Source organism: Pelobates fuscus, chromosome 8, assembly GCF_036172605.1.
Source record: "Pelobates fuscus isolate aPelFus1 chromosome 8, aPelFus1.pri, whole genome shotgun sequence".
NCBI lineage: Eukaryota > Metazoa > Chordata > Amphibia > Anura > Pelobatidae > Pelobates > Pelobates fuscus.
The window spans coordinates 15,353,716-15,497,894 of record NC_086324.1 but is presented as its reverse complement, the minus strand read 5'-3'; the positions used below and the strand labels follow the sequence as shown (position 1 = coordinate 15,497,894).

At 42.1% G+C, this 144,179-nt stretch overlaps 2 protein-coding genes across 3 annotated transcripts; both read left to right on the top strand.

The window, feature by feature from the left end:
* The first annotated feature begins 46,648 nt into the window (after positions 1 to 46,648).
* LOC134570630 (motor neuron and pancreas homeobox protein 1-like) lies at positions 46,649 to 62,222 on the top strand. The gene is made up of 3 exons (XM_063428556.1): positions 46,649 to 47,147; positions 58,810 to 58,970; positions 60,991 to 62,222. Exons 1-3 carry the CDS (start codon positions 46,808 to 46,810, stop codon positions 61,261 to 61,263), a joined length of 774 nt encoding a protein of 257 aa, XP_063284626.1. The 5' UTR covers positions 46,649 to 46,807; the 3' UTR covers positions 61,264 to 62,222.
* A 4,593-nt stretch (positions 62,223 to 66,815) lies between these two features.
* Positions 66,816 to 134,637, top strand: CFAP65 (cilia and flagella associated protein 65). Of its 2 annotated transcripts, none has more exons than XM_063429290.1 (33): positions 66,816 to 66,879; positions 69,331 to 69,471; positions 70,410 to 70,594; positions 71,057 to 71,159; positions 71,998 to 72,164; positions 72,266 to 72,465; positions 73,160 to 73,290; positions 74,920 to 75,142; positions 75,259 to 75,524; positions 76,068 to 76,268; positions 77,165 to 77,527; positions 78,005 to 78,142; positions 78,863 to 79,108; positions 80,613 to 80,837; positions 82,638 to 82,790; positions 91,901 to 92,066; positions 92,950 to 93,078; positions 94,863 to 95,088; positions 95,919 to 96,047; positions 97,050 to 97,226; positions 102,373 to 102,439; positions 103,048 to 103,158; positions 111,823 to 112,014; positions 112,186 to 112,335; positions 113,099 to 113,242; positions 114,906 to 115,022; positions 115,128 to 115,250; positions 125,070 to 125,141; positions 126,766 to 126,980; positions 127,876 to 128,010; positions 128,817 to 129,107; positions 132,236 to 132,370; positions 134,360 to 134,637. In XM_063429290.1, the coding sequence occupies exons 2-33, from the start codon at positions 69,346 to 69,348 to the stop codon at positions 134,475 to 134,477; spliced, it is 5,424 nt and encodes a 1,807-aa protein (XP_063285360.1). In that variant the 5' UTR covers positions 66,816 to 66,879; positions 69,331 to 69,345; the 3' UTR covers positions 134,478 to 134,637. The 2 variants fall into 2 exon arrangements, with proteins under 2 accessions (XP_063285360.1, XP_063285362.1); XM_063429292.1 differs by having other exon boundaries at positions 66,841 to 66,862.
* Positions 134,638 to 144,179: the final 9,542 nt, after the last annotated feature.

Below are 144,179 nucleotides of genomic sequence, written 5' to 3'. Positions count from 1 at the left end.
GCCCTCCCCATGCAGAGCTTAGTGCTGTGCTGCTGCTGGCCCTCCCCATACAGAGCTTAGTGCTGTGCTGCTGCTGGCCCTCCCCATACAGAGCTTAGTGCTGTGCTGCTGCTGGCCCTCCCCATACAGAGCTTGGTGCTGTGCTGCTGCTGGCCCTCCCCATGCAGAGCTTAGTGCTGTGCTGCTGCTGGCCCTCCCCATGCAGAGCTTAGTGCTGTGCTGCTGCTGGCCCTCCCCATGCAGAGCTTAGTGCTGTGCTGCTGCTGGCCCTCCCCATGCAGAGCTTAGTACTGTGCTGCTGCTGGCCCTCCCCATACAGAACTTAGTGCTGTGCTGCTGCTGGCCCTCCCCATGCAGTACCTATTGTTGTGCTGCTGCTGGCCCTCCCCATGCAGTACCTTTGCTGTGCTGCTGCTGGCCCTCCCCATGCAGTACCTATTGTTGTGCTGCTGCTGGCCCTCCCCATGCAGAGCTTAGTGCTGTGCTGCTGCTGGCCCTTCCCATGCAGAGCTTAGTGCTGTGCTGCTGCTGGCCCTCCCCATGCAGTACCTATTGCTGTGCTGCTGCTGGCCCTCCCCATGCAGTACCTATTGCTGTGCTGCTGCTGGCCCTCCCCATGCAGTACCTATTGCTGTGCTGCTGCTGGCCCTCCCCATGCAGTACCTATTGCTGTGCTGCTGCTGGCCCTCCCCATGTAGTACCTATTGCTGTGCTGCTGCTGGGAGCCATGCAGAGCCTAGTGCTGCCTTCCTTCTGCAAATCCAATTGCTGCAGAGTACAGTGTTACCTCCTAAGTTCCTCAGAGCATTTTCCTGCCACCTCACCCTACACTCCTCTGGTGCAGTAGTGCCTCCTGCAGATCCTGTTGACACCACCTCACCCTGTTGAGCCTAGAACTCCCTCAATACCTTTACATCATTGCTGACAGCTTACCCTGCAGAGTCTAGTTCTATCACTCTTCCCATGCAGAGCCTCATTCACTGACCCCTGCAAATCCTACTGCCATCTCCTTCCTGCTGCAGATATTGTTTCTGCTATCGTCTCCGAGCATAGCGCTGCCTCAGTCAGAGCCTTCATTACCTACCCACTTGGTACTTGCATAAAAAGAACCTGTAGTGTAACGTTTCATGAAGATAAAATATCTCCTTCTACAAATACACAGCTTAGTGAATGTTAGCAAGAAGTGCTCTTTAGTTTGTCCTGCAAAGTACATAGAAAAAGTCATGTAATTCTCTGAATAGAAATGTTAATCAATTATCTAAACATTATTGTTTTACACTTTCCCAATATTAACCCAGTGTAATATCTCCCCTCCCTCCCCTCCCCCAGGGACACACACACACTTACAGGGTTATTCAATGCAATGAGAATTCAAAGAGAATTTCAAATGTAATAATTTAAGGTCAAAACTGGAAAAATGCTCTAGGTCAGCAATGATTTCCGGTTGCCCTCAAGTACAATCACCGCTGTCACATCTCGAATTGTAGCTGTATATGTGGAAAAACAAAGACTCTGCTGCTCTCTTGAGGGATAAAAAGAGATTGCAAAAATCACAAACAATCCCTACAAATCCCATTCCTAGAACTGCTTCTCCCAAAGTAATACAATAGAACTTTAATGAGTATATTTCCTAAATCGTTTATAAACCTCTGAACAGCTTCATATTATCTGATTTCTGATCATTCTAATCCTGCGTAAAAATATAAGCCAGACATTTGAAATACAGATGAGTTATTGCGTACTGTGTTTTATAAACTCCGTTTTCAATTCCCCACAATTTACTGGTTAGTGAAAAATCCCTAAAAAGTCAGGGTTTAGTCTTTTATTAATGCCTGTGAGGGCTTAGAATGTCTGTGTTTCATTGCACTCAGTGACTATGAGAGCATACCAGCACGAGTTTATAGAATGAATTGCAAATTGCTATCACTGCGCAGCAACTGACTGATTTCACCCACAGTCCTGCCATCATTTGAGAGCTTCAAAAATTACGATGGAGAACTTAAAACTGCAAAATGTTGGATTTATACACGTAACTGGAAAATGAAACGAAAATTGCAAATTGTAGGCCAGAATATGCAAACTTGAAAGATTCCTCAAATTATTTGTTTTTCCAATTTGTCTATTTTAGCCTACAATTTGCAATACTCTTGTCAATTCTTCTCAATTCCTAGTTTGGCAAATAAACCCCTGTGTTTTACATTTGAAATCCCTGACTGTCTACACATTACCCAATTACACCGCAGATATTCCAGCAAAATCGATTATTTAGTGTCGTGTCAGATTCCACACATATTTTAGGAATGTTGGCATGTGTCAAACACTAAGTTACATCCAAACTAGCCCTCCCTTCAGATGGAGATTTAGTGATTGTATTTTTCAGGCAAATTAATATAAATGAAAGAGACTTTAGCCAAATAGTCTTCTCTGCAACTACGAAGCAAAAGCTATTTAAAAATAATTTAATAAAAATACAAACCCATTCGAAAAAAACAAAACTGAGCATTGTCTGGTTCCCAGGACCCATTATATTAAGGAGAATGCCAGGACTCCAATGTGAGGATGTTCAGGAGTACTTATTGTAGCAGCCGTTAGTAAAAGTAGTGGATGCTATGGGATAGAAGGAAATTGTAATAAATGCAAAGTAGTTACTAACCAGATCAATGTCCCTTTATTCCTGTAATTAATGTATATGGCAAACAAACATCTATATGACGTTCCTCCCATCCATCTCCTGTGCTGTGAGATGAGGGCGGATAACGATTGGCCTTCGCTCAGGACCTCCTGTCAACATTGGGGGCCTGCCTCATGTTCTCTAATATTCCGACATCTGGATTGTGACTTGAAAATAAATGTTTGTTAATGTCCAATTTTTAGGAGATTATTAACACCCATAGACATACCACCCATAAACCTCTCCCCTACACCAGGAAAGTGCCAGATGTATGCACAATACCACCAACACTAGGCTGTAAAAAAATAAGATGTCTTTTTAATGAAGATTAAATAAAACTGTGCAAATGTACAGTTACCCACAAATCCTGGTCAGCTACCCACAATTCCTGGTCGGTTCTCCACGGTTCCTGGACGGTGACCCACAATTCCTAGTTAATTACCCACAATTCCTGGTCAGTTACCCACAATTCTTGGTCGGTCCTCCACAGTTCCTGGACAGTGACCCACAATTTCTAGTCAAATACCCACAATTCCTGGACAGTGACCCACAATTCTTGGTCGGTTCTCCACAGTTCCTGGACAGTGACCCACAATTCTTGGTCGGTTCTCCACAGTTCCTGGACAGTGACCCACAATTCCTAGTCAAATACCCACAATTCCTGGACAGTGACCCACAATTCTTGGTCGGTTCTCCACAGTTCCTGGACAGTGACCCACAATTCCTAGTCAATTACCCACAATTCCTGGACAGTGACCCACAATTCCTGGTCAAATACTCACAATTCTTGGTCGGTTCTTGGACAGTGACCCACAATTCCTTGTCAAATACCCACAATTCCTGGACAGTGACCCACAATTCTTGGTCGGTTCTCCACAGTTTATGGACAGTGACCCACAATTTCTAGTAAAATACCCACAATTCCTGGACAGTGACCCACAATTCTTGGTCGGTTCTCCACAGTTCCTGGTCAGTTACCCACAATTCCTAGTCAATTACCCACAATTCCTAGACAGTGACCCACAATTCCTCATCAATTACCCACAATTCTTGATAGGTTTTTCCACAGTTCTCGGACAGTGACCCACAATTCCTAGTAAAATACCCACAATTCCTGGACAGTGACCCACAATTCTTGGTCGGTTCTCCACAGTTCCTGGTCAGTTACCCACAATTCCTAGTCAATTACCCACAATTCCTAGACAGTGACCCACAATTCCTCATCAATTACCCACAATTCTTGGTAGGTTTTTCCACAGTTCTCGGACAGTGACCCACAATTCCTAGTCAAATACCCACAATTCCTGGACAATGACCCACAATTCTTGGTCGGTTCTCCACAGTTCTTGGACAGTGACCCACAATTCCTAGTCAAATACCCACAGTTCCTGCACAGTGACCCACAATTCTTGGTCGGTTCTCCACAGTTCCTGGTCAGCTACCCACAATTCCTAGTCAATTACCCACAATTCCTAGACAGTGACCCACAATTCATAGCCGATTACCCACAATTCCCGGTCAGTAGCCCACAATTCCCAGTCAGTTACCTACAATTCCCAGTCAGTTACCCGCAATTCTTGGTTAGTTACCCACAATTCTTGATCGGTTCTCCACAATTCCTGGCCAGTTACCCAGAATTCCTGTCCGGTTACCCAGAATTCCTGGTATGAGTATGCCTATTTATTATGAAGTAGTACTAATAAAGGATAAAGTTTGCTTTGTTGGGATTAAATGTGAGATCAAATAAAGAAGTTGAATGTATTAAAGCAAATCTGTCAGAGCACTACTCCAAAAATGTCATAAAGATTACTATTATTATTATTAGCTTTTATATAGTAAGCGTACAGCACTGACATGGGCGCCAGACAGATGAAACACCAGGAGCCGAAGAGGGTCCGCGGGACAGCCATGTCCGCTGTGCTCAGATAAGTTAAACCTACCTTTCCCTGCACCACAGGGGTACCGCACTGCAAGTGGCAAAGTCACCACTGGGGGTCTTCGGAAAATATGCAAAGACCCCAAAAGATGACAGAACCGCTTTAAATTACAAAATAAAAAGGAAAATATTATTTATAAACAATACATTAAAAAAAAACACTTACACAATATAAAATGTGAATACATTCAATTTTATGGTTGTTTTTATTTTATTTTTTTCTTTGACAAAAAGCTTTTTTTATTTTATACTAACGGTATTAATTACTAAAGTAAAAATTGTTAGGAATTCAAAGTGGATTTAAATACAAGACCAAGTCAACCAACCTGGAAGCATAGCTGACTTGGATAAGTTTTAAATGTGAAATTCCCCTTGAATGTCCAGTACTTCGTTTGGAAAATAACTATGTTTGAGGTTGTTATAATAAGCATTCCTGACAATGAACAGTAGGGGGCAGTCTACCACTGCTAATAATGCTGCAGATTATCTATTATTATTATTACTGGTATTTATACAGCGCCAGCATATTCTGTAGCACTTTACAATATTATCAAAGGGGGAGATTTAACAATAAATTAGATAATTACAAAAACTTACTGGAACAATAGGTTGAGGAGGGCCCTGCTCCAACGAGCTCACAGTCTGTAGGTACAATTTTAAGTTCTGCTTTTAGGATGAACTTTGATATTGGAATAAAGAATTGTGTATTTGTTTTATAATTGGTATTTATCACAGATTCACCATATAACAGACTATCATATTCCATAGTGCTGTACAGCAAATTTTGATTTCCACCATTCTTAATTTAGAGTCTATGGAATAAGCCTATTAATCCTTATGAAACCTTTATATTGACTTGAGTGGAATTATATTTAAATTTCAACACAATAAGAAGATATGATCAGAAAAAGTAGGGGCAAGAATGACAAAGTTGGCCAAAAAAACAGATCTTTAACCCCTTAAGGACACATGACATGTCTGACATGTCATGATTCCCTTTTATTCCAGAAGTTTGGTCCTTAAGGGGTTAAAGAAGCGTCTGCCTTAACCCCTTAAGAACACACGACATGTGTGACATGTCATGATTCCCTTTTATTCCAGAAGTTTGGTCCTTAAGGGGTTAAACACTTCTTCCATATCTGTCTGTGTTCCACTCTTGTGTGTGTGCAATGCATTTGAAATACAGCAGTAATGGTGGCAGTGGGGGACCCATGGAGAGGTCGCCAGCGCAAATGCTCCCTCCGAGAAATCAGGGGCAGTTATGTCTGGCCAGCAGAATAGATTGAATAATAGGCCAAACAAAACAAATGCCTGTGGTCATGTTTTATATGTGAATCTCTGTGTGTTTGTAAATGTCTCTGTGTTTGTATTGTATGTGAATGTCGATATTTGTGTTTGGGCATTATCTGTGAATCTGTGTATGTTTGGGTGAAGATGTAGGTATGTGTCACTGTATCTATGTTTGTAAGGGCATGTATCTGTTTGTGCTAGTATACGTGTCCATATTCCAAAGACAACATCCAATACTGCCCTGTCTGAATTTGGATAACAGATTCTGGAGGATGAAGTACGAGGATCAGCAGACAGACCCCAATAGAGAGCTTCAGGTAATAATATTTCCCTTATAGCCCCCCTGGCCACAGCAGTGCAAGCAGACATGTAACCTGTAGGTGTCCTTGTAAAATACTAAAAGTCACAGTGCCTTTTTATGTTTCTCTCATGCAATAGAATCCCAACCTATACCTTTAACCCCTTAAGGACCAAACTTCTGGAATAAAAGGGAATCATGACATGTCACACGTCATGTGTCCTTAAGGGGTTAATAAATACATTCTAATCCCCTGATCCTTTTCATTTACAGTTTATCAGGTCCTGTGGGTATTTTTTCCATATATGTACTTGATGGTGGCTGCATGCTTTTTTTTTTAATGTCCTTTGATGATCATAGAGCTATGTTTTGTCAGGGTAGTAGTGGATGTGTAGTCAGTTATCCCAGATGAGGTGGTAGAACAGAAGCAGTGATGTTATTTTACCTGATGTATCTGCTCACTCAGGGAGGTCTTTGAAGATCTTGCAAATGCGGGAATCTGGGGCGCATGCCAGGCATTTTTATGTTTAGAACATAAAAAAAAACATGTTTAATTATTTTCATATAATATAGCAGGCTAAAGACAGTAGGAGTTTAGGTCCACAATTACTGAAGTGCCAGTGTTTGCGTATTACATTCTCAAGTCTTTTAGAAAAGGGTTCATCCCGTGGGTTGGGGTGGGGGGGTTAAAGAGATACTATTTAACTGAATACAGGGACATGGGGACAGGGGACCATCTGATCTCCTGACATATAACGAAGCACCCTGCTGATGAATGGCTATTAGTGGGGGGTAGGATGCAGCCTGAATAGGGAGACACAATCGTTAATTTGTTCTCATTAGCATGACAAACATCCAACACAGATATATTATGTTAAACGCATGACCCCACCCTGGCCTTCCAACATCTGTGCCAGACACCCAGAAAGGGTCTGCTCTCCGCACTCACTCCGAACTACTGGATCCTCTTCACATGCCAATCCAACCCGTTGCTGCCATGGTTAATAGATGGGCAACAGACCTGTGTGTTAACTGGGACAAATCCCATATTACAGGTTAGGGGAGACTGCTCATCTCTACTTTTTTTGCAAAAATGGTTACAAACCAGCAAAGGTATTTGCAATTTTTTTTATTAGAATTGTAACCTGTTAGCTCCTTCGCTGGCAGTTTTAAATTCTCCTCTAAACAAAGTTTAATGTACGCGCCCCAATGTTTAATGTACCCGTGGATGGGGGGAATGATTTCGTGCATTGCCTGGGAACTCTTTCCGTCTTATTTAATATCTTTCCAGTTAAATGCAATAGGGTGATACGGCATATTCTCCAAAAAGCAAAAAACAAAATTGTTTATTTTTTAATTAATGTGTCTTAAGTAATGTCCAATACTGAAAGTTCTCTCATTTTCCAGGAACCTGCAGAACACGTATAAATACAGTGTTACAAATATGACACGTAAACTCATCAGCCACAACATTAAAACCACTGACAGCCTGGTAAAGGGAATAACGGGTCTACAAATCGATATCTGATAGCATGCAGGCAAGAAAAGAGCTCTCTAAGATCTGTAGAATTCAAATATTGCAACCGGGAAATCACATCATTAACAATATAGATTTCATACATAATAAATGGGGGGAAAAAAGCTTTTAAAAATGAATCAAAGAAACAAAAATATAATGTTTTTTGGGGTTTTTTTTTTTAGTTGCGACCTAAACTTTACTAACAAAATATAAATTTAAAAAAGACAAGTTCGATTTTCTCTAGTGATTTCCTCATGGATTTACAGAATATAAATGTTGGTGATTTTTTATCTTTAACCAGATAATTACCTCTTCTGATACAAAAAGTGCATCAGGGATCTAATATAAGAGAGAGGGAGAGCACTATAGCTATCCTTGGGCACATGTGGCACAGCCCTCTGCCTATTGACACGCACTAAGATTTGCAATCCATCGTATCAGGGGATGTCGGTCTAATTTAGCTCATCATCCATCCTTAACGCCTTTAAAACATGTAAATGAATGCCTCACTCATGTGAAAGTACAGCGCTGATTATACTGCAGTGAAGGCTGGCCACTTGGCAATAAAGTGTTAATGTGTCTTTAGAAACAAGCCACAACAATGATAAATTGGCCAGCTATTGTGCTTAAGGGAGTAGCAGATGTGTTTGGGAGTGTGTTGGTTTCCAGGTCTCTCAATAGGTAGGAGGGCCAACAAGTACAGACACGGCAACAAACACTTGGGGGTCACGGCTGGGGGCTATGCTGGGGTAAGGATCATGACTACTGGAGAAGTGATCACAGATGCCTGACTCTCATTTTTCATTATCCTAATTAGTCCAGAATGTCTCCCAGCAGGAGGTACAATGAGATATAAAGGTTCGCCCCAATTATCAAGCTGGGATATTGATGTTCCTTAGGGAAATTGCCTTGTGCCATATAATGGATTTACTGGGGATCCATGGAATGCATACAATGAGTGCGAACTAGTGGAATAGTATTTTGATTCTTATTGAAACATTAGTTACTTTACCTGCTGGCCTATAGACGTCCTTTTTAGCGAATTCTGCAAAGTTTGTAGTTCCTGCGCATGCACAGTACTGATGTTAGCGCATGGTCCATAGACCTTAATTTGCCTGTTGGGTCTCCTGCATAACTAGGAACGTTATTTATCAAAGAATGAAACATATATTAGTCAGTTTGGGTCAATGTGGTTCCTTCAACTCATCGGAAATTCATTCGAAAATGTACTAACAAATGAAAAGAAGGTAAATTAAATAGAGTTGTAATGAATAACAAAACAGAATTATCCCTAATTTGGGATAATTCCCAAGAGCCAAAAGGACACAAAATTATTCAGGGTGTATCAGATGCAGAATTAATACTAAATAGTGGGAGTCTATAAGAACCCTAATAACTGTGAACGACTTCTCTACTCTTTACTATCTTACACTCAGTGCGCAATGGGTGTGAGGTTACACTCAGTGCGCATTGGGTGGGAGATTAATATTAAAGTTAAACATGTATTCCTAATGCTATAGTGTTCTACTCTCGATTTAGATTAACCCCCCACTACCCAAATTTAGGAAAGCATTTTACTTACCCTTTTTCCAGTGCCAAGACTCACACTGGCAGCTGCCCGCTCCATATTACGTGGGATCTTACTGGAGGCAGTCTGATCATATTCTTCTTGTTTAGTCCGATGCTTCTTGGAGAAGAATTAGGGACAAGAAACGCATGCATGGCAAGCACCGTGCTTCTTCAATCAAATATTTCAATAGGGAAGCGCTGAATCCAATACTTCCCTGTGATAAGCATTCGAGGACGTTGCATGAGATCATCAAACGTCACAGAACCGAATTTGGTTTTTGTTTTTTGTCTAAATTTTGCAATCAATTTTCAATTGGCTAAGTACATTATTTACCTGGTGAATTCATTTCTAGATATGGACAGTTTTAAGAGGGGATCCGGGTCATAACAACTTGTTACCAAGTGCCAACACTGCTTTAATGTTCTGATTTAGATTATAAATATAAGTACCAGCGCTGCCCATTATTCCGCTAGAGAAACGAGAGCGGAAAGGTCAGAAAGTAATTTTTTTTTTAACTTGTAAATATTGTGCATCCTGGCCCAGAGACAATGCTAAGCTTGGACAGAATTCTGGCATGTTTCCCTTAATAAATAACTCTAATATATTTCCTGGGCCATTACTGATAAAGACAATCATGGTAATGGTCACAGGGAGGCTGTGAGTAATGGGCGCTTTTATTTATCAAGTTTCAATGTATACAGAGATGGCAACAGCTGCTTGCTACATAATGGGTGTGTGGTTAACCCTTCCAGCTCTGTCGTGGCATTATTCCATGGGTATCTAAGAGCAGATTGAACCTTGTCAGTTAGATTAAAGAACTACAATATACAATATAACTCACAGAAATGTATGTCCGGTCCTTGCTTTGGGTTCTAGCCCCATATTTTGGGGATTCTGCATGTCTGCCCCTTTATTGCAGTTGGTGAACCAGATATGAAGAAGTTAAGCTAGGAATTTAATTCTGTTAATTGGAGGTCAGGTGATCCCACAGGGACCATAACGATCAATAAAGGAGGAATGAAAATGTACTTTGGGTGATTAGTTTCATTTACACACCAGATATTTAATTAGGCGCTGAAGGTGGAGAAGAGACAGGAGGAAGAGTTATGTACCAGCTTTAAAAAGTGACAGCGGAACAGAGTCAACTCAATAGGACGTATTTTATAACGTTGAATCCCATAATTCCCCCGAGTCGTAAATAGTCAAGCATAATGCCGCCTTCACCTCTTTAAGCAACAGTTTATTATCCTACTGGAATGTTGTGTGTTTCAATGTATAAAAAAAAAAAAATATCACAGTAGTTATATAAAATATGGTTTGTATAAAACATAGAGGAAATAAAATTTGAGCTTCAGCTTGCGTTTCTAAGGTAAATGGGGAACTTAAATATACAGCACACTAAGAAAATGCCTTTAACTTGTGCTGATCATTTTAAAATCTGTTCTGAATATTTTACTTTTGTTAAAAAATAAAAATAAATAAAAACAAATAAATTGTATCTAACCAATCTTAGTTTTACTTTGGGCTTGTTAGGCACATAGAGTCATCTAAATCTGAAAAGCACAGAGTTATTATCAAATGAAAGATTTCAAATGGCTGCTGAATTCACATACTCTCTCCCATCTGGTAACTTTCACTATAAGTTTGATACAACTGTGATACAATTCCAAGATGGCTGCCTCCATAACCAAATAAAATTGTCAGATTTTCAAGTAATAATTACGTCTAAACTCACTGTAGTTTCAGAAAGAAAGAATATTAATGTGTTCGGAATGATTTATGGCAAGAAAAAGATGGATGTCAGTACCACCTTACTGTAGTTCACCTATGCATTTTCACCCGCATTATACGGCTCTAAGTCGTCATGTCATTATATAAATGCATACCAGAGAACGCCGACCTTCAGTAAGCAGAGAGGTGAAAGGATGTAGTCATCACCCTATTGTAATAAATCAGCCATTTTAAGAATATGTCCTAACAGCGCCGCACTGCGCAACCCGTACCTAACGAGACCATTTCTTTTTTGAACCGTTCCCTGCTCTTTACAGGCTATTCAAAGGAGGTACAAGAATTAGTGAATTAGATTTCATTAATAAATTATTGAGTAAAGGTTAGCAGCATGTGTTCACACAATTCACTTTACTACGGACGCTCAGTGCGCTATTTAACGTTCTCATGGATAGGAGAACGTGTGTACCTTGTAAGTGCTTCAATATTTCTCAAACATTAAAAACCAGTGCTTGCCAATTTGTTTATGGCGATTGGCCATCAGCTGCCTTCACCCTTAACTACGTGGATATTTTATAAATCTCACATCTGTACTATTTTATCATCCTTTTATATGCCGAGCTAAAATTGCCCCAACATTGCCATCCTGCAAGGCGACTTTATTTATAGGACAATCTATAGACTGTAAGCTCGTTTGAGCAGGGTCCTCTTCAACCTTCTATCGTTTCTGTAAGTTTTCTTGTAATTGTCCTATTTATAGTTAAATCCCCCCCCCCTCTCACAATATTGTAAAGCGCTACGGAATCTGTTGGCGCTATATAAATGGCAATAATAATAATAATAGGACAAGGGCAGAAAAGAACAGAGGATCTGAAAGAGTGATGAACTCTCGCACACTGATCTTCGTTCTACTTGAAACCTTCAAAGACTCAAATCCAGCATTTTAGAGCAACGTTTTCCCTTGCAGTTACATATAATGTTAACCTTTCAATCAACAATTCTTAGTAAATACCAATAAACTCCATAAGAGTTACTCCCTAGACAATTTAAACATTTCTCCTGTGATTGACAGTCTGAATTGTCTGTAGAAGCCTGTGTAATAAACGGCCGATATACATTTTTAAAATTCTTTTTTTTTCTTCAAAATACAAAAAAAAATTATACATATATATATATAATAATATTTAAAAAATATCAAATTATTGGGGGGCGGAGCCAAGCAGGCAAGCAGCCCAGACGTGCCTAGCCAGAGCTCCCACGTCTGGGGAGGAAAAACGGGGTATAACGCCGGACCAAAGCCGCTCGCAGCTAAGACACCATAACACCTCTACTCAGAAGGGGCTACCGATTCGAACGGTGCCCCTCACGAGCCCCTGCACAGCCATACCGACGAAACAAGGCTTGCGGCCTACCTGGAACCGAGCCACGGGGAGACGGCCGCTCCCTGGGACATCAGCGGTAACAGGAGCCGCGGCAAGACACCCCCCCCCCCGACCGGCGGGGGTTATCCCGGTCACCATCAAGCAGCCTGACTCACCTGACTCTCTCCACTGGACAGCACGCTGCACATATAGACAAGCTATGACAAGCAAGATGGCGGCAGCTGACAGCGAGAGGGAGACTGAAAAGCAGCACGAAACGCTAGAAAAGCGCCTGGACGACCTGTTTCAGAGATTCTGGCAAAAGCTCGAAAGCAAAGCAGAACTTCATAAGCAGGTACAGCGGGGAAGCACACCCCCTGGGGACAGACATCGCCAAGGAGAGCCCCCTAGGTTAAAACGAGCACCCAGTGACAAGCATGTGGCGGGGCCCGTCACCACTACCATGCGTGCCCTGCCGAAGGGCCCACGAGGCCTCCTGAAGGGCCAACCACGTAGACCCCGACACTCCCTGAGGGCGCGAATAGCTCCCAACAGACGTGCACAGCACAAGCGGCGCACCAACGCCCCGGGAGGGGTAAAAGCTAGGCGAACACAAAGGGGACAGCATCAAGACCACCCGCGACTTCACCGAACCTGCTTCCATACTCCAGGGACGGCACCGCAAACGAGCTCCATACGCAGGCAAACACCCACAAATATCTCCCACAGGCTGCACCACCGGGACACGTGGAACCAGCTCCCTGCTGCACCACCGACAGACCGGCTGAAACCGGCCTCACGCATGGGCATAGGCTAATCAGGTTCACCTGGACTACCTACACAGCTCCAAATATACCACACAAGGACATAAAAGCTCATAATTCACCTACTGGCTGCTGTAATGTATGCCACAGCCTACCGCTCGTTATTTCTAGTTTAGTGCATTGTCTCTCACCTGTTATTTGTTCAGAATAGATCTTAGCCACACATGAAGATAACAAAACTTGACTCAAATAGAGTGCATATAACTAATCTATGCTATTAACTGTTTATGTATCACACATGCACTGTTCATTTCAGGGACGGACTGACAGTGGCCTGGGCCCCCGGGCAAAATTAGGACCTGGGCCCCCGGCAGACCAATATATATGCGCTACGGAATCTGTTGCCGCTATAAAAAGGCAATAATAATAATATTCTGGTATATAAGATGGTGTATGTACGGTGTATTTGGTTATATATGTACATGTAAAGTGAATGTATGTTTTGTGTGTATATTCACTGTGAGCCTTGGTTTAAGTGAATATATGTATGTTTGTGTCTAGTGCCACGATGTGTGGATTCAGAGTAATATAACAATTTTTTTTTTTTTTTAAATAGGGTAGTATTTATAGGACCACTAGAGTGCCAGGAAAACAAACTCATTTTCCTGGCACTATAGGGTCTTTGTGTGCCCCGCACCTCTGGGTCGCACTCTCACTGGGCTGAAGGGTGAGGAAGGGGTTAAACTCTCCTCTTCTGACGTCAGCGCTGAATGCGCATGCGCAGCAAGAGCCGCACGCATTCAGTCTATAGGAAAGCATTTCTCAATGCTTTCCTATGGACGGCAGAGTCTTCTCACTGTGATTTTCACAGTGAGAAGGGTGGAATCGCCTCTAGCGGCTGTCAATGAGACAGCCACTAGAGGCTGCAGGGATAACCCTAGATGGACCTGGCACCCAGACCACTTCATTGAGCTGAAGTGGTCTGGGTTAGGGATCGACCGATTATCGGTTTTACCGATATAATCGGCCGATATTCGGTATTTTCGGCAATATCGGTATCGGCCAATAGGGATACCGATATTGCCGATAATACCTCCCAGGACCGCCAGGCTCATTACAAGCCCGGCGGTCCTGGGGAGGGCGGGCAGCAAGCGTTTACTCACCTCCCAGCAGCTCCTCCAGCTCCCCAGTGTAAATCTCGCGAGACCCGCGGCCAGCTCTGACGGCCGCTGGTCTCGCGAGATTTACACTGGGGAGCTAGAGGAGCTGCTGGGAGGTGAGTAAACGTTTGCTGCCCCCCCCCTCCCACAGCTAAGCCAATGCCACTGGACCACCAGGGATTAACATATCCCCCCTCCCTGGCAAGGCAACAAGCAGGGAGGGGGGACAACAAAAAACAAATAAAAATAATTAAATATATATATATATATATATAAAACATTTTTTTAAATATAAAAATAAAAAAAATAATTTAATAAAAAAATGCCCCCTCACACATACTCTATTATTATACACATACACTACACAAACACACTGTGTATATAATTCAGTGTGTGTGTATAATAATGCAATGTGTGTTTGTATAGTGTGTGTGTATACAATGCAGTGTGTTTGTATAGTGTGTGTATAATGCACACTACACAAACACACTGCATTATAAACACACGCACTACATTATACACACACACACTATACAAACACACTGCATTATATACACACACACACTATACAAACACACTGCATTATATACACACACACTATACAAACACACACTGCATTATATACACACACACTATACAAACACACACTGCATTATATACACACACACTATACAAACAGTGTGTTTATATAATTCAGTGTGTTTGTGTAGTGTGTTTATATAATTCAGTGTGTTTGTGTAGTGTGTTTATATAATTCAGTGTGTGTTTGTGTAGTGTGTTTATATAATGCACACTACACACACTCTGCATTATATAAATACACTAAACAAACACACACACTCTGCATTATATAAACACACTACATTCACTATACACACACTACACAAATACACACACACTACACAAACACGCACACTTTGCATTTAGTATATACAGCATTCACTTTACGCACATACTGCATTCACTTTGCGCACACTACCGACACACTACACAAACACTCTGCTTTCATTATATACACACTAGACAAATACACACTGCATCCACTACACACACTAGACAAATACACTGTATCCACTACACAAACATACACTGCATCCACAACACTCACACTACACAAACACACACTGCATCCACAACACTCACACTGCACAAACACACACTGCATCCACAACACACACTACACAAACACACACTGCATCCACAACACTCACACTGCACAAACACTGCATCCACTACACGTGGCATGTATATTTTGTGCATTTACCTTTAGAAATAGTTTTTATTTTCCAAAATGGTAAATGTACAGAATATCGGCAAATTATATCGGCTATCGGCCTAAAAGTTCACAGAATATCGGTATCGGTATCGGCTCTAAAAAATCAATATCGGTCGATCCCTAGTCTGGGTGCCTATAGTGGTCCTTTAAGTGTGTATGTGAATCATGGCAATGTGTTTATATGAGCAATGCAGGCATCCAAAGTACTAACCATGTGCTAAAAGTTACGAGCCACCTTAAAGGGACACTAGAGTCACCAGAAAAACTTCAGATTCATGGAGTTGTTCTGGTATGTATAGTCAGTCCTTACAGGCATTTTAATGTAAACCCTGCCTTTTCAGAAAAGGGCAGTGTTTACATTGCTGCATAGGGACACCTCTCGTGGCAGTCACTCAGATGGCCACTAGAGGTGCTTCTTGGGTCAGTGATAGACAATGTGCAGCACTGATGTTCAGTGTCTTATAATTCTGGCGGACCCGTGTGGCCCTGAAATAAAGGTAAGTTTATTACCTTTTTAGGAGGGGCAAGGGTTGATAGGGGTTGTAGGATGTGATAGGGGTTGTAGGATGTGTATGGGGTGATAGGGGTTGTAGTGGGTAATAGGGGTTGTAGGATGTGTATGGGGGTGATAGGGGTTGTGGTGTGTGTAGGGAGTGAAAGGGGTTGTAGGATGTGTATGGGGGTGATAGGGGTTGTAGTGTGTGTAAGGAGTGATAGGGGTTGTGGTGTATGTAGGGAGTGATAGGGGTTGTAGGATGTGTATGGGGGTGATAGGGGTTGAAGTGTGTGTAGGGAGTTATAGGGGTTGTGGGGTGTGTAGGGAGTGATAGGGGTTGTGGGGTGTGTAGGGAGTGATAGGGGTTGTAGTGTGTGTAGGGAGTGATAGGGGTTGTAGTGTGTGTAGGGAGTGATAGGGGTTGTAGGATGTGTATGGGGTGATAGGGGTTGTAGTGTGTGTAGGGAGTGATAGGGGTTGTGGTGTGTGTAGGGAGTGATGGGGGTTGTAGGATGTGTATGGGGGTGATAGGGGTTGTAGTGTGTGTAGGGAGTGTGTGTAGGGAGTGATAGGGGTTGTGGTGTGTGTAGGGAGTGATCGGGGTTGTGGTGTGTGTAGGGAGTGATGGGGGTTGTAGGATGTGTATGGGGGTGATAGGGGTTGTAGTGTGTGTAGGGAGTGATAGGGGTTGTGGTGTGTGTAGGGAGTGATCGGGGTTGTGGTGTGTGTTGGGGCTTGGTGAATAAAGGGGAATGGATGGATAGGTTAAAAAAAGTTAAATAATGTATCCCCTCTCCCTAAACCTTACCTTTGTCCATGAAGGGGGTAATCCTTACCCACGGTGGTGCAGAGAGTCCAACCTCCATCTTGCCATGTGAATCTCTAGAAGAGCTCCCTCCCTGGCCGGACATGGAACTGCGGGCAGGCTGCCAGAAACACTGATAAAGCAGCTCCGCACAGGGCTGCTCTGATCAGGTACAGGCAGCCTGCATGGAGAGCTCACAACTCAGGGCAGAGGCTCTACTCCTTTTTTCTTCCAGCCTAGACAGGCACAGTGAGAGGCAGCCTGGAGGGTCTTTGATAAGGCCCCTGGGCTGTCTCTCAGTGTGCTAAAAACTGTGAGTATGGCCGACCATGGGGGGAAGCTTCTCTAACAGAAGGGGCCCGCAGAAGTTCATGCGGGCCCCTTACGGAGTGCAGGCTGGCTGGGGAGCCTGCCGAACTCCCCAGCTGCTATTACATTCTGCACCACAGGCGGGCCCCCCAGAGCATCGGGCCCTCGGTCCATGACCGATATGCCCGAGTGCTCAGTCCGCCCCTGGTTCATTTACTATTCCTATATTAATTTTAAAAATGTGCTGTCATTTAATGCCATGATATTGTTTATTTTGTGATATCTCAGCGGCTTGTATCTGCTGTCGTGGCGATATAGGCATGTTTGTTACTCTAAGCACTACAAAAATAAAGAATTAAAAAAAAAAAAAAAAATATCAAATTATTAAAATATTCAATTATTTATCTAAATATTTAAAAAAGTTTGTCCAAAAAGTATTAAATCGATGAGATCAGTTCTTCTTCATTTACACACCTTTGGTACAACTCTGGCAAGGACCAAGCCTACTCGAGAGAGGGGCAGAAGAATTTATACCAGAACAATGTATATCTTTACTTTGATGTCCATGGATTTCCATATCTTTCTAGTGAACATTTTCTAAAAAGTCTGCAGAATCGGGTGCCCTCGAGTTAGATTCTAGGTGAAAATCTGACTTGACAAACACTCCAGAGGCCAGGAAACTGCTAGATATATGGGGGGTGGGGGAGGTGGGAGTCAGGGGTGGGGGCGAAAATACAGAACAGAACCGAACTACACTGAGGTTTCTGCTGAGTGGATAGGTGCGAGCACATGTAAGGTTAACTGAGCAGAATTGATTGAGAAAATATTCAAAGATGGAACTCAAGGCAAAAATAAAGTTATCTGTTAAGGAACAAAAACTCTGCTGTCTACTCCGGTCTCTACTTTGTGTTTGCATACACTTAGGGCAGCAATTTGGGAACTAACCCTTCTAGAAGATAAAGATGAATGTATTTACATAAAAAACACATTTAGGGTTTATTTATTAAATTGAGAATTGTGGAAAATGAATAAAATAAATGTAAGTTATTGAATCCGGCTGAGCATCATGGTAATGTAATTCAAACACTTCTAGCCTGTGACGGTATTACAGACACATGTTGGGTTAGTCGCTTAAATAGAAATCGAGGGGGAATTTAAAGTTGCATTATTTTATTCCAAAATCGTAAAACTGGGAAAATGTGAAAGCTTGACTAAATGTATAACTGTTTTTACTTGAGATACGCAGTTTACTTGTCAATTATCTACAGTTCTCGGTTTAGTGAATAATTGTGACTACAATGCTGCTAGTTAAATTTGATTATTACATTTCCTGAATATTTAATGGACGAGGAGAGGATCGTTTAGAGTGTAAGCTGTTCTGAGCGAGACCATCACCACCTCTTATGCCTGCAAGCGTAACCTGTCTTGAATTAACCTGTGCTTCGTTATACATTTTACAGCACTGCGGTATATGATAGTGATTTATAAATATCACTAAATTAACAATTTAACTGCTGGAAAATACTGGAAACAAACATTGCTATAAGATCTAGCAAATCGTTACATCTTGACACTCAATGCAGGATGTATCTGGTATCTGGACTGGGCCTGTCGATGCAGACACCTGCACTGCACAAACGGCTCATCTGTCAGTAAAGGGTTAAATGGCTGTGTGCGATTTAAAAACATGTCAGACAAGGATTAGAAATATCTTCTAAATAAACATGAGGCTTAACCAGTTCATCACTTTAATGAGGCACTGACGTCTTCTTCCTCCCCATGTCTTTAGCAAACCATTCTCCTGATTAACCTGTCACTCACAGCTCTATCTGGGGGCAAAGTAGCCTCCGTGTTGTCATCTTCATTGGCGATGCTTCCATGATTAACCCACTTGTGACGGAAGCTTCCGTGCAGCTCAGGTTTAGCTCCAAATACTATAGCACCGCAGTTTTTATTAATACAATGTGTCATATACAACTAGCTCATCAGACCTTTCATGAAACCAGGAGACACTAGCTACTAGCTCACAGCACTACTAGAACCATGCATACCACCTGTTAGCTCACAGCACTGCTAGAACCAGGGACACCGCCTACTAGCTCACATCACTGCTAGAACCAGGAGACACGAGCTACTACCTCACAGCACTACTAGAACCATGGATAGCACCTGCTAGCTCACAGCACTGCTAGAACCAGGGACACCACCTACTAGCTCACATCCCTACTAGAACCATGGATACCACCTACTAGCTCACAGCACTGCTAGAACCAGGGACACCGCCTACTAGCTCACATCACTGCTAGAACCAGGAGACACGAGCTACTACCTTACAGCACTACTAGAACCATGGATTGCACCTGCTAGCTCACAGCACTGCTAGAACCAGGGACACCGCCTACTAGCTCACATCACTGCTAGAACCAGGAGACACCAGCTACTAGCTCACAGCACTACTAGAACCTGGGACACCGCCTACTCCTACTAGCTCACAGCGCTGCTAGAAACAGGAGACACCAGCTACTAGCTCACAGCACTACTAGAACCAGGGACACCGCCTACTAGCTCACAGCGCTGCTAGAACCAGGAGACACCAGCTACTAGCTCACAGCACTACTAGAACCAGGGACATCAGCTACTAGCTCACAGCACTATTAGAACCATGGATACCACCTATTAGCTCACAGCACTGCTAGAACCAGGGACACTGTCTAGGAGCTCACAGCACTACTAGAACCAGGAACACCAGCTACTAGCTCACAGCACTGCAAGAACCAGGGACATTGCCTACTAGCTCACAGCACTACTAGAACCAGGAACACCAGCTACTAACTCACAGCACTACTAGAACCAGGGACACCAGCTACTAGCTCACAGCACTACCAGAACCGGGAACACCAGCTACTAGCTCACAGCACTGCAAGAACCAGGGACATTACCTACTAGCTCACAGCACTGCTAGAACCAGGAACACCAGCTACTAACTCACAGCACTACTAGAACCAGGAACACCACCTACTAGCTCACAGCACTACTAGAACCAGGGATACCACCTACTAACTCACAGCACTACTAGAACCAGGGGCACTGCCTACTAGCTCACAGCACTACTAGAACCAGGGACACCGACTACTAGCTCACAGCACTTCTAGAACCAGGGACACCAGCTACTAGCTCACATCCCTACTAGAACCAGGGATACCCCCTACTAGCTCACAGCACTACTAGAACCAGGACTACTAGAACCAGGGATACCACCTACTAGCTCACAGCACTACTAGAACCAGGACTACTAGAACCAGGGATACCACCTACTAGCTTACAGCACTAATAGAACCAGGGGCACTGCCTACTAGCTCACAGCACTACTAGAACCAGGGACACCGACTACTAGCTCACAGCACTGCTAGAACCAGGGACACCAGCTACTAGCTCACATCCCTACTAGAACCAGGGATACCCCCTACTAGCTCACAGCACTACTAGAACCAGGGATACCACCTACTAGCTCACAGCACTACTAGAACCAGGGATACCACCTACTAGCTCACAGCACTTCTAGAACCAGGGACACTGCCTAGGAGCTCAGAGCACTGCCAGAACCAGGGACACCAGCTACTAACTCACATCACTACTAGAACAATGGACACCAGATACTGGCTCACAGCACTACTAGAACCAGGAACCACCTACTAGCTCACAGAACTACTAGAACCAGGTATACCGACTACTAGCTCACAGCACTGCTAGAACCAGGGACACCAGCTACTAGCTCACATCACTACTAGAACCAGGGTTACCCCCTACTAACTCACAGCACTACTAGAACCAGGGACACCACCTACTAGCTCACAGCACTACTAGAACCAGGGATACCCCCTACTAGCTCACAGCACTGCTATAACCAGGTAAACCACCTATTAGCTCACAGCACTGCTAGAACCAGGGACACTGTCTAGGAGCTCACAGCACTACTAGAACCAGGAACACCAGCTACTAGCTCACAGCACTGCAAGAACCAGGGACATTGCCTACTAGCTCACAGCACTACTAGAACCAGGAACACCAGCTACTAACTCACAGCACTACTAGAACCAGGGACACCAGCTACTAGCTCACAGCACTACCAGAACCGGGAACACCAGCTACTAGCTCACAGCACTGCAAGAACCAGGGACATTGCCTACTAGCTCACAGCACTGCTAGAACCAGGAACACCAGCTACTAACTCACAGCACTACTAGAACCAGGAACACCACCTACTAGCTCACAGCACTACTAGAACCAGGGATACCACCTACTAACTCACAGCACTACTAGAACCAGGGGCACTGCCTACTAGCTCACAGCACTACTAGAACCAGGGACACCGACTACTAGCTCACAGCACTTCTAGAACCAGGGACACCAGCTACTAGCTCACATCCCTACTAGAACCAGGGATACCCCCTACTAGCTCACAGCACTACTAGAACCAGGACTACTAGAACCAGGGATACCACCTACTAGCTCACAGCACTACTAGAACCAGGACTACTAGAACCAGGGATACCACCTACTAGCTTACAGCACTAATAGAACCAGGGGCACTGCCTACTAGCTCACAGCACTACTAGAACCAGGGACACCGACTACTAGCTCACAGCACTGCTAGAACCAGGGACACCAGCTACTAGCTCACATCCCTACTAGAACCAGGGATACCCCCTACTAGCTCACAGCACTACTAGAACCAGGGATACCACCTACTAGCTCACAGCACTACTAGAACCAGGGATACCACCTACTAGCTCACAGCACTTCTAGAACCAGGGACACTGCCTAGGAGCTCAGAGCACTGCCAGAACCAGGGACACCAGCTACTAACTCACATCACTACTAGAACAATGGACACCAGATACTGGCTCACAGCACTACTAGAACCAGGAACCACCTACTAGCTCACAGAACTACTAGAACCAGGTATACCGACTACTAGCTCACAGCACTGCTAGAACCAGGGACACCAGCTACTAGCTGACATCACTACTAGAACCAGGGTTACCCCCTACTAACTCACAGCACTACTAGAACCAGGGACACCACCTACTAGCTCACAGCACTACTAGAACCAGGGATACCCCCTACTAGCTCACAGCACTACTAGAACCAGGGACACCACCTACTAGCTCACAGCACTACCAGAACCAGGGATACCACCTACTAGGTCACAGCACTACTAGAACCAGGGAAATCAGCTAGGAGCTCACTGCACTGCTTTTTAAAAGGGACACTACCTATGAGATAACAATGTTACTAAAACCATAGGACACTTCCTTGTAGCTGACACAACTGATAAAGCCAGGGCCTCCTAGTAGATCTAACTCATATATAGGGGTTTCCACTTCATAACTCATGGCTCAGAATGGTTGATGGATCTTCAAAACTTGGAGACAACCATCCTTAAAGGGAGCACCATGTAGCAGCTGACAGCCAGTAGGTAGTATACTTCTACCCAATCTGAAACCAAGTGATCCCAAGGTTACACATATCCTCTCGTGATTATGCAATGATTGTATAATCAACATGCTTACTAAGAGTGCATCTTTATATCTACCCAGTTCGACGACTCCTGTCAGCTTTTACGTGCTAAAATAATTTGTATAATATGAACCCTTTGACTGTGTTATCAGTTTAGTTGTTGATGCCGGTTTTAATTAGCCATTATAGTGCAAGGACTCTATCTAATAAATATTATATAAATAATTCAAAAATCTTTTACTGTGCTCACTCTACACAGACATACATTCATCATCATAATCAGTAATCAGAAAGAGTAATTATATAAATATGCTCAAATAATCAAGCACAGTAGAATTTTGGAGTTTATTACTCACATTGCATAGTATTTTAATCACATCGTAAATGGGGAACGTCTTTGAAAATTACAGCACTTATTACAGCATAAAACAAAACATTAAAAATTGCCTATAATGTGTTATACTATGTTTTATTTCGATGTATTAAAGAGTTAGTAATTGACTTCATAATCCACGTGGCACATAGAAGGCACTGGGAGAGAAACAGAAAAACTTGGGAGATTTATCAAAATGTTCTGAATAGTTACAGTTACATTCCATCATTTTTATCGTATTTATTAAAGTGTTCTAAAAGTGATTTAAAAAGTGACTATTTTTAACTTAATAAATTCTGCCAGTTTTACAGAAAACTCCATTCCAGAAGGCCACCATATTTAGAGTGGCTGAAAAATGAGACTCGAAAGGGAGCACCTCTGTGTTGAAAATATTGGCGTGAAGATTGATAAAGCTGTTGCATTGCTGAAAAAACTGCAGATATTCAAAAATGACAGCTAAAGTGTATAAAGGACAACTGATGGAAAACCCAACAGATCTAATAAATTGTGCCCAAAATTCACAGAAAATTCATGTCAGCGGCACTTTGATTAATGTCTCCCATTGTGTCTGTGTCTTCACCTCCCCTTACTACGTACAATGATAGAAAAAGGCCGCGCGCAAAACAGTAATTGACAGGGAGCATAGATGGAGGCACTCCAGAACAGAGCTTAATTTTTTTTCTTTTACTTAATTTCACAGACAGCACAAACACATATTTGTTAAATATATGAGAAAATTAAACATAATGTTACAACTCCTGGGAGTTCAGTCTAAGGAGTGTGAGAGCATATTTATGTACGGGATAAAAACAGAACACACTGTATTTTACTGTAACCTAACATTCCACTCTCTATTAACCTGACAGGTATATGGAGGAAAGTAAAAGAACAAGATAAGAACTTTACCTGTCATTTAAATTAACTAGATCTGCAGTTACTTTTTATTACATGGACTTATTGTCACTAGTTAATAATTATCCAGTAATAAATGGACATTATCTACCTAATGAGGAACATTAATTAGAATCCAAGGTCTACGAAGCTCACTTTGGTTTTACCATGAATGGTAGACTTTATAATCTATTTAATCTGTTCATATTCTGCTCCGAGCTTTGAGCAAGAGAGTGTTTCAGAGGGTAACACTAACAGGCCTGTTTACTAAAGTGAATTCAAATTTAGGGCCAAAGTAGCCACGCTGAAAGCAATGCTGACAGAGAATTTTTCCAGTTTGCTGATTTTTGAAAATGTGAAATTCTCTTTGAATTCACATTGAATTCTAGCTTCAGTGAAAAACCATTTAAGTCATAGTACGGGATCTCTGCCCTTCCCCCTTTAGTAGTGTTATGATTAAGATTATGATTAAGATCCCACCTTGGACCTAATCAGGTCACCAGTTGGGGCCTCCCTTTCCTTCACATATAATGATGGAGTATAGACTTAAATATTTTTATAGTTCTAGGGCCCTGCCTAACCCCTGGGTACTAAATGGCTGGATTAGGTTTGTTTATGTTTATTCCTACTATTATTATTACTACTTCCTCTATGGGGAACAGGCAACCAACGGTAAGAGTTATATAGTTAATAATTAGTGGTGGCACCTTAACTTAAGCCCGGTAAATTGTTTAAAACAATCCCAGGCTGGCCACGGCTCTAGGATGGATTTGTGCTCTCCGTAATAGCTTTTATTTTCTATGTTAAAGGTTAAATTAGGAGATTGATATGTATGTCTGCGTAACCCCGCTTGTCATCTTCTGGGTCAGATCTCGGCAGGGGGTAAGGTGTTGCTCACATTGTATAACTTGCCTTTATCAGCAGGGCCTGGGAACACACAGACACACTGGTAATTTGCAGCCTAAAGAGCCAGGGATCAGGCTGGTGGGCAGGGGAATAAACAGGTGACAAATGGCTTAGCAATCAGCACACAGGAGCTCATTAACCAGAGATAATAAACAGTGAATGAAATTAGGGGAGGAGGGAGGGGTACATGTTTATGATGAAATCTTTCACATCCATTTTGCAACTTTTCTAAGTAGGAGGAATGGAAGCCAAATGTTTTCCAGACGCCTTTATTTAGATCGTCCTGTTTAACCCGCTGTTATCCTTTTTATATATTTATTCTGCAGGACCTAGAAGTGTGTTCCGTGGATCCTTTCACTTGAAAGAATGGTTTGATGTTTTGTAGCGACTTTGATTCTATGGGAACCTACCAACACCAGATACTTACCCTTCACCAATCTAGACATAGTAAACCCTTTCACTTTGTAACAGACGACCCTTGAAAGAGGGATGGTTTACCTTTAGTCTCAGATTCCTCTACTTTGGCCTACATTTGTCTTTCGAATGTCAGTTGGCAGCAATTTACTGCTCAGTGAATGTCCCTCCAATTCTCCAATAAATCATGAATAGTGTATCGCAGTAAGGCTTTCAGGATGTGACAGACAAGGAATCTGCAAAGTTAGAGCAAAATCCACCAGCTTGGTCTATTTCCCTCGACAGAGGAGACCCTGTCTTGCTATCACAGGAGTTTGTGTCTGGGAAATAGAGTGAATGGGAATATCTAGAAGTGAAGCAGCTGTCATTGGGAGACCTTATCTTTATTTTTTGTAAGTGGAAATTCGTTAGATGAACTCATCGACCTAAGATCATACATTAATTATATATGTGCATGTGTGTATAGACTGGTAACATGCCAGTCATTCATTGCTTGTGCGGTTTGTGCGCAGTGCTAAAAATGTAATAATGTATGGGTTATTAATCTTACACTGTTATATATCTACATAATGCACACATGACAAGAGTCCCGAATTTAGTAGTGGAGTCCTGATTTTGATCCCCTGTCATGCTGCGGTGCAGTGTGAGTACGTGCTAAATGTGCATGTGTTGCAGTAGGCAGGGATTCCAAGAGATTTCATCTTATACATTATTGTTTCATTAGTGTTCTGCACATGATAATCCCTGATTGGAAAAACATCATGGTATTTACTGAACCCTGTGACCTGCATTTTATGTTCCCTTATCTGTCAAAAAACCTTATGAACCTATTCACCTGGACCCGTAATCTCACAGAGGGAGACTCTGATATAAATTAGTACATGGGAGAACGATACTTCTAAAGTCGTGCAAGGTTACTTACTAAAAAGTGAATTTCAAACTTAATGGGACACCGTAGGCACTGTAACTGCTTCATCTAATTCGATTGGTTATAGTGTTTGGAGTCTTGTGGCTGCGACAGTGCCACTTCAATTCTAAACGTGTGCCCTTATTATCCCATCCCCTCTGTACTGCTTGGGCTAATGAGGAAGCATTATCTTGAGCAGCAATGGACACCTGTGATTGGCTGAAAGTGTCAGCTGACCACGACTATAACAGCTGGTATGAATTGGTATGACTACAAGGAAGTGTATAATCTCTGCCCTAGCCACACCTCCAGCAGGGGCGGAGCTGTGGGAAACCACGCACCCTAATTCAGTGTTAAAGTGCTTGAAAATGGTTTAATTCTGAATGGAGGGGTCAGCGCAAATTCAATTAGATGAAATGGTTATAGTTGCCTACAGTGTCCATTCAATGTCAAAGATGCTGTAGTGGAAACATAGTTCACTGAGAGAATTTTTCCATTTCACTATTTGGCCTTAGATTTGAAATTTACTCTCGTAAATACCCCTGTTGGTCATCCTACAGGTGGTTGTGGAATGTGACAGGTAATAAACTGCCTTACTTTTGTATTTAGAATTTCTTATGTTATTATAACTATAATTAATTTTGTGATTAATATTCACACTCATTCATTTTATATACAAAACTAACAATGCAGTTAGGATAATTTGGAGTCTATATTTGGTTAAAATGTCAGATTTCCTTGTGAATACTATACAATTCCCAGTTACCAGACTTCGGGTCTTATTCCTAAAGCTGTGAATTGTTATGAATTGAGATTTGAACGGCAAAATTCAAGTTAAAAAAGTAAAATTGATTAACTAAAGCTAAGGTGGAGAATTATTTTCCAGATCAGACTTTTTTTGCGAATTTTGTCACAGATTCCACTTCCAATTATTTAGCGAATAAGCCTCAGTGTGCGTCCTACGCGGAAAATGAAAAATAACCAAAAGTCTCTTTAATTAATTTGTTATTAAAATCATTTTGTTAACGCAGGCTGCTTGCTCTATGTGTCAGTGAAGGGTTAATATATTCCTGGATACACAGTGCCCCAGTGACAGGGAGACAGTGTGATTTACGCAGTCTCTACCATATAGAAATTACTTTTAAATCATCAGCACACAGGGCTGGGAGGACAAGGGGTAGGAGAACCACTCCTGATTTCCCCAGAGTAATTTAGCTCTATATTAGGCCCCAGACAGGCTGTAATAAGCTTTATTAAAGAAATGGGAGGAGATAAGGTGTGGGATGAATAGACAATGTAATCACTGAAAGGACACGACATATAGCCGAGTGCACAGTGATCGGACAAACAGCTTATTTGGGGCCTTCCTAAAATTCTCATTGTCCACGCTTCACCGCACCACAGTAAAAAGTGAGGAATTAGTTCTTCAAGTCTTGTTGGACTTCCATTCCCATCAATCCAACACGCCAAGTCCCAATGAGATTTAGTCACTAATGTGTGATTGCGTAGATTTGAAAGAGCATTGCAGATTTTAGGACAAAATAGTGAAATTTAAAAAAAAAAACGGAGCTAAATGATAATTATTTTTTGGGACAAAGAAATGCTATTAACTTCTTATTTCTCAAAATAAAATCCTCTGGGACTTAATTCACTAAACAGGAAATTACTTTAAATGACTCACGCTTGCAGGACTTCTCGCGGGCGGCTCCCTTCCTAAGGAATATCCTGCCTACCGCCATCAGACTCTCCCCTAGTCTTCAATCGTTTAAGAAGTGCCTTAAAACCCATCTCTTTAGGAAAGCTTATGGCCTCCAAGCAGTGGTGTATCCTGGTTTTGTGCTGCCCTAGGCAGGACAAAACTCAGGCACCCCCATCCCGCCCGCGCCACCCCCACCTAACCCTTCCCCCGCCCCGCCTTCTAAATACACACACACACACACATTCACTGACAGATACGCATACACTAGCTAACAGAAACACACACACTCACTAACAGACACTCAAAAGCAGATACACACACTCACACTAACAGACACACACACTAAGACATACAGACACACACACACTAGCAGACATACAGACACACACTAACAGACACACACTAACAGACACACACTAACAGACATACACACACACTAACAGATATACACACACACTAACAGACATACACACACTAACAGACATACACACACACACACTAACAGACATACACACACTAACAGACATATACACACACACACACACACACACTAACAGACATACACACACTAACAGACATACACACACTAACATACATACACACACACACACACACTAACAGACATCCACTAACAGACATACACACACACACACACACTAACAGACATCCACTAACAGACATATACACACACACACTAACAGACATACACACACACACACTAACAGACATACACACACACAATAACAGACATACACACATACTCACACTAACATACATACACACACTGACATACACACACACACTAACAGACATACACACACTAACAGACATACACACACACACACACACACACTAACAGACAAACACACACTAACAGACATACACACACACACTCACTTATTTTTTTTTTATTTAACCCCCCCCCAGCCTCCTTACCTTTGGGAATGCTGGGGGGTTCCCTCTCTCCCTGGTGGTCCAGTGGCTGCTGGGCGGCGCTGGCGGGCGGCTGGCGAGGGAGCACTTCCTCTGAGCTGTCTGCTCAGCTCCCTCGCGCGCCGCAGAGTGAGGCTGGGAGCCGGAATATGACGTCATATTCCGGCTCCGCCTCCCAGCCTCACTCTGCGGCCCGCGAGGGAGCTGAGCAGACAGCTCAGAGGAAGTGCTCCCTCGCCAGCCGCCCGCCAGCGCCGCCCAGCAGATCGCCCGCCCAGAGGGCTTATCAGTTAGCCGCAAGGCTAACAAGGCATTTGCCCTGGGCATTTGGGGGCGGCGTTTTTTGCCGCCCCCTGGAAAATGCCGCCCAAGGCAAATGCCTTGTTTGCCTCGCGGCTAATACGCCCCTGCCTCCAAGACTAACCCTTACCTCACATACCTGTCTCTTGCCCTCTCCTAAAGGGCAGCCCACCTTATTTGATTGTAAATTCCTGTCCTAATGTGTTTTACACCCCACCTCCTATAGAATGTAAGCTCGATCGAGCAGGGTCCTCTTCAACCTATTGTTCCTGCAAGTTTATTTGTAATTGTCCTATTTATAGTTAAATCCCCTCTCATAATATTGTAAAGCGCTACGGAATCTGTTGGTGCTATATAAATGGCAATAATAATAATAATAATAATAAATGACAGCTACGTGAAGGCCAAATAGCTGGTTTGGAAACATTTTTAGCTAAAATTACACATTGACTATGGCAGCCTGAATTGGGAGATTTCATTTTTAATTCACCATAATTCACTGTTTACTCATTAATCTCAATGGCATTCCAGAACGCATTATTGATATACCCATAATTGTCAGAATAAGGCTGACCTAGAATCTCAGCTGTAATATTTGATATTATCTGGAATACTTATTGTTTACATATAACAATGTAGCAGACATACTCTTTAGCGTAGGGTTCTACCATAGATAGATAGACAGACAGATAGACAGACAGATTATTATTATTATTATTATTATTATTATTGGTATTTATTTAGCGCCAACTAATTCCGCAGCAATTTAGAATATTATGAAAGGGGTATATTTACAATAAATGAGACAATTACACAGTGACACAGGAACAGTAGGTAGATGAGGGCTCTGCTCAAACAAGCTTACAGTCTAGATGAGATGGGGTATAAATACACAACAGGGCAGCAAGGGTGACAGCCACCAAACAAGGTGGAAAAGTAGCAGAGCTGGAGGTGAGAGTGGAGTATGGCTCTTTAGGAGAACGAGAGACAGATTTGGATAAGTATAGATAAGTTACTCTGGGAGTCCATAAGCATTTCTGAACAGATGTGTTTTGAGGGACTTCTTAAACAATTGAAGACTAGGGGAGAGTCTGATGGGAGTAGGCAGGCTGTTCCAAATGAAGGGAGCCACCCACGAGAAGTCCTGCAAGCGCGAGTTAGCAGTAAGGGTGCGAGCAGCGGACAGGAGAAGGTCACCGCAGAGCGGAGAGACCGAGAAGGGGCATACCTATGGATTAGGGAAGAAATGTAAGAGGAGATAGAGTTGGTTCGAGTTTAATAGGTCAGGGTTAGTATTTAAAATTGACTCCTATAGGATACAGGGAGCCAGTGTAAGGATCGACAGAGAGGTCGAGGTATGGGAGGAACAACGGGTTCATTACCATGCGAGAGATTAACAGAGCATGAACAAGCTCCTTGGCAGCATCTTGGGTGAGAAAGGGGCAGATGCAGGCGATATTTTAAGGTGGAATCGACAGGTTTTAGCAACATACTGGATATGTGGTGTGGCGAAACCAACCTCACCACTGTACACTGGAGAAGCCTGGTTGCTCGCCTGCTCCCTTTAGACTATGGCCCTGCAGCTCAAACCTTTATTTTCCCTGCAGAAAGGCTTATTCGTGCCTTTCTGCCGGGGTGTTCGGTAGGTTCAATCTACCGAACAAAGTACCGATCTAAGGACCACCTGGGAACTGGAGTGTGCCATCAATTGACCACACAGCAGCTGCAGTTAACCGCAGCTTAATTGACGAACGCTGGGTGGCCTTTGTTCGTCGAACGAACACGTGGCGGCGGCCATCTTAAACTCCCGAACAGCGGTGTTTTGCCGTCGAGTGTCTGGAACTAAAATCAGACACTCGACTAGGCAAACACCGCTGAGACCTCCAGACTTCCGTGGATTCGTGCCGCAACTACCGAACGAGCCGCCGTTCGGTAGAAAGACTAATGTTCACATGGGGAGTCTAACGAACACAAGAAAACCCACGGATGGCAAGCCGTTCGGGACTTTTTAATACGTTAACAGAGACCGAGTGGAAGGCCAAACCTCATGGAACTATTTTCGGTCACTTTGCTATGCGGTCGGTCAAAACTTTAAACCTCCATAACTCCCGAACCCCTAGTTTGATCTGTGTGATTTTTGAGTATGTTGCTCACCCAGATCAGGGCTATCAGGGGATCCCCTATTTAGGAGTGTACTCTAGGTATTTGGGGTACATCCAGAAAGTGGGGAAGTAATGTACATAATTAAGGGCATTATGTGTCATGCTGAGGGGAGGAGATGTGTGGGAGGTAATTCATGTGTGATTGGTGCATCGGGTAATGACTGTAAATCCCTCCCTTGCATGGGAGAATCCTTTATAAGCCAGTTGTGTTAATAAACGTGAGTTCCTGCTTAACCCTCAAAGTGAGGTGTTGTCTCATTCTTGGAGGGAATTTGACTGTATGCCGATTGCCAGGAGTGTAAGCGATTCGTATTACTTTTCCTGTTCGGCTGCTTCCAGGGTTCGTGTGCCTCTTGTTCGGGAGTTGGTGAATTCGTGTCGTTTGCAGTTCGGGAGATTGGTGATTGCAGTAGCTGCTGGTCTATCTGGGAAGGGGATTATCGCCTAAGCGTTTTTTGTTTTTTTTTAGTTATGCAGGGTATTTAGCATAATGGTCAGTGATGCGTTCAACTCCAGCTATTATAGTGTTAAATTGTTGTAGTAGTATTAGTCTGCAAAAGCAGTTTCACAGGTAACGCAACAACTCTTGCAATGCAATCTCCCTGGTGGCACCACATCTCCCGCAATGCAGCCTCCCTAGCAATGCCTCATCCTCGGTTATACCGCATCCCCAACAATTGTCAGGATCGGGACAGGGATCCAACACGCAGAGTACAAACAGTAGCCAGATACGTATACCGGACCTTAGAATGGCCGGACTAACGTAAGTAGTACAGTATAGAATGGTCAAAGACAAGCCGAGGTCGAGGGTAACAGAAGACAGGTAAGCGAGAGACAAGCCAAATCAAGGGTAACAGAGATAAGCAGAGTAAGGTAAACAAGCCGGGTCAAAACCAAAAGGGATAATAGAATACACAAGCACTGAGTGACTAGAACAAGCTAGAACCACGACAGGGCAATGAGCTAATGAAAGAAGCTCTGTTAAATACCCTGTTCAGAGCAGTAACCACGCCTCCGAGGCGTCCTGATTGGTCCTGCAGCAATTGACTGACAGGTCGTTCCGGGGGAGTGTCCTGATGACTACTTCCTGCCTAGATGCTGTAAAAGGCAGTCACTCCCTCGCGGCCGGCCTAGCATGACCGGATAGACCGCGGGGAAGTGAGTCATCAGACCGTCTGGATGGAGGAACAGCTAAGTCTCTACCTCTTTCGGAGGTAGAGACCACAGGTACCCTGACAGTACCCCCCCTCTCAGATACGCCCACCGGGCGGAATGAACCGGGACGAGATGGGAAGCGAGAGTGATACGCCCTGCGGAGACGGGGAGCATGAACATCCTCCTGAGGTACCCAACTCCTCTCCTCAGGACCATATCCCTTCCAATCAACCAGATATTGTACTCTCCCCCGGGAGATTCGAGAATCAATAATAGAGTTAACCTCATACTCCTCCTGACCCTCCACCTGAACGGAGCGAGGAGGGGCTACATACATATGAGTGGTTTCAGCAATGAAACGTGAAACGAGTTCGGGATGCGTAAGGTATTAGGAAGAGCTAAACGATACGCAACTGGATTGATACGGGTCAGCACCCTGTAGGGTCCAATATAACGAGGAGCGAACTTCATGGAGGGGGGGGCGGGGCCTGACTGTAATGGCGCCCGGACGCATTTTCAGCAAGCTCCTCGAGCAATACTCCATTTACCCTAAAAACCAGCAGTATCAGCTATTATTCCGAGGCAAATCGAGCGGCTCAGGCACCCAGCATCGACTGTCCGGCTCGGGGTCGCTGTCAGCAGCCACATGAAGCCCTCCGGATGCAGATCCATAAGTATGGCCTGGTGTACGCCGGAGATGGGAGAGGCGGCCGATCTTCCTACCCGGCAGGAGCCGGCTACCATGCACACAGTACAAGCGCCCTGCAACACCCCCCCCCGGGCCGGCGGGGGTTATCCCGGCCCGCACCCTGGGGACTGCCCGACTGAAAAAGCGGGCAGCACAGCTTCAACAAGCGACAGCACCTTAAGCAGCACTGCCAAGATGGCGGTCGCCACCTGCTCCACTGACCCACAGAACATATTATCCAGGCTGGACAGCCTTTTTGAAGCGTTCTGGAGGAAGCTGCAGAACAGACAGCTGAAAGCTACCACGCGAGTCCAAACCACCTACCCGCCGAAAACAACACTAAGAAGCCAGCAAGCCCGACGTGTGGTCCACAAAACCAGTAAGACGCGCCGCAAATGGCGGAGACTGCAAAACTTGCGGCGGCAGGCACACAGGCCTCCTCCGGTGACAAGCATCTGGATAGTCGTGAACTCACACAGGGAACCGGAGAGGCTCTTTGCAGTCAGGCTGACAGCAGTCCAGTGCCGAACCTTTCGGATCCGCAGACTCTGGGGTGACTATGTCCTACCTACCACAGGCATAGGTTAAAGGGGACCAGGCTTCAACCTTATTGCCTAACACTGTTACCAATCCCCAAAGCAATCACTGTTTTATTCTCTTGTTTTCCTCATGTCTCAAACTTGTTATCACAAAAAAAAAATGTGCAGTATTTCTTGACTACCCATACAAATTGTTTATGATCTCATATGTTGAACAAGTCAGTATTTACGCCTGTAATTCACTCTGCACTCAAAAATAAAGAATTAAAAAAAAAAAAAAACTTCATGGAGGGCACTTTTAAACGGATGTTCCTCGTGCTCAGCCATACCCTATCACCTGGAACAAAGACCGGAGCCGCCCTTCTACGTTTATCAGCGTGTTTCTTGACCAACATAGAGTTGTGCACAAGGATTTGTCGAGTTTGATCCCACAACTTCCTCAAATTGGCAACATGAACATCAACCGACGGCACCCACTGGGAAGGAGAATCCGAAGGAAGAATAGACGGATGAAAACCATAATTCATGAAGAAGGGGCTTGAATGAGTAGAATCGCAAACGAGATTGTTGTGTGCAAACTCCGCCCAAGGAATCAAACCGACCCAATCATCCTGGTGTTCAGAAACAAAGCATCGTAAATATTGTTCAATTTTCTGGTTGGTACGTTCAGCAGCTCCGTTAGACTGAGGATGATAGGCAGAAGAAAAGTTTAATTTAATACCAAGTTGAGAGCAGAAGGACCTCCAAAAGCGGGAAACAAATTGGGAGCCTCTGTCCGATACAATTTGAGAGGGTATCCCATGTAGGCGAAAAATCTCCTTAGCGAATATCTCTGCCAATTCGGGAGAAGACGGGAGTTTAGGCAGGGGAATGAAGTGTGCCATCTTAGTAAACCTGTCAACCACGGTGAGGATAACAGTCTGTCCTTTAGAGATAGGTAGGTCGACAATAAAGTCCATGGCCAAACAGGACCATGGTTTCTCTGGAACCTCCAAGGGGTGCAGGAATCCACATGGAAGCGCATGGGGTTGTTTGGTTTTAGTACAAACTTCACATGCAGCGATGAACTCCTCAATATCCCTCCGTAAAGCAGGCCACCAGAAGTCCTTAGAGATCAACGCGTAAGTTTTGCGAATACCAGGATGTCCCGCCATCTTGCTATTATGTAAACACTGTAAAAGTTCCAGTTGAAGAGCAGGAGGAACGAAATGACGGCCCGCAGGAGTCTGTTTAGGTGCTAGATGTTGCAACTTAATGATCTCGGCCAGTAATGGAGAATGAATCCTGAGATTCGTATTAGCAATGATATTGCATTTCGGAACTATAGAAGAAAGAACTGGTTCAGGTACAGTAGAAGGTTCATATTGGCGAGATAATGCATCGGCTTTAGAGTTTTTAGAACCAGGTCTGTAAGTCAGTACATAATTGAAGTGAGTCAGGAATAAGGACCAACGAGCTTGTCTAGAGGATAAGCGCTTAGCCTCCCCAATTTTGTGGTCCGTCAAAATCGTAATAGGGTGTAGGGTCCCCTCCAACAAATGTCTCCACTCCTTTAAGGCTTTAATGACTGCTAACAGTTCCCTCTCCCCGATGTCATATCTGCTCTCAGGCCCAGAAAATTTCTTAGAGAAGAAACCACAAGGGTGTAACGGTTTATCCACCCCTAACCTTTGAGACAGAACAGCCCCAACTGCTGTCTCAGAGGCATCGACCTCGAGCAAGAAAGGCAGAGTCGTATCAGGATGGACTAGAATGGGAGCCGAGGCAAAAAGTTCCTTGAGAGTCTTGAAAGCACCAAGAGCTTCCTTAGACCAGAACTTAGTATCAGCCCCTTGTTTGGTCATATTGGTAATAGGCGCAATGATAGAGGAGTATCCTTTAATGAAGCGCCTATAGTAGTTGGAAAAACCAATAAACCTTTGGATAGCCTTGAGTCCTTTGGGCAAGGGCCAGTCTAAAATAGATTGGAGTTTCACAGGATCCATTTTAAAACCTTCCCCAGAAATCACGTATCCAAGAAAGTCTACCTGAGACTGATCAAAACTGCACTTCTCCAATTTGCAATATAGACCATGTTGCAGCAGCTTGTGTAATACCTTTCTGACCTGTCTATGGTGAGTCTCAATCTCCTTAGAGTGTATTAGTATGTCGTCCAGGTAAACAATAACACAATCGTGCTGAAACTCCCTAAGTACCTCATTAATCAAATCTTGAAATACTGCAGGAGCATTGCATAGTCCAAATGGCATAACAGTGTATTCGTAATGGCCATACCGGGTATTGAATGCCGTCATCCATTCGTGACCTTGCTGGATTCTCACCAAATTGTAAGCCCCTCTGAGATCTAACTTGGTGAAGATTTTGGAGCCCTTAAGACGATCAAATAACTCGGTAATCAGTGGGATAGGATAGGCATTTCTGACAGTTATTTTATTCAAGCCTCGGTAATCGATACAAGGTCTCAGCGTGCCATCCTTCTTCTTAATGAAAAAGAACCCAGCCCCGGCCGGAGAAGAAGACCTCCTGATGAATCCCTTTTCTAAATTCTCCCGAATATACTCCTCTAGAACCGAGTTTTCCTGAACAGACAATATACATGGCCCCTCGGAGGCATAGTGCCGGGTAGAAGCTTAATCTTACAGTCAAATGACCTGTGTGGAGGCAAAGAATCGGCATTCTTCTTGTCAAACACTGCCCTTAAGTCTAGGTAAAGGTCTGGCATTTGTCTTTCTGTGGACTGAGTAGGATTCTCCGGTATGTTAATATTAGCTAATGGAGAAACCTTGCACAAACACCGATCCTGGCAGCCCTGGCCCCACGAAAGTATCTCTCCTAACTCCCAATCGATAATAGGGTTATGTTTTTTCAACCATGGGTACCCCAGAACTATGGGAACGGAAGGAGACGAAATGAGCATAAGAGATAAATTCTCCACGTGTAGGATACCAACATTTAACTCAATGGGTATGGTCTCACGAAAGATAACAGGGTCTAGTAGTGGTCTACCATCTATGGCCTCAACGGCCAAAGGTGTCTCCGTTAGCTGGGATGGGAAATTGTTCTTACTAGCAAAGGCTTGGTCGATAAAATTCTCAGCAGCACCGGAATCTATCAATGCCATAGCCCTTACTACTTCCTTCCCCCAAGTTAAGGAAACTGGTAGCAGAAGCCTGTGATCTTTATAATTAGGAGTAGAGGACAAAATAGAAACACCCAAGGCCTGTCCTCTAGAGAGACTTAGGTGCGAGCGTTTCACGGGCGGTTAGAACAGTTCGAGAGTAAATGACCCTTGGCTCCACAATACATACACAAACCCTCTCTTCTCCTGTGCTGTCTTTCCTCCTCAGAGAGGCGGGTATACCCTATCTGCATAGGTTCAGTAAGCAAAGATATCGTGGAGTCAGGACTTGGAAAAGCGGGAGCTAACCTAAAAGAAGGTCTCTGGTTCCTCTCTCGAGTGTTCTGTCTCTCTCTTAGACGTTCATCTATACGAGAGATGAACGAAATTAAATCCTCTAAATTCTCAGGGAGTTCTCTGGTAGCAACCTCATCAAGGATTACCTCAGATAGGCCATTCAAAAATACATCCATATACGCCTGCTCATTCCACTTGATTTCTGCCGCCAGAGACCTGAACTCTAGTGCATAATCCACCAGTGTTCGGTTCTCCTGTCTCAGGCGCAACAGTAATCTGGCTGCATTAACCTTTCTACCTGGAGGGTCAAATGTTCTTCTAAAAGCAGCTACAAATGCGTTATAGTTATAAACTAATGGGTTATCGTTCTCCCATAGTGGGTTGGCCCATCTCAGAGCTTTCTCTATGAGTAGGGTGATAATAAATCCTACTTTTGCCCTATCTGTAGGATAAGAGCGAGGTTGCAATTCAAAGTGGATACTAATTTGGTTTAAAAAACCACGACACTTCTCAGGAGCCCCACCATAGCGTACTGGGGGGGTAATGCGAGAAGAAGCACCCACTGTGGCTACCTCTAGACCTGAACTGACAGGAGAAACAGGGGTATTACGTATCTCCTCTGGTGGGTTATTGGCACAAGCTAATAGAGCCTGTAGCGCAAGCGCCATCTGATCCATTCTGTGATCCATGGCTTCAAACCTAGGATCAGGAGCAGCCAGCTGACTGTTTGTACTTGCAGGATCCATTGGCCCTGTCGTAATGTCAGGATCGGGACAGGGATCCAACACGCAGAGTACAAACAGTAGCCAGATACGTATACCGGACCTTAGAATGGCCGGACTAACGTAAGTAGTACAGTATAGAATGGTCAAAGACAAGCCGAGGTCGAGGGTAACAGAAGACAGGTAAGCGAGAGACAAGCCGAATCAAGGGTAACAGAGATAAGCAGAGTAAGGTAAACAAGCCGGGTCAAAATCAAAAGGGATAATAGAATACACAAGCACTGAGTGACTAGAACAAGCTAGAACCACGACAGGGCAATGAGCTAATGAAAGAAGCTCTGTTAAATATCCTGTTCAGAGCAGTAACCACGCCTCCGAGGCGTCCTGATTGGTCCTGCAGCAATTGACTGACAGGTCGTTCCGGGGGAGTGTCCTGATGACTACTTCCTGCCTAGATGCTGTAAAAGGCAGTCACTCCCTCGCGGCCGGCCTAGCATGACCGGATAGACCGCGGGGAAGAGAGCCATCAGACCGTCTGGATGGAGGAACAGCTAAGTCTCTACCTCTTTCGGAGGTAGAGACCACAGGTACCCTGACAACAATGCAGCATCCCCAGCAGTGCTGCGCGTCCAACAAGGCAACCTCACCCCTCGCAATAATAACTTTAATAATGTACCATTAATAAGGCGCCATCTCTAGCGCTGCAGTGTTACCGGCAATGCTATATCTAGTGAGGCTGTACCCAGGTGTTGCCTTAACACAGTGGTGCGCTATACTCAGTAATGTGTGGTATTGAGCAATACATTATTTGGCACTGCAGCGTACGTTGTGAGGCAATATGATAGTGACGTAGTGTATGTAGATATACCCGCATACAAATTGTGCAATTGGCCGCTGTACTTTACACAGGTGTGGTAGCTCTTGGGTCTCTACGAGACTGTCCATGGAGAATGTCCTCTTATTAGGTAAGTGATGAACCGCCCGTTGTTCGTCGTGTCTGCCTCTGTGATATGTTTCGGGGCCTGTGGTCAAGCTTGAGCTAGGTATCAGGTGAAGTCAGTTTACCAAAGGGATTCCCTGGGGGCATCTGTTATCCTCCGGTCCCTCTTCTCAGATGTTCGTGGTTCTGCAGCTCTGCGTGCTGGGTTCAGTCTCTGCACCTTGAGGCTGGGTAGCTTGTGTCGTGTGTGGTTGTTCTCACTGGAGCTCTTTGGGCTTTCGGGTCTCTTGGCTGGAGTGGGGATATCCCGTGTCGGGGGTAGGCCCATCTTTTGCAGAAATGGCTCCGGATCATCTTCTGATGTCAGGATCACACTTTCTCCCTCTATTTCCGTTAGGAGGGAGCCCTCCACTCCCCAGCGGTATCTCATACCTGAGTCTCTCAGTTTCTTGGCTACAGGAGCCAGCTTTCGTTTTCCATGAGGACTGTGAAGGGTATATCAGGGAATATTGCCACATTGTGTCCTTCATTAACGATTGCCCCCATTTCTCTGGAGCGGGTCATTATGGCTGATCTTGTAGCTATATCGAGAGTCACTATGATGATGTCTCTGGGTGCTCCGCTTGGGGCTGCCGCCGATTTCCGCACTCGAAAAGCTGCAGAGAGCCGCTGCTTGTCTTCGACTCCCCCTACGCCCATATGTGCTATCAGCCTGCGAGCATATGGCAGGATCTGTTCGGGGACCCCTCGGAGACGAAAGTTTTTCCGTCGGTGCCACGTCTCGAGCGTGGTCACCGAGAGTTTCAATTGTTGCACCTGAGCTGTGAGTTTTTCCAGGTGGGTGTCCTGGGCCGCTAGGTTTAGTTCCCTGGCCTCCTCGCGATTTTCCAGCGCCTGGACTTTTTGGCGCAACTCTCCTACTCCTGCCTGGACTTGCTTGAAGGTCCGCTCCCCAGATTTTCCTCATTTCTATGAGGAGTCTTTTTATGTCTCCCTTTGTGGAGGGTGTCTCATCTTCCTCCATTTCAGATAGGCAGGATGGTGTTTCTGACCTGGGGGGGGTATAGATTCCTCTTCATCCAGCGAGGCCTCAGATTCCTCATGAGTGCAGTGAGACTCAGGCGCCATCTTTATGAGCTGCGAGGCTGTCGGACGCTCAAAGGAGGTTCTAATATCCCGCTGGTGGGGACCTGCCGGTCCGTGAGTCTTTTTATTTTTTCGCCCCATTATCTCTATTGGGGGGATGTTCGTTTTTGGGCTTGTTCTCTGCCGTTTTGTGGCTATAAATTTAGAATTTGTCTCAGACCCGAGCGGAGCTCTGTTCAGAGACGTCCGCTCTGTGTCGCTGGTAGCCACGCCCCTCGCCTAAGCGGTTTTTATCCGCTTGTGAGCGAAACGGTCCGTTACATGTGGTGCAAAGGTGAGGCCAGGTTCAAAGATAACACCAAGACAACAAACTTGCAAGGGTGGACTGATACAAGCACCATCAACTTGCAGGGATAGCGAAGGAGGAGGCTCATCATTATGAGGGGGGAAAATAAGAAGCTCAGTTGTAGAGAGATTGAGTTTCAGAAAGCGGGAGGACATCCAATCAGAAATAGAAGAAAGGCAAGCAGTGAAGCGTTGCAGGATGGCAGGAGAGAGGTCAGGGGAGGAGAGATAGATCTGGGTGTCATCACCGTACTGATGGTAGCGGAATCCAAAGGAGTTAATGAGTTTGCCAAGAGAGGCAGTATAAAGAGAAAATAGAAGGGGACCGAGAACAGATAGATAGAGCGATAGATAGCTACTAGAGATAGATAGATTAAATGATAGATAGATAGATGATAGATACTAGATATATAGATTAGATAGATAGATTAGATAGATAGATAGATAAGACGATAGATAGATTAGATAGATAGATATTGATGGGCATTGGACAGCACAAGGAGAAATCATTTGGGAACTCTTAGCATAAGAATGCTACACTACAGGGCAGAACTTTACATGTGTCGTCACCAACATTTATTAATTGTCAGCAAACCAGAAGGAGTGAGTTCATCTAATATTGATAATATTAACCAGGGGGACCAGTCATTCATACGAATAATATGAATCTGATTGTTCTAAACCACAACCCAAATCCCACCCTGAAAGAACACTAACCTTGTATGTCAGGAGTGCGCAATAGCTAGATCCCCAGATGTTTTAAAACTACAACTCCCATGATGCCTTGTAATTCTAAAGGCATTGTAAATGAATGCAAAAATCATTGTAGTTGGAGTTCTCCAACATTTGGGGATCTACCTTTTGGGCAGCCTCGCTGTATACAGTGCAATCTTGGGATAAGGTTCTAAAAGGGAAGACGTCGCAAAGGAAACAAACTGAATGTTCTAAGATACCAAGCCGTTCAACATGCTGATGGTGTTAAAGGTACTTCCCTGCCAGATGCAGAATTCATGTGCTGCAACAAATTTGATTAATTAAATGGAGACAAATGAGCTCCTCCTACAGCAGGCATTGGCAACCTTCGGCACTTCAGATGTTTTGGACTACACCTCCCATGATGCTTTGCCAGCATTATGGGTGTAAAAGCATTATGGGGGATGTAGTTCACAACATCTGGAGTGCCGAAGGTCCTATAGCATATCAATTCTAAATACCTTAGGCCAGCACTTTGCATCCAGTGATGTGAGTGATGAGTCCACTTTCATAAAACCTCCTAGTGCTAATATTAATGGTATATAGGTAGTTAACGATGGCCAATCTAGAAACTTGAAAGGACAATTACTTTTTTCTTTTTTTTCTTTTACACAATCACATTGACATTTGTGTATACAGTCTCCTATTGTGACTATCACTTTTTAAAAAAATACATTTTCCATTGGGATACCTGCATCAATGTATCCATGCTGGTTTTAATTTATGTTCTAATCAATAATTAATTACCAGAATATCAATCAAAAGATATCCATATGCTGTTAGTATTCATTTCTGCTAGTTTTATTGGTATGTTTTTTTAGTTGATGATTGGGAAATTGTAACCTTTAGCAAATTGTGTTTTAATTGTTTTATGGGTTCCAATGTAATTCTCCCAGCTGTTTAGTTCATGAAATCCTGTCAGTTAGACTCCTGATAAGAAACAGGGTTTATAGTATTATATATTAAAACAAAAGATATATTGTTATTTATCTAAACTGTTCCAGACCTCAGCCATAAACCCATAAAGGGCTTATACAACCTGTCTCTTTATAATTAAGTTTCTTATCTGACTTGTGTCATTAAAACATTTTCTTTATAACATTTTGAAAGAAAACAGCTAATCCAATCAAAGATTAAACACCTCTTTAAACCCAATCAAAAGAGAATCTTGCAGTAATTAAGTCTCATTAAACTATGAGGTTACAGGAGATTACAGGATCAATTTCTGTTTACAACAAATTAGCCTTGAAGTATAACTCTTATAGGCTACATCAAGGAAGTAAATGTGAGGACATTGATTGATTGCTGATCAAAGGCGAAAACCAGAAAATGTCAAGGGAACAAATAAACAGATTTACAAAAAGATAACACGACTGACAAATTTTTTTATTTTCATTGGAAACGAACCCTGCATTGAGACTATATATAAAATGCTTTAATGATTGAACCTACAGTGGGAGTTTGTGTAGTAATAATCTGAGCACAAATTAAAATGGAGTTCGTAAGTAAACGAATTATGAATGAAAACCCGCTAACAGTTTAAATGATACGCTTTCAGTGTTTAGTAAATAGCCTTCATAATGTACAGCGCTACGGAATGTGATGGCGCTATATAAATAATAATAACAATAATAATAATAATATAGTGGAGTTGTGAATATCACCTTTGATGATTATTTAAAACTTGTGGGCTAATTTATACAAATTGGGTTTCCCTTTCCCCACAACTCACCTTTCAGTAATAAATGTAAAGAAAACCCCCAAAATGATTCACTAAACCTGAATTATTTGAAATTAACAAGAGAATTTCACATTTTAGGCAAAAACATATCAGAAGTAGAATCATAGAAGAATTGGACAAAGTTTCCTGCTCAGACACAAAAATAAATAAATAAATAAAATACATTTTGAAATTTTACAAGGCTACTTCAAAGCACCCATCTCAGCAAACAGACATGGGGGTACAGTTCCACCATATGGTCGTATTGTGTAAAGCCCACCACTACTTCGCAGTACCCTGATGTCAGTGGGTCCTACACTAATTGTAACATGGGAGATTAACTGCAATACTGACTGCTTAAACTGGACTCTCCTTAATGTATGCTTTCCTCTAGACACCACCTAAGGAGCATCCATAGGGAATGGGTGGGTGGGGTACTCAGCCCAGTAGTGATGCTGCCATAAAGACCAAAATATATACAAAATACATATTAGGGAACTGCGCACATATTAGGGGACAAACACAAAAATGCAGTTTTAAATTTTACAACTCTACTAAAATTTACCTGCATTTTTTTATAGATACAAACCGTGCGATGGATACACTGTAACACTGTGCGATGGTGAACCTAAACCTTCTGTCTCTCGTTCTGAATACAGCAACCTGCACCAAGCATTCACATCCTGCATCTCTCACTCTGAATACAGCAACCTGCACCCAGCATTCACATCCTGCATCTCTTACATACAACAACCTGTACCCAGCATTCACATCCTGCACATCTTACATACAGCAACCTGCACCCAGCATTCACACCCTGCATCTCTCACTCTGAATACAGCAACCTGCACCCAGCATTCACATCCTGCATTTCTCACTCTGAATACAGCAACCTGCACCCAGCATTCACATCCTGCATCTCTTACTTACAGCAACCTGCACCCAGCATTCACATCCTGCATCTCTCACTCTGAATACAGCAACCTGCACCCAGCATTCACGTCCTGCATCTCTTACTTACAGCAACCTGCACCCAGCATTCACATCCTGCATCTCTCACTCTGAATACAGCAACCTGCACCCAGCATTCACATCCTGTATCTCTTACATACAGCAACCTGCACCCATCATTCACACCCTGCATCTCTCACTCTGAATACAGCAATTTGCACCCAGCATTCACATCCTGCATCTCTTAAATACAGCAACCTGCACCCAGCATTCGCATCCTGCACATCTTACATACAGCAACCTGCACCCAGCATTCACACCCTGCATCTCTCACTCTGAATACCGCAATCTGCACCCATCATTCACATCCTGCATCTCTTACATACAGCAACCTGCACCCATCATTTACATCCTGCATCTCTCACTCTGAATACAGCAACCTGCACCCAGCATTCACATCCTGCATCTCTTACATACTGCAACCTGCACCCAGCATTCACACCCTGCATCTCTCACTCTGAATACAGCAACCTGCACCCAGCATTTACATCCTGCATCTCTTACACACAACAACCTGCACCCATCATTCGCATCCTGCATTTCTCACTCTGAATACAGCAACCTGCACCCAGCATTCACATCCTGCATTTCTCACTCTGAATACAGCAACCTGCACCCAGCATTCACATCCTGCATCTCTTACATACAGCAACCTGCACCCAACATTCACACCCTGCATCTCTCACTCTGAATACAGCAACCTGCACCCAGCATTCACATCCTGCATCTCTTACATACAGCAACCTGCATCCATCATTCACATCCTGCACCTCTTACATACAGCAACCTGCACCCATCATTCACATCCTGCATCTCTTACATACAGCAACCTGCACCCATCATTAACATCCTGCATCTCTTACTCTGAATACAGCAACCTGCACCGAGCATTCAACGCTGCATCTCTTACTCTGAATACAGCAACCTGCAACCAGCATTAACATCCTGCATCTCCTCACAGCCTGCACCTCTTATCATGCACGCAACATCCTGCCCTCAGAGACCTTGTCCTCAGCACTGCATTGAGACCTTCACACCTATTCAGGCACCATGTCTCACTCTCACCCTGCACACAGCCCTGAGCAGCCTGCACTTGTCTTCTAACCCTGTACAGAGTAACCAGCACCTTACATTCCTCATCCTGCACTGTCCACTTATCTGTATCTGCAGCAACCTACAGCCTTCACCTCTTACCCTGCACCTTACATTCTGCAACTCCACCTCTCACACACAGCAACCTGCATATGCATGTGCATGTCTTCATGAATGTTGGTATATGTGTTTGTGTATTACTGTTGGTGTATGTGTATACATGTTGGTATATGTGTGTGTATAAATGTATATTTATGTGTGTATAAATGTTAATATATGTGTGTGTGTTTGTGTATGAATGCTGGTATATTTCCGTTTATGCGTATTTGTATAAATGTTGGCATATGTGTGTGTATAAATGTTGGTGTTGTATATATGTGTATATAAATATGTATATGTGTATATGTGTGTGTATAACTGTTGGCATGTGTGTGTATAAATGTTGGTATATGTGTGACATGTATAAATGTTGGTATATGTGTGAGTTGTATAAAAGTTGTATGTATGTGTATAAATATTGGTATATTTGTGTGTGTGTGTGTGTGTGTGTATTGGTATATGTGTGACATGTATAAATATTGGTATGTGTGTGTATATAAATATTGGTATGTGTGTGTGTGTGTGTGTAAATATTGGTGTGTGCATGTGTGTAAATATTGGTGTGTGTGTGTGTGTGTAAATATTGGTGTGTGTGTGTGTGTGTGTATAAATATTGGTATTTGTGTGTGTGTGTGTATAGAAATATTGGTGTGTGTGTGTGTGTGTGTGTGTGTGTGTAAATATTGGTGTGTGTGTGTGTGTGTGTGTGTATAAATATTGGGGTGTGTGTGTGTGTGTGTAAATATTGGTTGATGTGTGTGTGTATAAATATTGGTAGGTGTGTGTGTATAAATATTGGTGTGTATGTGTATATAAATATTGGTATATGTGTGTGTGTGTGTATAAATATTGTATTAGTGTGAGTATAAATATTGGTTGGTGTGTGTGTGTGTGTGTGTGTAAATATTGGTGTGTGTGTGTGTGTGTGTGTGTGTGTGTAAATATTGGTTGATGTGTGTGTGTATAAATATTGGTTGGTGTGTATGTGTATATAAATATTGGTATGTGTGTGTGTGTGTGTGTATATATAAATATTGTATTAGTGTGAGTATAAATATTGGTTGGTGTGTGTGTATAAATATTGGTATATGTGTGAGGTATATGAGAGAGAGAACACCATCTATTATGAAAGCTAAAGAGGTCAGTGCAAACAGTTTAAGTGTAAGGGGTCTTGGTTTTAGGACCCTATTGATGTGACCTTTGCCCTGGGTGACACAGGCTCTCAGAGGGTCCATTAATTAGCTGATGGGAGCTCTGTGTTCTTCAAACAATGATGTCAGAGTCCCATAGAGAGCACAGACAGCCTCCCAGTGAATATTCACACCCTCTCTTCACACAGCAGGAACTGGTTGGGTCCTATTCTGAGAGGGCTGGTTTGAAATGAGAGTCTAATGACTTAATTAGTGAAATGAGTTGTTGCCACTTATCAGGGACAGTAGTGGAGGGTGAGGGGTGAGATAACTATTTGGAGCCATTGAGGACCAGGCAGCAGCAGGAGAGCAGACAAGGAAACAGGAGATGAAAGTGGGTGAGAAGGACTCAGACACAGAAGAGAAGACAAGATTTCCACAGCCCAAGGAGGGAGGAAAGGGGTCACCTCACAGCATGTGCTGCCACTAAAGGGGGCCTGAAACATCAGACAGGGGGTCACCTGATGCTGGGGAAGGTGGTCCCATTATACCTGAAGGGGGATATTTGGCAGACAGAGACTATCACAGGTCCAGCAATGCTCACAGAGAAGGTAACCTTCATCCACAGGTGTCAGGATCCCAACACCCGCTGGATTTAGTACTAGAAAGAGACTTTAGCCAGATAGCCACTTACCACACTCCAAGGGCCACTCACCTCACAACACATTGTGGGACAGGAACAAGTGTGGGTCCTCTGGGGCAGTAAAGTCATTGCTACTGAAGATACCCCTTACATCACAGATACCCCAGGTCAGGCAGACCCAATGCAGAAGATCATGGAAAACTCTCAGAGGTTCAGGATTGATGCCCTACTGGCGGAGGAGCGCCCCCTTCTGTTACCCCACCAGAGCAGAGAGCACCAAATGTCTCAGTCAGCCTCACTGGCTCAGCTGTTTCCCAAGGCTGGCTTCCTGCCTCTGCCCAGCCTGTACCCAACTCCTTTATATCACCTGCCTACCCTGGGGGCCCCACATCCAGCTTTCCAATACAGCGGCTTCTCTGGGGGCCCTGCTCTTGGGAGCGACCACCTCAAGGCAGCCTCACTGCCCCTGGAGCACTGGCTGAGGGCTGGACTTCTCCTGCACAGAGGACATGACCTACACTGTAAGTACTGGTCATCTGGGTGGGGGGTGATGGGCATCTGGTTGGAGGGCAATGCGGTAATGGGTATCTGGATGGAGGGCAATGGGGTGGTGGGCATCTGAATGGAGGACAATGGAGTGATGGGTATCTGAGTGGAGGGCAATAGGGTGATGGGTATTTGGGTGGAGGGTAATGGGGTGATGGGTATCTGAGTGGAGGGCAATGGGGTGGTGGGCATCTAGGTGGAGGGTGATGGGTATCTGAGTGGAGGGCAATGGGGTGGTGGGCATCTGGGTGTAGGGCAATGAGGTGATGGCTATCTGAGTGGAGGGTAATGGGGTGATGGGTATCTGAGTGGAGGGCAATGGGGTGTTGGGTATCGGGGTGGAGGGCAATGGGGTGATGGGTATCTGGGTGGAGGGCAATGAGGTGATGGGTATCTGTGGTAATATGGGGGCAGGACAGTAAATATGGTAAACTTAATATAAAACCCTATAACAAGGAATGAATGGTGCCTCTCACTCCATATACAAGGTAGGACGTTACTGATTGAATTAGTAGTCTGTACAGGTGGTACACTGGGGTATAACAGGTGTGAAGTTCCTCTATAAGTTGTAAGCTTTGCAGATACCTATGGGGCAGGTAGGTGCACATTGTGGAGGTTACACTGTCTGATACTCATGTGAAAAGAAAATTATTAAAAAGTTTACTTTCTGTTAGACTGGTGACATTAATTCCCAATGTCAGTGATTTCATCCCATAGTCTGTAGGGCAGGTAGGTGCACATTGAGTGTAAGGATAAACTGAACCCCTGCTATTTATGTCACAGGAAGGTCTTATAAACCCTGCTGTCTATGTAAGGTATGTCCTCATACTCTGTGTAAAAGGTTGACAGGTAGGTGGCATGAGACCCATTGTAAGGTTTCTCTGTGGGAGAATGAGGATTTGACACATTGTATCTAGTTTTCTCTAATTGAGCATTTGTCTTTAATGAGGGCCCCTGGGAGTCAGACAATAACCAGCCCTTGTCCTCACTGATAATCCTTTGAAACTAATGTCAACAGTCTGATTTAATGCCCCTGGGGAGGGCTGAGGGGTGTGCTGCATGGCTTGTAGTGTGTTATGCTTTGTTTCTACACAAAATACTGAGCAAAATAATCTACATGGACTACAACTCTCGTAACTCCCAGACACATAGAGATTAAATTGTATGGTTTAGTGAATAAACCCCTTTAGTTTTATTTTGTATATGTGAAATTAATAACCAGCATTTTTAATACAATGACAGATGTTTTATGTGTAGGTCAAATTTACTTAAAAATAACTTTTAAAAAAATTGAGTTCAACCACCCACACCAAAATGTGCACCCAGATAATCTCTCTCTCACCCAGATAATTGTTTTGTTCATTTATACAAAGAAATAGTAATTCATTATCTCCTCAAACCAACAAAAGTTTGGTAGAACAGGTTTATTTTTAATCAATTGTAAATCGTCGTTTAAAATACAAACATTTATTAACTTTAATAAAAACAAGTAAACTCGTCACCGGAGAAAAATTAAATCACCTTGCCAATACCTCCCAGACCTGGTCAAGGGTGACACCATTTTGGTGATACCAGGTTCCCATGATCCTCTTTGCAGTTTTACAAATTGCACCCAAGTTGGAATAACTCTCTTAGTGGCCTCTCCCTGTTAGTCTCTCCACCTTGGAGATCTCTGTGAACACTGACCATACGAGTTAACTAATTCACATACAATTTTTCCACCATAAATTCCTAGTTGTGTGTAAATGAAAGTTTGCGAGGGATACTGTGCCACTAACATGATTAAATCTAATATTCTTTGCATGTATATTACAAGTCCACAGCAGGCTCCATATTCATTCTGTATATTTATTTCGGTGTAAACCATGTTAATTAGCCGCTATCTGGATTATTCACTAGCATGCACATTTCCAGAATGCAAAATAAATATAATCACTAAATAAAAGTGGTATCCAATAACAATCCAAATGGCAACATTAACTTTTAAATAGTAAAGCTGTGACTATAGAAGGATTTTTCCAAATGAGCAATTTTACCCTACATCGTTCTATTCTATTCTATTCAATTCTGAAATTAGCGAATAAACCCTAAAGTGAACATCGAATAATAAACCCGAACGTGAACATCGAATAATAAACCCTAACGTGAACATCGAATAACAGACCACAATAGACAAACTGGAAGGATTCCGATTTATTTTCAAGTCGATTGTTTAACCCAACATTTGGAAATCATTCTGAGTTAGTTTTAAATTACCAACATTTTGTCCCTTTTGTGAGTACCTTTCTTTTAGTCAGTGGATTTTATTTGCTCTCTGTGTTTTGGCGATTTTGTTAATTTACTGCTTCACAAATATGTTTTGTCAAAGCGTAATCTAATGTAAGTTTGCTATTTGTTGGCTAAGTGGGTTTGGCGTCTGCTGCATTACGGACCAAGTTGTGCAAGAAGTGAGGAGAAGAAGATTTCGGCTTGTCTTTGAATCTGATAAAACAAGTTAATTCATCACCAGACTGATATTACTGATGTGCCGTCACAGTGTGGACTCAAAGTACAAATCAAAACTTAACAGAATTATCAGGAAACACACATACACTTTGGAAACCCATCTGAACGATCCTTAGACTTTCTTTAAGGAATGATTAACATATAAACTATTATTCAAAATATTTCACATGCTTTAAGAAAATGGAGTCAGTCTGCCTCACCTCTCGCAGAAACAGCATTTGGAAACTACAAGAAAAATAAAATAAACTGTTAGCTGGGAAAATGAAATGCTAAATGAAAGGCAACTCAACTAAGATGGGGATCTTTCAAACTGTGGCCACTTGATAGGAACCCATTATTTATTTCATAGTCTATGGCATGGGTAGGCACAATCTTTGCCACTCCAGATGTTGTGGACTACATCTCCCATAATGCTCTTACACCGATAATGATGGCAAAGCATTAAGGCAGATGTAGTCCACAACATCTGGAGTGGCCAAGGATGCCTAGACTCATCGGTCCTATTGGATCAGTATTATCTAATACCCACCTAAAAAGGGTTATCACAAATCAAGGGTTATCACAAATCGTGTTAGAAGTTGTTCGGGGGACCCTCATTCTTTTTTTTCTATTTTCTGTCCCCACCTTCCTACATGGCGTTGTTCTTATGGATTCACCAGACATTAAACGTAATTTAAAATAAATATTTATCTGTCTGCCTGTGGCCGCTCAGTATTGCCATTCCGTATTTTTGTATTGCATACGGTGTACTGGACCTAAAGAACCAAGTTAGATGCTTGGAATTAGAAGTATTGCTACTTGTGTGAAATGATGGCAACTTTGTCAGTTTATCTCCAAAGTCTTTCTTTCACAGCTTCGACCAAAGTTGCCCTATTACAGCACCGGCGTAGAGACCGGGCCGTGTCCAGTGAAGGGGCCTATCCTGTTTTTTTTTCTAATACATGCAGATAATATTTAATTATGCGGAGTTGCCTGGCAGTATAAACCACCAATAGAGCAAATCTCCGCAGTGCTAGAATGCACAATAATTCCACGCGTAACACAGGGCGCTGACATGAGGCGGGTGGAAATGCATTAAATAGAGTGATGTTTCCAGTCTGAAGAGCTGACATTTAGTGCACTTTTGTTTCATTTGTTTCTTTCTCAAGGACATTTCAATAAATTAAAACTGAATGGGTTCAGTGGCCATAAATCACGCAGTAAGTGCCTTCTTTGTGATGGACATGACAAACATGAAACTCCTCCTTCCTTTGTCTTATTGCAAAGCCCGGGCTCTAAATAACAGAGCCATTTAAAACCTCAGCCATGCTGGTGCTGGTGGAGATCTGATCGCCGGGTGGAGGTCAGCTCCTGGCATCAGAGGCCCCTGATTGTAAATCCTAAAACCTGGAATAGGTAACTTCTCGCACCCCAGCCGGTGAGAAGCCAGTTTCCATCTCTGGCACAGATTCCTGTATCTCCTCTGTCTTGTAGATGCAGTTCTCAAGGCTCTCCCAGCAGTTCAGGAGAGGACATTCCTCAATGGGGATACTGGCAAAACCTGAACTGATGTTGTGGCTTGAATGTTGTAATGGCTATTTCCCCCTGGGCCACTAACAGGCTACCCCAACACTATGCCCCTTTCTACCCTCGCACTGTGCCCCTTACTACCCCAGCACCTGCCCCCTTGCTACTCCGGCACTGCGCCCCTTAATATCCCAACATTGCACCCTTTGCCACCCTGGCACTGTGGCCCTTTCTACCCCAACACTGCACCCTTCCTACCCCGACACTGCGCCCCTTACTACCCCAGCACTGCCCCCCTTGCTATCCCGGCACTGCGGCCCTTCCTACCCCAGTACTGCCCCCTTTGCTACCCCGGCACTATGCCCCTTGCTACCCTGGCACTTTCAACCCCAACACTGTGCCCCTTGCTACCCCAACACTGTGCCGCTTTCTACCCTGGCACTGTGCCTCTTCCTAACCCAGTACTGCGCCCCTTTCTACCCCAGCACTGTGCCCGTTGCTACGTTGGCACTACAAGGGTTTGTGCTTGGGCTGGTGGCCCACAGTCTCAAATCTCTCCAGGCCTGAACTGGTCCACTAAGATATTTAACTGGTGCCTGCAGTACTGGCTGCCAGACTATTTTCATTATGTATGGCGTGGAGGTGTTTGCTAGTGGCTGTGGGTGAGATGTGACATTGGTGGCAATGCTGTCACGGTGAACACAGATCTTTGTGAATACTCTGTCATGCTGAGCTGGTCATACTGATGGAGGTTGCATGGATATATGATATCACTCCATATCCAGCATTCTCCATCTGTCATACCCAGATATTGTTTGTGAATAGGACCAACGACACAGACTGGTGAGCAAAAAGGGACATTCATTCGCATGTGTTCCTATGGCCACATGTTGCCAGCTCTTCCCTGGAGTTTGGCTTGGGAATCATTGTTCTAGAGTGAGCAAGGATTTATGGTCTAACAGGACTTCTCTAGAACTATTACGAGTAACGCAAGAAGGACGGACATGCCCTCTAGATTACCAGTTCTTTAATATGTAAGAAGTGGAGGTGCTTTCTTTATGCGATATTATAATGTATGCAGGTTACTTCCATCACACTACGAGATACATTATTACAAGGACTGTGTGAGCCAACCAATCGACATTTACTGATATACCTGCCAGTGTGTAATACTAGTATACAATTAATAAATAAATAACGCTTCCATTCCATGTACTAACAGCATGGCCAGCCATCCGCAGTGAGATGTAGCCATTGCATAGAATTCGGAATGAAGGATGACTGTACTGGCAATGACTCAACCTTCAGCTGGCTGAGAATGATGGTGGTTGTATACCAATAATAGCTGGAAGATCCAAGGCTTGCTTAGGGGCTTTGGAACATTTTAACTGTGGGAAGAAACTACTCTAGAGTACACTAAGCTTTGTAAAGAGCTCCCTCCCCACCCCAGTGAGCAGGGTTAGTGGTTGGGGTGTGCATGGGATGTGTGTTAGTTGTGGGATTGTTTAAAGGGAGTGTAGTGTGTGCTTTGTTCTGCATGTGTAACCCGATAAGTAATCTGTTTAATGCCTGTAAAAGATGTGGCAATAATAAAGGGTATATTAAGCTCAAATAAATCAACATTTCATTTTGTAATTAATCTACATTATGTTCTGGGTAATCTCTCTCTTTCTCTGGGGTAATGGGGCACTCACAGTGACACAGATCTCTCTGCCCTGCATCCTCTGCATTGGGGATGAAAGAGCAAGGAGGATAGATCTGTGCGGCTTGATTAGGGTTAGTCCTGAACCTCTCTAGCACTCGATGTAACAGGAAGGGGTGAGTTCAGGGGCATTAAATCATCCAATATCATTCCTTAAATCTAATCCCTAATGCTCAGAGATAACTAAGTGGTACTTCAAATTATAAAAAACTAACAGCACACAAACTATGACAAATGATACATTCTAAAAAGGATTAAAAAATATATCTATATATTATAAATAATAGAATTTATAGCCAATTTCAGAACCCAAATGATTTCAAAGCTATAAATCTTATTTCAAAAATACATTACTGTGTGGCAGAATGTATCTGTCTCTGTCTGTCTCTATCAGTTCATTCTCTTTTACTCTCTGCTACTCTATCTATCTATCTATCTATCTATCTATCTATCTATCTATCCTCTATCTATCTATCTCTGATATTTCTATCTATCTATCTATCTATCTATCTATCTATCTATCCTCTATCTATCTATCTATCCTCTATCTATCTATCTCGGATATTTCTATCTATCTATCTATCTATCTATCTATCTATCCTCTATCTATCTATCTCTGATATTTCTATCTATCTATCCTCTATCTATCTATCTCTGATATTTCTATCTATCTATCTATCCTCTATCTATCTATCTCTCTATCTCTCTATCTATCACTGACATTTCTGTCTATCCATCTATCTATCTAGCTAGCTATCCTCTATCTATCTATCTATCTCTCTGTCTATCTATCTATCTATCTATCTATCTCTCTCTATCACTGACATTTCTATCTATCTATCTATCTATCTAATTATCCTCTATCTATCTATCTATCTATCTCTATGTCTATCTATCTGTCTGTCTATCTATCTATCTATCTATCTATCTATCTATCTATATCTCTCTCTCTCTATCACTGACATTTCTATCTATCTATCTATCTATCTATCTATCTATCTATCTATCTCTATGTCTATCTATCTGTCTGTCTATCTATCTATCTATCTATCTATATCTCTCTCTCTCTATCACTGACATTTCTATCTATCTATCTATCTATCTAATTATCCTCTATCTATCTATCTATCAATCTCTCTCCCCCTCTACGTATCTCATGCATTACACAATGCTATCTATTTATTCAGTGTGTTTAATATTTAATTAATGTTTCTTTCATTCCATAGCAATGTATGCTACTAATATAAACTGAGTCAAACTGTTTGGTTTAATGATTAAATTATTGGCTGAACAAAGACTCACAGTCTCCCGTCTTATTGTTTTCCCGGCAAACACAGAGCTTGCTGTTATTAATACGCTTATTAATTCTGTACATTGTATTGACAGAAGATAAGAAGTGTTTAGTTTTCCACTTTGCAAAAAGGTGTAATTTAGATCATACCGTGGGTCTGTTATTAACAGTTGGCAAATATTTAGAATTTGTTTTGTTTTTTTTGTGTGTATTTTTTATTTTATTTTTAAGTAAGTGTAAGAATTAAGCATCTTTTTTGTTCCTAAGTTGTAGTTGTTTTCACAACACAATTTTAAAAAAAATATTTGCTTTAGATGTAATTGTTTGTACACTCAAAGCAGTTTATTCACAAAGCTCCAAATTGTAGTGAATTAAGTTCCAAAGGGTACAAAATAGGACTAAATTAGTAGATGATCCTAAATATTCTCATTCGGGTTTCAACACACAACAATTCGGAGTTCAGCGTTTATACCCCTAAATATATATTGTTGCGTTGTGTGCCTCTGGTTTGCTTTTCCAAAAAAATGGGCAATTTTTAAATAAAATAAATATATTTAGCAAAAAAATAAAAATCCAAATTTAAATAAATGTATTTGTTTGGGGAGACCAAAATATGCTTCAAAAATGTCTTCATTTTGAAGTTGATTTGTTAATTTCACAGATTTTGTATGGTCCTGCTGTTTCTATTTTCGGTACTCTGCTCCTGACGCTGTTTGCAATTTATTTATTTTTTAAAAAGGAGTTCAGCTCCAGGGACAGGCCACCATTCTATGATATGATAATACATTTAAAGCAACACGGTGCTGTTATAATAAACTATATAACTTTAAAATGTAATGGGCTCACTCAGTTTCATATTTTTTTTTTTTGCTATATACAAAAAAGAATTTTTTAATTTATTTTTTATGGTTCCATAATAGAACATCACTTCTAGTAATGGTGAATATTTCTGTTTAGTAACATCCACAAAATACTCTTGTTGGGGGTTTGTTGAGATAAATATTGCCAGTATACTCTACTAGTATATGCCATTGACATCATATGATTTACACGGGGACCAGGAAGCGTACAAACCTGCAATGTACAACTTCAGCATTATTTCAGTGATGGTGGTTGATGTAAAAGGAGAGGAAAAAAGATCTAAGTTTGACCAGAATAGACAATGGAGAGACTGATCTAATAAGACATGTTAACACCCTAATCTATCCTTTGTACAGTCCTTCAATCTGTTTCTTCTTTTCTGCTGTTTATTCTCTGTTCATTCTAATACCTGTAGAAATTCTCTCAGACCTTCCTGATGTTACCCGTGATGTAGGTGCACCCCAGCCTTCTGCTCTCTGGGTAACTGCTATCTTGAATACAGTGACTTCTGTCTCTCCCTGTATCATATCTCCCAACAGTGGAAAGTATGAATTCAGGGTGTGACGGTGTTGGGAGAGCAGCCCCAGTCAGGGTATCCATGTACAAAGCGTTAAGGAATGTCGTCAGCTCAGTTTGCACAGTGTGCATGTTTAACCATGTGCTCACGTTGGGTTTGTTTAATCGGGGAACAAACCCAGGATAAACTGTCAGGAACCTCAAATCAGGACTGTCCTACCTTCCCCAGGACTGTTAGGAGGAATGTGGATGTGTGCAGGGATCAACTGATATAATTTTTTCAGAACTCATGCCAAGACAGATTATCGGTTGCCTTTTTCGGGTCGATTGATGATAGCCGCTGCCAATATCCCCCACCAAGTTTTGAAAAAGTAACACAATTATATACATAAATCTGGCATTAACTGAACGTGCTGACGGCAATCACACTCTTATCACTCTAAGGAATAGACAACTATCAGTGTGGCCACACAAAGCAAGTTATGAGGAACTGGATAAAAAAAATCCAGATATAGCTAAAAAAACATCAGAAAAAAATAGTGCTCACAAATGCAGCAAAGCCTCTCACTGCTGCTCAAACAGAAACAATCCACAGTACAAATCAAACAGATAGAGGCTGCGCACAATGTCGCTATGTGCACAAACAAAGTGCTACCAAAATTTATTGGAGGACAGAATAATAAACAGACGTTTCGGGTACACCATGGTGCATTGAAAAAGGGTTGTACCCGAAACGTTTGTTTATTATTTTGTCCTCCAATAAATGTTGGCAGCACTTTGTTTGTGCACATAGCGACATTGTGCGCAGCCTCTATTTGTTTGATTTGCATTCTCAGGAATAGTGAGATGTCAGTAGGTACTGATAGGAGTCTGATGGCTGTCAGCAGTCACACTCAATCACTCTCAGGCAGCGAGTACCTGTTGGGATCCCAACATGTACAGTGCTGTTACCAATAGAAGTTTGATTCCTGACAGCAATCACACTCCTATCACTCTCAGTAAGCCAGCCCAGTACATTACAGTAGATTATTCACTGTCTCACCTCCCTGACTCACAGGGAGGAGGTGACGTGAGGTCACGGCGTGGCGCATTGGTTGCCAGCCAGAGTTTCTGGATGCAAAAAACAGTGTGTGGTGACTGGTAGAGATGAGTAAGTTATCGCGATAAATAGTAATAGCGATAAATTACAAGGTCGATACCGGTATCAGATGCAGAATATTGGCTTTAATTATCAGAGGAACCAATAATCCTTCTATCCCTAATGTACATATATAGAAAAATCTTCCAAAGGAAACATTATTTAATTATTTGTTTTGGGGAAACATTTCTTTGATCCCAAACTTCAGTTTACCTTTCAGTGACTCATTCCCAAATGAACTACTGACATCGCAAGCCAAGGTTCAAAACCAGCGGAACAGCAGAAAGGGAACACTCTGCCAAAAGCAAAGATAAATTAATACGTGCTTTAGATTCTGGCAATCAATATTAGCAAGCTGTTTTTATCAGCTGTCTTAATAACTAGTGATTGGTCTACAAACACAGATAGACACCCAGTTTATAGAATGGTTTACACAGCGTTATCTGGAACGCAGAGGGGCAGGTCAGAGTGCACCAGCGCTCAGAGGTGGCTGCGAAGGGGAAATTTGCTTGCCCGTGTAAATATTATCATTAGGTGTGAATCGCGGACTCACAATAGAGCTGCAGCAGATTTAAGTACCTGCTCATTGTGTGCGTTAGCTGTGTAGCAATGAAGGCCTTTCATTCCTGCTTTGCTTTATTTGAGATGGATGAGGTTATTAGATGAATTGATCCTTACTTATCTTTAAACTTTCTTTGTTGTTTCTGACCTTTCCTCGGATTAACCTACCGAGGCCTTGTATGGTATAAACTCACACGGGAAGGAATGATAAATGAGTGCTCACGATAAATTAAAAAATGAACTATGAAAGCTGAGACGGGTGAATCAGAAATCACGCCATGTCTAAAAACAAAGTCTCTTAGATTTGTTGCACTGGTTGGACTTTTATATCATTTATTATACTAGCAATTACTCAAAAATCTCAGGACTATGTGATAGTGCTTCGTTTGATAGTACTTTGGGGTCTTTTCACTTCCTCTCCCCACTCCTGCCCATTCTATTTTTCTTCTCTTTATCACACTTAATTTTTTTGTAAATCAAATTTGTTTTGTTTTCAATGTAGCAAACGTAAACATGCGCACCTAGTAATGCAAAGAGCAGGTAGCGTAATAACACAGAATTAGAAATATGTCGTAAACAGCCATTCGCTACATCGTGTACACCGGCTCAGTAGATCATTTTTTGATTTTGATTAAATTTGGACAAAGCATTTTTAAACTGTTTGATCAATATATCCTCCTACTTAACGGAATTGATGTATATAATTCGCAATATTTTAACATATAAAAAGATCCTCAGGATTCCAGGTGTATTCGGCTTAATAAGACCTACCACTTCATGCAACTTTTCTTCACTCATTTATTAGAGGTATAACAAATACTAAAATATATACTATAATAAATTAACTATACTAAGGAGAACATTGGGTGGAGCATCCTCCTCAGAGGAAGGCTCACTGAAACCAACATCAAAGGTTATTTAGAAAACATCTTGCGGCCCATCATGACCAAGATCAGAACATTGGACCATTTTAAATACAGATAAATGCTCATCTCACAACATATACAATATCACATTTGGTAATTTGGCAGCACTCTCTCTCTCTCTCTCTATATATATATTTATACTTATATAGGCCAATGCTCCATCATTTACCTTTTTTTACACACAAATTCCTAAATGTCTGTCCTAGCCACAGGTGGCTCATTTGCAAAGTCCAGCTTTAACCATGAATTATCGTACAAACTAAGTGTAGAAAAACGTAGGAAGGAAACAAAAGAATAGGAGAATCTGAAAGTATATTGATTAATCTTCAACAAACGTTAATTCTCTGGTTATCTATTGCAAATAATATTCCCTGGTCTAAGGGCAACATTTTATTATATTTGATATGAAATGTTTATGTTTTATTAAAACGTGCACTGTACAAATATCAGTTGTGTATAATATTATACCATTGTATTGTTATATAGATTTTTTTTTAAAGAAATAGTTATGAAAAAAGTACATCTTAACCTACTAGGGAAATTTAAGGATAGCATTAAGTACCTCCATCTGAAGTCCAACCCAATAATGATTCAGAATAATAATCTGTGTTCTCCTTTTTAACTTTTCCAGCCTCTAACCAACCCGGCCTGATTGGAAAATGCAGACGGCCCAGAACCGCCTTCACCAGTCAGCAACTCCTGGAGCTGGAGAATCAATTTAAACTTAATAAATATTTATCACGACCCAAGCGTTTCGAGGTGGCGACTGCTCTCATGTTAACTGAGACTCAGGTGGGTGCAATAAATGTCCTTAGTCTCTTTTGGTCACTCCCCAGATATGTTGTTGTGAATTCACCATATTACTTACCAAGCAGTTCTACAAACGTGGCCCTGCAAATGTGGTTATTGTCCATAAAAAGCAGGCTGGGTGATAGACAGTTAAGTCAGAAATAGAGAACAAAAGGGAAACCCAGTTTCCAATAAAGTGTGATTGCAAGCTCTTTAGACCAGGCCTCATGAATAAAACTAACATATGTACTGTTTTGTACCATGATGGCCACCAATACAAGTTTATTGGTTTATGTTCCTATTTCCCAACTCAATGGAACTCATTCTATCAACGTCAGGGGGATAAAACTGGAAAATTCCAGGAATAAACCTAGTGTCTCTCATCCAGTGTAGCTGAGCTACCTCATTGTCCGCACTGTGTTACCCCATAAAATCACAGTCAAGGTTCCAAATTGAATTTGGATTTATATATATGTGCTTCTTTTTGGATCATTGTTCCGATTGTAGTCCAGAGCGGTACACAGTGGACAGAGTAATTATTATTAAGCAAGCTAGTAAAAAAATCTAGAATTATGGTAGTTTTAATAAATAAATCAAGGTGACCGTTATAAAACAAATGCCCGATGTTGTCTTATAATTCACTCTCTGAAAGCTCACTAAAGCTAATATCGTTCAATGAAGAGTCTACCGTTGTTACACGAGTTACATGAATTGCTGAAATTTGCACATAGTGCCTTATTACCACTTTAGCTCAATGTCTTTTTCTCTTAAGGCTGAATGGAACAAATATTGACTGCCTTATGTTACTCTGTTCGTCAGTGGTAGAATGTGAGATAGCTCAGTTAGTTACAGCACCAACTGTCCCCCTGGTTACAGGCTCTGATTCCTACATGGTCACATGACTTTCATTATTCTGATAACATACATATCCCAGATACACCTAAAAAAATTAAGAAAATCTTGTGCCCTTTTCCAAAAAATGTTGGTTACATTTGTCTTTTGCACTTTCTAGACGTGTTTAGTTTAAGTAGGTTGTGCCCTCTAGTGTTCAGATTGAAAAACATTTTCTCCACGACCAAAGCTCAGAGCTGCAGAGCATTCACACACAGGCGACAGAATTTTACAGATACAATAGACACAGAAGGCACTGATGGCTACCTAAAAGGAGTCCTCTTTCTCTAAATTTGCCCATTTGTGGTTAATTTAAACATGCAACAAAAAGCTTTTTGGTACATTTAAATAAGTTGTGTTAGTGACCAGCGTTTCCCTTTAAATACAAATATATGACATTACGTTTTTGGATCTGAAACTCCATACTCATTTATCTTTTTGTGTATCAAGTTGTAGGGAATAAACACCTTAGAGAAGAGTGCACAGCAACGCAGAAATAAAATGTCCACTACAATGCACAAAAAAATACAAAAATAAAATGTCCACTACAAGGAACAAAAATACAAAAATAAAATGTCCACTACAATGCACAAAAATACAAAAATAAAATGTTCACTACAATGCACCAAAACTACAAAAATTAAATGTCCCCTACAATGCACAAAAATACAAAAATAAAATGTCCACTACAATGCACAAAAATACAAAAATAAAATGTCCACTACAATGCACAAAACCGACAAAAATAAAATGTCCACTACAAGGAACAAAAATACAAAAATTAAATGTCCACTACAATGCACAAAAATACAAAAATAAAAGGTTCACTACAATGCACAAAAATACAAAAATTAAATGTCCACTACAAGGAACAAAAATAAAATGTCCACTACAATGCACAAAAATACAAAAATAAAATGTCCAGTACAATGCACAAAAACTACCAAAATAAAATGTCCACTACAATGCACAAAAACTAAAAAAATTAAATGTCCACTACAATGTACAAAAATACAGACATATTTGTAAGTGTGTTATGTATTTAACTAAAAAACATTTCCCTTTAAATATGATTTTTATTTCCTGTTGGGCATGAATAAGTGATAGTGACTGTTATTAAAACTCTTTTCAGGTAAAAATCTGGTTTCAGAACCGCAGGATGAAATGGAAGCGGAGTCGAAAGGCTAAAGAACAAGGGCCAATCTGCCAAGGAGACAAACCAAGAGGTGGAGGAAAGATAGTAACTGAAAATACACAGAATGAAGATATAGAGGATGAAGAGGAAGATGGAGACTTTCACAGTCCTGATCGAAGCACGGACATCTTGAGGCATACCGCACAGCTGAGCTACAGCCCTGAATCCTTAAGCTCAGAAGAAGACAATATTACTGCACCTTCTCCATGAGATGGAACACCTTGGATGTTTTCATGGATAGATAGACTTCAGGTGCTCAACAACACCGAACTTCATTTTATTTATTTATCAAAGCCCATAAAATTCCACTCAAATGTGGAGAGTAAAGACATAGCAATGATATTTAATTTATATGTATTTAATGTCTAATTATCTGCCATGGGAACTATGAGTTGGGTTGGGGCTAAAAAAAACATATATTTAGTTTTCTGGTGATATAATGGTACTAGTGAAGAGTGATACAGAACATGGGAACAGCTCAGAACTGATCTATTAATTCCTGAACTTTATGTTGGAAGTTGGCCAGAAGTGGCTGGACGATTTCTGGTGGTCATTGGTCTACTGGGCCATTTCTGAGCACTCTCTCTGGATTTTCCCATAGTTTTATGTGTTGTGAGTGAAGACAGGACTGACAAATATTCTTAGGACTTGTTATATTCAGCCTGAAGAAGTGTATATAGAGATATTGCCATTCCTATCAAGCAATGATCATTACCTAAGAAATCATAGCAATATAATGTGCCAAATATACACCCATTGAGAAACACTTTGCTGTCTATACTTTGCTGTCTATATAATCTGTCTATGAGCATATGGTAACCAACAGTTTCTGAGAAAGATTCCAAATGTCTGAGAGAGTTCAACACCTTTCATGATAATGACATCCTCACCACCAGGTTTGCACTCATCCCAGGGCTATGCTATTATGTCTGTGTTAGAGTCATATAATTGCACCTGTACATCAAGTGGTTCTTTTGGTTAAAACAAAAACACAGTTTGGCCTATATTGAACATTGGCACTTCACAACAATAAAAGGCCTGTCTTATATATAAGCGTCTTAAAAGCATTGTTGGGCAAAATTGGTTTATAGGCCATCCTTCAGAAGATATTGAAGAGAGACTTATGAAATGATGACATAAACTAATTATAATGTTTTATCTCAATATATATTTTTTAAAATAGCATAGATATGTTTTTAAAAAAAATTAATTTACAGATAACCCATTATGTCTCTCTAAAACTTTAAGTTATGCCCAGTAGCCTTGTTGGTCTGTTTTCTAGAATGATTCTAAGTACATAGATATAGCTCTATACTAGTAGAAGCTAAATCCATTCATCCAAGTGACCAATGAAAGCCGCTCCACTGAGTGACCAATGGAAGCCTCTCCACCAAGTGACCAATCAAAGACTATCCACCGAGAGTCAAAGCCTCTCCCCCCAAGTGACCAACTATATCCTGTCCACTAAGTGACCAATCATAGCCTCTCCACCAAGTGAACAATCAAAGCCTCTCCCCCAAGTGACCAACCATAGCCTGTCCACTAAGTGATCAATCATAGCCTCTGAACCAAGTGACCAACCATAGCCTGTCCACTAAGTGACCAATCATAGCCTATCTACTAAGTGACCAATCAAAGCCTGCCCACAAGTGGTCAATCATAGACTATCCACTGAATGACCAGTCAAAGCCTCTCCTCCAAGTGACCAACCATAGCCTATCCACTAAGTGACCAATGGAAGCCTCTCTACTAAGTGACCAATCAAAGCACGCCCACCAAGTGATCAATCATAGACTATCCACCGAATGACCATAGCCTGTCTACCAAAGCAAAGTTTGCAGTAGTACAAAGCCACTGGGACCAATATAGTATTAAAAGTGATGAGACATTATGTGTTTAGGGGAGAGGGTGTCTGATGTATTCAAAGCTAGGTATCAAATAAGACCCCAGCGAGGAGGAAAGACAGGCACAAAGTTATATTTCCACCATGGTAAAGATACCAAACTCTCTCAGCATCACACATTATATATAGTTACTATATGAGATTATAGTGTTTTAGCTGCACTGTACAGTGATACGGATTTGGCTTTTATCACATGTTTCTGTGGTTAGACGGACAGCAGTTTCTTTGCAGAGGAAGCCAGTTAGCCAAGAGCTGGCATGTGCCAAAGTGATCGTTTTTTCGTTGATTCCTACGTTTATGATCTTTACTTTATTTTACTTTAGGAACACACTCTTAGCAGAGTTTATAACCAAAGACTTTATGGGGGAAGCAGTTACATGAAGGGAAGAGTGAGAATGGAAGTACGCCCAGCATTTAAATTGTGCAGCTCAATGTGCGGTGACAGCTTTAATTTGCAAAGTACAAGCATTAAAGTGATGTATGGACTGCTGTATTCATGCAGTGAGTGCCGTGCTAGGGGAGCCGTTTACCAGGCCTTGCCCTGGCTGTTTCTATTTATGGTTCCTCTAAGGGGATATGGGCACTGGGCCCAGTTCTGCTTCTCACTCCTTGTCTGCTGATTTATGTCCCCCGTGGTGCATGACTCATAGCGTATACACAGACTGATCTCATTAGATCTTCATTAATCCCACTTATACCCTCTAATCCAATCCCTGCTCCCTGTCGCCCTGTATGAAATACACCTGCAGTGTAAAATGAACTGCCTTGAGCAGCTGGAGAAGGACATAGCTTGTACAACGGTCTCAAAATCAGGGCTACCCACAGTTGGGTATGGCAGTAAGTAGTGGTGGCTCTGTCTGAAGGTGCATTTGGAAGGGGTACATGAAAGGGGACCAAATTAATGCAAGTCAAGTGAGAGAGAGTCAATGATGGCTGTCTCTATACAGAGCGCTGAGAGAGCGTATGGGCAGAAATAATCTAGCGGACACAGTATAAACAGGTTTTATTAAACTCAGACTTCTAGGGGTCTATTCTCCATTGTGGATGTGGAACACTGATAAAAAACCCTGGAACGCTGAGAGGAATTTGTATTGGGACTTTCTCTCTGGATCCAGGAGAATTAGCAGGTACACAGCACAGGCCCATTAACATTGTCTTCTTCCCTATCTGTGCAGGAAAGTCACCTAGAGTATTATATATAGAAAATATATATGAATAGGGGTTATTCATTTAGCACAGAGTAAGGAGATAGAATGGAACCATTAGCCACTGATATAATTCTAAATTATTTAAAAATGCTTTTCAACCAAAGGGGACTGTTAAACAGAAGTAGCTTTATGTATTATAGCCTAGGGGCCATGTGTGGTATTACAGATATTGATGGATATATTTGCTGGTTTTTTTTTTATTAAGGCTCGGGTGATTAAGCCCCCTGCAGCCTTGATTGTGGTCTTTTTCAGGAGTCTGCCAAAAACATTAAAATTAATAGCTAATAAAGCACTTTAGACTACACATATTGGCTGACGTTTGATGGACTGAAAATGATCTTGTGAAATTTAGACTTTTTTTTTTATAGTAGAATTGGAAAAATGAATGTACCTAACATTTTACATGTTGACCACAACTCAATGTTTAGACAACCAAACCTCATGTAAAACATTCTTGCAATACTAAGTAAAATCAAGAAGTATCTATTGCAGAAACCTGTCAGAGGCCAAAATAAAAAATAAAATAAAATAAGCACTTTTAGGTCAGCTACTGAAAAGGTCTGATCTTTCCATTTCTATTGCAGGCAAAGATTTACTTACAAACTTCTATATTGGTCCTTGTGCCAAATGAATGGAATTAGATTGTAAGTTCTGTGGGGCAAAGCCAGTAAAGCTGAATCCATATAATAATGGGAGAAGGATTGCTTGTTTTGGGGTAATTGTTTTGTGCCTGTATTATTCTGATTGTGTAGTGCTGTGTATGTAACCGGCACTATACAAAACAATTAAATTGTCTTTTCCAATTTACTGAAATAAATCTCTTAGTATTGCATAATTCTGTCCATGTTACAAATATTGGCTGTAATATTTTTTTTAAATAATTGGATGAATAAATTATGAGCGCTTATAATTAGTGGTGTATGTTAGATCTGTGCTGCTATAGGCATGACGGAACTCGGGCACCACCTAATTTACATGTGCCCCACATCTTCCCACCAAGGCCACACCTCTTCCTGTTAAAGACTAACACACACTTTGACTGACAGAAATACACTCTGATACACTGACACACACTCACTGATTTGACACAATCTGACAGACACATACAATCACTGACAGACACGCTTACACTCACTGACATACACACACAATGACGCAGACACGGACACTCACTCACTGATAGACACACACCCACTCACAGACACACACACACTGACAGGCATACACAATCACTCAGACACACACACACACATACAAAAACACACTCACTCAGACACACAGGCTCCTGGGCATTTGGGGGCGGTGTTGTTTTTTTTGGGGGGGGGGGCATCCCCTGGAAACTGCTGCCCAAAGCAAATGCCTTGTTTGCCTTGCAGCAAATACAGCACTGCTTATAATTGAAAATTTACACTTTTTAGGAGACAGGATTATTGTACTAGGCTTGTTTGTGTAGTGTTTACAAACCAATAGTAGTACGAACCAAATAAGGCAATTTCTCAGTTACCTAGTTGACTTTTCATCAAATGTTACAGTCATGTCGTCTCCTGCTAAAAATTCATGTGAAAATCAAGAGAATGTAAAGGGGCTTGAGTTAACTCTCGACTGAGAAATTAGTTTCCCTGTTGTGGGAAGACCTGTTCTGGAACAATCAAAACACTATGTAGGACTTTTTGGACCACATTTTGTTTTGCTGAGCATACATGGGATGGAGGGGTGAGGTTTATTGTTTATGAATGACCCAATGTTTTAAACAAAATGCAAGATATTAAAGGGACACTATAGTTACCAAAACATATTTAGTTTAATCATGCCCCTGCAGTTTCACTGCTCATTTCTCTGCCATTTAGGAGTTAAATCACTTTATTTATGCAACTCTAGCCACACCTCCCTGCATGTGACTTGCACAGCCTTCCTAAACACTTCCTGTAAAGAGTCATCTATTTAAAAGAGGCCCAAATCAGGTAAAATGGTTTACAATGTAATTGAAAAAACAACTTGTTTTTCGGTTTCACTGTTTAAAAGGCAAGTCATTAATCTCTGTGCCACATTGAGTCACTAAAGTATAGGGTTTTAGAACTGGGGTAGCCATTTGGATTCAGGGTTTAACGTGGGCTAGTGTTAGCAGGGATTGGGGATCGCCGCCCATAATACCCTAGTCAGGTAGATTTAGGGTTAAATCAGATTATTGCTGCACTAGATATTTGAGGGGGAAGATTTGGTATTTTATTTAGTTGAGGGGACTGGGGGTTATAAATAAATGAGAGAGAGAGTCAGGATTGTTTATGAATACAGTTAGGACGGTTTGGGGGAGGGAGAGTAAGGGTTAAGGGCAATGGGAGGGCTGTCTACATTTATGGACTCTAGCTCCCATCATCCTCATCCCTTCATTTAGAATAGCATTCTGAATGGAGGCTGGATATCAAATTTCCCATTTCCATAAATAAACTTACATATTTCTAATTGACTCAGACTGCCAGTCACCCTTTATAATAAATTATTTGATCAGTAAAACCTTTCCCCCCTTGCTTCCTATTAAATAACCAGATTCCCCATTGTTAGCAGCAGCTGCTTCGCGTTCTGCGCGGTTTGACCCTTCGCGGATTCCGTGGTTGCTAGGAACACACAGCCTGGTTGCCGCGTCTTGTTGCCAAGGAAACCGGAGCAAACATGGCCGCCGTGGAGCTGCTCGGACAGTGAAGTGAGAGAGTTCGCTGGGTGAGGAGGGGACCGGGGAGAGGGCAGAGCTCACTCAAAACACAAATAAACTTCATAAAATCTGTCTCTTATCCAGCCTGCTGCGGCTGAGGGTGCTGGCAGTGGCAGTTCAAACTTAGTGGGAGGATTGGCTAGGAATCCATCCCCATCATGCTCAGCCAGCCTTGCTGGGGTGCCCTGCCGGCTATAGCCTCCCACATTCCTGCACAGATTGATGGGAGTTGTAGTTGTAGAGCAATAATTGCTGGGAGGCTGCAGAGCCCGAGACTGTTATTATTAAACCCAAACACCCAATTATTCCCACTTATTATTATTATTCCCAATTATTAATATTCCCAATTATTATCATTCCCAATTATTCCCACTCATTATTATTATTATTCCCAATGATTCCCACTTATTATTATTCCCAATTATTATTATTCCCAATGATTCCCACTTATTATTATTATTATTATTATTATTCCCAATTATTATTATTCCCACTTTTATTATTATTATTATTATTATTATTATTATTGCCATTTATATAGCGCCAACAGATTCTGTAGCGCTTTACAATATTATGAAAGGGGATTTAACTATAAATAGGACAATTACAAATAAACTTACAGGAACAATAGGTTGAAGAGGACCCTGCTCAATCGAGCTTACATTCTATAGGAGGTGGGGTGTAAAACACATTAGGACAGGAATTTGCAATCAAATAAGGTGGGCTGCCCTTTAGGAGAGGGCAAGAGACAGGTATGTGAGGTAGGGGTTAGTCTTGAGGCCATAAGTTTTCCTAAAGAGATGGGTTTTAAGGCACTTCTTAAAAGATGCAAGACTAGGGGAGAGTCTGATGGCAGTAGGCAGGCTATTCCACTTATTATTATTCCCACTTATTATTATTATTCCCAATTATTATTATTATTCCCAATTATTATTATTCACTAAAGTCCCAAGTGCAGCAAATTGAAATCTCAGTAAGGTCTGGGGTAAAATGGTCAAACTATAAATGTGAATGGCTTGGAGACCATCAGCTATTGTAGGGAACAGTTTGCCTTTTGGATTCAATTGGAAACAATTTGCAGTTTATTAAATAAACTTTACTGTAAATAACTTTACAATTCGACTTTCCCAATTCTGATATTTTGACCTAAAATCTTAGATTTGAAATCACTTTGAGTACCTGGCAGTGAACACTTTAGTGACTAGGGACTTGTCCAAATCAAACAGTTCGTCCAGTCTCCCCCAGCGCTCCTACAGATTTCCTCTCTGTCTCTACCTGCATTATTGGGTGTTGGAGCTGTCCAGGAGGAGCACACACTTACTGGAAACATACTGACTTCTGGTCAGTTGTTATCTCCTGGAGTGTGTGTTTTTATTTTCTGGTCCTTATTTATTGGCCTTCCATCATACTCTCTTATTGCTGTCAGCCCCCCATGCTGCCTCACACTCGTTTTGTTGTATGTTTTTGTTTTGTTTAAGTTAGCAATTTATTGACTAAAAGACATTGTTAGATGACTAACCCCAATCACTAAAACATACCCATATCCCGACTCCCAATTCAGTTTCACCATATGGCCATATCTTGTTAAGCCCACCACTACATCACAGTACCCCAATATTGGTGGATCCTACCCTTATTTAGTATTTATATATTTTAACATCAGATATTTACATGCTAACATGCAATACAGACTGCTTAAACAGTTCCCAGAGACTCCTCAATTTATGCTTTCATGTAGTCACCTCCAAAGGAGCACCTATAGTAGATGGGTGTCATGCGCAGCCAAATAGGAATCTAAATCTACACAGAAATAATAGAAATTGGGGGCACATCCAGAATATGTATTTCTAAGTAGTGGTACTGCTGTAAATACCAACATATATAACAAAATACAGTTTAAGGAACAGCGCACACTCAAAAACAAAAATACAGTTTTACATTTTACAAGGTTACTTAAAATCACCAATCTTAGCAAGCAAATATGGGAATTCAGTTCCATTATTTGGCCATGTTGTGTTAAGCCAAGCACTATATCACCACCATAGACTCTAGTGCTGAGGCATAGCTGGCTCCTATCAATGAATGTAAGGGATTAAAGGATTAAAAGTTAGATGTGTTCCTTATTGCTTTTAGATTCAGAACCAGGTTTGCTTAAAACTTAAATAAATGAAATATAATTTTTGCTTTTTTTATTACACATTCAGATTTAGACTGTGAGTTCAGGGGGAGGCAATGGGATCATGATGAGAATAGTTTTTGTTTTCAAACTGCCTAAACTGTTGTGATAAAACCAGAGAGAGGGGCTGCGCTCATGCTTGCATCATAACAGCTACAATAAGCTGCATTGATGCAAAAAGGTAATATGGCACTTAGAGTTGTCAGTTACTTATAGATCTTTACTGATCAATGATTCAGTCCTTTGTTATGCACAGTACAGATTCTGAAACTCAACATTTCAGGTAAGAACTGCAAATATGCTGGCACAGCTCCATTCCCGACCGTTAGATGCCGGTCATTTTGTGGGGCATAGCCGGAAGGATTCCCGACCCGTAGATGCCGGTCATTTTGTGGGGCATAGCCGGAAGGATCCTCTCAAGCTGGTAAGTGATGGATATTCATTTACACAAGGAAACAATTTTTAAATATCTGGGAGTCAAAAGAGCTATTTACTGAGATAACATCCTGGCACCTTCAAGTTTCTCTGACTATATTTATTTTTATAGAAACCATTTATTTCAATATTATTATTACAGTTTTTGAATCCCATTTCCTGTTTTTATCCATCTTTGGTTTCAAATTTTGCATATCTATGTCAACATTGTGTCTGTGCAGAGAATGGCCTAGATAAATCTTGCCTCATACTTTGCAACAACAGAGATTGCTTAGAAAAAGCAATTGTGGTGCAGAGTTCTAAATCTGGATCAGTCACCATGGAAACCAATGAATTGTTGTGGTTATTTGCTCTACTTTTAGAACGTTACCCCTGAATTGCTCTTTATATTTAAACCCCATATTTGTTTACTAAACTCTCCCTTGGATGCTTCAATGTAGTACAGTGAGTTGATACCCTCCTCCTAGGCACAGTTTGTCATTTGTGTCTAATTTGGCTGTTCTTGTCATGTCCCTGTTCTCCAATTGAAATCAATGGGAACTGCACCGCGCCTGCTCACATGATGTGTAAGGTGCAAGCACGATTATTGCTTCCAGTTTTGGAATATATGGGAGCTGTTTACTTTTGTATAGCACACCCTCAATGGCTTCCACTAAGTGAATGGAAGCACTGAGTCCATAAATATCACCACTCTAGTGATTAGAGTGTCAGTCGTGCCCTGGCGCTCCCGCATTGTAAGTAATCAAACAATTTACGAATTATTTGACTTCATACCTGGGATCCGCTGAGTGCCGTTTCACTCCTCCTTTACTGCTCACTGCGTATTAGAAGCCTGAGGTGCAGGGTTTAGCTCATTGCCTGAGAGTGATCAGCTGACAAAAGGTTAAAGGGATTGATATTTTTTTTTAAAATAACTTTTTGTTGCAGAGAAATGTTTCCTTTGAAATACACCCAAAATCCCAGAAACAAAAGAAGGCCAGGGAGAAGACAGATATCATGGGATTCGAGGTCTGTAAATCTTTACACTGGCAGAACTGGGAGCTGGGGAAAGAAAACATCAAAATTCTCACCCTGAAAAATGTCAAATTAAAAACGCAGAAGGTTACGTTCAGGTGAGTGGCAAGTAGTGATAAATAGAACTACAAAAAGTGATCTATTTTAAAGATAATATTGAGATCCCTTTTTTGCTTTGTGAAATCTCCATGGTTAAATCAGCCCTATCACCCAGAGAGGATGTTTTCCAACCCAACTTGTTCTATTCGGTGGTGGCAGCTGAGGGGAGAATAAAAGGTGTACAAACTCACATAAAGCACAAGCGTACAAAAAAAAGATCAGAGGACAGTGGGCCAAACTTAGATCTTCTTGTGCATTCGCGATGTGACGCTGTACGAATCTATTGTGCATTGTGTCTAGATGCCTGTTACCATGAAAGAAATAGTGAACTCAACATCAACTCAGGGTGTCCCTTTAAAGAAGCCAATTATGTCTGCAACTGTGCCCACATATTGTGTAGGAGTGAGGTAGAGACATGTGTAACTAAATATAATGAATAATTCTCTCTCTTATTCATACAGTGCTCCAAGCACCCCTTTCTACAACACCCTGTTTCCTCAGCCTCTCACATTAATGCAAGGAACATCGTTCTCCCTCCCTATCACTTTCAGACCACTGGAAAAGGTAAGATTGGCACAAGTGATCATTTCTTGCAAGGGGGTTAAAGGGTTACTCTAAGCACTACGACCACTTCAGCTTTGCAGCATTTCACAATGAAACTCTGGTATTAAAGTATATGCAGCAATTCCTCTCATCATCTGTGAACTGCTATTGGAGTTAAACTACTTAATTACTTACTTGCACATCAGGAATTTATTTGATAAGAGTTTCTTCCTGGCTTGAGAACTTCACACAGGGAAACTTTCTAGGTATGTTTTTTCTCTCTTTTATTTGCATTTGCAGTTAAAGGAAAGGGAACAAAATAATCTCTTCTGTAATTTCTTAAATAGAAAACGTATTCTTGGTTCCAAAAGCATCCCCCCCCCCCCCCATTTATGCTGCCAAAGTGTATTATTTTGATTTACGTTGTTGTGATGGAGTTGTCTGACCATGCCTAGCAGGAGAGCCATTCAGCTTTTCCTGTGCGAGCTGTGGCATAGGTACACGGCTCACCCCACGTAAGATATCAATCCTTTCTAAAATAGATTCACTACTTTGGCACTTCTGGGACCATAACCACTAAAGCAAGCTCTCCTGACACCATAACCCAGCCACTCCTGGTACCATAACCACAACAACTATTATTTTGCCACTTGTTAATTCACCCCAATTTCCAGTAAAATAAATCACTTTCTATTTTTTTATGCACAAGTTTATCCAGTGATGGTTTTCTGTGTTATTCTGCCATCTTGTGGTAATGGTGAGTAATGTTTTGAAAAGTAAAAAAATAACAATTGACATCATAAAGCCATCGTATTATATTTAATGTGTATTCTTTTCAATTATTTCTAACACATAATAGCGTGATTATGAAGATTCTATCGCCTTCGAGACAGAGGAAGGCAGTTTTTCAGTGTTACTCAGAGCTACTCTCCCAAGAAACAAGCTACTTTTCCCGGAGGAACTTACCATTCCCACATGTGCAGTCTATCATTTTTCTGAGACATCATTTGTCCTACACAACTCATGGTACATGATTTACTATAAGACAAAGGAATGATTCATTTGTAAAGCATAGGAATAATTAATGGATTCTAAATGTTTGTCTTAATTCTAATATATTCGGTTAGTGACCTGCCAACAACGTTCAGATGGGAAGTATCAGAACCCTTTGTCCTGAGTCCAGCTAGTGGTGTACTGGACCCACGGTGTGAGACTAGAATCAATATCCTGTTCCAACCACAGGTGGCGCTGGTGTACAGTGTGACAGCAATATGTCGATTTGGAGTGAATGAGGAATATGAGAAGAGCATGCAGATCACATCCATTGGTTGGTAGACCTTGTCCCTTTAATTTACCAGTAGGCTTCTTGCTGCTTTCCAGTTGTTAATTAATATAAACCCCACAATCCTCCATATAAAATATTTTACCAGGAAAGATACATTGAGATTTCTCTCGATTTCAAGTATGTCCTGGGTCCACAAAACATTGCATTGTTACAATAGGATACAATATTACAAAAAATACAATATATATATATATATATATATATATATATATACACACACATATATAAACTTAAATATTTGCTTTGGGAGTTTTATACTATTTTCAGCTCAAGATCTGATAATTGTTTTCTATTCAGTTATCTATCAGTATTACTACAATGACCACTAGAGCACAGTTTGACACTTGTCTGGGTTCTGTTGGCACCCAAACTGCTTCAGTTTTCTCAGGGTGCCAAATAAGTAGCTGTATTGAACAATTCGACATCTGAATTCTCTAACTCTAAATAGACCAGAAACAGCATATTGGCACCTGACAGAATGCCAGTAAGTGTCAAACAGGGCTAACATTGTTTAATGGGATTGTACTAGGAATGTATTGTGCTTGAAGTTTTTCTGAACATTTTCTGTTAATCTGAAATTAATAAATATCAGTTTTATTGCTTGCTCATAGTTACTTTTTAATCTACCTAATCCTTGAGAATTTTTGTTTGTAAACTTTTTTTTTTTTTGTGGTAGCTAAATACCCCCATCTAGTGGTGAGATTTCCTGGGGAAGCCGGTGGAGAGGATGAATCTGCCCTGCAGTTTGGTTCGGTTGCAATGGGGGCAGTAAAGGAGAAACACATTGAAATACACAATGTGTCAGAGGTATGTTATTCAGACAATCTACATTCATCATTTTACTTTTATGTCATTTTAGGACAATGCGTATCATTAAAGTCAGTTTCACAGGTATTCAAAGGGGATTACTAGTATTAACATTTATTAAAAAGCAACAACCTTTATGTGGACTATTCCTGAGCTGTAAGGTGTATAAATAAAATCTATTTTTTATTACGGTGTGCTATGGGTTTCTCTTTTCTTGATCACTTAATTATTCCAACAACGGGAGCAAGACCTGGGGGTGACTCTAAAGGGGGTAGACAAGGAGGATATATGGGATGCTGCAAAAGGGGTGTCCATCTGCATCCAACACTAGGAACAGATGTACAAAATTCTGATGCGCTAGCACACCATCCCGGTCAAGCTCTTCTGTATAGGGAGATCAACCACAGACCTATGATGGAGGTCATGCAGTGATAAAAACAATAACTACAGATGTGGTGGTGGTGTTCTCTAACAAACTATTTAATTCGCTTACTTTAACCCTTTGTGTCACTATACCCCACTCCCTCTAGCATGTAAGCTCATTGAGCAGGGCCCTCAACCCCCTCTGTTCTGTTCCTACGTCCAGTGGTCTGATCTCAATTATGTGTCTGTTAGTCCACCCATTGTACAGCGCTACGGAATTTGTTGGCGCTATATAAATAATAAAATAATAATAATAATAATGATAATAATTATAATAATAAGGTAGTATCATTCTGCATCGATATCCTGAACCTCCTCTCCTGAGTATTTCACAGGCACTTTTAGTTGCACCTGTGTTCCTTTTTATTATCTAAACCACTGGGTGGGTTCCCTACACCTACAAGAAATTATATAATACGACCACACTGGCAGCCCATAGGGCTGTGAGTTGGCTACAGACAGAACTCCATTCACTGCAGGAGGTAATAGCTAATAATGAACAATGTACACCGAATGGACAGGCTCACAGCTACCATACATAACTCACTACACATGTATGAAAGATCTGATCCCCATGGTATGATTATACCACTGGATGGGGTATTATCTCATAAAACCATGGCTGGGGGGGGGGGGGGGGGGAGGGGGATCCAGCACATTGGGGCAATAGCTCAATAACAGGAGAACAGGTTGTATGGCAGAGAATGTATTTTTTGGTTTTTTACTTCTGTGTTGAGGTTTTTCTTTGGGGCTTAGCATTGTTTACAAAAAGCTGATGTGGTGCTATGCCAGAGCAACTTGCGATGACCCCTGGACTGAAACAGTTTCTTCCAAGATGATAGTATTGTGCCTTGTACCAAATGTAATTGTACTCTGTTTTGCTGCACTGGTATCTAAATAAAGAATTAAATAAAAAAAATGAAGATTTTAGATTTTTATCCCACTTGCAGAGACAGAAATAGCCCTGCATTGGTTTTACTCATTACAAGCTTTTGGAGGAGGATAGTGACTCGGGGCCTCAAATCAGGACTGTTCTATCAAGATCCAAGACAGTTCAGGGGCTTCCTACCTGGGAAAAAAAATGTGGGAACCTATGCATAGTATAACAAATTATGCGCAGGCACAGTAAGATTTATAATATCTGTATAACCCAGTTTATGTGAGAACCCAAGACCTGACTTTGACATTTTTTTTTGTAACCTACAGGTAGATTCACCTTTTCGAATTGAACGTGATAAGAAACCCTCTCAGGTGGACTGTTATTTTTACTGTGACATTGAGCACGCAGTCGTTCCTGCCCAGGGGACACTCAGGATACCATTGCAGTTTCGTCCACGTATTGTTGGAATGGAGAGCGTGGATTATTTCCACGTGATCCCAGTTGGTAACTTCACAAAATCCATAATTAAAGTTTCAGGGAAGTGTCAAGGTATGATCTGTGTTTCTGAGCTGCTGTCTTTATTAGGAAGTTTAACCTGTTGGATGAGCTATTAATTTTCTCTTCTCTTCTCTTCTTTTCTCTTCTCTTCTCACTTTTTCTTGGAGGCCCATGTGTGTCTCTCCTGAAGTCTGTACTGAACTTTGGATTGGTGAATCTGGGGGAGCAGATTCTGCGCACATTTGAAATGACCAATTCTTCAGATGTACCAGCCCACTACCAATTCTATATTGGCAACAAAGAAAGTGTCTTCTCTTTTGATCGGCTTTGTGGCATTATTGGTCCACAGGAAACTCAGTCACTGCAGGTCATCTTCTCTCCACTCCACCCTATCCCGCACTATCGGAGGGTTGCCTGTCTCATCCACAATCAGGTCAGACCTTGGTTTTCTTATTCATTTCATCGAGCTACAGACACTTGAGTGTAATGCTGGTTTTAAAACAAAACAGTTAACTGTGGCTAATCTCTTAGTCAGTGGGTCTCTGCAATAATCTACATGTGCCCTTGGGGTTTAATGGAGCTGGAGTAGGCTGGGCTATGAATATTTGATTTGTTCTTTATTTTATTGCTTGAATCTCATTGTATATTTTCTATTAACAGCTTATTAGTGTTTTCATTTTTCAATACCACTGATCAAAAACGTATAGGGTTAACTCTTTTATCTCTTTGAGTGGCTGGGTTGTGACCAGTGCACACTTCAGGAACTCAGAGGGTTAAATCAACCAAATCAGTAATAGTCACTTGAGTTCATAAACTACATTGCATTAGAGCACAGGGCCATGGAATGGCCAATCATGGAGACCCCAGCTGTTATAGAACTACAACTCATATTACAATTTATACTGACAGCCAAGCTCTGTATATTTTACAATGTAAAATTAAAAAATTAAACCGATTTTCACCTTTCTTTTTGCAGGGCCCTCTATTTCTGGATTTAATCGGTACATGTCATTCTGATACGGATAAGCCGGCGATAATGCTCCCCAAACATCTTCCTTTATACAGGCAGAACCTTGTGCTGGGGCTGACAGCTTACCCCCCTGACATTCTAAAGGCTATGCTAGAGGAAGGGAAGCTGGGGACAGACTCAGAGGGAGCTCTAATGCTATTGGCAAAGGTATTTAACTCATTTATAATCCAGATAATAAAATAATGGATTTAAAAAAAAAAAATTAAATCCTAGAATATGCGAATAACAAATATATAAAAGCTTAACTAAATTAAGCAAACTTTAAGTAAAAAAAATAACTACCGGTATGTGTAATATACCTGTATGTGTGTATATATACATATAAAAATACATATAATTAAAAGAAAAAGTAGAAATTCCTACTGCTGGTCTAAACCTTTTATCTTTTTAATATTACCACTCAATACCCTCTACATTAATCTACTCCGGAGTTCCATTTTCATTAGTGGCTAAACACTTCCTTGCTCTATGATATAGTTATACCCATTTCATCAATGAGATACGGTGGATATCAAAAGGGAATGTATTATTCAGGAGGGATATTTATGTACCAGGAAGACACTAAGAGTCTTCTAATAAGTTTATTAAATTATATATAAATCAGAAAGCAGTCATTAGCCATCAATAGAATACCCAAACTGTGGTGAGCACTGGGGGACACGTTTTGTATTTTGCATGCCAATGACAGAGCGTTGTGTTAGGCCACAGGGGCAGAGGGAGGTTTGGTCTTCCATAATCACAAACCGGACTCACATTTTACAAACCAGTAGAACCATAATTGCTCTTCGTAAGTAAACCCATGATGTCTACCAGTTATAGCAGCCAGCATTATCCATCAGCCTCACATTCTGCACACTCAGCCTGTTCCTGCTTCTTTTTTGACACAGTGAATGCAATAACCAATTGTTACTCAATGTTACTCAAGTTCAGTAAAGTGTTTGTCCTAGAACACACTGCTCATGCAAGGATTACTACACATTTAGTTGACATGTCAGAGTGGAAGAATCCATTTTTTGGATAACCTCACATGCCTTGTTTTCCAGGGAGACGATGAAGAAGTGCCTGAGAAACACATCAGCATGGACCCAGTGGTTGAATTCTTTGATGATGAGTTTAGCATTGAGAATGCAACATTTCCACCCCATGTCACAGCTTCTACACGAGATTTTGATTTTGGTTGTTGCACTGAAAATTCCCACAATGCATCTCTCCCCTTATCTTTGACCAATCACACTAAAGGAAAAGTGACCGTCACCTGGACTTCTAAACCTGACTGTCCATTTCAGGTCATCCCAGAGTTTACAGAGATTCCACCTCTAAAGTCCACAGCATTAACAGTGAGCTTCCATCCATCTCAGGCAAACACATTGTACGCTGGGGAGCTGGAAGGTTTCATCTTCTACAAGGTGGGTGAGCAGAGGTGGGACAACTGCAGGTCCACTGGGTGATGGTTGCCTTTATTCAGATCTGTCCAGCCTTGACTGGTCAGCTATTGTTAGACTAATTCTCAGCCATAGGCTTGCAAGGAAGGATGGCACATATTGTCCAACTACAAGTGGAAGGGCAGGGGTAGACATAAGTGCTCTTTGTTCATCTTGGTACAGGAATACGTAACTGTCTGAAGGTAGAGTATGGAATCAAGCTGATATTTCTGAAACATCGTACTATGGGTAGTGTCATACCAAATTATGATCATACTGTACCATTTAATAAGAAATAATAGGTCACTTAAGATTGAATGCATAGAATCTAAAATTGTAGACATGTTGGCTGTCAAAACTTCTTTCCTATAAGTCAGTCAGCAAACTGTCGTTTGAGTCTCATCTGGTCAGCTTTCCTGTGTCCAGTGTGTAATTTCTATTATGATGACTCTCCTTTTACAGGTGCTGCGGAATTACCGCAATGTGGAGGATGTCACAATGTGCCTACCATGGTGCATTACACTTCAAGCAAGGGGACACACTTTTGAGTTGGGCCACCAGCACTTTGTCCCCAGCTGTGTGCTAGATTCTCCTCGAATGGTAAGAATGTTATCTAGAAGGTAGTAAGAGATTCCTTAGAGCGTGCAATAAACTGCTCTGATATAGGAAATGCTGCAATAAAAGAAAATGTGACAAAACTAAACAAAAACAATCCATCGTGATAGAAACCTGGAGCTGCTTTCAGAGTTTGCTTACACCTGTCCACAATGCTGTCATCATTCCATTGGGTGGGGGAGGGGGTGATGTACTGGAAGTGCACGTACACCTTTTAATTATGCTAGCTACTGGGATGTAGTGAGAGTAAATTTACACCTGTGACACCTGCCTGATGTATGTACCCTAGTCCACAATGCTGTCACTTACACTGGGGGATGTAGTGAGCATGCATGTACACCTGCAACTACTCACGGGGAAATTGTGTACATTTGCATTCACACAAGCTGAGTTCTCGTTCTCCTAACTGTGCCTTAGTTCTGTTACTGAACTTGTGGCATCAGGAGTTCATGTATTTCTCTTTAAAACGTTTCTCATTGAAACTGGAAAGTGAAGCGAACATACTGTATGGTTAGCACATACAATGACAAAACAATTTTTTTTTCAAATTACTCCTCATTAATCTCTACATTAATCTACTCCAGAGTTCCATTTTCATTAGTGGTTAAACACTTGCTTGCTCTATGGCATTGTTTTTCCCTTTCATCAATGAGATACGGTGGGTATTAAAGTAAATCTGAAACTGTTCTTTTACCTTTACTCCAGGTATTCCCCCCTGTAAGACAGGATGAGCAGACACAGCGCTCCCTGCTGCTTCTAAATACTGGACCCTCACCCATGAGCTATGCCCTAGACCAAGCTAGCTGCCCATCTGTCCAGGCAAAACCAGCAGCAGGTCATCTGTCTGCTGCTTCCCATCAAATTGTGCTACTGAGAACCAGCCCTAACCAAGCGGCACTGACCAGGCACTGCCTACCTGTACAGTTCAACTTCAGTCCTGACTACAGCCAGGTAAGTCATTTATATATAGGGGAGTGCCTATATAATAACTAATTCCACCTGTGCCTCTCTTACTCAAACAAAAATGAACAAATGGAAGTTTTCACACTTTTTTTTTATCAAACAAAATTCGGAAAAAAAACACATTAACTTAGAAGAAAAATAAATCTATGTGTCTAATTTTTTATGACTTTTGCAATTAAAGGGACAGTAACTCTGATAAGAGATAACTCATATTAAAGGTAGAATGGTAAATTTATTAAGATTTCCAATGACAGATATCCACCTGACAACATATAGGCTCATCATTTTTGGTATTTTAAATATGTCAGTATGTATTGTTTATATTTGTAGCTAATAAAAACACTTATTATTCCAAATGTATGTAATCAGTCAGGTGGATATTAAGAACCATTCAAACTTGTTAATTGTTTAAAATACAATCAAGCATTTAAGCAGTCACACACATAAACAACCCTGTTAATAATATTTTATTGGTTCCCAGATCTCATAAGGTTTTCCCATCAGTTAGTAAATATTAGGTATCATAAATGAGATTGATTGAGCACAATAAGCCTGCATTCAGCAAGATATTGTGTAACCAATTAATTTACTCCTTGATTTATTAAAACATTATGCAGTTATAATAATGAATTAGCCCTGCTGGAAGCAGGTCTTCTTGTTTGATTACCTTCCTTTGACAATAGGGAAATTATTGAATATAATATCAGTAGGTCCTCACTAATTAAGCCAGTCAAAGCAGAAAGTCGCACATAGGGTTTTCTGTTACTCTGCTTCAGAAAGGCATGTCTGTGTACCTCAATCAGCGAGCTGGGAGCGCACACCACTTCTCTCCCAAAGGGGAAGCAAATTAGTGTTTTTTAGCAAAAGCATTGAGGGGGCCATCTCCAAAATGAGAATGGGAAGTGCACAACCTAGTCCAGATGATTAATGGCTGTCAAAACAACCCATACTTAGCTTCCCTATCTGCAGCCTGTAAGGCAAACCATGTCTATGGGCAGAACTTTTCTCTTTAAATGATTTGAAAGGGTGTCAGTTTAACTATTGGTTAACTATCTAGATCTGTTAATCTGAGTAGATAGTTTTTTTTTGCAGAGCAATTTTTATTTAAACATATTCAAAAAGAATTACAATAGGGGGCAGAGGGAAACAAGTAAAGATGTCTGTAGATATTACAGTGCTAACAGAAAATATACAAAAACTATTGGCCTCTATAGTGTCAGCGAACTGATGGGTGATTGCAGTAAGGGAAGGGAATTGCTAGGGGTAGATGGCCAGGGGGAAGGGAAGAAGAAGATAAGGTTTAAGAGGGAGTGTCAGGGGATAAGGCAGAGAGAAAAGTTAGAGGAAGACACAGGGAGGAAGGAAATAATTAAAAGAATGAGAGGAAAGTGGTATTGGAGTTAGTGAAGTCAGTGAGTGAGGACTTAGGATTAGAACTATGTGTCTCCAGGCTGGTGTATCATGATCATCTTTTGTCTTGCTTTTCCCCTAGGAAATAGTGCTATTTTCTCGTGCTGAAAATCCAGTGCTGATGCTGGAAGGAGATGGGAAGTTCTTCTTTAAGCCCACCTGTGTTGGCACCCAGTCTGATTACTCTTACTCCATAAAGAATTGCTCCAGAGTCCCTCTGAATTTTGAGTGGAAGATACAGCATATGCATAAATCTTTCATCTCAGTTAGCCCTGCATATGGAGTTATCAGACCCAATGAGAGCATGGTAAGCTCCTATCTAGTCAATCCTACATGTGGAGTTATCAGACCCAGTGAGAGCATGGTAAGATCCTATTCAGTTAGCCCTACATGTGGAGTTATCAGACCCAGTGAGAGCATGGTAAGATCCTATTCAGTTAGCCCTACATGTGGAGTTATCAGACCCAGTGAGAGCATAGTAATGCTCCTATTCAGTTAGCCATACATGTGGAGTTATCAGACCCAGTGAGAGCATAGTAAGCTCCTCTTCAGTTAGCCCTACATGTGGAGTTATCAGACCCAGTAAGAGCATGGTAAGATCATATTCAGTTAGACACTTATCTTAGTAGACAGAGGTGACCGCTTCCTCCAGGGATATCCCAGCAATAATCCCTCCAATATAGAATAGATATATGCAAAATGAGGATACAGCTGTAGATCTACAAAGAATAAAATAAAACAATAGTGCAACACTAAAAGACAGATTAGCTAATATAACTTAAAAAAGCAATCTGAGCTAAAAAAAGTGGGATAGCACATACAATATAGAGGATACAACCTGTATAACAGATCTAAAGGATAATAAATAATATATAGTGAAGTACGTATGAAAAGCAATATCTACATCCAGGAGGTAGAGAACTTACAAGAGGTATTGATGATCTGCGCTTATCTCCCCTTAAGGGTGTCTGTATGAAGAAATAGAATTCTCCTCAGGTATGAAATCCTCAAATGGATAGAGAGAAAGAATATACATAGAGTAGTACTGTTAAAAAAATTATACATTTATTACACTGATTGCACTTACATTCAGGTCGCAATCAGCAGGCATATCTCCACTAATAAGTGGAACAAGATGGTAAATTCGTCTCTGCTGAAGGTGGAATGATAGCTGGTCACAATCATAAAATAAAATGGAAGTAAAAGTCCATCCAGATGCTCAATCCAACGCGTTTCGTCGATACTGACTTCTTCAGGAATAGTGCAACACTGTATGATAAAATATAAGTGCGCTAAGTAGAATATTTATCAGACCCAGTGAGAGCATGGTAAGATCCTATTCAGTTAGCCATACATGTGGAGTTTTCAGACCCAGTGAGCGCATAGTAAGCGCCTATTCAGTTAGCCCTACATGTGGAGTTATCAGACCCAGTGAGAGCATGGTAGGTTTCCTATTCAGTTAGACCTACATGTGGAGTTTTCAGACCCAGTGAGAGCATAGTAAGCTCCTATTCAGTTAGCCATACATGTGGAGTTATCAGACCCAGTGAGAGCATGGTTGGTTTCCTTTTTAGTGAGTCCTACATGTTGAGTTATCAGATGCAGAGAGAGAGCATGGTAAGCTCCTATTCAGTTAGCCATACATGTGGAGTTATCAGACCCAGTGAGAGCATGGTAGGTTTCCTATTCAGTTATCCCTACATGTGGAGTTATCAGACCCAGTGAGAGCATGGTAGGTTTCCTATTTAGTGAGTCCTACATGTTGAGTTATCAGATGTAGAGAGAGAGCATGGTAAGCTCCTATTCAGTTAGCCCTACAGGTGGAGTTATCAGGCCTAGTGAGAACATGGTAAGCTCCTATTCAGTTAGCCCTACATGTGGAGTTATCAGGCCTAGTGAGAACATGGTAAGCTCCTATTCAGTTAGCCCTACATGTGGAGTTATCAGGCCCAGTGAGAACATGGTAAACTCTTACAAACGTTTAGTCACTGACAAACGCTGTTATAAGCGCACAGATATTCTCTCAGGCAAATGGGCTCACTTCTTTAACATTCATTCTTTTCTTTAACATACACACTTTTTAATTTTGTTTTCCCTATTTTTGAAGGCTCAGATTTGGTCATTTGTGCCACAAGAAGAAAATGTATATGTTGCTAAAACTACTGTGCTGACTTGGGCAGCTGAAAATTCTACTGAGGCCATCAAGAAGACCTGCTACATCCTTCGCATCAGTGGAGAAGGCTGCAAGGGGTCTCTCTCTGTAAGTTACACAAACACTGGTTAAATAGCCTTAAAGAGAAGCTGGAAATATTAAAGGGACACTCCACTGCCGAAATACAAAAATAAAAAATAATCACAATTTAGTAGATATGCCCACAATGAAAACATGTATGCATTTAATTGTTCATTTTTTTCATTTGAGTTATATCTAAAAACAACTTGCAATAGCTGCAGATCTTATGTTTGCAGCCTTTGCAAGCCATTCTCTTCACACCCCACCCAGACTGTCTGTGGCTGTCCAATCACAGACTTTCCAATGCAGCTCAATGAGAAGTCTTTGCAAGGCAGGTTCTCTGGGCAATTGCTGCCTCTTGAGTTTAGCTCCACTGAGTTAACCAAACCAGGAAGTAACAGGACGAGTTGTCTAATTGACAGCTGGCGGGGTGCAACAAGGTTCATTTATCACAGTGCAACTTTTATTTTGTAAAATGAAAAAAAGAAGACATACTCACCACACATAATGCATTTCAGCAAGCTAAAGTGCTTGAGGTGTGGCTTTGGAATGTTTCATTAAGAAAACTAAACATGTTAGAATGAGCTGGTCAGTGCAGATTGGGTCAGGCATCCCCCACTTCTCCATGGTGTCAAAAACCTTATCTACAGTCATTGTATGAAGAGTGTCGAGATACCCAGTAAACTGGATATTACTCTTGTACGCGAACAAAAGAAGTCGTGTTTCTATCTAAGTGTCAAGCCCTCGTCAAGCTCAGCATATCCCGTTTAGGCGTCCAGAACACAGGATGTCCCGAAGTTCGTGTTCTCGATTAGGTGTTAGTGCGTTATTGTCAGTTTCCATCAGTGGGTATCCATGCCGTCCATGTCTGATGTATCGTGTAACCTATCTTAAAGTCACCTCACCCGGCCCCGGTTCCAATCCCTGAGACCCCGGTGTGCAGGTAGAAGAGAAAAGAAAATGGATAGAAGCAGGGGAGAAGGGTAAGTGAGTTATATGGGTAGAACCCCTCCAACCGGGTCCGCGCCAGCCTGCGCCCCCGCCACGGGGCCCAGTGCAGCTCCACCTCCGCGGTAACGGGAAATATACAAGAACCACGGCATCCACATTTCTGCGTGCCTGACTCCCTATCCCGTCAAAGCAGCATGTGCTTCTTCAGCTCCCTGGATCTCTTCCGCCCTACGGATCCACTCCGTCTTGGTAGGAACTACACTCTGTTTCCAGTGGGATGGAATGTTGGCCTTTGCGGCATTAAGCAGGTTTCGTAGTATTGATTTCTTGTAAGACGATATGGATTGTGTCGAGACATGTAACAATGCTAATTCCGCGTTCCACTCCGGTAAGTCACCCAGGATAAGCACAATTACGTCCTTAATCATTACCCAGTATGGGAATAGCTCTGCATTCCCACCAGATATGTATAACCGTGCCTCGCGTTTCCTGGCATCTCCAACACACCGGTAGAATCGAAGGGAATATACGGTGTAGTAAAGCTGGCGTCCTATACCATAGAGAGAGCAGCTTGTAATTCATTTCCTGGTAGTAAGAGCTCATAGAGCTCTTATGTTGCCAAAGCAGCACTGCATCCCATTGCTGAGTCGTGAGTGACTTTCCGAGTTGCTCTTCCCATTGCCTTTTGAACGTCACAGCCGCAGACGTGCCTCCGGTTAATAGATGTTGATACAATGCCGAGAGTGCGTGGTCTATCGTGACTCCACGGTCGCAGAGGTCCTCAAACCAGGTAAGGTCCCTACGCAGTCAGTCTTTGTGAGGCATAGATTCATAGAAGTGTTTCAGTTGCAGATATCTAAATTGGAGGAGAGGGGTCTGTGGTCTGTGGTGACCTAGCAGCGACGGGAGGTCTCATACGCTCCCGCCCACGAGGACCTTATGTATGGGTATGTATGTACCAATACTCTGGATGGGAAATGCTCCGGCAGGGAGCCCCCCCCCCAAGGCTGCATTATACGTGATCGGCATCATTGGGCTGGGTATGGGGGATACGTGGTCTTGTAGTCTCAGTGTTTTCCAACCATGTATGGTCTGTAGGATCAATCCGTCTTCATCAAGATGGATTGGTAATCTTCCTGGACTCCCCCATATCTTCGCCTCCATTGTGGGTCCGAGGAGGCCCCTATCCAGTTCCACCCATTGTTTAGTCCACTGGGCTAAATGCCAGTCCAGTATACGTTGCATGATCGCGGCCTGATGATATTTCTTAAAATCCGGCAACGCTAGTCCTCCACAAATTCTAGGTCGGCAGATGATGTCATGCCGGATCCTGGATCGTCCTCCTCGCCAGACGAAATGAATCACCGCTGTTTTTAGAGCGGAAAAAAAAGCAGACGGTAGTGCAAGAGGGATAGTCTGCATGAGGTATAGGATCCTCAGGAGAATATTCATTTTAACTACCACAATACGTCCGTGCCATGTTATGTGCGGATAGGACCATCTGGATAGGTCTGCGAGTACATTCTTCAGTAAGGGTGTGAAATTATGTCGATACACATCTCCCGGAGCAACGGTCACCCAGACATCTAAATATTTCATCTTATTGCGACACCAGTGGAACGCGAACTCCGATTCCAAGGACCGGAATTCCTCTGTGGGGAGTGTTAAGTTCAGGACCTCACATTTCGAGATGTTAAGTTTGAATCCGGATTTTTGTCCGAATCTTTCAAATTCTGAGAGGAGACACGGTAGCGTGATCCTTGGGTTACGCACAAAGAAGAGGAGATTGTCCGCATACGCAGCAACTTTATGTTGTGATCCTTGCCATTCGTATCCCTGTATATCCGGGTTCTGGCAGATAGCTTGTAGCAACGGCTCCAGGGTCAGTGCGAACAGCAATGGAGAGAGCGGGCATCCCTGTCGGGTTCCATTACCGATCGCGAAATCCCGGGTCGTGGCTCCATTAACCCACACAGATGCGCGTGGCCTGCTATATATGGCAGATATCCACGTGAGGAGTCTCTGACCGCATCCCTGCCGTCTTAGTGTCGCCAACATGTATGTCCAGTTGACCCGGTCGAATGCTTTTTCGGCATCAGTGGATAGTAGGAGAAAACGGGCCCCCATTTTCCTCGCATGGTGTTGGATAGAGAAAAGTCTAAGGGTGCTATCTCTAGCTTCTCGACCTGGGATGAAACCCGTCTGATCCGCGTGTATCAAGTCGGGGAGGAGATGTTTGAGTTGAGTAGCCAGGACTTTTGTGAACAGTTTAGCGTCAACATTTAACAGCGAAATCGGTCGGTAACTGCCGCATTGTAATGGATCCTTCCCCGGTTTAAGTAAGACAGTAATGGTGGCTGCCAGGGACTCCCTTCCCAAGTTCCCCCCTTCGCCTACCGCGTTGAGTGCCTTGGTGAGCCACGGTAACGGTGAGCCACGGTAACAATAAAACCCCGTAGAGTAACCATCTGGGCCAGGAGCCTTGCCGGTTTTAGACGTCTTAAGGGCCGCAGCTAATTCTTCCACAGTGATCGGGGCGTCCAACAATGATGCCGATTCTTGATTATTCGTAGTCACGATCGTGTCGGATAGGAAATCCTGTATCTTTGCGCTTTCTCTCGCAGCCTCAGTGGCCCCATGGAGCGTGTACAAATTATATAGGCGCTCATAGAAAGACCTAAACTCTTCCGCAATTTTCTGTGGGAATGGGGAGATCTCCCCCGAAGCCAAGCGTATCTTGCGTATTTGTCTATGAGGCAGAGGGCCTTTCAGTAGTCTGGCTAGGTACTTACCTCCTTTATTAGCATGTACATAGTAGAAGCCTTTCGTGCGTTGTACAGATCGGAGATGTCTTTTTAAAATGAGATCTTTAAGTTTCCGTCTTTGTTCCATTAATTCACCGTAAACCGCGTTCAGCTGAGAGCGTTTGTGTTGGCGTTCTAGCGTCGATATTGATTGATACAATTCAACCATTTCAAGCATGTATGCCTTCCTTTTCTGGGATGCGATGCGTATGAGTATGCCACGAATCACACTCTTGTGTGCTTCCCATATAGATATTGGGGAGGTCTCCGGGGAGTCATTGTCAAATATTGGTCTAACGCTTGTTGCGTCTGTTCCTTGATGGCCGGGTCTAGCAGTAGCGCTTCATTAAGTCTCCAGGTCCAGGACTGTGGTCTATACAGGGGCGAATCCAATTCTATCCTGACCGATCCATGATCCGACCAAGTGGCCGGTTCAATTTCGGCTCCGCATAAGTGGGTAAGGCCCTCCTGTGCAATGAGAATATAGTCTATGCAGGAGTAACGATTGTGGAGAGCAGAATAGTAAGTATAATCTTTCACCGTTGGGTGAAGTGTTCGCCAACAGTCCACCAACCGCAGGGCTTCCATCGACTGTCGAATGGATCTAATATGTTGTTGCGAAAGGCAGCTATGACCCAAAGAGGAATCCAGTGTCGGGTCCAGCGGGGCGTTAAAGTCGCCTCCTACCAATAGTATCCCATCCGTGAAGTCCTCTAGTTGGTGCATGACATTAAGGATGAATGGAGCCTGTCTCCTATTAGGCACATAGATATTCGCAATCGTATATATCTTATTGGCGATAACGCCTTTAAGGAAGAGGTATCTCAACTGCGAGTCCTGCTGTCGTTCCAGTTCTTTAAATTCCAGCTCTGCCGCTAGTAATATAGCTACTCCAGATTTATGGGCCGTGGGATGACTGCAGAAGTAATTATCAGGGTAATGTTTGTTCCGTAGTCTAGGAGACGATCCTTCCCTGAAGTGAGTCTCTTGGAGCATAGCTATTGCTACCCGTTTTTTCTTCAATTCTCGTAGCAGATGCGTTCTACGTTCAGGGATGTGGAGGCCTCTACAATTCTGTGTGATAATGTGGAAAGGCGCGCTTCGATAGGCCATCTCCACTACGTACAACGGCTACAGTGCACTATAGTCACAGGGACCGGTGAGCCCTCCGGTATGCCGCTACTTCAGGAAGATCCCCGCGTCAGGGGCAGAGGTAGGCCAAGACACGAGATGGGGGTGGAGGAGGTGGTAGAAGGAGATGAGGGAAAACGGGGAGGAAGAGAGAGGAAGGTGGGAGTTATAGCAAATGCTGCAAGGAGAGAGACCGGTGTCCGGTTTCCGGGCTCGGGGCCGGAAACATTTTACATTTTTAAAGTGTAAAATGTAAAAGGAGGCGTGCACCTATTTGTAGGTACCCTCCAGATACTCGCGCAGTAACCAGTATCCGCAGGGGCTCGGTCCGGGACCAGCCCAGGAATCGAGGGTCCCCACGGAGTGGCCACTAACTTCTCAGCGCGAGTATTTGTGTGAGAGAACGCGGCTCGAGCTCCACCCAAGTAAGGTATCAAGGGAGATGTATACGGGGCATTCCGCTCCGCCGTAACCCCTAAAGTGAAAGTTAAACGGAGATAAGCTATTAGCGCACAGTTTGCATTCACAGTAAAGGCACATAGGCATTTAACATCCAAAAAAGCAGTAATATACATTAATAAACATTGAACTCAAAACAGCTTTCTCCTATCCGGTGCATCACGTCATTCCCCAATTTCACCCCCAAACCAATGAGAGCTATCTAGTGTCCTCCAACCTCAATCCCCCCAGGCCAGTCCACGGTCACTGTGTGTAACCGAGTATCATCCCCCTCAAAGTAAATAATGTTATGACACCCAATCCCATAAACTCCCGGCCCATCACATAAACCACCGGTTTCCCGGTCCACCAACTATGTACAGGTTGCGCCATATGTGTGTTATAAACTGCAGTCTGGGTCCCGTCAGATCCTACGAAGGGGGGGGAGGGGGGCGCACGCACCAGTCGACCAGTCGAATCATAAATGTTGAGTGTGGTCATGGGCGTATATTGTCTGGGCATGGGGGGGCATAACTGAATATTTGTGTCGCATTTATGTCCAATCCATGGTAAACTTATGTGTATATGTAATTGTTGGTAGCGGGGCTTTAACTAAGTCGGGGAATAGCGTATCAGCCCGTCTAGGCATACCAGGAGGCAAGAATAGCTAGTTAATGTAGGGTAGCGGAGCTTCAGTAATGTATCACCCACGTGCTACCAACCATTGCTACCTAAGTACAGCTGTGTAGGAGGTCGGCCGCAGCGGTGGCCATAGGACAGCAAAAGACAGGGTACATCACTACACAACATCAATAATCAAAGAAGTATCCCTCCCTCCCACACCAGCCCCGCGTATCAGAGTTAGTATCTGTAGGTTCTTAGGGCCCAAGCCCAAGGACCCGCCAGCGAAGAAGCGTCCCCTTCACAGTATTTACGTATGTGGTGTCTGGTAGAGCGATGGCTACCCGGCAAAGATCTCGGTGTATAGCGCCCGCCACCCCCCCAGGCCCCCCACCACAAGGCCTTGGTTGCTCGCACCTCGTTGGGTATTCTTTAAGATAGAAAGTCGGGGAGTAAATGTGTTGAACCCGTGTCCCGTATGCCAACTTCGGATGTGCTTCAGCTCCCTGAGCATGTCCCCAAACCCAGTACCCCCCTCCCCAAGCCCCAAAACGTTAACCCAGTGTACCTGAGGGTGGACCGCTTGTCAAACCTGCTCATCTTGGGCATCGGAATGCAGAGGTGGGTTGCAGGCACTCAGTTGCAGTAGGCAATCCCATTAGGGTCAGCAGCGGCGGTAGAAGGCATCTGGCATCAACTTGGGATGGCTGGCACGGGGTGACATGTGGCGGCCGTGGACATGGGTGGACCAATGTCTCTATTCTTCCGGAGATGTCGGATCTCCGCGTCTTCCAAGGTGTGGAGCAGGGGGTGCCCTGATGTCCCGCTCCCTAGTCCCTCTCTGTGGTCTCGATTGCGGGCCTAGCGTCCCAAGTATCCAGTTGGGGACCGATGGCGAGGGGAGGCCCATTTCTCCCATGAACCGTGATACTTCCTCCGGCCACCTCATGGTGAGCCATCTGTTCTGATGTCTAGCCATCAGGGCAAAGGGGAATCCCCACTTGTAAGGTATATTGCGATCTCTCAAAATCGCCGTGATGGGGCGGAGGGCCCGTCTGGCCTCTAACGTCATGGGAGACAAGTCGTTGTAGAGGGAAACTTGTGCTCCTCTAAAGGGCCAAGTCTACCGTTCCCTGGCCTTCGCCATGATGGTGTTCTTAACTGGGAAGGAGTGTAGGCAGCATATTAAATCCTGCGGTCCATCTTCCGCAGATCGGGGCCGCAAGGCCCTGTGTGCCCTCTCAAACTCTATCTCTGGCGGCGGGGACGGTTGCAATAGTCAGCGGAATAGTTCCATAAGTATTTCGGCGGCATTTTCCGTTCCTTCCGTTTCTGAAACACCACAGATACATCTCCTGCCTCTATTGTCAACGTCTTCCAGGTGACGTCGTATGGAAAGCAGCATCTCACCTTGGCGTGCAACAGCCGTGTCAGTGGCTGCTATGCGGGTCGTGAGGGCCGCGTTTGCCTCCTCCATCGCGGTAATGCGGCCTGCGTGCGCAGTTAGGTCTGTGCGGATCCCCGCAATCTCCATTCGCATGGCTGTTGTGACAGCCTGGAGGTCACTTTTGGTCACCATAGAGGCAGTTAGATCCCGCAGAGTGCCTTCAATGCGGTCCAGTGCCGGTCCCCCCTGCCCCGAGGTGGAGGACGCCGCTATATTGGGACCGGCGGGGTCTCCGCTCAACCCCGGCTGTGGCTGCAGGAATCCGTCCAGTGGGCCCTGTGAGGGGTTCTTTGGGGTCTGGGAGTGCTCCGGGCGTTTAGTGGGCCCCATTAAAGTCGCGTTAATGTGCGGATTAGGCTGTATTGGGGGTCCGGCGGGGCGGAGCGGAGCTTTCTCCCTATGCGGCCATCCTGGTCAGAGCCGGAACCACGCCCCCTCACACCTCGAAATTATGATTGTCTAGACTTCTTCTCCTCACTATTTGCCAGTATGTCAATAACATACATTTATTAGATGATTCTGATTTGGGAGGTGAGCAGACCGTCAGTGATCATAATAAAAACCAGTGTCAGCAGCCTTTATTATCCTTTTCCCACAGATAATCCAACTGATCCAACTTGTGATATAATCCTAGCTAGGCCAAGGGGTACTTGAGAAGCAGTTACACGACAGACGTTAGGGGTATTGTATTGGATAGGAAATGTTAATATCAGGATCAGTGTTAGGCAGCATATGGTGACAGACAGTTTCAAAACCCCCTTGAGTTAACAACACACAGGGTCCTGTTTGGCAGGATGCGTGCCAGAGCCTCAAGCCGTTACAGGATGTTTAATCTGCACAATGAGCCTTTTGTGTCACACCTGATGAAAGGGGAACTCATCTGAAACATTGTGCTTCGTATATTGCTAATAACGGCAGCAACATGCTTAACTCTTTGAGTGCAGGTGGCGTGTTAATGCTCTGGATACAGCTTGCACTCAAATGCCATGCAGTTAGGTGAATTTTACGGGAGGTTTGTTATGTGCCTATTCAATGCAGTTTAGCTGTAGTTTTAGGATTGGGTTTATTCACTAAACTGGAGATTGTGGAGAACTGAGACAGGACCTTGAGAAGTATTTAAGACTCAATGTCACCGAGAACAGCATGGTGACTCTTAAGTCTCTGAATGCATTGGTGAAGGTAGCAAAGTGTCATAGGAGTTAGTTGGGGGGGGGGGGGGGGGTCTGCGTTTACCCTCACCTACTCTAAAATCTCTTCCAAGTGCTCATTGTAACCGCAATACCCCAGCTTGTATCAGCAGCACTCCCATTCAGACTGGTATATCAGTACGGTGTAATGTCCTATCCTTGAAAAGACTGTGTCATATCCTTATTCTGCCAAGGAGGACTGATTGACATTTGTATTGGCTCTATCACAGGGAGACCTCCAGAAAATGATTTCCTTCCATTGGTAAAATATGTTAGTTTTTATAGTTTTTAATTCATTATTTATATATTATATATATATTTATATATAATTCATTCATTATTTTGGAGCACAGGGTTTCAGCAAAATTAACAAGGGTACATCAGTATGACATGCCACTCACTGCAGTAACCGGCCCCACACAGCACACTGTGCCGTCTGTTTGTTAGTTTAAACTTTAATCATATGTTCCACTGAACGATCCGTGATGCATCAGCTCACCACATGCTACCCAGACAGACCTTTCCCCCAGGCTGACTTCAATTTATTTTTCTTCTCAGGTGCAGCATGAACAGGTGGATTTAGGGAACATTTTGGTTGGCAGTTTCCAGTCCTGTAATTTATTGCTGTCAAATGATGGAGATTGCACTCTGGATTATTCCCTGAGTGCTAAGCAGGTCATTTCAGGTGCATGTGACCCAGAAGAGTTCAACACTGATCCAGTCGGTAGGAAACTACTTGTGCCTCACTTAACATATTGTTTGTGAATTCCACAGACAGCTGCATTGAGTGCCAGATCTCACGAAGGGCACCGTAGAACACCAGCGAGCATAGCTCTTATCCTTGCATAGCTTTAATCCTTCCCATCAGAATTTAAACAGATCCTGTGCTTTGCATATCATCTAGAGCAACGTGCTTTTCCTTCTTGTGCTGATAGACATGAAAAGTGCTGCCCTATAGTATTAAGCATTCATAGAATGGCAATAATGAAATAATTAATCAGGAGAGTTTGTTGTCCCTCCTACATTTATCAAATTATTTCATTAGTGCATTCTTCAGGGCAGCACTTTTCATGTCTTGGCAGTTAGCATGCACAAATAACATATGTGCAGGAAAATATGTTGCTTCTTCCAATCATGATCCACTTCTTCTTAATATACTGGGTCAGGGCTAACTTCTTGCATTCCTACTGTGAGATATATTTCCCATGGTGGACAGCAAACTGAAAGGTTGTTCTTTAAAGGTTGGCTTCATGTGACATATAGCCCACAAGACGAGAGCTAGAGAACTAGCTAGCCATAACTGTACTTTACTAAGCAGCCCCACTGCAATTAGGCTAAGGGGCCACTTAACCCCTGCACATGTATCCAGAAACAAAACTAGTATATCAGAATAAAACAGAATGAAAGGCAACTTGGAAAAAACATACTTTACTGAGCAGCTTTGGAGTGAATCTGCCCATTTCTCAGTCAGATATTATCCATGCCCACTCATCTGGCCTGAGGGTACCAGGTCTGTAAATCCAGCCATGACCTCATGTTTTTACTTATCATGCCCTCTGAGCTCATTAGTGCAAGCACCTGATACATCCCTGTTTGTTTCATTAAAGCCCTGGAATTTGAGAACAATAGAGGGACTCTAACTGCGCGGACCAAGCTCGATATCCGGGTAACAGCTCGACCAGCCCGTAGGTTGCAATATACTTGGAACATCAGCTATCGAATTATTGCACCAAAAGGTAATGTAGAAAACATTTTTTTTTCTTTTTAGACCTAGTGCCAAAAAGGTACTACAGATTGAAAAATTTCAATCATCACAAAATTACCATTTACCCATATGTTTAAATATTCCTACCAATCTTAAAATGCAGAATACATGCTCGGAATTATCCTTTAGAACATTTTGAAAAGCTTATCCAAAACTATTGAATCAAGGCCACATATTTATTGCACCCTAATTCCTTATTCCTTGTACTCTAATACCTCCTTCCAGACATATTAACATTTTATTCATTGCACCCTAACCCCCTTATTCATTGCACCTATCCCATTATTCACTACACACTAGCACCTCATGATTTGACTTTCTTTTTATCCTTTCTTTGTCTCATAAAATACAACAAATTGACTCCTAAATTCCAAGACTTATATTTATGATAATATTTATTAAGATAATAACCCCATAGAACAAAGCAGTGTTTTATGATAAATTCTAGTTTATCACGAGAACCAACCCTACATTACATTGTTATATCATCATTTTATGTCAATTTCTAGTTTATAGGATATGTAGGGAACTGCACTCACTCCCATCAGTCTGAGCCAGGGTGCTTTGCTGTACCAGGAACCAAACACCAAATTCCAAAATATTGTAGAGAAGTAAAGGTCCAGGCACTCCTTGGTTAAAAAAAAATAGGCACTTTCATGGAACCACAGCAACGTTTCGACCGAAAAGGTCTTTATCAAGCTTATTTCTCTACAATTTCTAGTTTATGACGAGAACCATCTTTTGATACATACAGGAGCATCCTGAAGGGTCTAGCAAGCATTTAACAGAGCAGAAGATAAGAAATTCTAAATTAAACAGAATTTAAAGGAATACAGGAAGTGTAAACTTTAGATTACTCTTTACAGGAAGTGTTTAGGAAGGCTGTGCAAGTCGGATGCAGTGGGTGTGACTCAAGTTGCATAAACAAAGGGATTTAACTGCTAAATAGAAGCAGTGAATTGAACAGTAAGACTGTGGGTGTATGTTCTATACACCAAAACTGCTTCATTAAGCTAAAGTTGTTTTGGTGACTATAGTGTCCCTTTCATAAATAGCACTGTTGCTATCTGTTACAATTAACACTCACTTTATGGAAGAGATTTAACTGATTTTGAAAATGGCATAATATGCATAGTTTTATTATGTCTTAATGCCATGGATAAAAAAAAAAAGACATTTAAAGGGACACTATAGTCACCTGGACAACTTTAGCTTAATAAAGCAGTTTTGGTGTATAGAACATGCCCCTGCAGCCTCACTGCTCAATCCTCTGCCATTTAGGCATTAAATCCCTTTGTTTATGAACCCTAGTCACACCTCCCTGCATGTGACTTGCACAGCCTTCCATAAACACTTCCTGTAAAGAGAGCCCCATTTAGGCTTTTTCTTTATTGCAAGTTCTGTTTAATTAAGATTTTCTTATCCCCTGGTATGTTAATAGCTTGCTAGACCCTGCAAGAGCCTCCTGTATGTGATTAAAGTTCAATTTAGAGATTGTGATACAATTATTTAAGGTAAATTACATCTGTTTGAAAGTGAAACCAGTTTTTTCCCATGCAGGCTCTGTCTTCATAGCCAGGGGAGGTGTGACTAGGGCTGCATAAACAGAAACAAAGTGATTTAACTCCTAAATGACAGTGAATTGAGCAGTGAAATTGCAGGGGAATGATCTATACACTGAAACTGCTTTATTTAGCTAAAGTAATTTAGGTGACTATAGTGTTCCTTTAAAATCAAATTTCATCCTCTCCGTAGCATCGAATGCCACAAATCTATTCAATGAAGAACATTTTTTGTGCCGTGTGACTGCAAATGGAGTTTTGCCTATATTCTCCATCGTTGATGTGTGCCCGGCTGGCAGTGCCAGCTCTCTCAGTAAAACCCACCTATGGCGGCTGTTTTCATTGGAGAAACTGAATGCATATCTTGAAAGGGACCCAACGCCTGGAGAGCTAATATACAGGGTGCCGACCCGACACAGGTAATGTGGACTGTGAAGATGTACTTTGAACTAATATTACATTGTTGATGTAATATTTACGGAAATGCTTTTCTAATGATCACAATCTGTTAGGAAAACGTTTTTAAATGATTTATCTACAAAAATTGCCATAGACTTTAACGGTGACTTCTGTAGATAAATCAGTTGAAAACCTTTTTCTTCTAGATTGTTATAATTCTAAAATCTTATCCAAACATATTAGAAAACATACCAGAAATAAGAAACAAGTTGGTAGGAGTAAAGGCCTACTGAGTCCTATTCCTGGGCAATTCCCAGAATTCTCTTTAGCCCTCTAGTTTTGGGTAGGTTAAATTTCCCAGAAATGGCTTTCTGCCTAGCTGTAGCTTGATGCCAAAGGAATGGACAATCCTGATTTTGACGCTGCTGAAAAATACAATGTATGAATATGTTTCAATATTACATCTGAACTGACAGCAAACTAGTAAATTAATCAATATTAATGCTGGTAACATGAACTTTTGTGGTGCAATTCTATCTCACCTTCACATGTCTAAGAGTGAATGGGTTACTGCTACAAATTAATTTTGTCCTTTACAGGCATCATACATTTTGAAAATAATTGTGGTTCCTTTTCTTGTAATTACAGAGACATATGGAAAAACTGATTTAGAGATAAACTACTTTATAACTCCGATAGGGAATGTAGTGCACCTGCCACAAAACACTCTTTTTGTTTTGACATTAAGCAATATTTCATTGTCTCTTTAATAGAACCAGTCCTGTAATGAGGACTGGCCATGACAATTTAATTTCCTAAGATGATTATTTTTTGTCTTTTTTATGTCCAGCACGCGTAGATTTCCTCCGATAAGCACCCCAGTGCTAGTTGATTTCAACTTTGGGGCTGCTCCTGTGGGCTCCGAACCCTCTGTGACCTTTCTCTTGGTGGAGAACAAAGGTGTTCAACCTGTCCAGTGGTGAGTATGCAGGACCTGGAGCTGCCTGGTGTAAATGTATCACAGTGGCGGCATGGAGCATTCATTATAATTAGACCGACTCTTATCCACAGCCATAAAATATTATGTCTTACTTTAAAACATTCTTCTTAACTAAAAAAAGGCTTCATGTGTCTGTCTGAAATAGTTCCAGGTCTGACAGCAAGAGCTGGTCACATGATGAAGTCTATACACAAAACTAGTTCCCTAAACCATTTTATTCACTAATAGTTTGGCCTGAATACCTAAAATAGCTAACACGGAGCTTTCCCCCCGAATCAGACTATTTTGGTCTAAAATGACTAATTCCTTTTATACACGATTCCTGGTATATAAATTAACATAAAAGCTGGTTTGATGATAGTTGGTTATAAATGCAACTACTATCCTGTTAACCTGATCTAAGGTAAAATCTCGAGTCTCCCATAATAAGGAATTGAACACAGCAGGAACCCCACAGCTCAGAGCCTGAGATATTTGTTAAGCAGGTTCTGCTGATAACCTCATTTTCTTCCAGAGGGAAATAGGGAATTCGACTTTAAACATCCTAAGATATGATAGCTAGCTTTTACAAATTCCACGAGGATCATCTACCCGGGTGCTCTAGTACCAAGGATTGCTGTCACAGTAAACAAATTCAATTTAGGCCAAATTTGGAAATATTTTTCAAAAACCTGCGTTTAGGCTGACATTATCTAGTTTGTATGTCACCATGTTTTAGTAAATACACCCCTATAGAATGAGCTGATCTACGTATACACGCCTGACAGTTTTGCCGCCACAAGTTAGGGCTCGCGCTTACAATGGAGTCCATGCAGTTTACTAAATCAAGGCAAATGTCTGATTTTATGCTTACAAGCTAAATATTCTTTAATAAATGAAATATTAAACTCTATGTAGGATAGTACAGCATGAAACGCTGTGCATTGCTGTTCTATTACAATGCATTTAAAATAATAATATTTTTTTTATTTGATATGCCAGGGATTTCTTGTTTCCTTCGGATCAGCAGATCGAGCTTGAGCTTTGGGCCGAGGCCTGGGAATTTGACCAAAGTGAAATCCACCAACTGAAGATCCAACACAACAAGTTATTTACTGTTAGCCCCAAATCAGGGATTCTGAACCCTGGCCAGCAGAGTATGGTACAGTTAATGTACAGGTGTGTTAGATAGTACAGCTAATGTACACATGCATTATATAGTATAGCTAATGTGTAGGTGTGTTAGATAGTACAGAGAATGATAGAGCTAATGTACAGGTGTGTTAGATAGTACAGCTAATGTACACATGCCTTATATAGTATAGCTAATGTACAGGTGTGTTAGATAGTACAGAGTATGGTACAGCTAATGTACAGGTGTGTTAGATAGTACAGAGTATGGTACAGCTAATGTACAGGTGTGTTAGATAGTACAGCTAATGTACACATGCATTATATAGTATAGCTAATGTACAGGTGTGTTAGATAGTACAGAGTATGGTACAGCTAATGTACAGGTGTGTTAGATAGTACAGAGTATGGTACAGCTAATGTACAGGTGTGTTAGATAGTACAGCTAATGTACACATGCATTATATAGTATAGCTAATGTACAGGTGTGTTAGATAGTACAGAGTATGGTACAGCTAATGTACAGGTGTGTTAGATAGTACAGAGTATGGTACAGCTAATGTACAGGTGTGTTAGATAGTACAGCTAATGTACACATGCATTATATAGTATAGCTAATGTACAGGTGTGTTAGATAGTACAGAGTATGGTACAGCTAATGTACAGGTGTGTTAGATAGTACAGCTAATGTACACATGCATTATATAGTATAGCTAATGTACAGGCTAATGTATAGTACAGAGTATGGTACAGCTAATGTACAGGTGTGTTAGATAGTACAGAGTATGGTACAGCTAATGTACAGGTGTGTTAGATAGTACAGCTAACGTACACATGCATTATATAGTATAGCTAATGTATAGGTGTGTTATATAGTACAGAGTATGGTACAGCTAATATGCAGGTGTGTTAGATAATACAGAGTATGGTACAGCTAATGTACAGAGTATTGTACAGCTAATGTACAAGTGTGTTAGATAGTACAGAGTATGGTACAGCTAATGTACAGGTGTGTTAGATAGTACATAGTATGGTATATGGTACAGGTAATGTACAGGGTGAGTTACACAGTATAGAGTGTGGCATTATATATGGTACAGGTAATGTACAGGTGAGTCACACAGTGTAGAGTGTGGCATTATATATGGTACAGGCAGGGGCGGACTGAGAACCCTCAGGGCCCCCGGGCACAATAAATCAAGGGCCCCCTTACAGGCCCCACCCATACTCCGCAGCAAGCGCCACCCATGTCCCGCCTCCATCCACACCCTACACAATCTTTAGACACAAGAAACAAACGTGCAATAATCCCTTCGAGGCCCCAGTAGAGACTACAATTGAGGGCTAATGGGCCATGGAGGGGGGGTATTTCTAGCAGAGGCTATCTCAGTGTCCTTTAGAGAGTGTGTTAGAAAGAATCCCCTCCAGGCCCTATTAGAGACTACAATGGAGTCTAATAGGCTTGGAAGGGGGTCTTTCTAACAGAGGCCATCTCAGTGTCCCTGCTGGAAACAGTCGCCTCCAGGCCCCAGTAGAGACTACAATTGAGGGCTAATGGGCCATGGAGGGGGGGGAGCATTCTAGCAGAGGCTATCTCAGTGTCCTTTAGAGAGTGTGTTAGAAAGAATTTCCTCCAGGTCCCATTAGAGACTACAATGGAGTCTAATGGGGCCTGGAGGGGGGTCTCTCCAACACTCTGGTTCCTATTCACAATATAGCAACACAACATAGCTCGCTGATACCTAGGCCAAGTTAGCTCCTCTTACCTTAATTACTGTTGCTGGCTGGCAGTCTGTGGGCTTGCTGGAAGGCTGTGGGCTTACTGGCTACTGCCGGCAGGCTGTGGGCTTGCTGGCTACTGCCGGCAGGCTGTGGGATTGCTGGCTACTGCCGGCAGGCTGTGGGATTGCTGGCTACTGCCGGCAGGCTGTGGGCTTGCTGGCTACTGCCGGCAGGCTGTGGGATTGCTGGCTACTGCCGGCAGGCTGTGGGCTTGCTGGCTGCGGCCGGCAGGCTGTTGGCTTGCTGGCTGCGGCTGGCAGGCTGTTGGCTTGCTGGCTGTGGCTTGCTGGCTGCGGTTGGCAGGCTGTGGGCTTGCTGGCTGTAAGCCTAACTGGTGGCCTATGGGCTGGCTGGCCGGCCTCTGGGCTGGCTGGCTGGCTGGCCGGCCTGTGGGCTGGCAGGCTTGCTGGCTACTGGGGCACTTGTAGATTTATTTAAAGAAATAATCCATGCACAATAACCACTACTGCTCTGTGTAGTCGTTATGGTGCCAGGAGGGCCGGACCCCCTTTTCAGAGTAAGTAGTCAAACCGTTTAAGAACAGTTTGACAACTTACCTGGGGTCTGCTGGGATATGAGGCTGTAGTAGGCTATAGGTGCAGTGTGTGTGAAAGGTGCAGTGTGTGTGAGGGAGTGTAGTGTGTGAATGTGTAGGGTGTGTGGGGCAATGTGTGTATGAGGGGGCTGTGTATGTGTTTGGCAATGTTAGTATGGGGGGCTGTGTGTGTATGGGTGGGCAGTGTATGTGTGTGTGTGTGAGGCAATGTGTGTAAATGTGTATGGTGTGTGTGGGTGTATGGGGGGCAGTGTGTGAATGTGTATGGTGTGTGGGGGCAGTGTGTTTATGGGGCTAGAGTTCACTCTCACCACTGCGACCACCAGGAATCCCTGGTGGTCACAGTGTTGAGAGTGAACTCTAGCCCGTAGCTCCAGGGCTAGAGTTTACTCTCGCAAGAGCCGTAACGTTGCCGTGGTAACCGCGGCAACGATCTGTGCTCGCGCACGAAGGACCCAGAGGAGCTGCAGGCTGAGCTCCCGGGTCCTCTCTTCCTCCCTCCCCTGCCGGCTGCCCGCACGGTGCCTGCGGACGGGGGGGGGGGGGGGCAATTGCCCTCCTCTTACTCCCCCCCTCCCCCTCTTCTTACCCCCTTCTTACTCTCCCTCACTTCCTACTCTCACCTCTTCTTACCCCCCTCCCCCCTCTTCTTACTCCCCCTTCCTCTTTTTACTCCCCCCTCCCCCTCTTCTTACCCCCCTCTTCCTACTCCCCCTCACTCTCTTCTTACCCCCTTCTTACTCCTCCCTCTTCTTACTCCTCCCTCTTCTTACTCCCCCCTCTTCTTACTCAACTCCCCCTCTTCTTACTCCCCCCTTCCTCTCTTTACTCCCCCCTCCCCCTCTTCTTACCCCTTCTTACTCCCCCCTCTTCTTACCCCTTCTTACTCCCCCTCCCTCTCTTCTTACTCCCCCTCCCTCTCTTCTTACCCCCCCTTCCTCTCTCTTCTTACCCCTTCCTCTCTTCTCCTAACCCCTCCCTCTCTGTTCATTCCCCCCTCCCTCTCTGTTCATTCCCCCCCTCCCTCTCTGTTCATTCCCCCTCCCTCTCTGTTCATTCCCCCCCTCCCTCTCTGTTCATTCCCCCCTCCCTCTCTGTTCATCCCCCCCTTTCTGTTCATTCCCCCCCTCCCTCTCTGTTCATTCCCCCCTCCCTCTCTGTTCATTCCCCCCCCTCCCTCTCTGTTCATTCCCCCCCTCCCTCTTTGTTCATTCCCCCCCTCTGTTCATTCCCCCCCCCTCTCTGTTCATTCCCCCCTCCCTCTCTGTTCATTCCCCCCTCCCTCTCTGTTCATTCCCCCCTCCCTCTCTGTTCATCCCCCCCTCCCTCTCTGTTCATCCCCCCCTCCCTCTCTGTTCATTACCCCCCCTCTCTGTTCATCCCCCCCCTCCCTCTCTGTTCATCCCCGCCCTCCCTCTCTGTTCATTCCCCCCCTCTCTGTTCATTCCCCCCCCCTCTGTTCATCCCCCCCCTCCCTCTCTGTTCATTCCTCCCCCCCCTCTCTGTTCATTCCCCCCCCCCCCCTCCCTCTCTGTTCTTACCCACCCCCTCCCCTGTAGCGTAGCCGAGCGGCTCTGCGGTCCGCGGTGCCCGGCCGGAGTGATAGGAAGGTGCACACTGAGTGTGCACCTTCCTGTCAGTCCGGCCGGGTACAGGAAACAGAAACTCCTGTTCCGCGCGGTACAGGAGTTTCTGTTTCCTGTACCCGGTCGGACTGACAGGAAGGTGCACACTGAGCACCTTCCTATGACTCCGGCCGGGCACCGCGGACCGCAGAGCCGCTCGGCTACGCTACAGGGGAGGGGAGAAGCTGCAGCCGCCTGAGGCTCTTAAGAGAGCGCTCAGGCGGCTGCAGCATTTAAAGGGGCGGCCGGGCCCCCTGATGGCGTGCCCCCCTCTCGGCCAGGCCTTCGGACCATGTCCGAAGTGCCCGACCGGTCAGTCCGCCCCTGGGTACAGGTAATGTACAGGTGAGTCACACAGTGTAGAGTGTGGCTTTATATATGGTACAGGTAATGTACAGGTGAGTCACACAGTGTAGAGTGTGGCTTTATATATGGTACAGGTAATGTGCAGGTGAGTTACACTGTACAGAGTGTGGCTTTATATATGGTACAGGTAATGTACAGGTGAGTCACACAGTGTAGAGTGTGGCTTTATATATGGTACAGGTAATGTGCAGGTGAGTTACACTGTACAGAGTGTGGCTTTATATATGGTACAGGTAATGAATGTGTGTTTTATGGGATTGGTTCCCAACTCAACCGTCAAGGCACATCGAGATCCAAGATTTAGGTATTTCCCATTATTTTTATTGTGGGGTACGGACACAACCTGAATGGTTAGTATGCCTTTAAGACTGGATGGAACCTCTGATCTAGGACACAGAATAATCTACAGTGAAGATATTGCCAGGCTGCTGTCCAATGAATGCCAAGTGACTTCTACTGCTGGCACAGGCCAAGGCCATCTGTACTGGTTTCCTCATTCAGAGATGTACAGCCCTCCCATGAAGGAGAACCATTGTTAGTGATAGGTATCACATTTACCATTATAGCTCTTTGTTAGTGATTGCTCAGATGTAAAGAGGAACGGAGAGCTGAGAGACGAGGAGATGGACCCAGAGAGAGAACCTGGAGTTGCTTGCCTACAAATGGGATCATCTTATTCAAGATGGATGATGTTATAGATCATGTCCCTTTACTGTTTACTTCTAGTATTTATGAACCTTTGTATTCTTTTGATTCATAAATGTGCTTTTTTTTTTTTTTTAGTACGTAGTATTTTAGTTTTCTCAAAAGTAGAATATGCTGTTTGAATATTTATAACACATTTTTCTTTCCATGATCTGGACAGACATGATTTTGTTGGAACTGACCGTTTGCCAGTCCTGCTTAAAGTGTCACATGGCCGTGAGATTTTGGTACGTCGAATAATAGTTTAAAACAAAATTTATATTTGCTAAATTTGGGCATCATATTGTATAAAAAGACGATTTTCAGTCATCTTTAAAACATACACAAAAAAAAGACCACAAACAACAAAAACTCAACTGTCCCTGGACAAAACATATAATAGGAATAGCATAAAATTAAGCATTGCAGCAGGATGAAACGATGATAAAAACGGATGAAGGGATGATGACGCAAAGCAGCCAGTCTGGAAAGTAAAGAAAGGTCTGCTCCAACCAGTGTAATCACCAGTCACTTGGAATTGGAGCTAATCAGAATATTTATTATGAATTATTAATAAAAATGTAAAAACGTGGAGAGGAAAAGGTAAAATTCCTTAATAGAAATGTTCTCAAGTAAAAAGAGATGATGAACTTCTTTTACTAGCTCATCGTTAAAACCATGAAATGTACGCCCATCTTCCTAGTCTTGGCACGTTGATAAGCCATTCCATTAATAGAAAGTATTAGGTCAATGCTTGTCTAACTACAATCCCCAGGAATAGCAAAAGAGTGCCTGTTTGTCTCCGCTTGGATTACTTGCATTCCTGGTTTACAAAGCTCACTCTTTGTTCCTATAGCTGAATTTTATTGGAGTCACGGTGGAGAGGGAGCAACGGTTTGTACATTTCACCTCCACAAAACATCAGTTCACCCCAGTGGCCATCGGCACATCCAATCCCCCAAAACAGGTAATGTCAATGCGTTGCATTTACTAATAGTAGATGTGTATTAACAGTTCTGCATTATTCAGTATTTTTAGTCACACTATGTAACCACATTAGCAGGGCTTACTCACTGCTACATATTGTAACGTTACCGGGGCTTACTCACTGCTACATATTGTAACGTTACCGGGGCTTACACACTGCTACATATTGTAACGTTACCACGGCTTACTCACTGCTACATCTTGTAACGTTAGCAGGGCTTACTCACTGCTACATATTGTAACGTTACGGGGGCTTACTCACTGCTACATATTGTAACGTTACCAGAGCTTACTCACTGCTACATATTGTAACGTTACCAGGGCTTACTCACTGCTACATATTGTAACGTTACCAGGGCTTACTCACTGCTACATCTTGTAACGTTACCGGGGCTTACTCACTGCTACATATTGTAACATTACCAGGGCTTACTCACTGCTACATATTGTAACGTTAGCAGGGCTTACTCACTGCTACATATTGTAACATTAGCGGGGCTTACTCACTGCTACATCTTGTAACATTACCAGGGCTTACTCACTGCTACATATTGTAACGTTACCGGGGCTTACTCACTGCTACATATTGTAACGTTACCAGAGCTTACTCACTGCTACATATTGTAACATTAGCGGGGCTTACTCACTGCTACATCTTGTAACATTACCAGGGCTTACTCACTGCTACATATTGTAACGTTACCGGGGCTTACTCACTGCTACATATTGTAACGTTACCAGAGCTTACTCACTGTTACATATTGTACTATTAGCAGGGCTTACTCACTGCTACATATTGTAACGTTACCGGGGCTTACTCACTGCTACATATTGTAACATTACCATGGCTTACTCACTGCTACATATTGTAACGTTACCAGGGCTTACTCACTGCTACATATTGTACTATTAGCAGGGCTTACTCACTGCTACATATTGTAACGTTACCGGGGCTTACTCACTGCTACATATTGTAACATTACCATGGCTTACTCACTGCTACATATTGTAACGTTACCAGGGCTTACTCACTGCTACATATTGTACTATTAGCAGGGCTTACTCACTGCTACATATTGTAACATTACCAGGGCTTACTCACTGCTACATATTGTACTATTAGCAGGGCTTACTCACTGCTACATATTGTAACGTTACCGGGGCTTACTCACTGCTACATATTGTAACATTACCATGGCTTACTCACTGCTACATATTGTAACGTTACCAGGGCTTACTCACTGCTACATATTGTACTATTAGCAGGGCTTACTCACTGCTACATATTGTAACATTACCAGGGCTTACTCACTGCTACATATTGTACTATTAGCAGGGCTTACTCACTGCTACATATTGTAACGTTACCGGGGCTTACTCACTGCTACATATTGTAACGTTACCAGGGCTTACTCACTGCTACATATTGTAACATTACCAGGGCTTACTCACTGCTACATATTGTACTATTAGCAGGGCTTACTCACTGCTACATATTGTAACATTACCAGGGCTTACTCACTGCTACATATTGTACTATTAGCAGGGCTTACTGACTGCTACATATTGTAACATTACCAGGGCTTACTCACTGCTACATATTGTAACATTACCAGGGCTTACTCACTGCTACATATTGTACTATTAGCAGGGCTTACTCACTGCTACATATTGTAACGTTACCGGGGCCTACTCACTGCTACATATTGTACTATTAGCAGGGCTTACTCACTGCTACATATTGTAATGTTACCGGGGCCTACTCACTGCTACATCTAGTAACATTAGTGTAACCTTATCACTACTACATATTGTAACATTAGCGGGGCTTACTCACTGCTACATATTGTAACGTTACCGGGGCTTACTCACTGCTACATATTGTAACATTACCGGGGCTTACTCACTGCTACATATTGTAACATTACCAGGGCTTACTCACTGCTACATATTGTAACATTACCAGGGCTTACTCACTGCTACATATTGTAACATTGCCAGGGCTTACTCACTGCTACATATTGTAACATTACCAGGGCTTACTCACTGCTACATATTGTAACATTACCAAGGCTTACTCACTGCTACATATTGTAACGTTACCGGGGCCTACTCACTGCTACATATTGTAACATTAGCGGGGCTTACTCACTGCTACATATTGTAACGTTACCGGGGCCTACTCACTGCTACATATTGTAACATTAGCGGGGCTTACTCACTGCTACATCTAGTAACATTAGCGGGGCTTACTCACTGCTACATATTGTAACATTACCAAGGCTTACTCACTGCTACATATTGTAACGTTACCGGGGCCTACTCACTGCTACATATTGTAACATTAGCGGGGCTTACTCACTGCTACATATTGTAACGTTACCGGGGCCTACTCACTGCTACATATTGTAACATTAGCGGGGCCTACTCACTGCTACATATTGTAACATTAGCGGGGCTTACTCACTGCTACATCTAGTAACATTAGTGTAACCTTATCACTACTACATATTGTAACATTAGCGGGGCTTACTCACTGCTACATATTGTAACGTTACCGGGGCTTACTCACTGCTACATATTGTAACATTACCGGGGCTTACTCACTGCTACATATTGTAACATTACCGGGGCTTACTCACTGCTACATATTGTAATGTTACCGGGGCTTACTCACTGCTACATATTGTAACATTACCAGGGCGTACTCACTGCTACATATTGAAACATTACCGGGGCTTACTCACTGCTACATATTGTAACATTACCGGGGCTTACTCACTGCTACATATTGTAACGTTACCGGGGCTTACTCACTGCTACATATTGTAACGTTACCAGGGCTTACTCACTGCTACATATTGTAACATTACCGGGGCTTACTCACTGCTACATATTGTAACATTACCGGGGCTTACTCACTGCTACATATTGCAACTTTAGTGGGGCTTACTCACTGCTACATATTGTAACATTACCGGGGCTTACTCACTGCTACATATTGAAACATTACCGGGGCTTACTCACTGCTACATATTGTAACGTTACCGGGGCTTACTCACTGCTACATATTGTAACATTACCAGGGCTTACTCACTGCTACATCTTGTAACGTTACCGGGGCTTACTCACTGCTACATATTGTAACATTACCAGGGCTTACTCACTGCTACATATTGTAACGTTAGCAGGGCTTACTCACTGCTACATATTGTAACATTACCAGGGCTTACTCACTGCTACATATTGTAACATTACCGGGGCTTACTCACTGCTACATATTGTAACATTACCGGGGCTTACTCACTGCTATATATTGTAACATTACCAGGGCTTACTCACTGCTACATATTGTAACATTACCAGGGCTTACTCACTGCTACATATTGTACTATTAGCAGGGCTTACTCACTGCTACATATTGTAACGTTACATGGGCTTACTCACTGCTACATATTGTAACATTACCGGGGCTTACTCACTGCTACATATTGTAATGTTACCGGGGCTTACTTACTGCTACATATTGTAACATTACCAGGGCTTACTCACTGCTACATATTGTAACGTTACCGGGGCTTACTCACTGCTACATATTGTAACATTACCAGGGCTTACTCACTGCTACATATTGTAACATTACCGGGGCTTACTCACTGCTACATATTGTAACGTTACCGGGGCTTACTCACTGCTACATCTTGTAACATTAGTGTAACCTTATCACTACTACATATTGTAACATTAGCGGGGCTTACTCACTGCTACATCTTGTAACGTTACCGGGGCTTACTCACTGCTACATATTGTAACATTACCAGGGCTTACTCACTGCTACATATTGTAACGTTAGCAGGGCTTACTCACTGCTACATATTGTAACATTACCAGGGCTTACTCACTGCTACATATTGTAACATTACCGGGGCTTACTCACTGCTACATATTGTAACATTACCGGGGCTTACTCACTGCTATATATTGTAACATTACCAGGGCTTACTCACTGCTACATATTGTAACATTACCAGGGCTTACTCACTGCTACATATTGTACTATTAGCAGGGCTTACTCACTGCTACATATTGTAACGTTACATGGGCTTACTCACTGCTACATATTGTAACATTACCGGGGCTTACTCACTGCTACATATTGTAATGTTACCGGGGCTTACTTACTGCTACATATTGTAACATTACCAGGGCTTACTCACTGCTACATATTGTAACGTTACCGGGGCTTACTCACTGCTACATATTGTAACATTACCAGGGCTTACTCACTGCTACATATTGTAACATTACCGGGGCTTACTCACTGCTACATATTGTAACGTTACCGGGGCTTACTCACTGCTACATCTTGTAACATTAGTGTAACCTTATCACTACTACATATTGTAACATTAGCGGGGCTTACTCACTGCTACATCTTGTAACGTTACCGGGGCTTACTCACTGCTACATATTGTAACATTACCAGGGCTTACTCACTGCTACATATTGTAACGTTAGCAGGGCTTACTCACTGCTACATATTGTAACATTACCAGGGCTTACTCACTGCTACATATTGTAACATTACCGGGGCTTACTCACTGCTACATATTGTAACATTACCGGGGCTTACTCACTGCTATATATTGTAACATTACCAGGGCTTACTCACTGCTACATATTGTAACATTACCAGGGCTTACTCACTGCTACATATTGTACTATTAGCAGGGCTTACTCACTGCTACATATTGTAACGTTACATGGGCTTACTCACTGCTACATATTGTAACATTACCGGGGCTTACTCACTGCTACATATTGTAATGTTACCGGGGCTTACTTACTGCTACATATTGTAACATTACCAGGGCTTACTCACTGCTACATATTGTAACGTTACCGGGGCTTACTCACTGCTACATATTGTAACATTACCAGGGCTTACTCACTGCTACATATTGTAACATTACCGGGGCTTACTCACTGCTACATATTGTAACGTTACCGGGGCTTACTCACTGCTACATCTTGTAACATTACCAGGGCTTACTCACTGCTACATATTGTACTATTAGCAGGGCTTACTCACTGCTACATATTGTAACATTACCAGGGCTTACTCACTGCTACATATTGTAACGTTACCAGGGCTTACTCACTGCTACATATTGTAACATTACCAAGGCTTACTCACTGCTACATATTGTAACGTTACCGGGGCCTACTCACTGCTACATATTGTAACATTAGCGGGGCTTACTCACTGCTACATATTGTAACGTTACCGGGGCCTACTCACTGCTACATATTGTAACATTAGCGGGGCCTACTCACTGCTACATATTGTAACATTAGCGGGGCTTACTCACTGCTACATCTAGTAACATTAGTGTAACCTTATCACTACTACATATTGTAACATTAGCGGGGCTTACTCACTGCTACATATTGTAACGTTACCGGGGCTTACTCACTGCTACATATTGTAACATTACCGGGGCTTACTCACTGCTACATATTGTAACATTACCGGGGCTTACTCACTGCTACATATTGTAATGTTACCGGGGCTTACTCACTGCTACATATTGTAACATTACCAGGGCGTACTCACTGCTACATATTGAAACATTACCGGGGCTTACTCACTGCTACATATTGTAACATTACCGGGGCTTACTCACTGCTACATATTGTAACGTTACCGGGGCTTACTCACTGCTACATATTGTAACGTTACCAGGGCTTACTCACTGCTACATATTGTAACATTACCGGGGCTTACTCACTGCTACATATTGTAACATTACCGGGGCTTACTCACTGCTACATATTGCAACTTTAGTGGGGCTTACTCACTGCTACATATTGTAACATTACCGGGGCTTACTCACTGCTACATATTGAAACATTACCGGGGCTTACTCACTGCTACATATTGTAACGTTACCGGGGCTTACTCACTGCTACATATTGTAACATTACCAGGGCTTACTCACTGCTACATCTTGTAACGTTACCGGGGCTTACTCACTGCTACATATTGTAACATTACCAGGGCTTACTCACTGCTACATATTGTAACGTTAGCAGGGCTTACTCACTGCTACATATTGTAACATTACCAGGGCTTACTCACTGCTACATATTGTAACATTACCGGGGCTTACTCACTGCTACATATTGTAACATTACCGGGGCTTACTCACTGCTATATATTGTAACATTACCAGGGCTTACTCACTGCTACATATTGTAACATTACCAGGGCTTACTCACTGCTACATATTGTACTATTAGCAGGGCTTACTCACTGCTACATATTGTAACGTTACATGGGCTTACTCACTGCTACATATTGTAACATTACCGGGGCTTACTCACTGCTACATATTGTAATGTTACCGGGGCTTACTTACTGCTACATATTGTAACATTACCAGGGCTTACTCACTGCTACATATTGTAACGTTACCGGGGCTTACTCACTGCTACATATTGTAACATTACCAGGGCTTACTCACTGCTACATATTGTAACATTACCGGGGCTTACTCACTGCTACATATTGTAACGTTACCGGGGCTTACTCACTGCTACATCTTGTAACATTACCAGGGCTTACTCACTGCTACATATTGTACTATTAGCAGGGCTTACTCACTGCTACATATTGTAACATTACCAGGGCTTACTCACTGCTACATATTGTAACGTTACCAGGGCTTACTCACTGCTACATATTGTAACATTACCAGGGCTTACTCACTGCTACATATTGTAACATTACCAGGGCTTACTCACTGCTACATATTGTACTATTAGCAGGGCTTACTCACTGCTACATATTGTAACGTTACATGGGCTTACTCACTGCTACATATTGTAACATTACCGGGGCTTACTCACTGCTACATATTGTAATGTTACCGGGGCTTACTCACTGCTACATATTGTAACATTACCCGGGCTTACTTACTGCTTCATATTGTAACGTTACCGGGGCTTACTCACTGCTACATATTGTAACATTACCGGGGCTTACTCACTGCTACATATTGTAATGTTACCGGGGCTTACTCACTGCTACATATTGTAACATTACCAGGGCTTACTCACTGCTACATATTGTAATGTTACCGGGGCTTACTCACTGCTACATATTGTAACATTACCAGGGCTTACTCACTGCTACATATTGTACTATTAGCAGGGCTTACTCACTGCTACATATTGTAACGTTACATGGGCTTACTCACTGCTACATATTGTAACATTACCGGGGCTTACTCACTGCTACATATTGTAACGTTACATGGGCTTACTCACTGCTACATATTGTAACATTACCAGGGCTTACTCACTGCTACATATTGTAACATTACCGGGGCTTACTCACTGCTACATATTGTAACATTACCGGGGCTTACTCACTGCTACATATTGTAACATTCCCGGGGCTTACTCACTGCTACATCTTGTAACATTACCAGGGCTTACTCACTGCTACATATTGTAACATTACCGGGGCTTACTCACTGCTACATATTGAAACATTACCAGGGCTTACTCACTGCTACATATTGTAATGTTACCGGGGCTTACTCACTGCTACATATTGTAACATTACCAGGGCTTACTCACTGCTACATATTATAACATTACCAGGGCTTACTCACTGCTACATATTGTAACATTATCAGGACTTACTCACTGCTACATATTGTAACATTACCGGGGCTTACTCACTGCTACATATTGTAACATTACCAGGGCTTACTCACTGCTACATATTGTAACATTACATGGGCTTACTCACTGCTACATATTGTAACATTACCAGGGCTTACTCACTGCTACATATTGTAACATTACCAGGGCTTACTCACTGCTACATATTGTACTATTAGCAGGGCTTACTCACTGCTACATATTGTAACGTTACCGGGGCCTACTCACTGCTACATATTGTACTATTAGCAGGGCTTACTCACTGCTACATATTGTAATGTTACCGGGGCCTACTCACTGCTACATCTAGTAACATTAGTGTAACCTTATCACTACTACATATTGTAACATTAGCGGGGCTTACTCACTGCTACATATTGTAACGTTACCGGGGCTTACTCACTGCTACATATTATAACATTACCAGGGCTTACTCACTGCTACATATTGTAACATTATCAGGACTTACTCACTGCTACATATATAAAAACATTAGAACGTTCTCACTACTGTTATGTCCATTTCCCAGTATAAACCTCTTTCCATCATTGCAGTTGCAGATTGTACCTCCCTAGTACATCATTCATTATTCTGTACTTGTCCTTTAAATTTATTTTACTACAATAATTTACCAGTATTTTAAATCTGGTAACTCTGCCTACAGCACTATATATTTCCAGCGCTTTGTTCATGTATTGGTTATTCTTTAAATTATAACCCATGTGGTTCAGGGCTCGTAATGCTCTGCGTGTCCTTACTGTGCTGGCCATATAACAAAGCAAGCACCTCTAAAATGCCCCTTGCTTCCTATGGTACCTCTAGCATTATTGGTGACGTCGAGCAAAGGTTAACTGGAAAACTCCACGCTGTTGTTCTCTAAATTCTAGCTGTCTACCGTGTCATCTTATAGATATATGAACTTTACAATGGTGGAGCTGTAGCCGTAATCTATGAAATTGAACTGGAGCCTCTAAGGGAAATCAAAACGCAGAATTATCAGCACCCTGTCTTCCAGTGTCTGAATCCCAGAGGAGAAATCTTACCAGGTTCAACTGCATTTGTGGAGTGGGTCTTTTCTCCTTTGGAGGCTAAAACCTACTTTGTAAGTATATATCATTAAATGTCACAAGCTGTAATCATTTCGTACAATTACAGTCCCCTGGCGCTGTGCATACTGCGTTCATTTACAGACTTCGGAATCAGACTTCCTACCGAAATGTATTGTATTATTGATTTCATTCTCACTGCGATGTGTTTTCATATAATTTCATAGGTGAATGTTCCTGTGCACATTCTTGGAGGAGACTCTACTCTCATTATGTTTGAAGGGATTGGATTTGACAGCAACATACTTGGGGACTTGGCTGTTTTTGAAGAGCTTTCACCATTACCATCAATCCCGAGGCTCGTAGCACCTGGACAGGTGACTGTGTCATTGCATGTAGCAAACGATCCCTGGATGCAGCTGGTTATTTAAACCGTTACATTGTGCAGTAATTAGTTTGGTCACAATTGTTAACACATGCTATGGAAGATTAAGGAACTATTTTGATATTCTCCATTTGTGTGACGTACAATATAAAGCCGCATATCTCTGTATATAAATAAGTTATTACACATTTCACGGATAACCCTGGCAATCCTTTTGACCCCTGTTCATGGCTTTTAGCTATGAAGGTTTCAGAATACGACCATGCCCAACATGCAGAGCTTACATCACACCTAACTAATGTAGGAAATAAAAATGGACAGACACATGTTACCGATGCTTAGAGTTGGCTGGACTTAGAGTGCTGTGAAAGCCAAGTAGTAGCCTGAGGAACATGAAGAAGCTGAGTCTGAGAACAAGCCAACGTCTAGGACAATAGAAAGTAGCAAATAGAAATAAACAAGCCAGGTTCAAGGAGTACAGAAAGGAGAATAGTCAAACACAAGTCGAAGTCAGAAAGCCAGTAACACTAACAAACAAAAATGCACTCTTGGATCACTACACAGGAGAAGCACACCTGGGCAAAGCAGTGATCTTAGAGAGGGCCTAAATAGGCCTAGGAGGTCAGGGGTTGGCTCTCCCAGTATAAATAAGCTGATTTTCCAGTGTTAGAAGAGGCAATGTGAGTATATAATGCCCAAGTGATTGGTTCTCTGTCTGTCCGTTTCACGATGCTCCTCTAATTTACCTCCTACAGATGGTTCGCCTGAGCCAGCAGAGATTAGTGTTTGGAGATGTCCCTGTTTTCTGCAAATCCAGCCGTCTAATATTCCTTAACAACACCTCTCAGAGTGAGTCTGCCTTCTTCAAGTGGTACGCAGGATCCCCCAATGTTAATGAGGTAAGTGCTTTCAGGATATACAAAAAACAGGGGAAGATACAGCGCAAACTCTAAAGGCAGCAAGTCTGTAGTATGCATACCCCAACAACCAAAAATTTTAGGACAAAAAAATAAATAAAAAAAAACAGGCGGCGCCAAATATGAATGTAAATGTAAAATAGCTTAAATAAGAATATGGTATAAAAGTCCCAAAGAGCGAGTTCTTATGGTACTAATATAAAACCTGTTGGAAATAGTATTCTTGGAGGTCAATCTGTTGTCCTCATTGCTAAATAAATAATTGGGTATTTTAGTAGAGGTGAGGCGTTTTCTTAATGTTGTCCCATATAAAATAGAAACCCCAAAAGACCCCAATAGTGTAACCCAAAATATCCAGTATCCTAGATAATGTAATGATAAAGGTACACTCACAAGGAGAGACCCTCCAATTAGCTCTTAGATAAGACTTTAACTGGAACAATTCCCGCTCTCGGATAAAACTGGAGACGTCCCTTTGGATATTCACGATACAGTTGGCATTTTTTTTCTAGTACCACTATTCAAAGCAGAGAACACTATGTTTTATTCTATGTATTTACTGCACAGACCAGTCTCTGTCCTTCTTGGAGCTACAAGCCTTAGTGAGTTTTGAGGATAATGTAGCCTGTCTCACTAACGTCTCACTAAATGTTCTATAATGTTCAACTTTTCTTGTCATTCATTCATCCATTGTGTCATTATGTCTTCTCGGGCAGGGATAACAGGAAATAATTACCTAAAGTTTAAATTGGACTATGCAAAGCATCATAATGATTGAACCGTTGGGGGTTCTGTATAAGGAACAATTCTGGAGCTAAATTCTAGTAGAGTCAGAAGTAAAAACATTCCCTTTGGTTTCCATGGTGATTGCTCCATTTAAGGAACTCTATCCCAGAATTGCTCTTCATTCATATCTTCTATTGTTGTGCAAGAATTTTAAGAAAATTTACAAATAGAGTAAAAATGTAGACCTTCTCCCTCCTTGGGCTGTTTTCCAGTGTGCTATTAACAAATCAATTACTGTAATGAAAAATCCTTTAAGGGACACTGTAGGCACTAACTCACTGAAGTGGTCTGGGTGCTGTGTCCCTTTTGCACCTAGTGCTGCAATGTAAAACATTGCACTTCCAGAGAATGTTTACATTGTAGCTCTAAGTCTGCCCTCAGTGGCCGTCTACCACTAGGGGCGCTTCCGGAATCCAAACTGAATTTTGGTCTGTTATCTGACGCTGGACGTCCTCACGCTCTGCATGTGGACCTCCAGCATCAGATTTTCCCCATAGGAAAGCATTGAATAATGCGCATTAGGTCTCCCCTACCGGATGACATTGGCGGGGAGGACCCTGACCCAGCGCCTTCAGAGGGGCTATTAACCCTTTAGTGCCAGGAAAATGGCTTTGTTATCCTGGCACTATAGAATCCGTTTAATTTACCCGTGGAGGTACATAAGAAAACTACAAAGAGGCTGAGACAATTATTTTCTGCTAGTGCAATTTATACAAATACACATGATTTGGATTGCATAACAATAGTTAAAAAAAATGTTAGTCTAAGTGAAGGTTAGCACTTGATGGATGAATTATCTCATATACTGTATAGCCGTGTTATTAATGCTGCTTACTGGAGCCATTCATTGCTCTTACAGATACTGCAGGTTTCCCCTATCTCTGGAGTTCTGCAACCAGGGGAGAGTACAAACATCATTGTCACACTCCAGACTGATCAGCTAGCTGCTCTCTACACACTGGACCTGGTGTGTGAGGTATGGATCGTCTTCTTTAGGAATTGCTGTGATCTCAGGACAGACTTGGTATGAATGACTCATTACGGTTTGAAATCATTTTATTATTGTGTTTGCTTTTTGCAGATTTTCTCAGAGAAGGGTCTAGTGAAATACAACAAGGAGCTTCAAGAATGGAAAGAAGAAGAGGAACGACAATGCTTGGAGTTTACCATTACAGAGCAGGATCAGAACGAACATGTTATTGGGGTAAATATATGTATATTTTTAATAAAATGTCTTTTTTTCAGGCAGTTTGGCAAATAAATCAGAACTGAATCCTGGCTCCTCTGCAGTTACACAAATAGTTTCACTATCTCATAATCTGTAAACCGCAGTCCTTAGACTAGTAATCCATATTGATTATAATCTGTAAACCTTTGCATGGCAGTGATAGTCTGCAGTCATTAGACTAGTAATCCATATTGATTATAATCTGTAAACCTTTGCATGGCAGTGATAGTCCGCAGTCATTAGACTAGTAATCCATATTGATTATAATCTGTAACCCTTTGCATGGCAGTGATAGTCCGCAGTCATTAGACTAGTAATCCATATTGATTATAATCTGTAACCCTTTGCATGGCAGTGATAGTCCGCAGTCATTAGGCTAGTAATCCATATTGATTATAATCTGTAACCCTTTGCATGGCAGTGATAGTCCGCAGTCATTAGACTAGTAATCCATATTGATTATAATCTGTAACCCTTTGCATGGCAGTGATAGTCCGCAGTCATTAGACTAGTAATCCATATTGATTATAATCTGTAAACCTTTGTATGGCAGTGATAGTCTGCAGTCATTAGACTAGTAATCCATATTGATTATAATCTGTAAACCTTTGCATGGCAGTGATAGCCCGCAGTCATTAGACTAGTAATCCATATTGATTATAATCGGTAACCCTTTGCATGGCAGTGATAGTCCGCAGTCATTAGACTAGTAATCCATATTGATTATAATCTGTAAACCTTTGTATGGCAGTGATAGTCCACAGTCATTAGACTAGTAATCCATATTGATTATAATCTGTAACCCTTTGCATGGCAGTGATAGTCCGCAGTCATTAGACTAGTAATCCGTATTGATTATAATCTGTAAACCTTTGCATGGCAGTGATAGTCCGCAGCCATTAGACTAGTAATCCATATTGATTATAATCTGTAACCCTTTGTATGGCAGTGATAGTTCGCAGTCATTAGACTAGTAATCCATATTGATTATAATCTGTAATCCTTTGTATGGCAGTGATAGTCCGCAGTCATTAGACTAGTAATCCATATTGATTATAATCTGTAAACCTTGGCATGGCAGTGATAGTCCGCAGTCATTAGACTAGTAATCCATATTGATTATAATCTGTAAACCTTTGCATGGCAGTGATAGTCCGCAGTCATTAGACTAGTAATCCATATTGATTATAATCTGTAACCCTTTGCATGGCAGTGATAGCCCGCAGCCATTAGACTAGTAATCCATATTGATTATAATCTGTAACCCTTTGCATGGCAGTGATAGTCCGCAGTCCTTAGACTAGTAATCCATATTGATTATAATCTGTAAACCTTTGCATGGCAGTGATAGTCCGCAGTCATTAGACTAGTAATCCATATTGATTATAATCTGTAAACCTTTGCATGGCAGTGATAGTCCGCAGTCATTAGACTAGTAATCCATATTGATTATAATCTGTAACCCTTTGCATGGCAGTGATAGTCCGCAGTCATTAGACTAGTAATCCATATTGATTATAATCTGTAACCCTTTGCATGGCAGTGATAGTCCGCAGTCATTAGACTAGTAATCCATATTGATTATAATCTGTAACCCTTTGCATGGCAGTGATAGTCCGCAGTCATTAGACTAGTAATCCATATTGATTATAATCTGTAACCCTTTGCATGGCAGTGATAGTCCGCAGTCATTAGACTAGTAATCCATATTGATTATAATCTGTAACCCTTTGCATGGCAGTGATAGCCCGCAGTCATTAGACTAGTAATCCATATTGATTATAATCTGTAAACCTTTGCATGGCAGTGATAGTCCGCAGTCCTTAGACTAGTAATCCATATTGATTATAATCTGTAAACCTTTGCATGGCAGTGATAGTCCGCAGTCATTAGACTAGTAATCCATATTGATTATAATCTGTAAACCTTGGCATGGCAGTGATAGTCCGCAGTCATTAGACTAGTAATCCATATTGATTATAATCTGTAAACCTTTGCATGGCAGTGATAGTCCGCAGTCATTAGACTAGTAATCCATATTGATTATAATCTGTAACCCTTTGCATGGCAGTGATAGCCCGCAGCCATTAGACTAGTAATCCATATTGATTATAATCTGTAACCCTTTGCATGGCAGTGATAGTCCGCAGTCCTTAGACTAGTAATCCATATTGATTATAATCTGTAAACCTTTGCATGGCAGTGATAGTCCGCAGTCATTAGACTAGTAATCCATATTGATTATAATCTGTAAACCTTTGCATGGCAGTGATAGTCCGCAGTCATTAGACTAGTAATCCATATTGATTATAATCTGTAACCCTTTGCATGGCAGTGATAGTCCGCAGTCATTAGACTAGTAATCCATATTGATTATAATCTGTAACCCTTTGCATGGCAGTGATAGTCCGCAGTCATTAGACTAGTAATCCATATTGATTATAATCTGTAACCCTTTGCATGGCAGTGATAGTCCGCAGTCATTAGACTAGTAATCCATATTGATTATAATCTGTAACCCTTTGCATGGCAGTGATAGTCCGCAGTCATTAGACTAGTAATCCATATTGATTATAATCTGTAACCCTTTGCATGGCAGTGATAGCCCGCAGTCATTAGACTAGTAATCCATATTGATTATAATCTGTAAACCTTGGCATGGCAGTGATAGTCCGCAGTCCTTAGACTAGTAATCCATATTGATTATAATCTGTAAACCTTTGCATGGCAGTGATAGCCCGCAGTCATTAGACTAGTAATCCATATTGATTATAATCTGTAAACCTTTGTATGGCAGTGATAGTCCGCAGTCATTAGACTAGTAATCCATATTGATTATAATCTGTAACCCTTTGCATGGCAGTGATAGTCTGCAGTCATTAGACTAGTAATCCATATTGATTATAATCTGTAAACCTTTGTATGGCAGTGATAGCCCGCAGTCATTAGACTAGTAATCCATATTGATTATAATCTGTAACCCTTTGCATGGCAGTGATAGTCCGCAGCCATTAGACTAGTAATCCATATTGATTATAATCTGTAACCCTTTGCATGGCAGTGATAGTCCGCAGTCATTAGACTAGTAATCCATATTGATTATAATCTGTAAACCTTTGCATGGCAGTGATAGCCCGCAGTCATTAGACTAGTAATCCATATTGATTATAATCTGTAACCCTTTGTATGGCAGTGATAGTCCGCAGTCATTAGACTAGTAATCCATATTGATTATAATCTGTAACCCTTTGCATGGCAGTGATAGTCTGCAGTCCTTAGACTAGTAATCCATATTGATTATAATCTGTAACCCTTTGCATGGCAGTGATAGTCCGCAGTCCTTAGACTAGTAATCCATATTGATTATAATCTGTAACCCTTTGCATGGCAGTGATAGTCCGCAGTCATTAGACTAGTAATCCATATTGATTATAATCTGTAAACCTTTGCATGGCAGTGATAGTCTGCAGTCCTTAGACTAGTAATCCATATTGATTATAATCTGTAACCCTTTGCATGGCAGTGATAGTCCGCAGTCATTAGACTAGTAATCCATATTGATTATAATCTGTAAACCTTTGCATGGCAGTGATAGTCTGCAGTCCTTAGACTAGTAATCCATATTGATTATAATCTGTAAACCTTTGCATGGCAGTGATAGTCCGCAGTCATTAGACTAGTAATCCATATTGATTATAATCTGTAAACCTTTGCATGGCAGTGATAGTCTGCAGTCCTTAGACTAGTAATCCATATTGATTATAATCTGTAACCCTTTGCATGGCAGTGATAGTCCGCAGTCATTAGACTAGTAATCCATATTGATTATAATCTGTAACCCTTTGCATGGCAGTGATAGTCCGCAGTCATTAGACTAGTAATCCATATTGATTATAATCTGTAAACCTTTGCATGGCAGTGATAGTCCGCAGTCATTAGACTAGTAATCCATATTGATTATAATCTGTAAACCTTTGCATGGCAGTGATAGTCCGCAGTCATTAGACTAGTAATCCATATTGATTATAATCTGTAAACCTTTGTATGGCAGTGATAGTCCGCAGTGATTAGGCTAGTAATCCATATTGATTATAATCTCTAAACCTTTGCATGGCAGTGATAGTCCACAGTCATTAGACTAGTAATCCATATTGATTATAATCTGTAAACCTTTGCATGGCAGTGATAGTCCGCAGTCATTAGACTAGTAATCCATATTGATTATAATCTGTAACCCTTTGCATGGCAGTGATAGTCTGCAGTCATTAGACTAGTAATCCATATTGATTATAATCTGTAAACCTTTGTATGGCAGTGATAGCCCGCAGTCATTAGACTAGTAATCCATATTGATTATAATCTGTAACCCTTTGCATGGCAGTGATAGTCCGCAGCCATTAGACTAGTAATCCATATTGATTATAATCTGTAACCCTTTGCATGGCAGTGATAGTCCGCAGTCATTAGACTAGTAATCCATATTGATTATAATCTGTAAACCTTTGCATGGCAGTGATAGCCCGCAGTCATTAGACTAGTAATCCATATTGATTATAATCTGTAACCCTTTGTATGGCAGTGATAGTCCGCAGTCATTAGACTAGTAATCCATATTGATTATAATCTGTAACCCTTTGCATGGCAGTGATAGTCTGCAGTCCTTAGACTAGTAATCCATATTGATTATAATCTGTAACCCTTTGCATGGCAGTGATAGTCCGCAGTCCTTAGACTAGTAATCCATATTGATTATAATCTGTAACCCTTTGCATGGCAGTGATAGTCCGCAGTCATTAGACTAGTAATCCATATTGATTATAATCTGTAAACCTTTGCATGGCAGTGATAGTCTGCAGTCCTTAGACTAGTAATCCATATTGATTATAATCTGTAACCCTTTGCATGGCAGTGATAGTCCGCAGTCATTAGACTAGTAATCCATATTGATTATAATCTGTAAACCTTTGCATGGCAGTGATAGTCTGCAGTCCTTAGACTAGTAATCCATATTGATTATAATCTGTAAACCTTTGCATGGCAGTGATAGTCCGCAGTCATTAGACTAGTAATCCATATTGATTATAATCTGTAAACCTTTGCATGGCAGTGATAGTCTGCAGTCCTTAGACTAGTAATCCATATTGATTATAATCTGTAACCCTTTGCATGGCAGTGATAGTCCGCAGTCATTAGACTAGTAATCCATATTGATTATAATCTGTAACCCTTTGCATGGCAGTGATAGTCCGCAGTCATTAGACTAGTAATCCATATTGATTATAATCTGTAAACCTTTGCATGGCAGTGATAGTCCGCAGTCATTAGACTAGTAATCCATATTGATTATAATCTGTAAACCTTTGCATGGCAGTGATAGTCCGCAGTCATTAGACTAGTAATCCATATTGATTATAATCTGTAAACCTTTGTATGGCAGTGATAGTCCGCAGTGATTAGGCTAGTAATCCATATTGATTATAATCTCTAAACCTTTGCATGGCAGTGATAGTCCACAGTCATTAGACTAGTAATCCATATTGATTATAATCTGTAAACCTTTGCATGGCAGTGATAGTCCGCAGTCCTTAGACTAGTAATCCATATTGATTATAATCTGTAAACCTTTGCATGGCAGTGATAGTCCACAGTCCTTAGACTAGTAATCCATATTGATTATAATCTGTAAACCTTTGTATGGCAGTGATAGTCCGCAGCCATTAGACTAGTAATCCATATTGATTATAATCTGTAAACCTTTGCATGGCAGTGATAGTCCGCAGTCATTAGACTAGTAATCCATATTGATTATAATCTGTAAACCTTTGCATGGCAGTGATAGTCCGCAGTCATTAGACTAGTAATCCATATTGATTATAATCTGTAAACCTTTGCATGGCAGTGATAGTCCGCAGTCCTTAGACTAGTAATCCATATTGATTATAATCTGTAAACCTTTGCATGGCAGTGATAGTCCGCAGTCATTAGGCTAGTAATCCATATTGATTATAATCTGTAAACCTTTGCATGGCAGTGATAGTCCGCAGTCATTAGACTAGTAATCCATATTGATTATAATCTGTAAACCTTTGCATGGCAGTGATAGTCTGCAGTCATTAGACTAGTAATCCATATTGATTATAATCTGTAAACCTTTGCATGGCAGTGATAGTCCGCAGTCATTAGACTAGTAATCCATATTGATTATAATCTGTAAACCTTTGCATGGCAGTGATAGTCCGCAGTCCTTAGACTAGTAATCCATATTGATTATAATCTGTAACCCTTTGTATGGCAGTGATAGTCCGCAGTCATTAGACTAGTAATCCATATTGATTATAATCTGTAAACCTTTGCATGGCAGTGATAGTCCGCAGCCATTAGACTAGTAATCCATATTGATTATAATCTGTAACCCTTTGCATGGCAGTGATAGCCCGCAGTCATTAGACTAGTAATCCATATTGATTATAATCTGTAACCCTTTGCATGGCAGTGATAGTCCGCAGTCATTAGACTAGTAATCCATATTGATTATAATCTGTAAACCTTTGTATGGCAGTGATAGCCCGCAGTCATTAGACTAGTAATCCATATTGATTATAATCTGTAACCCTTTGCATGGCAGTGATAGTCCGCAGTCATTAGACTAGTAATCCATATTGATTATAATCTGTAAACCTTTGTATGGCAGTGATAGTCCACAGTCATTAGACTAGTAATCCATATTGATTATAATCTGTAACCCTTTGCATGGCAGTGATAGTCCGCAGTCATTAGACTAGTAATCCATATTGATTATAATCTGTAACCCTTTGTATGGCAGTGATAGTCCGCAGTCCTTAGACTAGTAATCCATATTGATTATAATCTGTAATCCTTTGTATGGCAGTGATAGTCCGCAGTCATTAGACTAGTAATCCATATTGATTATAATCTGTAAACCTTTGCATGGCAGTGATAGTCCGCAGTCATTAGACTAGTAATCCATATTGATTATAATCTGTAACCCTTTGCATGGCAGTGATAGTCCGCAGTCCTTAGACTAGTAATCCATATTGATTATAATCTGTAAACCTTTGCATGGCAGTGATAGTCCGCAGTCATTAGACTAGTAATCCATATTGATTATAATCTGTAAACCTTTGCATGGCAGTGATAGTCCGCAGTCATTAGACTAGTAATCCATATTGATTATAATCTGTAACCCTTTGCATGGCAGTGATAGCCCGCAGTCATTAGACTAGTAATCCATATTGATTATAATCTGTAAACCTTTGCATGGCAGTGATAGCCCGCAGTCATTAGACTAGTAATCCATATTGATTATAATCTGTAACCCTTTGTATGGCAGTGATAGTCCGCAGTCATTAGACTAGTAATCCATATTGATTATAATCTGTAACCCTTTGCATGGCAGTGATAGTCTGCAGTCATTAGACTAGTAATCCATATTGATTATAATCTGTAAACCTTTGCATGGCAGTGATAGTCCGCAGTCATTAGACTAGTAATCCATATTGATTATAATCTGTAACCCTTTGCATGGCAGTGATAGTCCGCAGTCATTAGACTAGTAATCCATATTGATTATAATCTGTAAACCTTTGCATGGCAGTGATAGTCCGCAGTCATTAGACTAGTAATCCATATTGATTATAATCTGTAACCCTTTGTATGGCAGTGATAGTCCGCAGTCATTAGACTAGTAATCCATATTGATTATAATCTGTAACCCTTTGCATGGCAGTGATAGTCCGCAGTCATTAGACTAGTAATCCATATTGATTATAATCTGTAACCCTTTGCATGGCAATGATAGTCCGCAGTCATTAGACTAGTAATCCATATTGATTATAATCTGTAAACCTTTGCATGGCAGTGATAGTCCGCAGTCATTAGACTAGTAATCCATATTGATTATAATCTGTAAACCTTTGCATGGCAGTGATAGTCTGCAGTCCTTAGACTAGTAATCCATATTGATTATAATCTGTAACCCTTTGCATGGCAGTGATAGTCCGCAGTCATTAGACTAGTAATCCATATTGATTATAATCTGTAAACCTTTGCATGGCAGTGATAGTCCGCAGTCATTAGACTAGTTATCCATATTGATTATAATCTGTAAACCTTTGCATGGCAGTGATAGTCCGCAGCCATTAGACTAGTAATCCATATTGATTATAATCTGTAACCCTTTGTATGGCAGTGATAGTCCGCAGTCATTAGACTAGTAATCCATATTGATTATAATCTGTAACCCTTTGCATGGCAGTGATAGTCCGCAGCCATTAGACTAGTAATCCATATTGATTATAATCTGTAACCCTTTGCATGGCAGTGATAGCCCGCAGTCATTAGACTAGTAATCCATATTGATTATAATCTGTAACCCTTTGCATGGCAGTGATAGTCCGCAGTCATTAGACTAGTAATCCATATTGATTATAATCTGTAAACCTTTGCATGGCAGTGATAGTCCGCAGTCATTAGACTAGTAATCCATATTGATTATAATCTGTAACCCTTTGCATGGCAGTGATAGTCCGCAGTCATTAGACTAGTAATCCATATTGATTATAATCTGTAACCCTTTGCATGGCAGTGATAGTCCGCAGTCATTAGACTAGTAATCCATATTGATTATAATCTGTAAACCTTTGCATGGCAGTGATAGTCCGCAGTCCTTAGACTAGTAATCCATATTGATTATAATCTGTAACCCTTTGCATGGCAGTGATAGTCCGCAGTCATTAGACTAGTAATCCATATTGATTATAATCTGTAAACCTTTGCATGGCAGTGATAGTCCGCAGTCCTTAGACTAGTAATCCATATTGATTATAATCTGTAAACCTTTGCATGGCAGTGATAGTCCGCAGTCCTTAGACTAGTAATCCATATTGATTATAATCTGTAAACCTTTGCATGGCAGTGATAGTCCGCAGTCATTAGACTAGTAATCCATATTGATTATAATCTGTAAACCTTTGCATGGCAGTGATAGTCCGCAGTCCTTAGACTAGTAATCCATATTGATTATAATCTGTAACCCTTTGCATGGCAGTGATAGTCCGCAGTCCTTAGACTAGTAATCCATATTGATTATAATCTGTAAACCTTTGCATGGCAGTGATAGTCCGCAGTCATTAGACTAGTAATCCATATTGATTATAATCTGTAAACCTTTGCATGGCAGTGATAGTCCGCAGTCATTAGACTAGTAATCCATATTGATTATAATCTGTAACCCTTTGCATGGCAGTGATAGCCCGCAGTCATTAGACTAGTAATCCATATTGATTATAATCTGTAACCCTTTGCATGGCAGTGATAGTCCACAGTCATTAGACTAGTAATCCATATTGATTATAATCGGTAACCCTTTGCATGGCAGTGATAGTCCGCAGTCATTAGACTAGTAATCCATATTGATTATAATCTGTAACCCTTTGCATGGCAGTGATAGTCCGCAGTCCTTAGACTAGTAATCCATATTGATTATAATCTGTAAACCTTTGCATGGCAGTGATAGTCTGCAGTCCTTAGACTAGTAATCCATATTGATTATAATCTGTAAACCTTTGCATGGCAGTGATAGTCTGCAGTCCTTAGACTAGTAATCCATATTGATTATAATCTGCAGGGTGTCCCTTTTATTATTAGCTTTATAATCTCCTAGTGTTTATAGCCAGGGGAAAGATTTTCACCACCTAGATTTTTCATCTTATTTATAAATATTAAATATATTAATGATATATTTGTGGCTTTGTTCCAACATTCCTTCTCTCCTAGCCTGATAACATTTCCTGTGGATCTGGAACATCCAAAGTCAGTCGGTCGCTAACAGAAATACGGCGATATAAGGTGCGTTTAAGGTGCCATACACCATCACTGACTTATACTGTGTATATATAAATGCACTGATTGAGAGTCGTAATGAGTCTATCCAATAATATGTCTTCCAAGTGCTTCATTTACCTACAGTGTCGTTTTTACATCTGTCATCTGAACAAGGTCAGCTCAGGAAGATATAAATAAGTAATCTATACCTTGTGCTAGAAAAATCACCAACAAATGTATAGCTGTTAAGGTATTCTTACCTAACGATTACCTCCTCTAAGATGGATGCTTTACATACATTGTGCCTTAAATAATGCATATGGAATCCCATGATTCATAGCTTTTCTGGCTCACCACTAAACATATTGAATCCTGCTTTAATCATTTGGGAATAAACTAGCTATGCACATGTTGTAGTTCTTATCTCTGCTTGTAGTCCAAACAGTAATACATTAATAAAACATAATCTATACATTTGCTAGCAGTTTGGATAGTGCAATGAATGGGTTCATTTTAAAGTGAATAGCATAGGTTGGCATGGCAGATATATTTAAAACATGCATTTTGTTAATAGAAGTACTGCTCTAAAGACCTACATTGATTAAAAAACAAAACGTACATTAAAGCAACAGCAAACAAAAAAGAAAATACAGATTCAAATCTGAAAGAAATCTTGAGATATTGGGCCTTCTGTCTATATTCTGTTAATGCCTACCTACTACTACTTACACAGCACCTCAATGAGTTAATATCAGTGGATCATAGACCGGGCTATTTAGTAGATATACTCCCAATAAAAACATGCATGCATTTAATTATATATATATACATATTTTTTTTAATTGATGGCATATCTAAAAACAGATTGCAAAAGCTGTAGTTCTCTTGTCTTCAGCTTTCACAAGCCCTCCCCTCCTAACCCCACCCAGACCTTCTGTGGCTGTCCAATCACAGACTTACCAATGCAGCTCAATTAGAAGTCTTTGCAAGGCAGGCACTTTGGGTAATTGCTGCCTCTTGAGTTTAGCTCCACTGAACTAAACAATCAGCAAGTAACAGGACCTAATTTCTGGCCAGGGAGTGTAACAAGGTACGTTTATAAAAGTACCAATTTCTATTAAATCTGCATTTTTTTGTAAAATAAAAAAAAAAGAGGACACACTCTTCACACAAAAAGCAAAAAGGAGTCTGGGGTGTCCTTTTAACATGGTTTAACAAGATTGTAATACTTGGTGCCTGAACTGCTTCCAGAGGCTCTCTTCAAATTTACGTTTTCCTCTGATCACCTGTAATGTGGCACCTGGAGCAAATCCATCTAAATGAAAATATTCTGTGCGTTTTTACTCCTTACTCAAAGAGCCAGTGCCAGCGTTAAAAGGAATTATCAGAAAAGTAAAAAGTGAAAGAAATTTTAAAAAGAAAGCATTCTTGACCATGAAATGTTTACATTAAGGTGACAGCGTCATATCAAATTTTCTTTACATTATACAATTCAATATAATATTGCTTTAAGATTGATTTTTTTTTTACCTTACGTTAAGGTTTTATCTGTAATTACCACTTGAGGTCTTACTGTTCCTAAAAGTACATTGCAGTTTTTACTTAGCAATACAATTTCCTAAATTGGAGTACTGTATTCTTTTTTCAGACCCTTCCACCAATCAAGAATGCAGAGGTCTCGCGCCCACCTGCGTGCAGAGACAGGGAAAGTCGCAGGGCACTGAAAGAAGCACAAAGGGTCTGGCCCAAACCCGAACCTCCTGTTCCATACCAACTGCACTTGTCTGTGATCGGAAGGTCACACCAGACATCAGACTTCTTGAACCATTTCCAAAATGACTTTCACCGTCACTTCCTATACCGGTGAGAAAGCCAAGTGGTTAATTCCAGTGAGACATTGAGCCGGTTTGTGATTGCCTAGCACATGTCTACCCATGCTATGCATGGATCAGTTGGCACTTTTTAAAAAGAAAGCTAAAGTGTATGTAGTTGATTGTAAAGGTCCAGTAGGCTGATCATCTAAGCATGTTTAACGAAGAACATCAAAGGGACTTTGTGACGCTAAATGCAATGACGAATTAATAAAGTATACATGTGCTCAGGTAAGGAGCTGCTTTTAATACAGGGTTAGTAGAGCTGAGCTATATCACTGATCGAGGTTCTCAATCATTCATCACGACACCTGGCATGCCGACGTATGGTAATCTACTAATTATTTAAAATAGCTTTCATGACTGTCAGACTGATGAACTAAACACTTCTAATCTACCCTGACAGAACATATTCAAAGAAGTGACGTATTGCTATTCATTGCCTGCTTTGTGGATATGTATTAATAATAAAGGGATAGTCTGGGAGTGCTGCACTTCCTTTATTATTTGTGCATGGTGCTGGATTTAAAGGGAACCTGAGTCATTCTATCCTCGGGATATGTTTTATTGCGGAGTGCTATTTTGTAGTTTTTGTTTTTCACTTTAATTCCAGAAATGTATTATCCTTGAGCGGATAAACTGACAGGACTGCCAACGAAGGTATAAATTATCTGAAAATTTAATTCAAAGTGAGTTTAAATGTTTTCGCCCATAATAACTGAACAGAAACATCTCTAACCTGTAGATTTTCTTCAGTTCGGCTACTTTGGCATAAAATTGAATTAACTTTAAATCCCTGACAGTTGACACTTTATAGAATAAACTGACAGAATATAAATACATTTATAATATAAAGACTAGAAGAGAATTATCTATCTTCCCTATAGATCACCCAAGGAAAAAGAGGAGAAACCGGTGCTTGTGGATTTACAGCCAGAAACTGGGGAACCCGACACGAGCCAAAGGAAACCAGCCGCAGTGCACCAGGAACTGGCTGTAGACATTATGACCTCTGTAATCCGGTAACAGAATAAGTCTTTAAGGAAACTATTACTGAAAATGAAATATTGCAGCAGTAGTGCCAGTGATCTGAGATGCTGGGTATAGAGGGGAATTCAAAGTGTAAGGATTATTACTTAGTATTATTATTATGGACTTATATTAATTCACTAAACCCCTGACAACTCTAATTTTAGTGAACCCTGTAAGTGTCCTTTTTTATTGGCCTGTTATCGTTTTGCTAGGTGCACACTCATGCACTGTGTACGGTTATGATTTTTATTGTATAATGATTAATAAGTGGCAGTTGCCCAAATGTAGTAGAATAGCGATGCTCTCTGGTGAGAGCACCAATCTGTACCACGGGGGAGGAAGTTTGGTGGAAGGGGTACATGGAATCTAATTTAGGGAGGTAAACGATCCATTGAGTAAACTTGGTTAGGCTGTATGTGCGTTAGCTACACACACAGTCCAAACGGGTCTACGTGCAGGCGAGCTCACAGTGCTTCCTGCAAGTTTAGAAGAAAATTAAGTGCATCGCCAGCATGCAGTGCATGCTGATGATGTTTTTTTTTTTTTGCACGGGACTAACGTTAACAAATATATGAATTTATAAAGTAAAATGAAATGTCCACACTGCTCTATCCTTGGACTAAACACCACCTTTCCTGTCACTAATTGTTATAAGTTCTGAACTTTTCTTTATTATTAGAATTAAGCCTCTCAGATGTTGATGTATAATTTCCTTTAAGGGACATTCCTATCCTGCACGCAATGTTGTGAGTCATATAATTCTATTTTCTTCATTTCTCTCTTTTTTTTTTTTTAGTAATCTTTTGGATGACCCAGAGTTTCATGAATCCCTTAAGCTGATTCAGGATGATCCTACCCCCTACTATAGTCAGGTGACCACGAATGAGAATGGTACTACAGAATGCACAACTGGAGATATAGACCTTAACACCTCTGAACTGAAGTCTATTGCCTATGTATTGGCTGCAGAAGAGGCTCATGGGGAACAGACCGCAAACTTGCTATTACCCACTGGATCAGCAGCCCAAGCCCATGCTGAATCCAAACAACTTGTACCTCATGACGAAGTGAAAGAAAGTATCAGAAGGTAAGCTGTAGGAGGACAATACACTCATTTATACCTTACTAAGGTGCAACTTGGGCACTTGATTGATCTCTTATTATTTCCCATCTCAGTTACTGTATTATCGACGTCCCTCAGGCCTGTATTACCCAATCACTATCCATACTAAATTCTGCTGCCATGTTTTTCTTTCTTACCCATCGCTCTTCACTAACCCCCCCCCCCTTGTGCCTATCCTTACATTGCTATGTAGAAACTTCAAGCATCAAATCCTGCAAAGTTCTCAACAACAATACATCCCTTTCTAGATCTCAAATGACTTTCTCTGGTCCTCTGTTCACACCTGCATTAACAACCAACTGTTTACAGCACTCCTTGCCGTATACTGTCTGGGATTATTTTATGTCATTACACCGTTACCATCAGCCTGTACCATTTCCCCCAGATAGGACGATTTCATTGTTCTGAGGTCCTGCTGCTTGCTGGATGATTTCTGATTTGGAGCCGTGTTTGGCTTTTAGTTTGTACCTATTAAATTGGATGCTCACAGTGCGTGTCTAGAACCGTGAGTTTACCCACAAAATTAGGATTTGTCAGGAAAGGACTGGGAATTGTACATTTTACACCAAAATATCCTAATGGGAATTCATTTCCATTCAGTTATTTTCCACATTAGCAGTTTTTGCCTAAAATTTGCAATTTCCTAGTAGTTGATAATACAGCCCTCATTGAGTTAATAAACCTGCATGTCCGTTTAACAAGACAAGCCGTGATCGTTTTTCACTAGGTGGCAGTGTCACCCCACGCTGGTGCTACTAACGCTGTTATTCTTCTCCTGGTAAAAGTCGTTTTTTAGTTTTCTATTCAGAGGTTTATTGACTCAGCTCTGAATTCTGCTGAATTCAAATCAAAATAGCAAAGCGGTTAGATCAGCTGCAGATCAGCTATTGTTTAAATGTTGCCATTTGGATTTCAGTTTGTTACAGCTCGGAGTTTAGTAAATCGGTAATAAATCTTTGTTTCTCCAGACCATTGATCTGTTTTATAAAATAGTGATAATTATTTTCCACACAGTTTCAGCAACCGATTTCTCATATTCATAGTTTAAGCAGCTGATCAGTCAGCTTTGGGCTTCCCTGAACCTTCACATGACAGAGGGAAGCAGGATGCAGGATGCATTGTGTTTGAAATTTCCTAAAGTCTTTTGGCACGGAGTGCCTCACATCACGTAATAACTAGTGTGACCAGCCTTTAACTGGCAAGCTTTTACTGAAAACGTATCACTCAATTCTTATTCATGACTTGATGTCCCTGGTTTTTCTCCAGTCTAGTCCTTTGGGTAGTCTCAAATAAAATGCTCCAAGAAAGTGCAAGGAGCTCGTTATTAAACACACTTGCTGCATGTGGCCAATGCAAAGCATGTCTTCCCATATGTCAACACTTTGGCAGCGCTCTGCACATGGGAAACTGTGGTTGGCTTGTATCTAGAAATGCTTGAGAACCTGAAACAAATACATAACCCCCTTTACCTATAAAGATCCCCCACATATTGGCAGTCCCGATTACCTTAATGTAATTTTCTAAGCAATATCTTCTGATCCTCTTGTAGTTGCATTTCCCCTTTATCGTCTAATGATTTTATTGACCTTAAATGAAAATATATTAACAATGGGTTTAATTGTATTCACCAGAAGCTCTAATGGGAGTAAACTGAGCTTTTCAAGGAACATTTTTAACTCTGGCATAATAGATTCTGACCTGACATGGGTTTTTTGGTTGTATAACTAATTTCTCTAGTCAAATAGCATGATAAGAGCATCATCATATATTGTCCTATATGTGTTTACCAACTCAACAGGATCAACGTTGGCTCACTTGTGATTTTATATAAGAAACCTATAACATGAGCCTCAGACAATCATTGGTGTCTACCCTTAGGGCAAGCTATTACAGGAACACTTCCTGACCTTGAAAACACATTGACTTGCTGAAGTACTGTGTGAAGAGTGTGTCCTTTTTTTCATTTTGCAAAAAGTGCAGATTTCAATAGAAATTGTCACTTTTATAAATAAACTTTGTTACACCCCCCTGGCTGTCAATCAGACAATTGGTCCTGTTACTTCCTGGTTGTTTAGCTCATTGAAGATAAACTCAAGAGGCAGCAATTGCTCTGAGCACCTGCCTTGCGAAGACTTCTCATTGAGCTGCATTGGGAAGTCTGTACTTGGACAGCCACAGAAAACCTGGACGAGGTTAGAAGGGTTTGTAAAGAGCTTGTAAGTTATTTTTATACCCCCAATTAAATAAAATGCATGTTTTTATTGGAGGTATATCTGCTATACAATGATCTTGATTTATTTTTTATTTGGCAGTAAAGTGTCCATTTAAGCTACTGTTAGTTATAAATATCTCTTACACTTTGTTTTCGACAATTTGCATATTCTTATAGTAACCCGCAGTTTAACAGTTAATGCACACTCCACCCCTTGCTTACTGCCCCGTACTGATGAGATCTGCTATTTTGATTTATCTTTCTCTGGATTTCATGAAATGGGCATATAAAGGGGAACGTTCTCCCCATTAACCCTTGGTGATGGTTTAGTCTTACCTTGCTACAGTAGGTCCTAATTAATATTTTACTGGAGTGAGAGGTGCAGCGGAGGGAAGTATGAAAAACACCGACTTCTGTAGAATGTTTAAATGATTAGCACCTGCCATTTTCCATTTTCCTTGCATGCTGGGTATCATTTTCCATGATGCCACATGTGCTCACACATCACATGCACAGAATCAAGGGAAGATGCCAGGCTTGGCTCACATTCAAATAAAGTTTAAATAAACTATTTGTTTAATAAAATGGGATATTCTGATTGGCTGTTATAACGTGCCATTCCCTTCACCTTTTCCTGACAGTTTGTTTTACACGATTATTTCCTACAGTGAGAATTCAAAGTGAATTTGAAATTTAAGGCCAGAGTATCCGAACTGAAAGCATTGCTGATTTTTCCAGTTTGACTATTTTGACTTTAAATTTGAAATTGACATTAATGTTAATGTTTTAGTGCCCCTCCAAGCCATGTTTCACTGGAGCAGGTGTATGTTATATGTCCCCACATATCAGCATATGTTTCACCGTCAGACTTTGTCCTCAGGTCCCCGGCGTTCAGTATCCTGGCGCAGTCTGTACTGGAGAACACTTTACAGAATATACTAATTGAAGCCAACCGAGGAGAAGTGGCGCTTACAGCTCGTCCTCGCGTCATTGCCCTGCCACCTGTCACACCCAGGTAACTCTCAAACACGTATATTCCATATTTCTTTACGGGTCTTTGGATTCTTTCATGACTAATTGAGCGTATGGCATAAATAGCCTTTTTCCTATCATATTCTCCATTAATGTCTCTATAAATGTTGTTGCTGGGTGATAGTAAGGGATGAGAAACACCTTAAAGATATAATCTATATGCTGAAGATCAGGGGTAATCAGCATGAAACGTATTAGCCATGGCTGAACTACTGCTCCCAGAACATACAGAACATACGCATGTGCTCAACCAAAGCAATGTTTAAACGAGATGGTTTGACTTTGCACAACCCTCTGGCACTCAGTTGAATTCATTGACAGGTCGATTGTATTCTCAATATTCTAAAAAAAGATATGCTCAATACCTGTCTGAAAATTAAAGCAAATAAAAAAACAAACAAACAAATAAAGTGTATGAAAATAGATTTAAAAAAATAACTGACCAATCTTTGAAGGCTGTAAAACATTATAACAGGACCTTAACAAGCACATGGTAGCTCTCCGTTGTAAAGGACGTGGTCAAAGACACAAACTTGTATTTTAGACCCTATAGTGTTAAACTAACTATTAAGCCCCCTGCCTCCCCCTCTTGTCGCCTTAAAGCTAGTAAAACTTACCTTATTTCTAGAACTGCGCGGGTCCACCTGCGCTGGCTCTGTCCCGATCCCCTTCCTTGGCTGACATCATCAGTATCGATGATCTCAGCCTATCACAATGCTTTTCTATAGGAAGAGGTGGGCTGGGAGCAGAGCCAAACACCCCCCTGACCAATCAGCATCACCTTATAAAGATGTGTTAAATCAATGCGTCTCTAGGGAAAGTTCAGCATCTCCAAACGTCACTGCTGCACACTACTGTATGTGATTGAAGTTCACTTTACAGAGCAGGAGATAAAACCTCTAAAGCAAGTTAACATCTGGTTGAAAAGTAAAACATTTTTTCATGCAGGCTGTGTCAGTCAAAGCCAGGAAGGGTGGGGCTGAGGCGGCATGAACATAAACAAAGTGTTTAACTCCTAAATGACAGAGAATTGAGCAGTGAGACTGCAGAGGCATGATCTATACACCAAAACTGCTTCATTAAGCTACAGTTGTTTTGTTGCCTATTGTGTCCGTTTAAAGCAGCAGTAAAACCCAAGTCCCTTACAGTATGGATAATAGTTTAGACCAACATGATTTTTTTTTTTTAATATACAGAACCTGGCTCTACTCCAGATCTCTTTATCCAGGTCTATTACACGAACTTACATGACACCGACTACGTAATTCATGCCCCATATTTACACAATTACACAATCATTGAAAATCAGTGTTTATATGAACAATTTATAAAAAGTGTGTATGTGAGCTTTAAAATACCAGTGTGTATGTGTATGCGAACATTGAATCCCTGTGTTTATGTGTATGCGAGCATTGGATCCCAGTGTGTGTGTGTATGCGAGCATTGGATCCCAGTGTGTGTGTGTGTATGCGAACATTGAATCCCTGTGTGTATGTGTATGTGAACATTGAATCCCTGTGTGTATGTGTATGCGAACATTGAATCCCTGTGTGTATGTGTATGCGAACATTGAATCCCTGTGTGTATGTGTATGCGAACATTGAATCCCTGTGTGTATGTGTATGTGAACATTGAATCCCTGTGTGTATGTGTATGCGAGCATTGGATCCCAGTGTGTATGTGTATGTGAGAAGTGTGTGTGTTGTGAGCTTTTAAACCCAGATGTAAGATTTCATGCTAATTTACCAAGTACTTTAGAGCAGGTTCGTTTCATGAAATGTAACATCAGTTTTCACATAGTTTTATTAAGGAATTATTGGCCATTTAACTTACAATGTAGACATTCACTTTAACCAAACTCTCCGGTTCCAGCTGTGACATTTCCTGCAGGAGATGGGCAGACATATATGTGCTTAATATGTACTGATAACAAATAAATAATAAATGATACCCATGTCTCTTTCTTTGACAGGGGGATGAGTCCAAATTCCAGAACTTGGTCAGTTGCCCTGGGCCAGCATAAAAGACCTATCTCGTGTGTAACTGAGAGAAATGATCTTCATGATGGCCCTGGACGTGCCACCCTATAGAAGGCCAACAGACAGCGTTTGTTCCTTTCACGCTGTGCGCACATTGCGCTAACATGTGACTTGGATCTCTAACTAACCCATGGTGTGATGTTTAGTAGCTGAATGGAAACATAGCGTTAAGATGGAATGTAACTATGATAAATTTCCTTTTTTCAAGGCATCTCATTGAAAAGCCTCATTTGTTTCCAGTTTGTGTTCCACAAGGAGGGAGATTTATGAAAGTGTCACAATCTAAAAAGTGGTAAAAGTTCTAGATGTGAAGTAATCACCATGGAAACCAGTGGTTATTGCTTCACTTTAACAACTTTGCACCAATTTTCAGATAACGTCAGTTTGATAAATATCCCCCAGATGTTTGTATTATCCCCAGTTACTAATCAGCCTTTACCAGCTATCATGTAGACTGTCAGGGGTCCTCAAACTGTGGCCCTCCAGATGTTACTAAACTACAACTCCCATGATTCTTTGAATTACATAGATAGCCAGAGAATCATGGGAGTTGTAGTTCAGCAACATCTGGGGGGCCGGAGTTTGAGGACCCATGATGTAGACTGTCAGGGACGGCCATCAGGTGATCCCCGGGTGTTGTAGAACTACAATCTTCAAATTCTTTGTGAGCCTGGGAAATACATTTAGAACATCCTTGCTATAAATGTAATATAGTATTTCACACTTTGCAAGATTTCTAACAAAGTTAGTTCAGCATTAAATGTTGGTCAAAACAAATGCATTTGAACATAGGGAGACCTGCTAATTTGTTTCCTTCACTCTAAAAATAATAGGAAATGGGGGCTGTCATTACTGTATCAGTCAGTGTATATGTCAGTGACCATATCTGGAGCTTTGTTAGATTTGGCTGAAAGCAATAAAGCAGCCAATTAGAATACATCTTTGGGTTTAAATGTGTCAGGATTGTCCCTTTTCTGTGTCTTTTTGCAGTTTCCAATACCTGCTCGATATGACACTGCAAACACAGACTGTAGCAGTTATGGTGCAAGGAGGCTACGGTAACAGTGCCTCAAGTTTAAAACACCTTGCACCCAAAGCCCATGCCCTCTGTTTTGAGTTGTGATGGGTAAGAAAGATCCGGACATGTTGACACGGCTGAATTGGCGCATGCTTGAAATGAAATGCCCATTTAAATGCAGGACTAATTGAAAAAAAAAAAAAAAGGCAAAATAAGCAAGTAACTAACATTCATATATGTTTCTGGTCTGCTTTCTCACTGTGGTTTTATTTATTAGATCCATTTATATTAAGGCATTACTGACAGCTAAAAAACAATCAATAAATTATTATCTGACCCAGGACTCCTTCTTCTGATTCAGACTGTCCAGTTTGACTTTCTCCTATCTACCAGGTTATTTCTCATGTTTAAAGCACACATGTGCCCATATTGTGGTAATATCCCCTCATTATAGCAGATATCAATGTCTAATCCCCTCCTGTGTCTCCTCTCTACAGTATTCCAAGCTGTGCCTGTGAAGGGCGAGATGTGTTTATGAGGTTTTGATATAAACAAAATTTGTGTTTTATGCAAAACTGTGGCTAAGCCTTACAGACTCGGGTCTCTGTGTTTATGAGGTTATCAGAGAGCAAGGTGTGTCACAGCTGCAGAGCTTCTGATCTAATCTGTCCATTTTAACTACGCGTAGCCTGCTGAACACCCTTAGGGAGTTATTCACTAAACACCGAACTGCCACAAACAAACCTAAAATACAACATTTAGGAAAGAAATGATCCAGTTCCGCTATAGTCATAGCTTGGCTATTTTATCATAGATTTTGCCATTCAGATTTTGATTCACAACAATTTTGAGTTTATGGCATAAGCCCTTTGGTGTATAACAATGCATTCAATTTATTTTGCCAAAAAATAATTAATTAATTGATTGATTTACAAAATCAGCCTAAAATAGCCAAGTTGGAAAACTACATACTTATGATGACTTCATGTCACTTGTTTAGTGAATAGAGCCCTACTTTTACCTGCATCCAGGTCTTCCTTGTCTAAAACATCTAAGGCTCAGACACTCTTTCTACTCTGGCCTTAATTAGTTTTCTTGCATACACTACCTTTCCCCTGCCCATCCCCCTATGATCTACAGCCCATGGTGTACCTTGCCGAGCAGGCTGCACACACTCTATCTAACCGTCCAACCGGATCTAGATTTGGACAGGAGCCCAGTCATTATTGCAGCTAGATTTGTTCCAGACATTTCAGGTCATTGTTCTGCCAGAGCAGGGGAGTGCTGTTTAAATGTTAAATAAAACGATTCCCACAGTGTCTTACACCTGAGAACTTTAAGAAAAAAACATAACCTGTAATTATAAACTGTTTAATTTTCACTGATACAGCAAAAAATGATTTGAACACACTTAGCCACCATTATGCTGTGACATTAATTCCGGTCCTTCCCAGAATCCTCTGTCTTGACCTGTTCTCTGTTCAACCTGTCTCATTTAAAACATGCATATGTTCTGATCAAGTTCAAAATGTAGGACTTCGCCCAGAGGTCCATATAATGCTTAGGCTAACAAAAACTGTACAAGTGCCTTTCACAGTACATCAAAATGTAAGCTCACTGAGCAGGGACCTCCACCTCTCTGTTCCTGTACGTCCAGTTGTCTGATTACAATTACATGTCTGTTAGTCCACCCATTGTACAGCGCTACGGAATCTGATGGCGCTATATAAATAATAATAATAATCAGAGAACCCACCGTTGGACATTATACAATACAAACATGAACTGCATGAATAGTGGGAGGCAAATCATACTGTGATAATGGGTCTCCAGGCATAGGTCAAAAAGGCCATGTTTAAAGGATACGTTTACAGCCCTTGAAGAAACTCTTAATAATAATGCTGTGACGAGGATTTACGATGTAGCGCTACAATTCTCATGGGACTCTTACACAATTGTTATGATCTTATGGGTTCTCGAAGTATGTGAGGATTTGGGGAAAAAAATAAAAAATTGGAGATATCAGAATTGTTTAATGGAAAACATCTGCATCAGCATCATCAGCATCATTTTTTTCTTGTAATAGCGCTTTATCAAGCAAACAGAATTAATATTTGTTAATTATGAGATTACATTTCAGTTTCTCAATGTGCCCTAACCAGCAAGTTTCCTGTTTAAAGTATCACTTTTTATTCAGATCTAGTTAGTCTTTTCCCATATAGCCGGATATATTGTTAGCACTAATGACTTTAGTAAATAGAAGGAAGTGAGGTCTGCCCAACCACATTGAGTGTGCACACCACAGTGCTACCAAACTTTTATTGAAGGACAAGGTTATATGGCAAACGTTTCGTGCACAAGCCCTCTGTCAATGCAAATGTCAAGGACTCCTAGGACCCCCAGAAATATCAAAATTTGACACTAGAAGGCTATAAACCACACTAGGACAATGAATAGCTGCTAAACAGCTGCACCTGAAAGCCTTAATATGCATGCACAGATTGGGGAGATAGTATTCGCATTGCCGTTTGCAGTAACAGAGATTTGGCTACACGGGGCTGCCAGGGTGCTGCTTGTGGTAAGTGGAGGCCTGACATGAGACTATAAAACTATGCGAGACAGCAGGAGAGGAGACCTCTGTGCCACACAGTGTACTTATCTCTTCCTCCTGATAAGGCAATATGGCATGCAGAATCTACCCCTCTCCAAAAGGAAAAGCTATTGATTGTGACACAGTGAAAGCAAATCTCACCTCTTACTCCTTCATGCAATTCCCCTTTTTATGAAAATCATTAAAGGGACACTAAGCACCATAACCACTTGAGCTCAGTAGCGCAAGTAGTTTCCATATTCTGCAAAAAAATGTAAACCGTTTGACAAAACCCAGGGCTGTCTCAGCGCCATTACTTGGCCCATCAGACGCAATATAGATTTGGAAAGCAATGATTGGCTGCAAGTACAAGTGGTGGTCAAACTAAACTGGCAGAAATTAATTAACTAAGCAGGAGGAAATGGCCAAGCATCAAGTGCCAGGAGAACTGTGTTTTTTTTTTCAACAACCCTGTTCAAAACAGTTAAAAAAAAAAGGTGAGAATGTGCCCAGAGACTCGGTTTTCCACACCCACAATAATAATAAGCTTAAGTAGTTATGGTACTTAGAATGTAACCTTTAATTGTATTGTGTTAATTTACCATGAGACCTACAATTATCTAATTAGGAATGACTTCCATGACCTATAATTACCTAACTCCCTTATTGTGTTTACTGAATGACTAGTTACTGGTTTATAACATTGTCTCAATAGATAATGTTTCATGTTGTGAAGCAGGTCAGAGATTTAGATGTGCAAACTGTACAACATCATGGCACATGTTTCCGCTTTACAACTAAATACATTGTGTACAGCTTAAATAAAATCTGTATTCATGGATTGCAGAGTACTGTCTGTGCCCATGACCTTGGGTACGACGCATAATCTGTCATTTTCTATAATTAAATTGTATTACTATAAAAAACAAGCTTTCCATTTTTATTGCGCATATGATGAGATATTCACTAATAGCATTCAGTGCGGTATCCAAAGTTAAAATAAGAAGCAGCTAGTGGACACCCGTGCCTTGTACCGTTCCGGATTGACGATGGTTTAGTTAGTGAAATCTATGTTTACGAGTCTCGCAGAAGGCGTGCAGTATAAGAATTTTATTCAATATATACATGTTCAGACTGCATCCAAAACCATTTAAAGAAGAGAATATAATATTATATCCAACTCCATCACGGGTCATTTTGGCATCAAATGAACGAAGAATAACTTGAATCTGTTGTTAGAAGGGGGGATGTCATTGCCATTTTACACGGGCTCTGGATATGTAAGAATTCCGTATAATAGTGTGATGTTAAATCATCCCGTCTGAACTTCTGCCAATAGATTTTGCATTAATAAGTGAAGAAATTGTAGAGTTGAATATCCAAAGCTTCTCTGGCCCTATCTGGAAGATATATTCTGGAGTAAAAAGTCCTTTATCATTTGTTGTTCTAAGCCTCTACCTGTGTTTAATATTGTAGATTAAGGACCAGAAGAATTTAAAAATATCTTAAATCTCCTTTTCAGATATGGATCTGCAGAGTCCTTCATAAAATGGATATGGTTTAATGCTCAGCATTAACAAATAACTTTTGAGTTATCACAAAGATTTATAGCCATATTTACAATTTATCTATAAAATAAATGAATAAAGGGACCCCTCAAAGCACCTTAAAGCAGTTGGCTATGCAGAGTTCAAGCGATCGCTGTGAATATGTGAATTGAGTGAGTAAATCTCGTTAGATTCAGTGGAATGAAATCCTGAATTTTATAACAAGACACGGAGGCTCATATTGCATATCCCTTTCTTTACTGTTGACAAATAGCAGCAAAGGAAACAAACAGAATGAAAAAAGAATGAACATGTGATAACATAGGCCCCTCCCCCCTCAGGTCCCAGTATAACAGGCAGCACTTCCCTTCCATTTCCCTCTTTCTTTGCTGCTCTGACACAAAGATAAGTACATGCCATATTTTCTCCTCATATTCTCTTAATATACTGATTTGTTCATTGATAATTTTCTCTTATTTACTTGTATTTATTTATCCACTTATTTAGTCTTTTTATTTCTAAGGTTAGTATTTGTCTCTTTGTACACTAGCCTCAGGGCCCAGACCTCCCCTGCTTATGTAGTCTTGTCTCCTGTCTGTTTCTTCTGCTCGAGCGCCTTTCTGCGCACTCCTTCTTGTTTGATAGTTTTACCGCGTATCTCGCGGGTGCCGCGAATCCCGCGAGATTCCCGGCGGCCATTTTCTGACATCCTGTCCCTACCTCTTAGTGTGTCACTGGTCTGGGCCCTGGTGAGAGCGTTTTTTCCTTGCTTAGTTGTTTGGGTGACTAACCCATACGTCCTTTATTTTTCCTATTACCCTGCTAGTTTCCACATCATGCCTAAACCCAGACTATCTGCTGGGTCCGCTCACTCTGGGGAGTCGGATACCCCACTAATCAGAACTGAGGCCCCTGTCACCTCAGATATCTCGCCTTCTATGGCGGATGGAAATACCCACCCCGGTGGGCCACAGTTTCTAGCGCTACAGCGCTCAGTAACAGACGCCATTATGGCTGCTATGGGGTCTATGTCCTCCACCCTCTCCCACACCATTTCACAAGCCCTCTTGCCCCGTCCTTCAGACGAGCAACTCTCGGGCACCTTGACACCCCAGGGAGAGGTGTCTAAAGAGGATTTCAAAAAGGCTGCCCGTAAGTCCAAACATTCCTCTGCCTCCAGAAACACCATGACTGGCGTACCTTCGGTCGCCCCAGAAAGCGTGTCCCATCCACGCAAAAGAGCCTTTCCGCGCCAGGCAGAACGGGCGCGGCTATGGAAATGTGCCAGAGCACAGATTGAGAGCGACACCGACTCAGAAATCGGGTCAAATGAGGAGGCTATGAACGAGTCGGATACCGACTCTGATGCGGATTCCGCCGATGGCGCTCTTGACCTCCTTTCCTTTGCTCAGGCAGAGATGCCCGGAGGCGAGACAGGGACCAGGAACCCCGCGGCTGCGGGGCCCTCCCTCGTGGATCCTTCGGGGGTCCCACTCTTCGACCCGGATGACCTTCACCATCCGAGGTCGGCGGAGTGGCTCCCGGCCGACCACGTTGCCACATACCTAGAAAATTGGGTCAGAAAACCCTTAAGCAAGGCGGCCCGCAACAAATTGAGGGCGGAGTGTCCTAGGCCTCTGGTGCCCAACAAGGTGTGTGACACCCCAGAGGTTGACCCCAAAATGACTCAGTTCCTCACTAAACTGGGCTGGAATCCCCGTAAAGGACTGGAGTCCGCTTTGAAGTCCTGCCAGGACAAGCACCTGGACATATTCGGACCTTTGGCCAAACTATTTGACTTGGCGGAAGACGCCAGAGCGGAGAACCGCATGGTCGACCCTGAAGACCTTAGAGGTTGGGTCTAGAGAGCAATTTGTATTGCTGGGAGCGTAAATACCTCCCTATCTATAGAAAGGCGTAAAGCCATATTATTCAAAATTGAGCCCAAACTGGCCAACCTCGCCCTTACGGAAGCGGGCAAAGACGCCCAAGGACTCCTCTTCGGAGATTCCTTCATTAAAGATTTAGGGCGTTTTGTGGGAGCATTCACGGCTCTAGACAAGGCCCAGGCCTCCATGAGGCGAGTATTCCAGGGGCGGGTCTCTACCAGGGCCGGCAGACTCAGGAGCCGTCTGTCCGGCCGCAGCTACCCCCAATCCCGTGGCACGGGAAGAGGCTCCTTTCAACACTATAACCAGTACCAGGAGACCTCCCGCCCCATGTTTTTTCCATCCCGCGGACGTCAATGGCGATCCAGAGGCCTTCGGGGTAACCCAAGCTCAAGACGACCATACGGTGAGTTGCCTCATACCACACATTTCTTCTCCGGGTTACATAGGGGGCAGACTCCAACATTTTTTCCCAGCCTGGTCACAAATCACTTCAGATCCCTGGGTACTGACCACTATTCGGGGTTTCAATATAGAACTCACCTGCCGCCCCACACACATTCCCCCTCCTCGACCGATCCGCTTTTCCCTCCAGGATCGCGGTCGGATCGACGAAGAACTTTCAACCCTCCGGTTCAAAGGGGCTATCGAACTAGCACCCCCCAACCCTGCGGGCGTAATAAGCAATATCTTCCTAGTGGAAAAGAAAGGCGGCCAATTGAGGCCAGTCATAAATTTGCGCCCCCTCAATGCCGTAGTCAGGTACCGCCATTTTAAGATGGAGGGTATTCACCTGCTAAGGGATCTCCTCCTCCACGGAGACTGGCTAGCGAAACTAGACCTAAAAGACGCGTACCTGACAGTGCCAATAGCGGAGGCCTCTCGGGACCTCCTACGCTTTTACTGGCGACACGAAACATGGCGGTTCACCTGTCTGCCCTTTGGCCTATCCTCAGCCCCATGGTGTTTCACAAAGCTTCTACGGCCTGTTATGGCCTGGCTACGCAGTCGAGGAGTTCGGCTAATCGTCTACCTAGACGATATTCTCCTCATGGCTCAGGAGCGTTCCACCCTCCTCACACATCTACGGCTAGCCATAAACCTCCTGTCACGCTTAGGTTTCATAATCAACTGGGAGAAGTCATGCCTGACCCCCGCCACCCGCTTGGAATTCCTAGGATTCCAAGTGGATTCGGGGGCAGCAACGCTGAGCCTCCCAATATCCAAGATTCGATCCATCCGCAAAGAGTTACGCAGGGCCCTTATCCGGCCCCAGCTCACCTTACGCCAACTGGCACGCCTCATAGGCCTGCTGGCCTCTTCAATCCAGGCCGTGTTCCCAGGCCCACTCCATTACCGAGCGCTACAGCGCCTAAAGATCGCTCACCTAAGAGCCGGGGCATCCTACGCAGACCTGGTATCTCTGGACAACGAGACGAAAGACGAGTTGCGATGGTGGATTCTCAACCTGTCTGCATGGAATGGCAAAGCCATCTTCGGCTCAATGCCAGAATTCACGATCGACTCGGATGCGAGTCTACACGGTTGGGGAGCCCACTGCGAGGGAATCTCAACTGGGGGCCGGTGGTCGGAGTCCGAAACCCGACTACACATCAATGCCCTGGAACTTCTGGCAGGCTCCTTCGCCATCCGCAGCTTCGCCAAGGACCGTGCCCTATCATGTATTCGGCTCCGCATGGACAATGTTTCGGCGGTGAGATATGTCAACCACCTGGGTGGTACACAGTCGGCGGTCCTGGCCAGATTGGCGAAAGACTTTTGGGAATTCTGCCTGGAACGGAACCTGATGGTCTACGCGGAGTACTTACCTGGTCTGCACAACGTCCAGGCGGACTGGGGTTCACGTTATCTTTCAGACACCAGCGACTGGAGATTAGCCAGGAAGGTGTTCTCCAATATATCATATCTCTGGGGACCATTTACCATAGACCTTTTCGCCTCCCGGCTCAATGCCCAACTCCCACGCTTCTTCAGCTGGAGGCCGGACCCAATGGCGGAGGCAGTGGATGCCTTCCTACAAGATTGGAAGGGAGGCCTCCTCTATGCCTTTCCCCTGTTTTCCATGATCCCTCGCTCACTCCTGCAGGCCCGCAAACACCGGGCGGAACTAGTCATGGTCACCCCATTCTGGGAAACGCAGTCTTGGTTTCCCCAAATGCTCGAGATGACGTTGGACTATCCTCGACTCTTCCCGGGACACCACGACCTGCTGCAAGACCCGACGGGATGCTATCATCCCCTCCGGCTAGAGGGCTCTCTCCCACTTCTGGCATGGCGAATCTCCGGGGACCCTGGGAAATCCAAGGAGTTTCGGACGCAACTAGACACTTATTGGCAGCAGCATGGGCTCCCGGCACTAGACGGGCATATGGGTCAGCTTGGCGAGCTTGGGCTGGCTGGTGCATGGCTCGGAACGAGGATCCCGTTTCGGCCCCTGTAACAACGATCCTGCAGTTCCTGACGTCTCTCTTCGAAGCCGGTAAGGCTTACAGGACTATTAACCTTTACCGTTCCGCTATCTCGGCGATTCACCAAGGTTTCGAGGGCCGCCCCGCGGGACAACACCCTCTAGTGTGCCGACTCGTCAAGGGTTCTAGATTTTCAAGGCCGCCCAGGCCCCGCTACTCCACGACCTGGGATGTTTCCGTTGTATTGGCTTTCCTCTCATCCTGGCCCGCTAACGCAGGA

Coding starts and splice junctions, on each gene's coding strand:
- LOC134570630 (XM_063428556.1), top strand. CDS start 46,808: ATGCAGAAGATCATGGAAAACTCTCAGAGGTTCAGGATTGATGCCCTA. Junction 47,148..58,809: donor CAGAGGACATGACCTACACT/GTAAGTACTGGT, acceptor TAACTTTTCCAG/CCTCTAACCAACCCGGCCTG. Junction 58,971..60,990: donor TCATGTTAACTGAGACTCAG/GTGGGTGCAATA, acceptor AACTCTTTTCAG/GTAAAAATCTGGTTTCAGAA.
- CFAP65 (XM_063429290.1), top strand. CDS start 69,346: ATGCTGGCACAGCTCCATTCCCGACCGTTAGATGCCGGTCATTTTGTG. Junction 79,109..80,612: donor TCAGTCCTGACTACAGCCAG/GTAAGTCATTTA, acceptor CTTTTCCCCTAG/GAAATAGTGCTATTTTCTCG. Junction 80,838..82,637: donor TCAGACCCAATGAGAGCATG/GTAAGCTCCTAT, acceptor CTATTTTTGAAG/GCTCAGATTTGGTCATTTGT.